Source organism: Danaus plexippus, chromosome Z (assembly GCF_018135715.1).
Source record: "Danaus plexippus chromosome Z, MEX_DaPlex, whole genome shotgun sequence".
NCBI classification, from domain to species: domain Eukaryota; kingdom Metazoa; phylum Arthropoda; class Insecta; order Lepidoptera; family Nymphalidae; genus Danaus; species Danaus plexippus.
The window spans coordinates 12,946,068-13,087,346 of record NC_083559.1 but is presented as its reverse complement, the minus strand read 5'-3'; the positions used below and the strand labels follow the sequence as shown (position 1 = coordinate 13,087,346).

General features: G+C 31.0%; 14 protein-coding genes across 27 annotated transcripts; 8 read left to right on the top strand and 6 right to left on the bottom strand.

Annotated features, from left to right (window-relative positions):
- The first annotated feature begins 55,328 nt into the window (after positions 1–55,328).
- LOC116777761 (adenosine deaminase 2-like) lies at positions 55,329–58,369 on the top strand. Its single transcript, XM_032671468.2, has one exon. The coding sequence runs from the start codon at positions 55,532–55,534 to the stop codon at positions 57,038–57,040; it is 1,509 nt and encodes a 502-aa protein (XP_032527359.2). The 5' UTR covers positions 55,329–55,531; the 3' UTR covers positions 57,041–58,369.
- A 3,887-nt stretch (positions 58,370–62,256) lies between these two features.
- LOC116777490 (adenosine deaminase AGSA-like) lies at positions 62,257–65,125 on the top strand. Its single transcript, XM_032671055.2, has one exon. The coding sequence runs from the start codon at positions 62,327–62,329 to the stop codon at positions 63,821–63,823; it is 1,497 nt and encodes a 498-aa protein (XP_032526946.2). The 5' UTR covers positions 62,257–62,326; the 3' UTR covers positions 63,824–65,125.
- A 2,069-nt stretch (positions 65,126–67,194) lies between these two features.
- Positions 67,195–68,537, bottom strand: LOC116777372 (trafficking protein particle complex subunit 3). The gene is made up of 4 exons (XM_032670881.2): positions 68,371–68,537; positions 68,089–68,294; positions 67,767–67,965; positions 67,195–67,424 (listed from the first exon to the last, which is right to left on the bottom strand). Exons 1-4 carry the CDS (start codon positions 68,407–68,409, stop codon positions 67,338–67,340), a joined length of 531 nt encoding a protein of 176 aa, XP_032526772.1. The 5' UTR covers positions 68,410–68,537; the 3' UTR covers positions 67,195–67,337.
- A 234-nt stretch (positions 68,538–68,771) lies between these two features.
- LOC116777526 (uncharacterized) lies at positions 68,772–76,288 on the top strand. 3 transcript variants are annotated; one of them, XR_004354052.2, is made up of 7 exons: positions 68,772–69,205; positions 70,318–70,444; positions 70,677–75,057; positions 75,194–75,294; positions 75,366–75,443; positions 75,553–75,686; positions 75,779–75,926. XR_004354052.2 is itself a non-coding variant. In XM_032671134.2 (6 exons), exons 1-6 carry the CDS (start codon positions 68,903–68,905, stop codon positions 76,072–76,074), a joined length of 5,163 nt encoding a protein of 1,720 aa, XP_032527025.2. In that variant the 5' UTR covers positions 68,774–68,902; the 3' UTR covers positions 76,075–76,288. The 3 variants fall into 3 exon arrangements, 1 of the variants encoding a protein (XP_032527025.2); XR_004354053.2 differs by lacking the exon at positions 75,366–75,443; XM_032671134.2 differs by lacking the exons at positions 75,194–75,294; positions 75,366–75,443 and adding an exon at positions 76,006–76,288 and having other exon boundaries at positions 68,774–69,205; positions 75,779–75,927.
- Positions 76,289–76,789: 501 nt separating this feature from the next.
- LOC116777603 (phosphatidylinositol 4-kinase alpha) lies at positions 76,790–102,014 on the top strand. 6 transcript variants are annotated; one of them, XM_061526531.1, is made up of 39 exons: positions 76,790–76,983; positions 78,072–78,282; positions 83,460–84,181; positions 84,257–84,370; positions 84,770–84,947; positions 85,098–85,151; positions 85,420–85,520; positions 85,793–85,943; positions 86,373–86,568; positions 86,688–86,798; positions 86,921–87,094; positions 87,319–87,529; positions 88,073–88,184; positions 88,375–88,386; positions 89,804–90,077; positions 90,309–90,410; positions 90,553–90,754; positions 90,968–91,105; positions 91,227–91,331; positions 91,688–91,879; positions 92,322–92,664; positions 92,880–93,080; positions 93,297–93,429; positions 93,653–93,727; positions 94,243–94,472; positions 94,798–94,925; positions 95,336–95,479; positions 95,874–96,055; positions 96,281–96,410; positions 96,673–96,852; positions 97,037–97,157; positions 97,621–97,808; positions 98,141–98,207; positions 98,600–98,721; positions 99,275–99,463; positions 99,628–99,750; positions 99,963–100,086; positions 100,242–100,401; positions 100,539–102,014. In XM_061526531.1, the coding sequence occupies exons 1-39, from the start codon at positions 76,900–76,902 to the stop codon at positions 100,762–100,764; spliced, it is 6,510 nt and encodes a 2,169-aa protein (XP_061382515.1). In that variant the 5' UTR covers positions 76,790–76,899; the 3' UTR covers positions 100,765–102,014. The 6 variants fall into 6 exon arrangements, with proteins under 6 accessions (XP_061382515.1, XP_032527135.2, XP_032527137.2 ...); XM_032671244.2 differs by having other exon boundaries at positions 97,618–97,808; XM_032671246.2 differs by lacking the exon at positions 85,098–85,151 and having other exon boundaries at positions 97,618–97,808.
- LOC116777606 (uncharacterized) lies at positions 81,226–83,082 on the bottom strand. Of its 2 annotated transcripts, XM_061526534.1 has the most exons (6): positions 82,925–83,082; positions 82,825–82,849; positions 82,588–82,623; positions 81,970–82,059; positions 81,572–81,604; positions 81,226–81,416 (listed from the first exon to the last, which is right to left on the bottom strand). In XM_061526534.1, exons 1-6 carry the CDS (start codon positions 82,973–82,975, stop codon positions 81,340–81,342), a joined length of 312 nt encoding a protein of 103 aa, XP_061382518.1. In that variant the 5' UTR covers positions 82,976–83,082; the 3' UTR covers positions 81,226–81,339. The 2 variants fall into 2 exon arrangements, with proteins under 2 accessions (XP_061382518.1, XP_032527143.2); XM_032671252.2 differs by lacking the exon at positions 81,572–81,604 and having other exon boundaries at positions 82,925–83,081.
- A 50-nt stretch (positions 102,015–102,064) lies between the features above and the next one.
- On the bottom strand, positions 102,065–103,738 carry LOC116777604 (zinc finger HIT domain-containing protein 2). The gene is made up of 4 exons (XM_032671249.2): positions 103,556–103,738; positions 102,942–103,470; positions 102,650–102,853; positions 102,065–102,538 (listed from the first exon to the last, which is right to left on the bottom strand). The coding sequence occupies exons 1-4, from the start codon at positions 103,597–103,599 to the stop codon at positions 102,212–102,214; spliced, it is 1,104 nt and encodes a 367-aa protein (XP_032527140.2). The 5' UTR covers positions 103,600–103,738; the 3' UTR covers positions 102,065–102,211.
- A 208-nt stretch (positions 103,739–103,946) lies between these two features.
- On the top strand, positions 103,947–106,140 carry LOC116777605 (structure-specific endonuclease subunit SLX1 homolog). 2 transcript variants are annotated; one of them, XM_032671250.2, is made up of 4 exons: positions 103,947–104,311; positions 104,394–104,445; positions 104,937–105,128; positions 105,542–106,140. In XM_032671250.2, exons 1-4 carry the CDS (start codon positions 104,133–104,135, stop codon positions 106,106–106,108), a joined length of 990 nt encoding a protein of 329 aa, XP_032527141.2. In that variant the 5' UTR covers positions 103,947–104,132; the 3' UTR covers positions 106,109–106,140. The 2 variants fall into 2 exon arrangements, with proteins under 2 accessions (XP_032527141.2, XP_061382517.1); XM_061526533.1 differs by having other exon boundaries at positions 104,937–105,132; positions 105,546–106,140.
- Positions 106,141–106,619: 479 nt separating this feature from the next.
- LOC116777450 (uncharacterized) lies at positions 106,620–108,016 on the bottom strand. Its single transcript, XM_032670997.2, has one exon. It carries the CDS (start codon positions 107,878–107,880, stop codon positions 107,587–107,589), a length of 294 nt encoding a protein of 97 aa, XP_032526888.2. The 5' UTR covers positions 107,881–108,016; the 3' UTR covers positions 106,620–107,586.
- A 3,828-nt stretch (positions 108,017–111,844) lies between these two features.
- Positions 111,845–118,023, top strand: LOC116777912 (aldo-keto reductase AKR2E4-like). 2 transcript variants are annotated; one of them, XM_032671706.2, is made up of 7 exons: positions 111,845–112,001; positions 113,170–113,265; positions 115,337–115,507; positions 115,825–115,941; positions 116,152–116,319; positions 116,591–116,791; positions 117,638–118,023. In XM_032671706.2, the coding sequence occupies exons 1-7, from the start codon at positions 111,966–111,968 to the stop codon at positions 117,845–117,847; spliced, it is 999 nt and encodes a 332-aa protein (XP_032527597.2). In that variant the 5' UTR covers positions 111,845–111,965; the 3' UTR covers positions 117,848–118,023. The 2 variants fall into 2 exon arrangements, with proteins under 2 accessions (XP_032527597.2, XP_032527598.2); XM_032671707.2 differs by lacking the exon at positions 117,638–118,023 and adding an exon at positions 117,041–117,278 and having other exon boundaries at positions 111,846–112,001.
- A 34-nt stretch (positions 118,024–118,057) lies between these two features.
- LOC116777428 (aldo-keto reductase AKR2E4-like) lies at positions 118,058–120,698 on the bottom strand. Its single transcript, XM_032670964.2, has 7 exons — positions 120,619–120,698; positions 120,464–120,550; positions 119,954–120,127; positions 119,734–119,844; positions 119,351–119,509; positions 118,904–119,104; positions 118,058–118,576 (listed from the first exon to the last, which is right to left on the bottom strand). Exons 1-7 carry the CDS (start codon positions 120,655–120,657, stop codon positions 118,334–118,336), a joined length of 1,014 nt encoding a protein of 337 aa, XP_032526855.2. The 5' UTR covers positions 120,658–120,698; the 3' UTR covers positions 118,058–118,333.
- A 2,867-nt stretch (positions 120,699–123,565) lies between these two features.
- LOC133319959 (aldo-keto reductase AKR2E4-like) lies at positions 123,566–126,306 on the top strand. The gene is made up of 7 exons (XM_061526345.1): positions 123,566–123,708; positions 123,783–123,872; positions 124,352–124,522; positions 124,622–124,732; positions 125,308–125,469; positions 125,667–125,870; positions 126,016–126,306. The coding sequence occupies exons 1-7, from the start codon at positions 123,670–123,672 to the stop codon at positions 126,304–126,306; spliced, it is 1,068 nt and encodes a 355-aa protein (XP_061382329.1). The 5' UTR covers positions 123,566–123,669.
- Positions 126,307–127,195: 889 nt separating this feature from the next.
- LOC116777744 (aldo-keto reductase AKR2E4-like) lies at positions 127,196–129,619 on the top strand. The gene is made up of 6 exons (XM_032671443.2): positions 127,196–127,228; positions 127,777–127,947; positions 128,030–128,140; positions 128,518–128,679; positions 129,003–129,206; positions 129,384–129,619. Exons 1-6 carry the CDS (start codon positions 127,196–127,198, stop codon positions 129,603–129,605), a joined length of 903 nt encoding a protein of 300 aa, XP_032527334.2. The 3' UTR covers positions 129,606–129,619.
- Positions 129,620–129,946: 327 nt separating this feature from the next.
- On the bottom strand, positions 129,947–140,108 carry LOC116777850 (alpha-tocopherol transfer protein-like). Of its 4 annotated transcripts, none has more exons than XM_032671601.2 (8): positions 139,949–140,108; positions 137,032–137,205; positions 136,053–136,215; positions 133,559–133,617; positions 132,453–132,649; positions 131,147–131,257; positions 130,801–130,903; positions 129,947–130,562 (listed from the first exon to the last, which is right to left on the bottom strand). In XM_032671601.2, the coding sequence occupies exons 2-8, from the start codon at positions 137,183–137,185 to the stop codon at positions 130,411–130,413; spliced, it is 939 nt and encodes a 312-aa protein (XP_032527492.1). In that variant the 5' UTR covers positions 137,186–137,205; positions 139,949–140,108; the 3' UTR covers positions 129,947–130,410. The 4 variants fall into 4 exon arrangements, with proteins under 4 accessions (XP_032527492.1, XP_061382078.1, XP_032527491.1 ...); XM_061526094.1 differs by having other exon boundaries at positions 139,989–140,097; XM_032671600.2 differs by lacking the exon at positions 139,949–140,108 and adding an exon at positions 138,719–138,847.
- Positions 140,109–141,279: the final 1,171 nt, after the last annotated feature.

Genomic DNA, 141,279 nt, shown 5'->3' with positions numbered 1-141,279 from the left:
ACTACTATATCTTTTGTGCTGGTCGGGCGACCTCCCGCCCGCAGTCGACGACTCTGCACCACATCCGACCAGCTCGAGGCCGCCGCGCCGCCGTCTCGGTGGCGGTTTCCCTCTGCCGATACAACTCCACGAGTCTCTACTTCCAATAGTTATCGAACTCTTGTACTTCGTCACAGTAGTCGGTAGTCGGACGCTTCTGTCCTAATTCCTAGTTGTTTCTCGTCATCACCACTTATAAAATTCACATACGACTCGATGAATCACTATATATATATATTATTGTATCTGGATGCACAAAACATCGTACACGTCATCCACTCCGCGAAGCTCGCGAAAGTAGTGCGTCTCTTATGCCTCCTAAATCTGTAAAATAGCGGACATAATTGCCTACGACCCAGGCTGGTTATGAATGATGAATATAAGAAGCTTCGTACTCCCTTCTTAATACACGATTATTTATTACATTAGTTGGTACACATTCTAAGTTCGTCTCTCCATCCATTACGTAGGATATTGAAAATTAAAATAGGCACTCACCACAGATTGTATCAGCAACGAAATCGTTACAAAAAGAAAGATCTATCAAATTGTTTATAAGAAATCATAGTATTCTTAACTCCGTCACCCGTGTGAGCGCCCAATGAAATGACACAGACAGTTGAATATTTACAAATTAATTATCAATACTGAATTCATTAAAAAGTTATTAAAAAAATAAATATTTTATTTATCGGATCAACATCTACTACGACAATGACCGAACACACGAAGACAGGGCACGTCTTTTTAATAGTTTTTCCATGTGTCTGTTTGTTTGTAGACTCGATTATCAAATGTATTGAAACTTCCATGGAGTTCCTGTTTAACTAAGCTATACGCGGAGTACATTTTACCAGAAGAATTGAACGCTGATATTTTAAACCGTCACTCGAATGACAGTTGTTCACACCGAAGCTACTTCCTCATCTTCAACTACAGCGCCGGTTCGTCACATAACATTTATAATATCAATTTTAAAAAGGAATAAATCTGCGGATAATACCAAAAAAACATATATATATATATATATATATATATTCCTTTACGTAATTCAAACAATCTAAAAAAATATAACCTCCAAAATACGAAACCCAGTATAATATTCTGCATAATATCAACTGCATGAAAAACTTTGTATGTATGAATGTACCTTTGAGTGAATGTCTGAATGGTTTGGGAACGAAGTGTCCGTGGTGAGTTTAAGACTTAACAGAATGTTGCTCGTGTAGTACTAATGCGAAACAGCTGATAGGAAGCGATTAATTTACTAATATAATTCCTTGCTATTGATTCCTAAACACACTTACACCTATATTTAATATATTTATACTATACATACATTTAATTAAACGACTCTATAAAAGATTCCATATAAACTATTAACATTTTCTTCACAGCAGAAAATTAATAAGTCACGTGACAGGAAAAATATTGACAGAGATCTGTCCGTACATTGCTTGTAACAAACGCAATTAACAGATAATTAAAAAAATGTTGTTTCCGCGCTAAAAATAGTTAAATAACAATATGTACGACACTAGATTGCAAGATAACATCTCAAGGAGATCTTTGACGAGATTGTTACGCACACGCAAATACACACTATATACAGCACACGAGACCTAACCGAATACGGAAATTTGCAATACAATACCGAATAACTTAATAAAGATTAAAAAAAATGGGAACGTAAAATATTCACACCTAATTTATTATCTGTATCTTACGTCACGTTACATAAAACTGTGATACGTAGTAATCAAATATATTTTATAACTCGAATTACAAACACGGAAACATGTTTATGTCACTGCGAAGCAAACGAATTCCAGAATTGTAAAGGGATCTGTGTCCAGGGAAGCCGTGTGATGGTGTATATGTTGGGGATGTTTAAATAATTAAAAAAAAATAATCCACAAGTACGAATTCATTATAGAAAAATATACTCGTATTCTGGATGAATTGAGAAACATTAATCTAATGACAGCTGTCATTGTTAACTTTAAGTTCCAAATGACCTCTACTGTCTATTCTTTGTAACAAAGCAACTCTTTATAAATGTATGATATAAAATGAATCGGGACCAGATATTCGGATACAATTTGAGGTCTTGATGTAGATAATTCAGAATAGCGCCATCTGTGGTCGAGTAGTGGTGAACTGTCTCAAAGTGATCGCATAATTGCAAAATATTTAAATGTTCTTTACGTATATTTCTCCAATGTACTATCTTGTATAAATATAATACAATTCAAGAAACCACTAACTTCCAGCCGTCGGAGTTTCAAGCAGTAGGTATGAAAATTTATTGTCATTTATGTTTTCTCGTAAGGATTTTAAAAGGAACCATTTCTTCATTTTCAACAATAAATTAATTATTTGTACATAAAGCATACATTAACATTTTTTGTTGCCGTGCAAATACTTAAATTACCACTTCATCAAAAAGCCGCATTAATTGATAACCTGTTTTAAACAGAAAAAAAAAAACGAATTCTACGATAGCAATTAATTTAATTAAATGCCCCATTAATTTTCTTAACATGTATTTAATGTAAAATTCAATACCTATAATTCGAGCACTGAATAAATGTTTACTATAAAGTAGGTGGGTACACCTTTAATCTCGTTACCAAATTGGGAACGAAAAAACGTTTATGTGGCCGTCCTCTTTAAAACTCTACACCAGCTTCTATGTTTACCATTACTTTTATAACTCTGAATTAACACTAAATATATTTGAGAATTACCTCTGTTTTATGTGAATTTAATTAAAGTGGATGTCTGTCCGTTAACAATCAAATGTTACTTAAACAGGCATCGTCACAGGACAAGCTATGTAGAGTTTGGAGCATAGACATATCTATAATCCTTGTTGGAAGTTAGTAATTTAGAGTGCTAACGATTCATTCGTTAGTTTAATACATAATGAGATCTAAGATTTTGTCGAGTTTTATTCATTTAAATGAAACTAATATTTTTCGGATATACTACGCGGATTTTTATTATTTAAAAAACTACGTAATCCGCGTAGTTTATCCCAAAAATATAAGTTTCATTTAAATAAATATATATAAATATATATGAATACTTAGAAAAAACATATCTCCCTTTAGCTATCACGATAAAAACGATCAGATCTCTTCGGCTATTTGAAATGCAACATTTTCCTCATATTCTAATCCAATGTTAACTTAAAAACATATTTTAAATCATTTGAATTCAACAAACTCCTACGTTATTAAGTGACAACAAATCGCAGACATTGTGTTATTCATGTTTCGAGTGCAACCGTCACTGATCTATATTCAGTGAAAATACACCGCCTCTTGTAAGTAAATTATATCAAACAAAAAGGAACCTTGTCCAATTTATCCTGGGAGCCGGGTTGTATTCGATTTAGACGGAATATCCGAGGTTATTCATTGCGGCAAGAGTGTAAATTCGTATTAGGGGATTCGAGATGTTTTAATAAGTGCTTAGGAAGCATGATCAGAAAATTCGGTTGCGAAGGTGGAGGTGTCTGAGAGTGTTGCGAATTTAAATTGTGGGCTTTTTATAACACTCGCCTGTTTTGGAGTGCTGTTTTGCACGAAATTATTGGGGAGTAATTATTTTTCCTTTCTTATTAAACATCGTGAGGCTTTGTATCGATTCGTCTTAATCCCTGTCAGGGTGTACCTAATCCACGACGAAATAATTAGTTGTCTGCTTCATTGAAAACGGAAATAGAATGAAAATTACATAGTAGGTACATTGATATAGCTACTAAGAGATTAGCGTAGAGAAGAGATATCAATGAATGGACAAATTATTAATTTTAATGTGAAGTCACAGTGATCCGGAACGATGTGATGTACGAACGGTAGTAAGAAGCTGAAATTAAAAAACGAATCACCACGTCGCTACCTCTAAATCCGATTTAAAAATTTTGTTTAGAAAGATGTTTAAAAAATTTTTTTATATAAAATTTTATTATAAATTATCTTTAGCAACATTTTCATTCTGTTGGCGTGTAAATGTTTTGGAAATCAAATAATCTTGGACATAGAAATTAAAATCTCCCAAGACATTCCAGCTCCAAACACCGAAGTGTTACAAGGGTATATCGCGTTTATAAGAAACAAATATAATGTATATTTTAGTATTGCTTCACATATAATACAAATTAATAACCTATTTTAATTAAGACTTATGTAATTCAGGTTTTTGAATGATCACATAAAACGTTCTGATTCCGTCACTAATTACTCGTTTAGCATTCTACTAGCGTGTTATTTCCTTGGATGTTTTCGGAGAAAATCGCCGTGGGTGGCCGGGTTGTTGGCCCACCGATTTGCACCTTACCCGCTTTGCTATAGAGATCACATCCCAAAAAGATTTCGTTATATAGAACTGTTAGCATTTTATTGGTAGAATAAAGTTTTTTAACAGTAGTGTGTTGAGTACGTTTTATCGACTAATACGGTCGGCTCTTCGATATTCATGCTGTGGGAATTAGATAACACATTGATAACAATTTGTCAACAAAGTTAAAACTCATATTAAGATATGACGTGTAGTAAAATTTATTTTATCATCCCAATATTGAAATACACTCACTCGATTTTATACCAGTCCAGTCTTAATAATATAAATCAGACTCAAAGACTTGTTTATTTTATATGCCTAATATTGAAAAAAAAAAATTAAAATTTTTATAAATAATATTACTCGTAAGTTTCGACAACAATACGTACATACTTATTTTAAATGCATTCTTTGACAAGGGAATATAGAAGATTTAGATTACATCACACACGAACAACCTAAAGTGTTACTAAAAGTAATATTTCGCTTCGTTTGTCTTGTTTATATTAAAAATAACATAAATATAGAATTATTTAAATAGAAATATAAATGAAACAAGTGTCTTTATTTTTTAATACAATTTCCTAATCTATGGAACATCGTACCAAGACGTATCTAAAAATATGTACTCTGTCACGCATCGCTACCAGTGTGAAGGCCCCTCGAGACCCGGGGGACCTGAAGGGGACCTGAAGGGGACCTAACTTCTAAGTGAAATAATATATACATCTAGCTTTTAGGTTCTTATGTAAGTTCCAAGTAGTACCTGAGTGCCTTACACCCTTATATTCGGAAACCTGTTAATTTCTTGAAAACCTTAAATAAAGTTATGAATGGTTATAACGAGAAAAAGCCTTACAGTACAGGCTTTTCATTATATCAATAGAGAAAAAAATATTTTATTCAAAATATAGTATATGAGTTACAATTGCTATAATCAAATGTGGATCATTTTAATTGACATTTTACTAATGAAGTGTCTCTCCGCCAAAATGAACGGGACTCGTATTTGTGTTCATCATACGCACTTACCACTTTCATTATAACATAATATAAATCAAAAATTTCAAACGGAAAAGCTTGAAAGACATTTTATGTGAATTCATAGCGATGATTCTGAATAATGTTGCTCATCACGCTCTAACCGTCGTCTGAAAAATACTTAGGTATTTTTTTTTTTTAATAAGTTTCACTGTTTAAACATTAATTTAAATATTAAATTATTATGCAAATTTGAAAATTAATATCACTGTGCCTATTCCTCTTTGCTTTTTTTTTGTTAACCAAATAATCCTTATTGTATAGGTATAACCTACCAATATTTTGCCACATTATCGATTGGAGACTTAAAAAACTATTTACAATTATTATTTTATAAATTATGAATATATTATAATGTTTTTGTTTTGCGAAATTGTAAAGTAATTTAAGTTCATTGTGTCTTTTAAATCATTTCAGTTATCAGCGCCATCTAGTGAAGAGCAGCGAAGTGGGTGGTGAGTCAGTCGAACGCTTGTAATATGATTGTTTTGTTTTCAAACTTAATGAACATATCTTTATGGGCGTACAATAAGGATCGTGAACTTTAGGGGTTAAAAGGAACATAATTTTCATTTGCACGAAGAACAACATCAGACGAAATAAAAGAAAAAGAAAAGGAACGAGGATATTACTCTCAGCGACTTCAAAATCTAATTTAATCGTAATATACGAGTGGGGCGATACATTAATACAAACAAACACACAACCAACTCCCGTTAAGACGCCAAACGACGGCCGGACGGGAATAATAACGTAAAAAAATACCACCAAAAAAGAGTGGGCTTTAAAGTCCGCCGACGTCGGCTTACTTCCATGTTAGACATCTAAGACATGGAACAAAAAAAATATATATATCCGATACAAATATTGCACACGAAGACCGCGATGTAGACATCGTCAAATAAAACTATTGTAACATTCTATTTTTCTCTGGAAGCAGTCTGAGCGAGCATTGTATCGGCTGCGCGTGCGCATAAAACGAACAAATATAGAGGACGCGCTAATGTGAGAGCGGGACAGTGATACACACGTGGAAGGAACTAGATAGAAAGAGATGGATTATTTATAGGCGTTCCATGATCGATTTTTGTACCCAACTGATGCTCAGTGGACTTCCATTGGGAGGGGCGTCTTCGATCCAAACTAATAGCGATCGAGCTAAAATGATCTATAGATCACTTGGAGACGTTGCACATTGTATTGTTGCATATAATATTATGATTATTTTATTGCATGTATATCTCTATGGGGATTTATAAATGTGAATATACTTAGGAGGGTAGAAATTAATTTATATGACGTCTGTGAGGCCAGGAAGCCATTTTTTTTTACGTGCGGTAGGTCTTCTGCTGAAACAATAAATTATGCTTTATGGTATTTTAGACGGCCCCGGGCACCAAGATGTCGACATGAAATTTCATTCTTTAAATAATATACATACAATTTATAAAAAATCTCTCTCAAGAAATAGATATTGCTATGACCAAGCGCATTTGAGATGTACTTAGAAGGGATGTTCTAGAATTTCTACACATATACCTATTAGGTAGGCAATAACGAAGCATTGTTACCAACCTAACAACGAAAGAATTTATAATTTTTTTTTTTTTAATATTTCCAACCCTTTGCGTTTCGTGTTGTAATGAAATTGAATGCCATCTTGATTAAAATCTGAATCAAATGCGTCTTTCATGTTAATGCCTTTGAGTTTATTTAATACGATTTACGAATTCCTTGTTACTTACATCGTATACGTAATTAGGAAATAAAATACAAAACACATTATATTGTAAAAATATATTAGACAAAATTTTTATTAATATAAAATTCTTCTGCCAAAATTTGAATTTATTCCACATATTTTTATCTAGATAATTAAAATAATTGTTTATACCTTATAAGTAATTTTATGTACCAAATAAATAGCTGTCATTAATAAATTTGAATTTTTCTTTTATACATTCTAACTAAATTAATATGTGTATTGAAGTTATTGAAAATTCATTAACATAAAGTTAATACCGCAGCAATATCCGAAAATGATATCGAATTTGAACATTTTATTATACATGAGTAAGCCGCGGTTTCCTCTTGCGGCTGAAGCCCACGGACACAGAAATATTTTTTACCCATAAGTACATTATTAAATAGGATGACATATAACCGATTTTTAATTAACTTTTAAATACGATTTCATTGAAATCGGATAACCAGTTGTAATAATATGATGAATTTTATAATCTGACATGTTTAAATTTCTGTTTTCAATTAGGTACTCCATATTGCTATTGAAAAATCATTAAGAAAAAAGTATTAGCAACAAAACAAAAATTGTGTAGGAGTACATTTCTAAAGTGGATGACATAAAAGTGCTTCAAAACCAGAACAGAATGTCTTAAATTATCGGTTTAAATTATTATTATGAACAATAGATTAATACTATATCCCTTAAACTACTCGAAAACTAAAATTTTTGCGTAGCAAACATAATGCACCGCAAATAGCAATAGAATTCATTCGAATAGGGAAAAAAAAGCAAACCGTATCGATTACCTCTTAAAACGGTTTTTTTCACTGGCAACAATGATTTTCAAATTTGGAACGTCGACATCTGCCGTCACTGAATACTCGTATTGTCACTACCTCTTTTTTTTTATTTTTCAATTGACAATAGCGTTCGGAAATAGAGGGTGCTTCTGGAAAGCGAATGCGATTTGAACCTTATTTGTATGTTGGTATTAATTATCTGTATTGTGGAATGGAAAACGATTGTACGGATAATAAGTTTACATGCTTTATTTTTGGGGTCTGCGGAGTGTTGGATTACTTGAAAGTGGGAAGCATTCATTGTATCGAGTGTCTTTTTTATTAAATATATTAATAGTTTTTCAGGAATAATTTAACGGGACGTATAAAAGATTGAAAAGAATATATAATTAGCAGTGTATTCATGAATTATAATTAATTTCTGGAAAATTATTTTTGAAATCTGATTGCTATTGAAGGCAGTATTGCTTAACATTAATTTCTCAGAACGTAAAAGAAAAAAAAAATCCTTCAAAATTCCATATAAATCGAGCTGTGAACAAATTGCTTATGAGTTTATATGTAATTTTATTTTCAACTCTAACAAAATGGTATAAGGTTCAATGCTGTTTTTATACATTACAGGTCATATTTCCAGAACATACATTATGTTATTAATTGATTCGTCTTAAGCAATCTTAATTATCACCAATAAAGCACGACTGTTCACAATGAGCTAGGGACTTTCTTAAAAGTGATGGTTATATTTTTTTACAACAATTATGTAATATACGCTTTAGGCACAGTGTTTTCGTGCAAGATAATTATTCCTTTGAAGGTTATAGCATTATTTTTTTTATGTGCTCGTCGCTTTTGGGATTCAATATTTTTATAATTATTTATTTCTAAACGATCCTAGTCAACGATCTGTTGATCTTCATAAAATAATTCGGTTTCTATTATCTTTTATAAAAAGTTTGACCCATTCGAGGGAAACAAAAAACGCTTCTCACGGCCTGAAAAACGTCAAAACAACCGCAACTGTCAAAATATCCTAATCGATTACGTATGCTAGGACTCCTTGGTTGGGAGTTTTATAAAAATTCAAATATCGAACAATAGGGAAGGAAGTGGAACCGCAACTTAAAATTACTGAGGCACATCCCTAATTATACTTTGCTGTAATTTAGGAGCCCCTTAGTACGATTGCCACCTCTTTTGTGGCAACAGAAAATCAAATAATGTTAACAGCTTAAAATTTTTTTCTTGCGGCCTCATTAAATAACGACCATTCGAGATGGCGCGAATTTAAAGTATTAACAATTTATGATCACCTGAATTTGGTAAAGAATGAAATTGATTTTTATATTAAATTTAATTATTACTAACGAGAGTCTTTGTTTAACAAGTACAATTTAAAATGATTCTATTTAATTAAATTTACAATTGAAGCAACAGCGTCGTGTAAAATGAGATACACATTAGTAATAAGTTAGTCTCAGTTTTGCGAAACTTATGAACTTTAGATTTCAGTACCACAATATAATGAAAGTCTTGAGATAAATACAAATACACGTGAGGTATGAATCATTTATAATTCTAATCAGAGACGATTGTTTTATAAAAATGTACGCCATTTATTTAGATGTATGGATGTACGTACGTCCTGGGCGGCGAAGTTAGTCGATCGTCAATTAATATTAAGTTGGAATCTGTGGGATTCAGCGCCGCTGTCCGAATTTTATAGCGTCGGGCGCCACCCAGGCCGCGAGACAGGGACCGCGTGGAGACTCCGATGAACATTTCAAACAGATACTATGTATAATAATCTTTAATATTATTATTAATTAAAAACTTTTTTTCAAAAAAATTTTCTTAATTTAAATTTAAAAAAAAATAAACTCAGCGTACTTAATCATTGCTTGATTAAATCAATTTCTCACTTCAAGCTGTAAGGCTCATTATTGTCACTCATTTACGTCAAATATGTTACATAACAATTTAGTTAAGAGTGATGAAGACGCGCTTTCTATAACGATCCGAACTTAATGGAAATTCGACAATATAATGATCTTCTATGAAGAATAGTGTGTGCAATATAAACAATTTAAAAGACACCTCAAAATTCATATATAAAACATATTTTTATATTAATCCTTAAGCGATCTCTACATATAACAACGGCTGAAAAGAAATATAGATATTAAATTTGTTATTTATATTATTTTTGTAACGCAAAATACTAATCAAGCAATACATGTTTGAGAAGTGTTTTAAATGTATTCATAGAATATTGTGTACTGTAGCACATTATAATATATGTTTGTAATAACAAGTAATCTCTACCTCTGTCCTGTCCTCGCCGGCGCCTAGAACGCAGCGAGCGTCCCGCTACATTATTTAAACCTCCGACAACATAACACACATAGCTCCAACACCACGGCGAGTTTTATTAACCGCATGGACTTTATAACGATTATGATTTATTTTTTTATCTTTTTTATCAAACTAGTGTTGCACTTCTTTCTTGCACTGACATTTATATTTTTCATGTTTTGAAATGAAACGTCACTCTGACAGCCCCTTTGCTGTGTATGGTGCGCTTTTGTACAGCAAGTAAATTTAATAGATTGTTAAGTTATTATTCTTAATAAAATAATATGGAATGAGATAGCTTCAATTATATTCATTTTAATTTTACATGTCAAGAAAATAAGCAAGATATTCTGGTAAGAAAATAATTAAATGTCAAAAAAATACTCCTTAGGAAAATTAGGGTTGTCGATAACGTGATCTGAGTTAGCGCTTCAAGCGTCTGACATTGAACTTACGGTTCATTTGGAAGACCGTGCCAGATGAATCTTTTTAAATTTCTTAGTGTTATAATTGAGGTTTTATTGCTTGCAATGAACGCTGCTAATGAACTCGCAGATAAAGAAAATGTAAAAAGATATATAAAACTCATCAGTATCCATTCTTTATTCTTTATTCTTTATGTCTTAAAATAATATAAGAAATCTGTTCCCCACAAAGACGTCAGCTATCGTCATAATAATCTACTTCCTTTCATGCAAGCCGACCTAACATTACCAGCATGAATTTTAATCGAACCGACGTCATATAAATATCACTTTCAACTACTAATCAAGATACACCTGTTAGTGTAACTGATATTCAAAAAAGAAGGTAATTCCATGATAAAAACAATGTCCCATCCCATGTCACAATCATGTTCCTAAACATTGTAATGCGATACGTTCGGATAGACGAGAGCCGACCACAGACTCTTCAGTCCTTGTCTATTGTGTCGGGAAATTAAAAAGTTAAAAGCCATCGTTGCGTGATAGCGACAGCCCTAAAAAAGGGGAGCCAATTAAAAATGTGACGTTCTAAATTCAAATGTCCGTCAATAATTTGAATCGATATTCGATTTTCGAACAGTTCTAAAGTTTGTTAGCGGAGAGAATATAGAGCATTTCAGTGACACAATGGCGTTTGTATTAATTGTTTTAGTCAATTCTGTTTCTCTTATAATTAGTTTATTGTTGGTTATATTTGTTTGTCGTTATGTTAGTTTTAAATAATCTATACAAAATAACTAAATATAGGTAAATTAGCTTACTGAAGTCAAAATAATGGATGTCAGATTTTGAAAAAGTTGTACGTATAGATATATTTAAAATTGACACTTTAATTATTTTATATTGTAAGATTGGGATTCTCATTAAATGGAACGGACTTAAAGATCGTGTTATTAAACTGAAAGAAAACTTCGTGATAACTTACTTAACAATTTTTATTACAAAAAACAGTATAAATGAATAAAAAACCTAAATCTATAAAATGGCAATCCTCTCAAGATTTCGAATATTATAAAATGGCGTTGTGTGATTTCAGGAATTAACTAAGGAGTTATTGAAATTTTTTTCATTCCTCTTATGTAGTAAATTCATATATTTTTTGATTAGTTGGTATTGAACGAATTACAACTAGAGTCTCTACCTATTTCGAAGTTCATGAACGGAAAAAGAATTTTAAGTCCAAGTCATTCCATTTTCAAATACAACCAATAGTTCCCATTATCTACAATCTTAACAATATCCGTATCCACCAATAGTAGCGGTGCGCGCAAAACAGACACTAGGTGTTAAATTTAACACCATCAACAACGATTTAAAACCAACCCTATTAAATACACATAGATCCCATTTTTCATAAACGCTATCCGTTATATGTTAAACGCACAAGCCAATCTCGATTGTATTCATTTACAATAGAATCGATTTTCGGACATTTGTAGCGTGGCCAGCAATACGCTTATAGGCGTCAGTTTTCACACCTTCCGGCTTCAAATCAATTTGAACCGTATAATATACGAAACAGGATTTATTTTACATTGATAGATGATTTATTTTGTGTTCTTTTAAGATTTGAACACAAAGGTGTCGTATTTCTCGCCTGCAGTGTGAAGGGCCCTTATCGTCGGCTCCGATTGGCTGATCGTCGTTCGAGGTGTTGATTAATAGAGTTTTGATACAAACTCTACACAAGCTCTCCATTGGCCACAGATCAACAAAATATCATAACAATTTACGTAAATTGCAGGACACTGCCATTACAATGATAAAGCCTCATTACAAATTAAATAGAGTTCTTATACTAAGTAAGTTACACGACGTCAGTCCATTAGAACTTAAACCTTTAGCGTGTAGAGTAATGAGATTGAATATTCAAGAAAGATACAGCCTCGAGATTAAAGTGAACACAAAGAGCTTTAATCTCTTCAACAGCCTTAAAAATGCAAAAATATTATGTTAAATAACAGTATTTTATACTCCTATACCCTTTTCCTAGGATTTTATATTTTTAGATCTCCCTGAGTCTTCAGATCTACTATATAATATAGGTATGTCATGTCTAAATGTTAATATATCAATAATAATAATACTAATTTTATATGACGTCACAAAATTACTTTAATCATACTGAATAATAGTTAAATCGTTTCCTAAGAAAAATTCCGATAAAAACTGAATAATGACATAAAGCCTGGAACAGATCTGGCCATCTCAATGCAAATTAAAGAGTCCGTGAGAGCCTTTTGTCGGATAGAATTATTATTAGCCAGAAGTATTTCTTAAAAACGAGATAATTAATTGATTTTTCCTATTATCACGATCGATTTTATATCACGCATGTAGATATGAGAATAATTATTGTTTCTGCTTTCGTTTGCGTCTCTTCTATCTAGTCACGTGATATTTGTATCTTTCTGTCATTGCCATTATCTTTTATATATTATTATAACAAAAGATAACATTAAGATATAAAAAGATACAATATAACTCCAACTTAGCCCCCAAAAGCCCCAAGACCCTGTGAAATGTATCCTCACTGTACAATAAACATAGGAAAGCTGTTCGTAACGGTGCTATAAATCCAAATGTTTATATTTCTATAAATAACACTATCTCATGGGATTGTATGGGTTATCCTTGCCAAATTATTTGCACACGATACGCTAGCAAATGACACGATACTATGATATAGTATAAAGTATGTAGCTACATGTATAGCAACTGTAGACCAAAACAATTTCTTACGTGTAGAAAATAAAACAACACCCTGTATTTAATTTAAATACAACTGAATGAAGTGCTCGCGAGAAACACTTTCACCGTACTCAAAAATTCTACTATACTAGAAGCTATTCAGACAGAAACTTTCTCGTACAAGTACAACCGTCAGCACAGGTTGTGAAATTCGATTGATAATCGATTATATTTACCTAATACATCTCCTTGAAATGCTAGGGATAAGTAAATCTAAATTTGAATTATAATTGCGTTGCGAATGTCCACTTAGGAAGGCTGTACGGCTGCGTAGAGACCGCACTGGAATGTGGGGACCACCCTCGGTAACGTCCTGTCACTGACAAATGGCCCGGAGTACAGCTCGACCCAAACACCCTCAGGCTCGCGGTCACGTTCCATGTTAACAAAATATATATATACATATAAGAAATCAGCTGAACTTAATATTTTCTTACATATTTATACTGCGAATTCAATATTATATATTTTTTTTATTACGTTGAAAAAGTTCGTTAATATAATTTGTTATTTGTATTAGTTTAGTAAATTATATTATAATGGGCGATATACGAAGTATTTCGCGGTATTAATTAATATCATTTCGATAAATATAACCAGGTATGAGACCGTTAAGGCGAGTCAGGAGGGTGCTATAATTTCATAGGACGGGCGTCGGTCGTCGCTTATCTCGGGCGCTGGCTGCAGGCGCCGCGTACATCGCCTCTAACCACCCGCCACCACCACCCACCACCACAGCCCACCACCCACCACCCACCACCATGGATATTGGAAATTTCGATATAGACCACATACTTTAGCGTCGGATTTTTATCACTATCTCTCCGTCTTTGTGAACTCACACTAATTTTATAAGTGGTATCATGATACTTGCGTATTAAAATGTTAGGTATATATATACCTATATATACAGCACAGATCTTGCGAGTGAGTTTTCTTTGATACCCAAACGTAATTATTAGATAAGCTCAAAACATAAGAAAAATCATATATTGTATAAAATATATTAAAGTCCTACAATTAAAGGAATACTACGGAATATCAACAAATAAGGTTTAATTAAAACATAAGCAACATGTTTGCCGAGAGCCGTCACGCTCAGAGAAAGACATTTAATAATGCGAGGAAACATTATAATAAAATTAAAAAAAAAAAACAAAAGCGAGCGAGACTTAATTTAAATAAATAAATAATAATTTTTAAGTTACAAATGAAAACAGATCAAATGGAGTTAGGAAGAGGATTTATTAATTTAATTTACGAACAAAGGTAACGTTTCTGTTGGTACATGCATGCGTTTGTCTTTGAGTTATTAGGGAGTTACTCTTGATAAATTATTTGATATAATTAGATATTGTATTGTTAGACAATGCGGATTCCATTATAATAACAGAGGTACAAATAAAGCACACTAATTACCTTTTAATAACATACGTAAACGTATATATACTAACATATCTTAAAGTAAAAAAAGGTATGAAGAATATATAAACGAATGCTCAGATAAACAATTTGAATAAAACATGACAGCGTACTATGGGAGTCCATGGAACTGTCCATAAAGTCCATAACATCCGAAAACGCTGATGCAGGACCTTCATAAAAACCCGAGGCTAGTAGACGTTATAAAAATATATCGAATAAATAAAAAATATCAAAAAATATATACGAAACGAAAGTACCGCGGACTTAATATCTACCATAATAAGAATAGTTCGAGAAGTTTTTTGTGTTCTTATTAAGTTTTAGGTACAAATATAAAAAGAAATTTTTAGTTAGAAATGAAATAATTTCAAACTATTCTCTATATAATAATGCGTTATTTATCTGACATAGATGCCATTTATATGTTTTGTTCGACAAAAGGTGATATCGTCTCTAGACATTTCCGTGTGGCGCAGAGTGTTTCTTTGGCCGTAACAAATCGAAGGCGCCATGGGTCAGTGGAGCCCCCACCCTCGTTTTGGGACATGTCGTGTGTGTGGGTTTTTCTCTGTGTGTTTGTGAGGTAGATTCGTTATGTAACACATCTCAAGTGAGCTCTTCTCACGCAATGTTAGCCACTTTCTTTACTGTTTGCACTGCTACTTAGAACAGCCTACGACAATGACAATACTCTGTACATGATCATGACTGATTACGCTGTGACATCTGACATATGAAAAACTAAAAGGAATATTACAGAGCTTTAACATAATACTTGGCTTGGAGAATAGATTATAAATTTGATGCCCACAGATTTCTTCACAAAAACATCGTGAGCCATGTACATAGAGATATATAGATATCTAAATACAACTGTGAAAGCATAAGGATATTCGGACGGAGGAAATGAAGCGGTAAACTCGGTAAGCAAAACATTAACTCCTTAAGGAAGCGCGTAATTAAAAGGGTCGGATAACAGCTTGACTGTTACGGATAAATTGGACGGGCTTGTTCCCACTCAACTCTTAAAAAATCCTGTTTTATTATATTATAAAGAATATTTCATACTTAAATATACATATATATATTATAACTACAAATTTACCATACTTCATTCAATATCGATTGTACGAAATGAATTAATAAAAATATAATATTGTTCGTGGCTTTAAATAAAGTTTTGTTTTTTGAGTAATAAAAATAAAAAATGTCTTATGTTTTGAATGTTCGTTAATGAATAATGGACGGGTGAGCTGGATCACCACCTTGAATCCTAAATTCCGAATCAAAACTTTCTCAAGCAGTCATTGAAATGAAGACGAGGGTGTAACGGCAATGACATTGAAAATATACTGATAATGTCGAGAACAGATTGGAACAACATCAAAGACTAATTTAAATTTACATCGAATATAAATTAAATTATTTTTCGGCAACCATTCGAGGTTTTGGTTAGCGTTTTACGTAAATATTACTAACTAATAGCAATCTAAATGAATATCAAACATTAAATTCAATCCATTTAAATATAGTAACTTTATATGAAAATTAATCACATAGAATAATTGATATCGTGACCAAAATAACGTACACTAAATAAACATTATAGACAGTTTTAAAACTGGTTAAATTTCATTAATATGTTTTTCCCGTTTATCCTAAACCGGCTTCAGGGAAAATTGCTTTATTCCTCCACATCCCAACCCCAGCCTCCCTTCCGGTCGGCGTGATAATAAATGATCTAAGAGTGTACACTGCAACACTCAGCTGGTCCTAACACTATTATTGCCACGTAGAAATTTTTATCTCACTTAAAAGTGGAACGTTTTTATTTATATCGTTTAATTCAATTTACACTTTGTTCTCAATTCATTTTACAATGATGTAAGTTAAAAATTCCTTTCAACGGTTCACGGTTAACGTGAATGCTATTTTTACAGTGAAACTTTATTCGTACGTTACGCTTTCACGACGTAACTGATGGACGGATGTCTTATTAAATTATAATATTGTTTAGTTAAAATACTATTACAATTAGGATGCGATCAAGTAAGATAATCTTGCCTCTATATGGTTTTATATGAAGAGATTAAATATGATTTAAAAAATAGGTTTTTAATGTAGGTAGAAATAGAATTAGGTATAAAGTAGGGCGGACTAGTTATCTGACGAATTTGAAGCAAACAGCCCGGACACGCTGCGACGGCCATTTTCCAAACAATTTCTCTCTTTCGCGGGTCAAGAGAGCGTGCTAAAGACGACTAACGTATGTGACTGTACTATGACGTCACAGCTCACAGCACAGAGGCAGCAAAGTCGCACATAACGCTTTTTATTTCTTATAAGATATTTGGTAAAAAAAATATGAGTAAAATGAAAAAATATTTGGAATTAAAATGAAATAAAAATACTAAATTCAATGCGTTGCCTTTTAGTTACGTTTATTATCAATGGCGAGCTCTGTTTTACAGCTACTCTGTACATACCAAAGACTGAAGTCTCTGTCCGCATCAGTTACCCCCAAGTAGGGACGTTCTTAGCGACACGTCGGAGAAACTTTTGCGCATAACAAAGAAGTGTACCCAGGTATACACATGTACATATATAATATATAAACAGTAAACTAATACAAAAGTTATAAAGACAATAGTATGGTGTAAATATTACTTGAGATATTGAGATATAACTAATTAGATTACTTCCATATTTCATTATTATAATGTTTAGTTTCAGTGGATTATTGTAAGAGAAAACGGGTATTATATTAATAGAAGACATGCTGTCTATTTTTTTTCTGCTTACAAAATGACAAAGTAATCGTTCGTAAGTATTTTTTTTTTAATCAATTCGGAAGCAACGAGCCAGTACTAATTTAAGTGACGTTTCGGTAGTTCTTTACATGTCCATAATGTGATTTTAATTAAAACCTACTCGCCTAGAATATTACAATGATTTGACGAATTTTTCTTTAAAGAAAACCGAATGTTTCGGTTTTTATGTCAAATGAAAGTCCCATAATTTATGGAATTGTTGTTTACAGTAACTGAGTATAATTTACATCAATATGTTGGTATTTTAAAAACTGAATTTAAATCATAATTACATTTATATAAGATAAGAATTTCAAATGTAATTTGAGTTTTAGGTGATTTTAAAGGAAATCGATAGTAATCATTTATAAGATACGCTGTCAATTCAGCGTGTAAAGACATTATGTTATACTATTAAAAATATAAACTTTGCCTCAGAAATCTAGAACATGTAAAAAAGTGGTTTTTGAGTTTTATAATACGAAAACTATGACTTCGAACATTGTAAACTTATGTTTGTAATAAAACATTTTTTCGGTCTCAATATTTCTGTGATAACTCGGACACGATGGAAATAACTGCCAACTTGGATTGGATTTAAATTTCACTAACACGTTGGCATGGTTTGAACCGGAAAAGATAATTGAAATATATATTTTATGCTATGGCTTAATTCGCACCAGGATCGTGGAATATTTTGCCAATATCAAAGTTTTTATTTTTTGGGCGAATTACTTATAATCTTTTGTACTGTGTGGAGAAAAAACGAAGGAGTTTGTTGATTGAATTATTGATAATGAGTCATAATTGACAGTTAAACTTGTCATTAATGTAGAATCAAAATGTAGATTTTTTTTATGCTGTGGCTTCCTAGAAAAAAATTGTGTAAAAAGCAAAATGTTTGTGATCGTGTTGATTTTTATTAAATTAATATAGTAATCTATCAGTCAAACATTATTGATACGAAAGTCGTTCTTGGATGTTCTTTAATTAATGAAACTTTAACAATCCCTTAAATATTTACACGGATAAATTGGATAATATATGAAAGCATATGGAATTAAAATCACTATTTATAATAACTTAACAAAGTTTAATTCTATTTTACGTTCTAAAATTTTAATAGTTTCAGAACGAAAGTACGGATGAGAATAAGCTGTTAAGGTTACAACATGATAATATTTTATTAATTTATGATGACATAAAAAATATACAAATTTATATCGCAGTGTATTTATGTATTTTATGTTTAGCAATTAATTACAACGTCGAATTTAAAACGATAGCTTCAGTTACCGATTTGGTGGAAACAACGATTACCTTTCATGCTGACTGTACATCTTTATAATTATCCTATGAAAATATATCGTAAATAAATCAGAAATAATTTTTAAGAGTTTTAAAGAACATAAATAAGTTTTCCCATTGTGATATGGTAGTGATCATTTTGCTTGTCAAGGGATTTACTTTTTTTCGTTTAGAAATTCGCAAAAACTGTTTTTACAGTCGGACAAACAAACATCTCGGAGACGTTTAGCAAGGATTGCTGTCGGTCCAAATGTCTTTGTGTTTTTTTTACAGGATTAGAGCAATCCAATTCTAGGAGAAAGAATTAAACGGTTGCGTTTTGAATCACCGCTTCACTAATTCTGACGTGCATTCTGCGACAAACTGAGCGGATGGGACTTTAAGTGCCACTGGGCTTACAATTATACAGCCAGTTAGATATACATAAAACCTTATTTTTTCTAATTCGTTCATTGTCCCTTAATTTCATAGTCGACATGAACTGTTCCTTTAAAACTTTTTTTTAAAGCACCTATTAAAAGCATATGCCGTGTACATGCGCTAGATCGAATATTTTATTACGAAAATATAAATTATTAAATATATATATATATATATATATATATAAATAAACAAGCAAGGGATTATAAAATCGATTAAATCACATTTTGGTATTTCTGAACATATTTAAAACATTGAGAAAAACACGAAGGAATGCATCCAGACATTCAAATAAAGAACATCGTGGGCGCGTTGGCGCCAACGTTCCTTTCCTTTTTTAAATTTAGAAAGGACCACGATTCAATTTGCTTTAGATTCGAATCGGAATGATGAAAACGATTCTAATCAAAATAAGTTTTTAGACGTCTTGTTTTATAATTCTAAAAGGCTTTATAATAAAGCTAAACTTTTTTTTAAGTTATTTTCCTTATATACTTGGATTATGTTATGAGAATTTTTAACAAAAAAAAAAATTGCTAACATCGTTCGGGTATTTGTATATTGTTGATGAGGTATTTCATGGTGGTAGGACAGGTCGGTATGTGATCCCAGCGGGATGTGGTGTTCAGACCACCAGAGCCTTGCTGACATATCGACGCGCCCATTTCATTTCCTTTATATGCGATCCTATCATATTTGATTAGAAAATAATTAGTTAAAATTTTAAGCTCGTGACAGTTGCTGGAATAATAAAAATGCTTTGTAAGTAATGTACGGTCCCAGTATTTTAACGAATATTAATTAAACTTTTTTTTTTGTTTTCGTCTCTTCTTATACCTAGATTATATTCAATCTCAAATCCTTTATTCAAATAGTAATATCGGCTGAATATTTCATAAAGCAGTTTTATAAAGTCGTCGGATATAGAATTCCAAAAATCGCTAAATTCGTAGTAAAGGCAAATGGAGCGTTTTGCTATCGGAGCGAGAAATGACTTCGTGGTATGCTGTGTCGCGCTTGTATCGTTTGATGAGCCGACAAAGAACCGCCCTGTACCATGAGCTTTATTAATTATTATGGATTTCTGACTACAGATAACGTGGTACGGGGATCGAAACTATTTTATTACTTGCTTATACTATAACAGAAGAAATGCAAGTTGATAGATGTACATGTATTTATATTGAAGCCATTCGTACGTTATAAATATAAAAAATTGTAGAGAAGTAGTATTTGCTTTCAAAATACATAGTTTAGATCGTAAATATAATATCATAAAAAATATTATTTATGTATTCATTGAACTTAATACAGTAAAATAGTTTATTAATGCAATAAATTATATTTTATTTAGTGTTAATTAAAATTAATATATGAATATTATATAAATTAATGTCCTACAAGTGCTGGATTGTAATTAAATATTACGAATAAACAGAGTTTTCTTATTAAACGTGGCATGGCGCTTTGGATGGACGCACACGGTGTATTCGTCGCTCATTTAAAAGAATAAAAAAAAAAATTGTAGATTTTTTTTTAATGACGGCTGTGCTGAGGATGAAGGTCAATATCACATCCAAAGTTCCAAAATGAAGGTGGAGAGAAATCAAATCAACCAAAACTACAGATTGGTTTCACCCATAGATTTGTAAAATTTTAAAATATCAAGATGGTAGATGTGGAACACGTAGAAATTTGATGGTCCACAAATGTTACAAGTTATAAGACACTCATGCTGGCTATTCAAGCTATTATACACACTTACAAAATGAAAGAAACTCATAAACTATTGCCAGCTACTTCACTATTTGTCATATTTATAAATGGAAAGACACTGCAGGTGCAGCTCATCTTGGCTATTTTATGGTTGAACCAATCTCTTTCACACATATCAGATACTTTGGCATTTGCGGCACATTCACAATTTGAACGATACTCATAAACTCTTATAAGTTTCGTTCAATTATAATGTCTGTAATAATTGTACTTAGAATAAATCACTTCATGGATTATTCTATTTTCAAGGCAGACGAAATCTATCAAGCCCTTATGAGTTTTTTTTTTTATTAACTCTGCATGAACTCTTGGACCCATGCCTTTGTCAGATAAGTCTTTTTTTTATGTTAGTGTTTAAGTTACAATTTCTCTCAATAATAAAGTAAAACGTGCTAAAGACTAGTACTGGTATTATGTGGCTGAAGGCTTTTGACAAATAATTGTTCCGTATAAGTCAATTTATATTGGTCTCCAATGAAAAAGTGACACTACCCAGGCACAGGTTCAAACCTGTTAAGGTAATAGAGCTTTTTATCAAGCTCTTTTCATATGACTTTAATTATTAATTTCACCACTGTTCCTGTCATTTACATAAAAGTTTATAATTTTATTAAATGGTACAAATATATATCGTCTAATCAATTAAATATAATACAAAATATGCTACAAAAACTTTATTGATCTTGAGACTGATTTCGAAAGGTTTAAATAAATTAACTAATAAAAAGCTTAAGAAAAGTAAGTTACTAAGTGATTGCTTAAATTGAATTGTGGTAACGTAAAATATTCATTGTATCCTTGGAGTTATAGAATATTAGTTAAAAATAATTATTTTACTCACTATCGAACTGTTTGTATATCTTTTTGTAAACGGACACAGTCAATAGTGTGGGAAATATTCGAATGGGAATCTTTAATAGTAGCGTTGTATCTGCGCGCTGTCTACCGCTAGTATTGTGTTACTACTGTAGTGTGATTATATGAAAGCGAACAAAGCCTGCAACCTGTAGAGATCATGAGACCTGTACGAGAACGGCGGAAAGTGATGTTAAGATGAATAAATACATAAACATGGGTATAAATAAATTCAGACGGCGGCTACTGGCGCCATCGCAGCGCTATCGTATTGTCCGACACGTGGATAAAGATGGCATGGAGTAGCCTTTAATCTGAATCATTTTGCGTATATCTTAATGTATTATCCGGATAGCCTGGATTGATTCGAAAAAAGAAAGTACCAGCAGAGCAAGAAAGTAATTGTTTTGTTTTAATAACAATAGTATTGTAGGCGTATTAATATACTTAAGAATTTTGTTATTTAAATAATGTGTATACAGACGTCTCCATACATGTGATCGTCTCAAAGCTTATCCGATTTATAAACGCAATATTGTTTTTGTATAAAAACAATGGTCTTATTATTGGTGGGTCGTGTGGACGGACAGTTTTTTATTTCACCACACAGCCAACTGCATTTCAGGTGGATCAGAATTCCTATCCTTGGTTATGTAAAATTCATACGAACAATAACAATTTAATTTATATAGTACAAAAAACAAGTGATTATAACTCGTCAATATAAAAGATATTTTAGCGTAATGTCCATATTTCTGCAATTTCAAATCCGCCTACATAAATCTTTATTAATATGAAACATAGTATTGAATTACTTTAAGCATACATCGAGACAATTCCGTCTTCTACACAACTCCATATTACGCTCTATAAATTTATAAGTCCCAAGTACGTAACGTATACAAAATTGGATGCAAGGAATATTGACTCTTCACTTTAATGATGTAGATGTGTTATTTGTATACAGCTATTGACTTGGCTAAAGCTACTACAATTCCAAGTTATTGAGCAGCTATTTATTGTTTCAATAACTACAAATCGAACGCACTGTGTGATATATACTTATATTATGAGGCAATTATTATTTGTTTGATTGTAAATTGTACTGTGAATCTATTAAGTTCGCTTCATGGAAACATTAAGGAAGAACATAACAATGGGATTGCATGTGAATATTAAGTGTCTAAGATCTTTGAGTTGCCTTTGCAAATAATGTCCGTGTTAACTGGGATGAGTCAAAGTGCTCACCTATCAGGGGCTGGTTGAATCAGCTCCAGTAAGTCTTCGTGGGAGATGAAGTACCTCAAATGTGGTCGTTTCGGAACTAACAACTAAAAATACTGCCTATAATATATTAATGTCTACTAGTTGTGTGGAAAATTAATATGATGGAACTCGATTTACACAGCTCATCTCACTAAACATCGATTCCATATCGATTTAAAGTATCGTTTAATGTATGAGCAATATCAATTTATTTAATCATTAAATATCTTTACATGATCTCATTGGTTTTAATAAAATTTGCGACTTCGTTGTGTGAAATTGTTGTAGTTACCAATAATGTAACAATTACTTTCTATACGATATCAAGTGTCTGTTCCTTTGTACGAATAATTTGTTTGGATTCTGCAAACTAGACTTATGTAAGGGTAAACAGAATCTTCAAGGAATCTACAAGCGACATGTCGACATAGTTATATGATATATTTTTTCAACTATATAGAATTAGGTTTGGGAGAGCACACCTAATTAAACACATTATATATATAAAAATAATGTTTTTTTATTCAATAAAAGTTTTCTAATTCCTGACATTTACATTTGTAAAGGGCTGTCATAGTGCTGTAATTAAGGTTTAATGGGCACAAATTTCACCTGCAACTGCTAACAAAATGGAAATTCCCCTGATAATAGTGTCTAACATCCAATACATGATATTGTCTGCATGCCATTAATATTTCGATGCAATAAATTCCACTTAAGGCACGCCGGTCATCACTCTCTATGGCATTTGAATATTGCTTATCACCAGCACCACCAATTTATACTACACATGAAACTGGCTCTGTCTGATTTAGACCGTAACTTTGATGAATAAAATAAACGTTATAATGTTTATTTATTTTATTTAATTCAAATTTATTCTGCATATATATTTTAGTGATTTTAATTTAACAGTTTATTGTTTTATAGGAACTTAAAATTCTGTTTTCTGCTTTAGGAATAGCTCATCGTTTCTTAAATTAAATTTGGACGCTGAGTAAGTATTATTCCCGGTCAAAGTCAACGTATGTTCTATTTCATGCAAAAAAAGCATTCCTGTCTATCCCTTGGGAGGCTTACTCTTCTTAACTAAAGCTCCCCTTTGAGACGTGTTCCAATGAAGGCTAGTGCATGTATAAAACTTTATGACAATCATCAGAATAGTTGAGATAAATTCAAAACAAACGAATTAGTCACCATATAATTTTCAAAACGATAGTGAATTATCAAATGCATGCACGTTGTTGGATGGATGGAGTTACGGGTTAAGTGATAACAGAATTAAGAGACGACAGACGAAAACAGAGTCTCGAACTTTGTATGAAAAATTTTAGGGCATTAAAAATTAATGAATTTTAACCTAGCAAATTTGGTTTTAAATACTAATTGTGTTCACTATAGTAGAAAACTGTCACTTATTTGCCGGTACGTTAAACGTTATATATAAAGAAACTATATAGGATGATTTGATAAAACCTAAACAATGACGTAACCGTAACCAAGATTTATTATTAAAAATCATAATCAATCATTCCCTTTATGATATTCCATTTGGCAGCTGCATGTGGTTATCATAAAAGGCATGCTAATAACGCGACGTCCTGAAAACGGGAAAAGAATTTTCTGCAAAGGGCCTTTTGATTTAACTTTTCAAAGACATAAAAAAATAGTCGAAGTCCCATAACGAACTGAGAGACATAGTTGTAGTTATTCGTCTTGTTGTTGGAAAACATATAATTTAAATATTTTATAAATATTTTTCAATATTCGTACTAAATTACTTTTAAATAATTACCCGGAAAATTTTTAATTATATATAATCAATAGCATCTCATTTTAAAGAGGAGCAATTTGTCAATTATATTACGGTATCCATTGGTGCCAAGGCCCCGTTTTACACGTAGCGTTTAAAACTAGTTGCAAAAGAGTTCAATTAACTCAGTGTTAATATCTCTAACCCCACATTGAATCGGCCATATTTACATCAATATCAAAGCACCCCGACGATTCCTTTCTTGAACGCTCCACTAGACCCTACCGCGACAACCCTTCATCTATAATTCTGAATCCCTGGAGGCGTCAATGTCACGCCTCCGCTACCTATTTAGAACAACATAGCTGACATTCACTAATTATTCCATCACCGATTTAGACCTTAACATCATTACTAACGGAACAATTTTAAATAACCCCACAAATATCCGAACGGGGTAATATTACAAACGCGTTAAAAGAATAAATCTTCAGGTGCATTGCGGTTTTCATTCAAATAGAGTTCTATCGCATTTTAATAAGGTCGATGTCGTGTCGGGTTGAAATAAAGAAAATTTGCCTTGCTGTAGGTGACAATCATGACGCCATGTTGGTTTAGTGGGGATGTGGGGGGGCGAGGGGTGTCTTGTAAGAGGTTTATAGCGGCTTAATTGGCTTGAAACTAAAACTTAATAAAAGGGATCGATATTGCGTGTTTTATACATGAAGCCACATAAAGTTTTGCTTTTCCTTAACAATTTATTTGTTGATAATTATAGAGGGCGCTCCTAATCATAACTTCTATAGACACAGTTGCTGAATAAAATAAGTCATAGGAAAAATTGTCATAAAAATATTTTTTTAATTCGAATGAATAGGTATGTATAAAACGTTCCAATTTTAAACCCATTTTGGATGCAAGATTTTTTTTAATATATTCACCACAAGAAATAACTGCGTAATGCCACGTGAATATATACAACCTACTATAGTATTAGGGTATAAATAATGTAACCGTTTCTACGCAATAATCCACGTGGATCTCAGTCCAAAGATATATAACCTCCGTGATCTCTTGGTGTATTTGAAGCATGAAGATCTCGAGTGCTAATTTGAGCTGAGCCGGACACTCGAGGGTAATCGTGTGGAGAGTTCTACATTAGCCGGTTATCTTCCGCTCCCACCAGCCTCCACAACACCTTGACTGGTCAGTACACCCTACTACCGAAACTCGATCAAGATTTACTAAAAAAAAATGTTTACTTGCAATTTTATCATTATATTCTAAAAAAAAAACTATCGCGAATAAATCATATAATTTGAATTGAGTCTCATTATTTTGTATCGGAAATATGCCGTCTTAGAGAACTAAATTTATACTGTTTCTCAGCGTATTAAACTTTTCCTCAGCTAATTTCTCTAGGGAGATTTTGTTGACATAGACAAAGTGAATTATAATGAAAATATACAATATTCAACTGCTGTATAAAATTGATGTTTTATAATATGATAACAATGGTAGGTGGTGTTTAAAAGGGTCAGTGGGAGTTGGTGGACTTGAGGGGACGAGTCGACGTCGGCTTTTGACAGTCCCTGTGAATTCTATTGGAATCTTATAGACTTAGTTTAAACGCTTTCGCCTTGAGGTGTTCTTAAACGAATTACGGATTGAATATTTAGGGTTGTCGCAATTAATTCATTATTTACAGACGATAAAGATGTATTTGTTTATATATCTGTAAAAATTATTCTCTATAAACGAATTTTCAATCACACATGAATGGTATTATAATGTATATAACTTTTGCAATGAAAATATTTATCAATAAATTTTTTTAATAGTATTTTATTTTACGACGCGATTTTCTTTCTCCGGAAATGAAAACTCACTGAACCTTTTCATTGTAAAGAATAAGTACGAAATAAATTAAAATTATAACTTAAAATATTTCAGAATATTATGTATTATATTGAAATAAATAGCTTATCATATGTTTACTTCAATCCATGACAAATAAACGATGAAGATAAATTATTGCACTTGGAAAGTTTAAACCAAATTTAAATAATTTATGAATTAATATTAGTAGATGTAAATATAATAGAATATTTCTGTCATCGTGAGAACTGTAAAATATACCTTGTACAAATGGCGACCTGCCAATTGTAACAGTCATCTTCGATTAACGGGATTATGAGGTCAATTGGTTTCGCTTCCTACTTAACGGACCACCCACCAACCAGGCATTGTGACGATTAGGACTTGGAACACAGCCGTATCTTAGTATAGCGACATATTTATGTTTAAAAAAATAAAGCTTTTTTTGCCATTACTCCAAAAAATAAAAAAAATATGTGTCCATGATAAAGAGCGGAATGTAAAATTTAATAAAATGTTAATAATTCCAATTTATGTTAAAATCTATTGAGCATTCTATGTTATTGAAAGAGAATTATTTTCAAAGCCGAGCCATATTAGCAGAATACTGGTATAACATTATTCCTAGAAAATGCTTATAACACAAACACAAATCCCTATAACTAGGATTTAATATAGCATAAAAAACTTTGCTAGACAACTCTACTACATGGAATATCGTCAACAAATAATACCTAACTGAAGCAAAATCAGAACTGTAGAGTATAAAAGCTTATTACAACATCCAATAAATAATTCAGAAAACTGAACGTTCATCCCGTAAGCAGAAAAAGGACTTCTTGATCACCAGGAAATTGACAAAGCAAGCGAACAGGAAATTGACAATCGGATAGTGGTTTAGGACTCAAGACCAGTTATAACAGGACTGAAACAAAGTGTTCTTTAAGATGACTACTAAAACTTTCGCATTAATTTTGTTTTTTTGTTTTTTTTTTTTGTCGTATAATAATATTTCGTGGTTAATAAATTATAAGTAAATCTGTATACATTGTGAAATTTTATAGAAACTTGTAGACCATAGAGATTTTTTATCATTTATGGGCACTAAACCGTTTTGGTATTGATTGTTGTTATAGTATTGCACTATTCATTACCCAATAAATACTTCATGAATGTAGCACTTTTTATGGAAGCTTTTATAATAATAGTACTTATATATAATAGCATAATATTTCTTAAGAGAATAGATTATCTTAAGTTTTCCTCATTTCAAACGTCCAGTGTTGAATTCTATGTCGAGAGGACTACATGCAATGAGGAAAAAAAAGAGATATGAGATGATACAAGATCGCTCGTTGAGAGGGATTCTGTAACCATAATTGAGGTGAGTTTCCCATCTCCTTTGGAAATTAAGGAATAATGCTGGACTCGAACATATTTTGGTCTTTCCTAATAAAATGTGCATCTTCCGTAATGCAAATCGATAAATACTGTCCATTGAATATGACATTGAAATAACTTTGATTGACAATACAGAATACAAATAGGTTGACCTTTAATCTCACTCTAGCTTCTAGAAAACCGACGTATATTAAAATATTGCACGTAACGTCCAGCTAAGTATAACACAAATTCACTAGACATAGATATGTAAATAAAAATAGTCAAGGAATAAAATCAAATTACGAACAGAAATAATTTTTTTACATTAAAAACTATTAAAACCCATTTACGAACATTTTAATGAACAATTAATGTGAGTTTCGATTATATTTGTGAATACATATATGTATATAACATGCTACCTCTTAGGACAAAAATCTTACAGCGGCTGAAATGTCTTCAATCTCCCAAGTAATTTTATATTGATATTAATATCTTTTTTTTAATCCCGTCAAAGAGCTAGAGGATGGGAAAGGCAAAATTTCCGTACTTTCAAACACGCTGAACTTTCTGACTATTTTTTTTTTTCGTTTTAGAAACATATTTGTACCACAAGCACGAGTTGATTAAAACCGTTCAATGGAGCCCATCCCGACATAACTTCGTGTAACCCACGGTTTTCGATATAAGATTTTTCTAGAAAACCGAAACACGCTGTACAAGTAAAAGCGAGCATACGTGTTTTATACACTCCGAAAATGTTTGTTGAGCACAGTGACGACAAAAAACATATGAGGATTACTTCAGTTGGACCAATAACAAATGCATAGCAAGTTTTTTGCTTAAAAACTTTGCGGGTCGCTGTTTCAAATTTTGACATTACAACAGTTTTGAGTATGTGCAGCAATGAGGATTTATTGTGTTACTTTCAATGTAAACTTCGGGTGATGTCTATATCACTGTCTATCCAAAACTGAAGCGGGACATATTTTTTTTCTTTTCGAAGTAACCTTCCAATGATGCTGATGAATTAAAGCCAGTGAACCAAGTTGTGATTGGCGCATGACTGGGAAACTTGCCTGGATTTTAATAAAATTATGTGCCAGAATATAAATTATCGGAACACGTCATTGAACCGGTTGAGATCTATTGCTACAATTGTTTTCCTACCAACTTTTGGTAACAATAAAAATTAAATTCATTGCAAAAATAATCATAAGTCTTTATAAAAACGTATACCAGGCGTTTATGATTTTACTTTAATTTGCTTATTGACATGAATTATTTCAAATTAACTTATTTTGGGTAAAAAAAAAAGTTAAATACTACCAATGCTACCTTTTGAAATAACTGAAGCTTTATTTTAGCAATGACTGTAAAAAATCATGGCATCCAGTCATCTAACAGATTATTATTTTTAAAAATTAATAATTTTGTCTACGGCCAGCGCTTCATGTCTGTTTATTTATGCGTTCACATTGACCAAACAGTTAGTTACATGTCCAAATTAAAAAAAAATATTTGTAAAACCTACATGATATACCCGTTGACAATCGAACGGCAATATAATGAAATAATGTATGGAATTTTTTTTACTTGGATATTGAATTGGCATTGTATATTATATATACAGCTCGTCATAACTATTATTATTATTGCTTTAAATTAATTTTAAAGATAAATCAATCTATATGTATTAAATATCTTAAAAAAAACGTTTTCTTATTGGACACGTACAATAGAACAGTGAACTGCACTTATGACTCTTCTTTCCTTCTCTTCTTCCAATTTCTTTCTTTCTTTATTGACGCTCACATACGAACATTTAAATAAACATTTACAATTTCAGTATGACGGATAGGAAAATATCATTGCTTTATGAAAAATATCATCATTCTAATCATTTTATTATTATTAATAGTAATTGTGACGTGTATCCGGCCTTATTATAAGACGTTGGTGTAAAAAAAAACAATGGTCACAGATGAGGTTGTAATTTGTACGATAAATTTGTTATATTAAGTATTGTTAGCGGTTCTATAAGGAAGATGGCGGCTATGATTAGGATGGAAGCAAGACGCCGATCCGATAGAACCGTTCAAAGTTTAACATATTGAAAGAATAAGTAATAAGATTACCGTAAATTATAATAACTTGGGGATATAATATTATTACTTCATAAAAATATATATGGGTTTGATCTTTATAAAATTATATGAGGTTTTATCATTACAAATTTAAAAAACAAAATTATTACACTCAATTCTCGTATACATGTAGTGGCCGTGAACTATATTCTTAATTATTTCAAACACTCGATTATTCTATAAATTATACACTTTGGGAACACCAGTCTAGATCCAAACCTCGAGTTGGACGCCGCGTCAATTTGTTCGAGCGATTTAAGAACGAATTAAAATAACCCACTAAGAAATTCCGACAGAAAATTTTTGGGACACATTCATTAGAAACATCCTAAACGATTTGTCAGACACAGGACAATACCTGAAATTTATAAATCCTGCTCTAGTCATCCGAACGGGTAATTTATTATAAGAATTTAAAATTCCTGCCTTGTTTAATATAATTATAAATCAAAACCGAATATTATTAGCTTTGGTTTAAATTAAGCCATGCGATGCATATCAGTTTAAAATTTTAATTATTCGGTCTCTACCGAATTATCTTTATCCTGTTATCTTTAAAATGTTTTTTTTTTTTTTTTCAATAATTCCGACATTCTATCGGATTCAATCAAATGAGTTCTTATAATTATTGAATATATGATCCACAGGAGACCGCAAATTTGGTACAGGCGCCGATTCCCAATAAAGCAACATCTGTCAATACAAATCGATTGCACAATATCTTCAAATACTGACCGCTTACAAGGCTCTCACTACAGAAACCTTTCCCGCCATAAACACTAACCAGCCGAGAGAGACGGAAACATTCGACCATACAAAGGAGAGAGACAAAAAGACCTGTATCCACTCAAGCGGGAGCAGAAAGAGATGAACTTACACGAACATCTATGGTTGCGAGAGAGACGGAAGCCTCCTGGGTGGCCACCCCCCACGGTTGGCTGATGACCATAAAAATGAGTATAAAATTGAAACATCAATATAATAAGCAATCAACGTAGCCAGGCCAGACCTAATTATACGGGGCGAGCATACGTTATAAATTACACAGCCAAATATACGGATTATTCAAAAATCGTATGCTTCCCTCATTAAAATGGGTTCTAACCATGACGGTTTTATCGCGATCACTGCCAACGACATTTGTGACATCTGTAACTTGATAAAAAAACGAATCATGACTAGTGAACTTCTGAGACCGTACTTCTAGCCTCGTTTAAATTTAAAACTTACTCAAATTTATCAAAGAGGACGAAAATAATTTTAGAAATTTAAAAACAAATAAAAAAAACTTACATAAAAGTGTAATATTCAAGTATTACCTCAACAGAATTCTGAATAAAATCAAATACGCTTAGAAAATATACGGAACCCTGTGTTATATAGATATTATAGCACTTCGATACAAGACTTTTTACTTCAGCCCTCGACAACACAACTATATACATATATCTATATTGACTATTAATTTATCTGTACGTATAAAACTGGATTTTATACTATAAAAAAAAAATTCGTTGCATTCGGACCGATACAATTATCCCCTTTATGTTCTTACTTAATGAAAAGCTGGCTGGAAACTAATTAAAAACGCTAACGTGACCTAAATGGATTGCATTTACACCAGACATTTCTAAGCCTTATTAGGGTACCCATGGTGCACTACGAAATCCTTAATTTATTTTACATGCCGTTTTTTTTTTTGCATCTGTTGTACACGTTGCGCGGCTTCATGGTGGCTCTCTGGCTAAATAGTTGTTTACAATTTAATGGAATACCATTCCAGTTTATCCTACATGCTTACCAGTAAGGCTACGCTAGTCAGGACTTTGATTGAGACTGCCTCCGGCGCTTATTCGGGAAGCTCCGCTTTTTTATTTCATTTTACCAAGTAGACATATGTCTGTATCTTTGTGATAGCCATTCACTCTAAATTATTCGCTAATGAGGTCCCCCCTGTTGTAATTAAATTGCATATTGGAATTCATAACTACATAAAGGTTTAACGAGCTTTTGCCGAACTGTTGGATGTAATTTAATGAGAGAGGCACCGTTTCGCTTCAGTCGAATTTAATTTTGTTATATTATGCGCATGTTTATAAATTCTTAGACAACCGTTACTGAATAGTGGATGTAACGAACTCGTACCAAACAAACCAATTTACTACATTCAATAACTTCATTTCGCATTCTCTGACATAAATCCTTTGTGGAGTTAAGACTCATTTGATACGATTCATAACTTAATTTGTACTGAATTCAAGAGCGATGCATCTTATAGCTATAATAAGCCTTTATGTTTGATTTGTTTGTTTAAGTTTCATAACAGTTCCAAAGTTAGTTAGTCGTTCTATATTAATAATAGCGCTGCTATAATAAATACAATATATAAATATAGAAGATATCCGTTTAAAATATTCATCCAACATAATAAATATGCGGAGCTTAAAACCTTTTTACGTAACACGTTAAATATTTGGACGCGTTAAATTCATACATAAGCCAAAGGAGAGATGGAATGTATTTTCATTTTAATGTTAAACGATTACAAAACACGAAGCCACGAGGTAGTGATAATTACGCGTCTGTGGGTGGGACCAATTCCAGCTATAGTTTCTAGATTATTATCAAATTGCTGAGTCGTGCCCAGATAATGTCGTTGCTGCAATCACTGCGGATTTCGAGTAGGGCCTTTACTTGACAAAATTACGTCTACGTTTCGTGTAAAACAAACGAAAGTGAGCATTGCTTTGACAATATTTGTTGACTTCGATACGAGTGAATCATATCATACAACATCCATGTGTAATTTAGTTATATAAATCACGAATAGATGTACGCCCGCAGCGACGGCTGGCTATCAAACATTATCACCTGCTTAAAGGACAGAGATGGTACAGAGATGCGTTATTGAGAAAAAAATTACTAACGTTACGATTTTCTAGAAACTTCTTTGTTTATAACTCAATTTATTTTTTTACATAAACATTTAAGCTAATCCAAAAATATTATAAGATTTTTATCTCTCGTTGTAAATATATTATCCATGGACTTATCTATTTATGTATATTCAATGATAAGATTATTAAGAAATTAATTTCAAATGAAAATATATATATTCATATATAATAACAGCTCCACAGCTCTGTCCGCTTAAACAAGCCAGAGTTCGTGACGCCGTTCCATCTCATTATCTAGTCTCTTAAAAAATATAAATAATACATAAGACGCGGCAAATTGACGTATAATCATAGTGTTAGGGAGATTAGCCTTAAATATAGATATTAGGTGGCGACGCCGCCTTGGGTGGCGATATGACACACCCGATGCTTATCTTGAACTTAAAGCGCTTTAAACGGACATTTTATTCGTACATATATTTTTGTTGTATTCATTGTAAGCGCTGACATATCGAGTTTTAAAAACTAATATGAATATTATAATATTATTTATATATTAAATACTAATGCACGTAATTGAATGTTGTTTTTAAGATTCCAAACGTAGTCGTAAATGATTTTTGCGGTATTAATTTAAGCAGTTTAACTATTACAATTAATGCAAAGCTATCAAGATATAATATTATGTGCACGAACACAGATAATCAACAATGTGACAGTGCATTATATATTTTTTTGTTTTTACACTAAGGAGTTACTATATGTCAATTAGAATTACCGTATAATTTTTTTTCACCTTTAATAGTTTTTTTTTAAAGAACTTAATAAGAACAGATCAAATATTTCTTAATCTTACTAAATTAATCTAACTAGCTCGAATCTAAACAGTACTATTTTGAAGTTAGTAAATATCAATATAACAAACACAGAAAATTCATAAATAAAATGTCACAGCATAGTATTATACACTTTTTTTGTATGTACAACTATATTCTAAAATAATGCAATATATTTTCTTAAAATCTCAGTTTTACGTACATATGTGATATACGAAATGTTGTTTTTGATTTAATACGAATAGTATAATAGGTTGGTGTCGCATTACGATCTTGGGGTGAAGGAATTGTTTGGTCTCCACGCACCGCGACTGAACCATTAGACGTATACCACTCTAGTACAGACAGCATAATACACTCTTTATATATTATATTTTCAGTATATATTTATAATAAGAGTTAAAAACAATTGCTCATAGAACATTTGTTTTCTTCACAACGAATATGCCGAAGTCAAATGATACAATATATATGTATAATTAACTGCTAAACTTGTCGGTCTATATGACAATGCACAGGCCAAATAAGTCCAAGTGGAGTTATCATTTTACTAGTGGATACATTGTTATATATAGCGAAATATAAAAATACAGATACCATAGTATTTTTTTTCTAATAATAATAATAATAATAATCGCAAAATATAATAAAATTATTATTTTTAAAATGAACAACAGACATTTTTTTTTCCTATCGGTACATCACAATCGGTGCCTATTTTCACTTACATTAGTTTAGCGAAGGATAGTATAAATGAAATATGTGGACGCTCACGTGATATCCCTTTGGCCGAGGCTTCCACTTAGGAGATTAGATTTTTGTTATAAACTAGTTCCACGCTCTGCAATCTTTGATGTAGAATTACTGAGATGGCAACACTGACTGTGAAATGTCACGTCTCAAGTAAAATATAGGATGTACCTGTGTAAAATAATTATTTTTAAATAGGTTTAGGTATATAGAACCATTTCATACATTTTCACAAAACATCAAAAAGGAGACTTAATTTTTACGGGCATAAAATATTGATGGTAGTGCTATATAAAATATTATTTCTCCAAAACAAATACACAATGTTTGCAATATGTTTCTAATGTTTTGCATTACATTTAATAAAAATCAACTTATATTCCGGCGAATAAATCGTTCCTTTATGTTTTTTTTTTATGGCAGATATTAATTTTGAACGTACCTAGATAGCACATTTTAAACGTTAAGTCACTTCACGCAACAATTGTTACCCTCGAACAGATGTATTTAAATCTAATTTATAACGAGTCGTCCAAATATTTATTGTATTCCACGTAACCAAGTGATATCTCAGAGGATGACGTGACACGTGCAAGCTACTGTTGGGGTGATAAAGGACCAAAGCTATAGACCTCAAACCCATCCCCCGCTTAGAATAGAAAGCCTCGTAACAGGGAAATATAAAGACGAACGGAGCTCAAGCTAACTGGACGCGGTAATGTTACAAAAGCTAAGATTTAATACGTTTAAAATTTATGTTCCCCGTTTGTTTGTGGGTCAAATTTGATTATATTATAAAGTGCTCTTTTATTATCAGACATTCTAATAAAGTTTATTGCTGTGTTAATGTTCAAAAACTTTGAGTTATCTTAGTTTTATAAGGCACCGGTGATGATGGATGTTAAAGGGGAAAGTTTGAGGCTTAAGGAAGCAGTAATTAGTTATCCAGGTCGAGGAAAATAGTTATATTTAGATGAACAACGTTATAATTTTATAAAATTGTTAGTTTTTTCAGATTGAATGATGTACGTACTCGTATATATTAATGTTGGGGGTAGCAAAGTAATCTTTTATTCTTTTTTTCTGTAACATCTTTGTGCAAGTCATGGAAATGGAAAGACATAGAAATGGGATATTTTTGTATAATTCAAGTAATATAACTTATTATATCATTTAACGTCTTAGAAAATTCATGGTAATTGTATTGTTTTAATTTTATTTTTCAATTATGATTTATTAAAAATAATTCTAAATCAATATTAAATGCCGGCAGCACGCTAAAAATCAGAGGGGCCTGCACCCTACAAATTATTATTTTTCATAACATGACTATTAGAAATCAGCAGCGACGCGTGACGGCAGACTATTAAAGAACGCCGGTTTTTTTTGCACGTCCTACTATGTCCATTGTGGGAGATCGACTGGAGATAGCGGAAGTTGTAAAGTAGTGATTTGTAACGCACGCGCCGCGACGCCCGACTCACTTCCGCCGCCCGCCATAATGACATAGAGAATTTTGGCTTCGCTATTTTATCCCCCTCTCATCGCCGTTTTATTGTTAGTATAGGCGAGCTTTTACTTTTATGCTCTGTTTACCTAAACATCTCACGTTTTGATTACACTTGAGCCTCTTAATGCGTTTTCATCAATCTCATTCGATATACGAATTTATAAATAAAATTTTAATGCCCGTAACAAATGTAAACAATCTTTAATACAGCAAAAAATATTAGGATGTCGATAAAAAAATTACAACGTTTTATTATCTCTATGATATACTATCAAAATGAATTAAAAATGACAACATATATAGAACCTCCTCCGTTATAAACAAAAAAAAAAAAAAAAAACAACATAGACGTTTCGAAGTATACATGATATAATTACAGCATCGACAACCGACCATTAGGGAGACTCGGCTTATAATAATTTATTACTATTGATCACTCAATATTGTATTGGAAAAAATATCGAAAGCGCTCATGCTAATACACGAACGGATGCCGAGAGATCCGGAATGCAAAACCGTGAGACGAATTTATCCGTCGGCAGTGTATTTATGGACGCACACACGCCTCAGACCGCGCATGAGGTTAAATCATCAGATACCATAAACATCTGATTTCTTTTCTATGTTTTTTTTTTAATGTTAAAAATAATACGTAAATACAAACTTATAAATTTAATTCTGAACTTCTTTGGACTTTAATATGAGGAGTTTGTTACTGTCGTTGATAAACTTAGTAGCCTTTAGCTTAATCAGACTCATTACCACTTACATTCAAGGATTCCATTGATCCTTACCAGGCAGCCATCAATTTCTTTCCAATTACGGAACTGAATTGGAAATCATTCAGTCGTAATATAGACTTTATTTACATAGCAATAAGGTTCGAATGGTCCGGTGTATAGTAATATATTTGAAGTTCACTTCGACTAGTTTATTGGACTGTTAATTCCATAGAAATATATAGACTTTGAATAAGCAGAATGCTAAGACGAATAATTTTATTCTCCCTTAAACATTTTTCATATAAGTACCTATGTATATGAACAGTGCTTTTATGGACGTGTATTACTTAGAAGAAATGTTATAGTGTGTCATTTTATTCACACGAAACTCGTAAGAAAATGCTGATGTGAGAAACAATAAAACAAAGACGTTAGGTCAGATTTTAAAAAATCATCTCATAGACTTAGTATAAATGTCCTGGAAAAGTTTGCATGGAGAAAAAAAAAACTGTAGCAAAGAGCGCGCAAAAGACCTGAATTACTTCGCTTCACGGGATAATCGTAGTTGAGGGATAGAAAATGTTTAAAACTAGGTAAAGCACGTGCACCGGCATTACGTCACTAACGTTACTTCACAGCAAAGGCTAAACCGTCTGTACAAAGGTATTCACGACTCAAACACTGCATGCTTGTTAGTCATATGAATGGAAAATACATCAAATATAGCACACACACATATATCCGAGTATATAACTCGCACTGAATGCGAAATGCAGAAACAGGAGTTAGATTTAGTTCATGTAATTATTATGAACTAGTGAGGTGGCTAATTATCATACAACTATGTGTTCCAGTTACTACCATCGTTTGTATTTATTTATATAAATTCTGAATTAAAGTTTAAAGAATATACACAACACTAGCAAAAAGTTTAGATAGACGTGGTTATAAAACATTATACGAAATTCTGTCTATTCCGATGTGGACGCGGTATACGAAAAAACACATTAACTATGTACACAATCGAATAAAATTAGCCAAAAATAACATTTTCAGACTCTTTAAGCGCTCGGTAATTAAAACTTTTGATCGGTATCAGAAATTCAGCACAAACAGAAACCTCAGGGCTGTGCAAATATCGGGAAAACGCTACCCCAAACGATATTTGTTTGCGTTGTTAGCGGCCAACAAACAGCAAAAATTTTGGGTCCGTAACGAACCGGTAATCCGATTCCTAGTGGTCAGTTGTAAAGTTTCGATCGGCAATCAACTGAACCAACATATATGTTTCGTGTGTAAACAGGAGGCAACCCTACACTGTTTGATCTCTCGGTTACTTAAGATGTTTATTAACTTGATAACAGTGTATATTCACCGAGAGTATCAATTTGACAGAATCTATAGTAGTGAGTACCGTGAACTAGAAGCAACACCAACTTCGACGGTTACATTTAAATTGTGAGATGTTTATAGTAAGGATCTCAATGTTTATAGTAGGTACGTTTTGATCAATGACAGTGGTTAGTGTAAAATATCACAGAATAAGAATTGAAAATCCAAACCCTTTTGATTTTTAAGTGCAGGAATAGGTAAAAGTTTATAATAAAAGTGGAACTATGTATAATTAACGTAAATACGTGAACAAACTTAAGAGCTTTGAAATTTTACAGAATTCTGTAATATTTTCGAATGGATTTAAAATTAAATTTTTAAGAATTTTATTTTATAATAATATCAAATTATTCTTTTAATATGCGACCATTATATAAGCACTCGAAGTCACGGGTATTGGTTAGGCTTTTTACGATACTAGCAGTAACGAGCAATCTATATAACATCTTCTGAGATACTCAAATGTCCGTTACGTGTAAGTAATTTACTTACGTATATTATAATACTAAATATCATGGATATAAACTAATTATTATTCTTACTTCCTATTGTCAACTAGACTCAAACGATAGTTTACAATTTTTGTTACACCGCTAAAGGCGAAGCCTAGTTAAAACTGCTTGGGATTTCAAAGTTAACTTAATTACATAGTATTCATCACAATTCATTCAAAGGTACGAATCGTTCCAGCGCTAACATTAACTAGGAACAAAAATACTCAACAATCAACAATGAACTTGCTAAATTTCGTACATTTCGTAAGAATAAATAAATTAACGTTTGGTATTATAGCCTATTAACGTACAACCTAGCTCCGGAGTCCGTGAAGAATTGGGTTGTGATTTTAATATAGATGAATGAATACTGCGATAAAGAAAAAAGGAAATAATCTAAAATTATTCTATTCAAATATGGTTCATGAGTAATATGTCAAAAGAAAATACATATATACTGACAAAGATCAAGGTGTAGAAACTGAAAAGAATTTTTCTCTTAAAAAAAATTAAAATTTACAAGATATAAAACAAATTTATTAAGTAACATCTGCAAAACGTATTTACCTTATCGTTATCTCATACATAACTGATAACTGTCAATAATATTAATGGAATACTAAATTCACATCAAACTGATGCGGTAACTAACTAGCTTGACTCATGACGACATCTCCGAATGGCGGGGGACGTAAAAACTGACGAACACATCCGATTACAGAGTAATTTAAATAAAACAAATCTGTATTAACTATTCATTGATGCGGCCCATCAAAGAGAAGCCCAGGATGACGCAAAAAACGCTACCAGAGATTGATATATCCGCCTAATTTGCCTATACGTTAGGATGGACAATAAAATATGTCATATCATATGGCCTCTTTGAATCGCCGTGCAACGGAGCCTAAAAACAGCCTTTTGAAATGAACCACATATATCCGGCTGGAATTCACTGCGGACAAAAAAAAGGAAATTGAACTTAAAAGATCCTTCCAATTAAATGAAGAGAAAGGCTTAAGTGATGGGGGCCTGGAGAGGCATAAATCAGTTTAGTGGATTTTAATTATGGTAATCAGGATGTCCTTTTCTCTCGCTCCTTTGTTGTCTAATTTGTGAGCACTGAATATTGCTGCAATTGAAATCTAAACTTGCTTTTGTTGGGTATGTCCACTTGTTCGTATTCTTTATGCTGATTATTCCCGGTATAAATATTGCATTTGCTTCATTCTAAATAATTAAATAATATCAGACGTAGATATATTTAGTAACAGTAATTGCGTTACAAAACGGCATGCCCTTGTAAAAGTTGTTTGGATTCGCTTGTTTCTCAAGCATGTCGACAGTGCATGTCATTAGAGGCAATAGAATAAGACGAAAGCTGTAATTATAATTGAGTTAGCGCGAACAGTAGCCATTAGAAGATATTATAGCACAATTAAACATAATTTCCTTTTGTTTTTCTAGCGATAAATTATTTTCTACACGCTTCGTGCTTTCTTATGGAACTAATTTATTTACACCATGCGCACGGTCCGATATTAATTTTTAATGTACGGTTTTTATTACCTGCTGAATAAAGACTAAAATAGGACGAGATATATATATGCATGTGCTGTCAAACTAGTCCATGCTGGCGGGTGACGGTTATTGCTTTTACATTAATGTACAACAACATCCGAAGGATTGTTTGTATATTTTTTGCATCAGTTCTTCATAAGTGAAGCCATTTCAATTAATTAGTTTTACCCCGTTAGTGAATTTTTCTTCGAACGTGTTAAAATAGATGTAATTGCATGTACTGAATAACTGATGTATGTATTATGAATAATTTACTGTATAATATATAGAGGATACTTTACGTGACTCGTATATAAGACGACGTTTTTGCATTTAAAGGTTAACTTTTTTTTAAGTTTAAGTCGTAGGTAGTGTTGTACTATATATTATACAGAACATTCGTCAGAATGAAAAATTTCTGTTTTATCAAAAATTTTGAATAAAATAAAATCAATTTAATAAATTTTTTACGAGTCGTTATCTGTTCACCGATTCGTCTCTTCCTAATTCGATTATCATCACCAATGTTAACTTAAAATGTGGGTTACACCTATTGATTTGAGCACTAAAAATACAGCTATTATAACTACGGGCATTTTGCCAGAATATAGTAAATCACAGGACCAATCATTCCAAGTGTATTGTCCCGTCTATGCCAGCCTGGAAACAAATGTGTTGAATGCAAATAGAGGGAACGGTCATAATGCATTCTCATGACGAAAATATACCACATGTAAAAAAAAACCTATCAATATACGTATAGAGTTACGAAAATTTTATTTTTTTTATATGTTTATACTATAAGCCATGATTATGTAAAATTAATTATTAAAATTTTCTTTACAATTCATTTCAATTTCAGGAATAAAATTTTTATTCTTTTTATAACCTCAGTAACGTTAGCTATTAATAGATTATAAAAATGTACAGATACATAATTAACAAGTACGTATAGTTTTACTTTAATACGCATTAAAATTGCAATAACAACACAGACAATAATAAAGTTTATAATCGTCTTAGATATAACCGGCAATCGCATACATTACAGCATCCCTAACCATAATTTATTCGCGAAATCACCCTCAGTTTCACATTCTATCCTAGCGGAAGTGCGCCGCCGCCATTTTGGACGCACGCGGCAGGAAGCTAGCGCACGCGCAACGCTACGTCACTTCCGATGTAGTTTGTCACTGTGGCGCTTTAGAGAAAATATTTGGCTGAATTTTGTGAATTGTTAACGCTTGAATGGTCGTTGAAATTTATTGTTAGAATTTAGGGGTTTCAAATGTCACAATGTTTGACAATCAACACGGTAATGGTCATTACATTAATAGCGGTTAGAAATTATTAGATCATGTGATATAAAGATATTCCGAATAAGAATATTTATTCAACAACTTATAAACAATGACTTTGAGTCAGTTTTGACAAATACGTGACGCTAAATAAGCATTCGTTAAAAAAATATTACATTTAGTTGTCACATCAATAGTTCGAATATGAGAGTCAATTATCGTCTTGGAATAAAGACTTTAGTTGGACAAAAAAAAGTCATAATTCCTATTAAAGGTTTTCTATTTTTAAAAAAAAAATACGAAAGCTTCATTAAGTAATCACTTTGTGAAGTGTACGGTTTTCCGTTCAGTGAATTATTTACTAATGGTTACCGAAACAGCACAATGTATTCAGCCAATGTAACATGAAGTGCAGTTTTTTCATATTTATAATGACAAAAAAAAAATACAGACCATACAAACGTCATCTAAATGTCGACGAGCACAAAAATAATGCCAACATTAAAATATTTTGGTGTTTAACAAATTAAACAGAAAAAAAATCTATTCAATGGAATAATTAACACATTAATATCATTCAGGATATTCCATAATTCATAAACAACTAGTCATTATGAAGATTGACGGTACAATATGTGAGTGATAGATTATCCTATGCTGGTAGATCGTGTTACTTATGATTGCTAATAATTTCGTGAACACTTAATTCGATAACCTTTCGACGCAATTGAGTTTTATACAGATTTTTTTTCTGTATTAAAGGTGTAATGTAAAATGCAGCTGATGTCTTTATAAATATGTAAATGTAAAATATATACATAAAATAGATACTTTTCTTCATTAAAGATTATTGAAAGAACGAAAGGACTGAGTCTACAATAAAGGTAATCCCTAGAGGGCTGTAGAAATTTAATAACGATAATGTTGGTGTGTCATAAAAAATTAATATAATATACATTCTATGTATGACATTTACTTTGAAATAATATTGATTTAAAGCATGTCGACCGGGATCGCATTTTACGTATTTAATCCACGTCAAAAAAGTGTTGTAAGTATGAATTTTACGTTTCAAAAAACTTAATATACTTCAATATTTATTTGACGTTCCGTTTACGTGTTATTCAAATATATTTTATTGAACTTAAAAAGTTGAATACAAATAATTGTTGTAGTCAAATATCTAGCAGCAATTTATGCAATGATACAAAATATCTGTACCTTTATGTTTTAAAAATATTATTTAAAAGTTCCAATTTTGAATATGGAAACTGGGATTTGTATACTAAATATAAACACAAATATTGACTCGCAACAAGTCCAACAACAAACACGCAGCAGTTTATCACTACGTCTACCCACAAATTGCTATACGCCATCCGTCGATATAAATCTTCTATTGAAACAGTCTCTCATTCACGAGATCTTTTCAACGCGAAAAAACAGAGACGTGGCTGAACAAACACTCCTGCAGGGCAGAGATCAAAGAGATATGATACATGGTCGGTTTAATTTGGCGCCAACTGAACTGACAGGACGCCATTTTGTAAGTTTTCGTATTGAGACCGCTTTCAGCGGAGTGATGTCGATTTTCATGTAGTATTGGTTAGGTATTTTTATTATATACATAATACTAATTATATAACATTAATTTCTTCTTTATTATTAAAGATTATAAGATGAAGAATTAGATGTACATAAAGTATATCATTTTATAATACAATAAACTTTCAATTCATTTTAATTTTATCTGTTACCGACACTTATATAAATGTTAGTATAAGGGTTGTAACGGATAGATTGTGGAGGTTTCCATATAATTTTACAGCCACACATTATATCATACAATATTTATCGACATTTCCCTAGCAAATGACAACACTTTGGGTTACAGCTAGAGTTGTGAGTGTTTATGAGTTTTGATTATTCATGCACTAGGGTGCATGTAGAATGGGGTGCTGCAAATATAGTGTCCAAGATGTGTGGCTACTTATTTATTTACACCCACAACAGTGTTTAAGTAAGTTGGGTCATGTTCTCACGTCCACCACGTTTGCAAGCTATTGTCAACAACTATGCGAACTATATCTTTATATATTTTACGTATTCCATAACTCTATATGTGTAGGTCTTATTTGATCGATGTTTTTCAAACTATACTTGTTGCTGGCTGATTTGATTAAAAATGTTCAGTTGAAGATTTATTTTTCTAACTTTTTTTTTAATATTTAAAAATAGAAAACTTGTATTATTAATTCAATAACATCAACTTGATATTACATAGAAACTTAAAACTAATGTAATATTAGGATATTTCTTAACTTCTTAAATTTTTGAAACGGTCACCCCACTTACCATACATAATAGATGTAAGATTTGTAATGAAAACTGTTGCGACTAATACGCTTAACTGAAACCAAAATATGTACAATTGGTAACTACGACGACTTCCACTTATTTAGTATTTGTTTTATTTTTTTTTTATTTTCTCTAAATTCTGCAGCCAGTACCTCATATATTCAAAACTGAACACAATGTATTTAATATTCTACAAATACAAGTCACTTGGTTACTTGGGAATAATGTTGAAAACTTGAGGCTTGTTTTCATTTATGGAATAAAAATGTGTCGCGACGGCATAGCCACAACTGCGATAATAATTTACGAGCTTTTGAGTATTTACGTAATGTATCGATTTATAGGTACTTTAATTATTTATAATGGCGCTAATTGTGTAAATAAAAATACATATGTATCGATCGATGTGCATTACTTACCAGGAAATCCCCTACTATTTGCAAATATGTGTATATAAATATAAAACGTAACGGGACCTATAAACGTAATTCCAAAATAAGGATTTATTTTCAGTTATATTATTTTCAATAAAATACGTTTATACTCTACGCCCCGCAGCATTTCGGAGAATTGTTTATAAATGCAGGAATATTTACTATATTTTATCCAAAATAAATAATAATATATTTGACATTTACGTCAATATTATATTCTGACATTTATAAATTTTTCTCAGTATTCCCGATTCTAATGAGAAATATATATGAAGACAAAATAACCCATTATTGTATATAATAAAAAGTGTTCTTATAGTATATAATGGTCGAACAATTAAAAGATATTGCGTTTATAAATTTACATTGTCCCCTTAATTGGCGCCAGTTGAACTGTCAAGAGACCATTAATGTTTACTCCGATTTACCCATTAGATGAGCAATTGAAATATAATTGACAAAGCTAATGTAATATATATAAAATTGACAAAGCTAATGTAACATAATAGTATGTTAAGACAGCGATTTAGACGATCGCAAATCTGCTATAGCTTGTTAATGCAGACAATAATAGTAGTACTTATAAAACCTTAGTAGGGGTATGATTTCAAGAATACGTCAGGTGTAGAACTTAGGACTTATTATGTCTGGACAAGGTACTAAAATAATAATAAAAAGTTACAGAACAGCTATTAGCGCATGTCGGTAATGCACTATTGAATTTTTTATATTTTCTCACATAACGCAGCCGACTGCAGTGCTATAAATTTTATAATATCAGCCTTAATAAGTTTAATATAGAGTCCATTTTCTTTATGGATTACGTAGTAGTAATGTCACGCCCGCCCATCCAGAGCTTCCCAGAATAACAGTTTTTGTCTTTCCAACTTCGAAACGAGTTTTCATGGGAGGGGTTACCAAAATACAGTAATGGCCTCTTTACACGTCTCACACTGTAAACTCGAAAAGCTTCGATAAAGTCCGAAATATATTCACTTTTTATATTTACTGTTTGGTTTAAAGAATAATTTTTGAAAATAATAATATATTATAAATGATATAAAATAACCCGAATATTGCATTTGACTTTGCGTCACGTAGCCTCCCAAGAATTGCTAAATATTAAATTGACCAACAAATACTCTTCGCCGACCAGCCTTTAGATTCTGAATAAACCCAAGTTTCGTTTAGAAACCGATCAATATAAGAATTTTACGTATATGTGAATATTATTAACATTAATATACAAAATTAAACTTTTATTAGACAGCTAGTTTACAGTTACGTTTGCAAGAACGAAGTATTTCATTAAAAATAATGCATTTCCCTCACGATTTTAAATCTTTATGCGATTTGGCAATGTCGTGTTAAAAATATCAAATTTATGAAAACATTTAAAAATGGAATTAGATTTTATAAATAAACTATTCTTATAATACTGTGGTAAACTTAACACCAACGGAAATAAGGTTTAACATACACATCTGTCAAAATCCTTACCCTTAAAAAAGCTATAATGCTAGAGTCCATTTTTATTTACGAGCATAAAATTGTAAATGCTCATTCGTATTGGACATTCTGAAAAAAAAAATGCAAAGAATTATGATGATGAAAAGAGGAAAAATACTACGTAATTTTATTGCAAACACAAAGAACCCCGTCAACTTGTTGAATAATTTTACTGAATTCAATATTATTTAAAAAAAGCAGGAGCAACCACACAGGTCTTTTATTCAAAAAGCGACAGATTGCAAACGGGAGCTGAACAGATTATTTTTATTCTATACAAAAAACGTACTTATGCCATGATTACTTTAAATATTCTTGTACTATACATAAGCCGCGGTCTTAAAGACGTGTTTCGTATAATAACTCGCTTCGGGTAACCGAATGTATTATTTAGTTAGCTTTTAAAAGATGTGGTTACAAATCATCACGTCATTAGGATGATTGTGACAGTAATATGTTTAGTGAAATGTGAAATCTTCTTAATTTAATACAGACTATAATAATTATAGTTTGTGTAATATTTATATTTAATGACACACCAATGTAGCTTACATCGAATGTTAAAAAATATATATTTGAACTAATATTTAATACTCTTCTCTATTTGGTATCTGAAAGAAACGTGCCAATTTTTCGATGAGCTTATTTTTTTCTGTTTTTATATTTTTACAATGAACTCTTGATTTAAGAGAAAATTTTCAAAAAAATTTAAACAGTGGGTAGTTTTGATTGTAACGATGGCAACCCTCCATTGCTTATGTCAAAATATATTTTCACAGGCTTATTAAAAGTTTAATATAATATGTTGTGGTATAAATAAAAAACACAAAAAAGTAAGTTCGAAAATGGATCTCCACAAAGGCAGAGCTCGTCATCAAACCAGAGGAAGTGGTATCCTTTCGTGATCATTGTTACATCACATCTTCAAACGTCACAACAAATAAAAGAAAGTAACGTGAAACATTAAAATAATCTTATGACCCATACACTGCCGTTTTTGTATTTATACATTGTTGCTGTAAATATATTTTTTTTTATATATATATAAAATCTTTTTCTGTATTTTTGTAGACTTTGTCCTATTAGAGCACTTATAAAAAAAAAAAACAACAGAAAAACATATGACTCGTCTATAATATAAACATTGACCGCTTCTTTAAAATCTAGTTGGAAATCAAAATACACAACAGAGTTTAAAATTGAAAGACTTCATTGCAATCAACGCGGGGGAATCAATTGCTTTAAATATACGGATTTGAGTAAACTCAATTACAACGAACGCTAATGATGCAGCCGTTGTGCGATCACTTCATTTGGCGAATCAATAAATTCTGTTGAACGTCAGGCGGGAGAAGGCACAGACGTTTTGTTTAAAAAAAATAAATACAGATAAATAATATTGAACGTTTAGTCATAAAAAAAAATATTTTCGTCATATAATTATTCATTTCATGTAGGTACCTAGAATTTATAGCTGCTTTGACGTCTTCAATCTAATTTCATCATTATTACCTTTATAATTTTTATTTATATAATATATTTATTACGAAGAAAGAATATATGGTAAGTTTGTATAGTTTTTACTTACGCAAACACAATTGTAACGTATAATTAAGGTTAGCAATACAACTTTTATACATAGATAATAAGATATATTCAACTTCATGTATACTTTCATATCAGACAGTAAATATGTCTAATTATATTTTGGGCATACATATTTAAATACGAAGCTTTTGGCGTTCCCAAAAGTACGCACGAACTCCTACATAGTAACAATCACTGTCCCCACAAATTATGGCTATTGTTCGATGGGAATTGGCTGACATGTTTTCGCGTTTGATAGTAAACATACATATATCCTAATAATATATATGTTTAGCATTTTAGTTATTTAGTATTTTTTTATACCTATTATAATGATAGGCATTGCGATTACAAAAATTAAATAATTTATTGCAAGGAATTACAAATAAAGAAACCTTCATTGAATTTTATTTTTGTGGGCAATGTTATTGTAAAAAATTTGATAAAATTGGCAATGTCGGATGTCATATATACATATATGGTAAATTCAAACAATCAAATTATAAAAAATTTTACATTGGCAAAATATTCCACGATTCCAGTGGGAATGAAGCCATATTATTAAAAAAAAAAACAATCAAACTTTGACCAGTTCAATAATGAACTTATATGTGTATTTCTTCATATATATTATTATACGCACTAATTTTAATATTAGGTATTCAAAATCCACCACCATCCATAAGGTGAAAACCTAGCTTATACTTATACATTAGACGTCAAAAGATTATACAGGGAAATAATAATATTAAAAAGAGATGTATGACAAATAGATAGTATTAGAAAATCATATCATTAATGACACGGCCGCGTCCAGTGATTGTATGTGCGTGTTCTGTAGATAATAGCCGAAGCAAACAGTTCGCTTACCAACCAAACAATGCTTCAAAGCCAATCAGTACTGATTCGTGATTGCAATCCAATACGTGATTCGAAAATATTAATTCATTTTTATTACGAGGTTATAAGTCTGATTGAGTATTTGCTATTTGCTTGCAAACGTCGAATTGAACAATAAAAAACATAGCAGCATGAACATTTAAAAGCACGAAATACTATGGAAATATAATAAAATAAAAAAATATATATATATTGTAAACACATTATATTCACTGTTGCGAATCAAAATATATTATAATAGTTACAATTATTACAAAATAAACATACGTCCTAAAACGCGCTATCTTTAAATATCAAATTTTAATATATCCTTAAAATGTGTTTTTAGAAAACTTCGAAATTTAGGAAATTAAAAGTGAATGCCAAGAATTCAAAATATTGTTATTTTAATTGATAAATAAATTATAGTACCTACTTAACCCAAATACTACCCAATCACTAAAAACTTAAAAGTAAATTATGTGTTTAAAAATACAAAGAAAAGGAACTCAATGTTTACAATATAAAAGAAATAATTATGTTACGATTTATAGATTCTTTGACGAAAAATCCTCATAACACAATTAATAAGTTTACATATGTCAGTGACATCGGCTGTTTATAATTAGAACATATCATCTTGACAGTAAAAAACAATGTGACATCCGCCATTGTACAGCAAATTATATTATGTCATGTTGGGTTTTTTTTTCGAGTTAATTGTATTCGCAACTGTTGCCAATAACAATAGTACGACAATTATTGCTAATGTCCTTTTGTAGCTTTAGAGGAATTCAACGAAGTAGGGTCGAAATGACCTCGACGACAAATTATAGTTTTAAATTAAATAAAAAAGTACACTGGCGTTGTTATTCAAATAAAAAGACTTACTTTGTGTATTGTAATTAAGTAACATTTTGATATTCATTGTTTTTATCTAAAAAATTGGAACCGCCTTTTGAGATAAGAACACAAATGTTGTGGTATATATTTCTTTAGTCTAATCTGAATCTGTAATAGCAACTGCCCCGTTTTTACCGAAAAAATATTCCAATGCAATGTTCATATACATTTAGTTTAATTCATATATATTTGAGATGGCTATTGATACGTTTGTTATTGTACTATTAGACTTAAAATATTATTGAAATTGCCATTCATTTGTATGGTTCACATTAACTCCTACCCACATATCCTTTTAATTTACGATATTTATTCCGATTAATTGCACCGTTTTAATTAGCACCTTTTATTATATGAATATTAATTTTAATCTGTTAAAGAGTGACTACCGCTACTTAAAATATTTTGATAGGGAGAGTATTCTAGCTATTGATGAATATTTCGGTTGCATAATTGTGGGGTACGATTGCTGCCTGCAAAATCATTTTATTACAGAATCCTTTCGTGTACAAAATACGTAATACAGTTTATAAAAGTATTAAATATTAATTATAAAGCAATAAAAAGATAGAATTACAATAGAGCTATTCTTCTTCCACGACATTTGAACTCATGATTGCATTATATGATCGATTCACGTGTAAACGTAACCAATTACGGACAGGATGCGAAGGCACCTTTATAAATGTTAATCCATCAAAATAGCGTGCAAAAAAACCAAGCACGCGATCCCAAATTAGTGTAAAAAAGCCGTAGGGTGAAGTTTTGTGGGTAATGAGGAATAATTAGTGGAACGTCACTGCGGTTTCTCTTTTGCGGTCTAACATTAACACCAGATGTCAGTAACGAAGTGCGCATCCTGGGCACTGTAATGCCAGGTTTAGTGCTGAGCGATCACAACTGATTTATATAGCAGCTATCAGACAATCTTACACTTAATATCGCTCGATTTCCTACACAACCATCGAGATTAATCGATGTTAGAAATGTCTTAAAGGCGGTAAACCCCGGTATATAGTAGATGGAAATTTGACAAAATAGACGTGAATCGTAATAATCAAATCACGGATTTCGAGATCGTTCAATGAGAGTACAAAAAAAAAAGGAACGTCTCAATTGTCACAATTCCTCTTTAGAACGTATCCCCCCTTTTAAGGGAGGTAACACAATGGAAGCGGCGGCCTTTGAAGTCGACGTGACACCAGACAGATTTAAAGCCGCCACTGAAAGTATTGTGCAACCGCATCCGTTCCTAATGAGACCGACAGTGAATGGCCTATTTAAAGATTGCTATTGACGTAATTAAGTATTCGGTAAATGATAATGCTTAAGCGGTATCCGATAAAGAGCTTTTTCATATTGGATTTTACATGTAATAAAAATAATTAATAATTACCTGGCAGTAAAAAATATATAGCTAGATTCTCAAATTGGTCGCTGGCTGCGAGCACTTAGTGAAAACTTAATAGACAGATAAAATATTAAAATTAGTGGTCTTTTATGGTTTCGTGGACTTATAGTATTTGTTAATGGCTAAATTTTATATTGCTATAAAACTTATTCTATATTTAAATTAATTGACATTTCAATTATTACTTGTTTATTTGCAACTTAGATCATTTCTAATTAAATTCTATGCACCTAGTACGTATTTAAAATATCACAGAATTGAAATAATTTAATATTATATATCTTCAGATCGTAACAAAACATATACCTATTTAGTGACACGTTATTTATTAATGTAGTCAGATTCTACTGTCACTGATTTGTTCAGATTCTGTTAGTAACATGTAAATATGAAGACATATAAGGTGTTTATTTCTTATTTTAATAATGTATATATTATATTCGATGATATTTATTTGTTAATACTGTAGAAGTATAGATATAGGCACACTTATCTAGTGATTAAGAAAAATTAACACTTATAATATCCGCAAAGTCATTTTGAGATACATGATCTGAAAAAATAGTGTTCGATATCCTTAAATAACGTTCATACTTGATACAATAATAATAAATCATAAAAGTAACGAAAACACTCTCTCATTATAATTTATTACGTCATCCCATCCCTCACACATAATTTTTCACAATTCATATTTATGAAATATAAATAATTACACAAAATATTTTTCACTGTCATATACAAATAGGTACGTATCTGCGAAAGTTAAATATTAAATGTTAACCCTTTTATTCTCGCCAATTTCGTAACTAATATCGAATTTCCGACAGCTCTGCCAGCAATATTTTTCACTAAATATAAAATTAATACTTTTTTTAAAAACATAAACGGCGGCCTTTTGAGCCGGACGTCGAAAAGATTTAAGTCATATGAACAGAAAACAGATACTGAATGAAATCTATTTAATTCCAACGTTCAAGCTTCCACAGACTATCGTCGTTACAAACTTTTTAATCTGTATAAATAAAAAAAACATAGCAACCAACACATTAATGGCTGTAACAATATAAATTAGTTATAAAAAGTACACGGCATCAAACATAACGACCGTGACAGGATGCATTATTCAATTGAAAATATTTTGGGGACAACCCACTTATGGAATTGCTTGGTCCGGTCTAAATATTTTCAAAACAGGGGCCCGTATCGTCAAATTGACCAAATGATTGGGGGACCGAAGTGACATGTGGCAATATTCGAAGGTGATTTGAAGCTGTCCATTAGATACTTCAGACTGTTAATTTATTGCTACGGTAGTCTTTGACCCTCGACTGATGATCAAACATACGCTCCGTCCAGGACCCATCGGAACTTTTAAGGTTATCGCTTTGAATAGAAAATATAAAAGCTTTATATCGAGCGTAGTTTTTTATTAGCAATAATTCTGTGTTACTTTTGTTTGTTTTACAATATTCACGATTAAAAATTTTATAAAAATTGTCAATGTCTATCAAACACAACAGCACAATTTTACATAAATCTGTCCTAAATCTTTTTTATTACGATTTATTTCTATATACGCTATATAAATCTTATGTGCTCTTTATTTGTACATTTTCGTGTCACAATTCTGTGTGAATATCTATACGAGATTACAGAAAGCGTTAGAGATCTAAATTACTTTAGATAAATGAGGAACGGTCACGTAGTGCCTGACTCTCACTGTACTGTACTTCAATCGACGCGGGGACCTTGTTATAAGGCCGATGTTCCCCCAGCATGGGATCATAAAAATAAGGCACCTCTGCCTAATGGAATGTCATAGTCACGATCTGCCCCGGGGTCATTCATAACTATACGTGAGATTTTTCTTGCGACTTTTCTTGTCAGATTTTATCTGAATTTTGTTTTGTAATAATAAAATACATATATTACAATATGCACCTACTTTAACAGTTTTAACATCATTACAGTATTGCCAAAACAAAAAATACAAGATGGCCGAAACAAAAATTAAAATGATAACTATAAACAATAATGAATAACATACGAAGTACCTAATTGACAAAAGGAAGGATAAATTAAATATGGCAGAGGCCGTGAGACATTGAAGTGAGTCGTGACTGAAAGACGAGCTTCGACTTTTAAATCACAGTTTACTTGAAGCGTCGTAACTTTGTCCGAAAACATGTTTTTTATGTCCATAAAACCTTTTTCTTAACATTTACATAACGAGTATTTAAACAAAAGGATTTAAAATTAAATCAATTAAAAAAATACGTCCCGAAATACACAAAAAAACATAATAGGACTCATTTTAATCTTTTTTCAATAAATATTTTGCTTAAATCAGTAAAAATTTACGATGTTACTTAAACAATGAAGAAAACCATTCCAAGTGTTACAAAAGTCGTACAGTCTATTTTCTTATTAATATAACAGTGGCAAACTTTTAATTGTTTACGTAAGACGATAATTTATAAAAAAATATGTATAAGTACGTGAGATAACAATAAATAGTGTCATATTAAAATGTTTAACTTTTTGTCACTGATTATTTTGCCGACGGCTTTGAGATTATTAGAATTATGAGATTGAATTTTATTACCTGATTACGCAACGTATAACTTCAACTACTTTACCTTAGAATATTCGGCTGACAGACATTAGACCTTTTACAATTCGAGACATAAAAAGTTTTTTAATTTAGTTGTAACTTTGTGAAAATTATATTCGTATTCTATTCGTTGGCAGATGGCATTACTGATAGAGAAATGTAAATGTAGCGACATCTATGAACGAGCGGCAGTACTAAAACATCAGATACTAAATTTTAAAACTACAAACATAAGTGTTATTAAATATGATATGCAATGTATGTAATCAAATAACTATTGTATTTATTTTTATCAGAAGAGATAAAATATTTTTTAATATCAATTTGTTGCTGGCTAACATGAACGTAATCCTCAACTGTAACCTATTGAACTTGTCACTTTCAATTAAGCCTTTAATATGAACATAAATATGAACTGTGGATTCAGGAACAAATTTTAAATAAAAACGATATTGCTATGGAAGTTGAGATTTATATTAATGGATTACTAGGAACTGTATTCTCATTTCGAACAACAAATTTATTTCGTAATTTTCAAAAACATTTCTAACATCTTTGAAATCATGATGAAAATATATTACTCTTATATTAAAAAGAAATATTTGTGTGCTATATTAATAAAGATTATTTATACATTTCGCATGTTTTTTTGCAACCACTTGGATTATTTCACTGTCAGAACTGTCTGATATATAATTATTAACAAACTGATATATAATAATTAATATTATTATAAGAGCTTCTTAATTTAATTAATTACTATTGATATGAAATTATTTTCAGCCGAAGAATTTATACAATTTCGCCTTAATAAATCAATTATACTAGAAATATATTTCTTCTTCAATTATATCTATGTATATATATATATATATATATATATATATATATATACATATACCAACTCTTTTTATAATTACCGATATAGAAAAAGAAACACCATGGTTTTATGTAGAATAACACCACATGTGTAATTTTTTTTCACATAGTCTAGAGCAGCTAGTGCCACATAGCGTAAAATATGCCAATCTTACAAATTGCGTCTACGCTTGGTTATCGCTGCGTATCGTAATTTAAAAACTCTCCCCTAGATGGCACTAACAAGGTCAAACACATTCAGAAACTTCTCTGTATTGTTTATGTGTACACACACATGTATCATAAGGACCAAAATTAGATAACGGAAAACGAAGAAAAATTTTGACAACGATTTGCAATATTGGATTTCTAATCGACAACGCAATGTCAATGTAATTGAACTCGTATTTTTACGTAACAAACTATCAACCGGACGGTCTAATATCACTTTATAAAATTGGTTTTATTATTTCCATTATAATACAAATCACTTGCATTAAATACAAAGTCTTATTATAATCTTAATATTTATCAAGTTCATTTTACGGATTTATTCAAATATTCTAAAATATACACGTGTAATAACACGTCTATACTGCAATAGACTATCTGTTTCGATCTATCAAACGTCACAATCAATGCCGCCTATAAATTCTCCGATATATCTCAATCCAGGAATAACGAATCAAATTCATAGCATGTAATCATTAGCACACAATTTCACGGATATTATTTTCTAACCTCTATTTTCTAATAACTAATTATGTTTCAGTCTTTATGTAACTTATACAATTTTTTCTTTTATTTTATTCAGTATGTGGCTTTTAGAAATTACACGGATGTATATAAACGGCTATCGCTCCAGCTACGGCTCAGTTGTACGAGGCGTTGTCAGTAGTATGACATTCGGTGACCCTGTTGATAGTGGACATGGAATACCTTGTGGCCGTTATGATTGTTGTGTGCGTGCACACAGGCACAACTATAAGCGTACATGATTATATTGAAGAGCGAGACAAAATTATAGAAGAGGAAATTCAACTGCAGCTTGGCGGGAAACTTAAATTGAATGGTGACGAAAATTTAGCAAATCAAATACTAATGAGATACAAACGACAAGAGGTGGATGATTCTTTTCAAAATCCAGAGTACTTTAATTTTTCGCGGCACTACTTTGATTATCACGACGACATTCCGAGATCTAAAGTGTATCAAATAATAAGGATGATGCCGAAAGGTGCGGCGCTGCATGTCCATAGTTCTCTAATGCTAAGTGCCGACCGTCTGCTAAAGCTGACTTACGAGGAACATTTGTACGCCTGTTTTGCAAGCGACGGATTAAAACTACGCTTCTCTCAGGCGGTCCCCCCTCGACCTTGTCCATCAAAATGGAAATCACTCAGCAAATTAAGAAATCACACAAAGAATGTAGATGCTTTCGATGAGAAACTAAAAAGACACTTTACATTATTCTCTAAAAATAAGAAGCATCTGAAAAAGGACATAAATCATACTTGGGCGAGATTTAATAAAATATGCCGAACGATATCTGATCTAATTACATACAGGCCTGTCAGGGAGAAGGTCTTTTATGAAGGTCTCAAAGAGTTTTACAAGGACAACATCATGTACATTGAAATTAGAAGCGGATTGCCGAATTTGTACGAACTCAATGGTACAGTTCACGACCTGATGTTTATGCCTCGTTTGTATGACAGAGTGACTAAGAAAATCAAGCAGGAGCACCCCGACTTCGTTGGAGTGAAGTTAATAGTCACGAAACGTCGCTATAATAACATAACAGATATTCAGAAAGTCTTGGATGTAGCTCGAGGGATAAAGAGAGAGCTTCCCGACTTTTTTGCTGGCTTCGATTTGGTCGGTCAGGAAGATTTGGGAAAAACACTGCTCGATTTTCTTCCGGTTTTAAAGAGCGCTGATGGCGATCTCAATTATTATTTTCATGGTGGTGAAACTAATTGGTTCGGAACAAGTACGGACGAGAATTTATTCGATGCTATTCTTTTGGGAACGAAAAGGATAGGTCATGGTTACGCTTTGCTGAAGCATCCGAAACTGATGGCCGTAGTGAGAGCAAAAAATATAGCGATCGAAGTGAATGTTATATCAAACAATGTGCTTTCCTTGATAACCGATGTAAGGAACCATCCGTTGGCAGCGTATTTGGCGTACGGCATGCCAGTGGTGTTATCCAGCGATGATCCCGGCGCGTGGGGAGCAGATCCCTTATCTCACGACTTCTACATCGCATTCGTTGGTATTGCAAGTAAAAGAGCCGACTTACGTCTTTTGAAACAATTGATTATAAATTCTATAAATTACAGCGCTTTAGATTATGACAGCAAGACAAAAATGTATAGCACCTGGACAGAAATGTGGGATATATTTATACAGAAAGTCATACAGGATTTTAGATAAGAAGTAAAAATTAAATAGACATAAGTCATATTGTACATCAAAACAATTTGTTTATAATATTTTATGTTGTTATCTTAGTTGTAAATACTTTAAGATATTTTTGTTATTCAGAAAAGTCTATTATAGTATTAGCTACAGTAATTAATGTGTAAATGGATTTCATACTCAGTTATTTTTACCATAAGTAAAACTCTATCTTGAAAATTGTGAATTGGTATTAAGCATTAACTTTTAATAAACGGCTATTAAAAACAGCTTTATTAGAATAATTATTTGATTACTCTATTAACATAGAAACTTTTGCGAAGGATCTTAGACTATAAGAAATAACAAATGTTTTTTTACATAAGAGATTATGGGATAAAGTCTGTCCATTCAACATTGCCTTATAAAAAAATGAATAAAATTCTGTATCAGTAAAATAAAGATAGACAAACAAATTGGTATTAGCCTATAACCTAATAACCTTAAATAAACATTTTTACTAATGGCAACTTTTAGGAATGTTTTTTTTTTATCAACGACCAGATTTTTCAATCGCCGTATCTAAACTAAAATGCGGAAAATATGTTTAGTCTTGCTAATTAAATTACATTTAAATATATTTGCAATGTATAATTCATTACAAGAAACACTATTTACATTAATGGAACAAAAATGTTACGTTTTTATTATCTTTTGTTTTGTTACGAAATTATTCTTTTTTTTTATTTATATGAATCTGTCAGAAATTATTTACAGAATAAAAAAACCAATGCTAGCATTTGACAGATCTTTGTTGAAGTAATCGTTCTAACGGCTTTAATAATTTAAATATGTAATCATCTTTGTTATAATTAAATTTGTTTACATTATTTAATATTTGTAAATAATGTTTATAAAAATCAGACAAAAAAAAACAACGCTTTATGCAACAGACACACGAACTTAAAAACTTCTTTGTATATTTATATTTCATTATTAATTAAATGATCTGTATGTTCATGTTAAAAAAGTAATTTTTCAATTTTTAATATGTAACTTGTAGTTCACAAGCTAAATGTGTATTTTCTCATACTTCTATTCAACTAAGAGAAGTACTTTCAGGTTATTTTGTCGAATTACACTCTGCTATAGCAGTAAAAATCATATACAAACAAAGGAAAAGATGCATAGTAATTTGTCATTATAGACCAGCAGCTAACAATCATTATTAAAATGTTATGTACGTCAAACTAACAGATAGTTATTCCATGTTTTTTTTAGTTACTAATTCTTGTCACTTGACCTTGAGACTATGTTCTTATATGGTAGTACAAATATATACATGGTTATTGCTGTACAATATTATACACTTCATTATAATTTCTTATCAACTGAAAGTTGAAATGACAAAATAATTGTATTTTCCATATACATACGTTGTGTCAGTCTTATTACTGGTTTTTTATTCAAATTACTTCAGAAGGAAGGAAGTGGGATAGATTTTTTTATTCTTTTTATTATATTTGTAATTTGTATAATAACTTTAGACGAGAATTCGATTCGATTCGTACATTTGTATTTTAAAAACCTTTGCGAGTAGTTCCTAGTTTGTGCTTCGTGAAAAAAAAATTCTCAGTCAGGGAAAAACTTTAGGATATGAAATTACCTATATAAAATATATATCCCGTGTCTATCCAAAACAACGTCAACATCCCATTACATCCTTCTACCTTCAGACGTTCTTCTTTACCTGTTCCGTTCTGAGTTCTAGGATAAAAGATTAATTTTTTTAAGTCCAAGTTCTCAATTTTATAACAATTAACATTCCCCTATAACTTCGTCATTAGATATTTCTATCTAATATAATAGCAAAAAGAGTTAAATATAGGATTATCGTTATTATTTCAACTAATTAAATATATCGGAAATCATTTACGTAGTTCTTCAGTTGACCGGAAATAGACTGGTTAACGTTTGTCCTTTCATGTCTTCCCATATTAAGTAATCCCATTATTTCATTGAGTATGAATTGAAACATAAACATCAAGTACTATTTATGTAAACAAATCAATTATGCTGTCTTAACTCCTACTAAAAGTTTCTTGAATAAAATTAAACATTCCTTGAGTTCATACCGTCACTAGTTAAGATGGAACAATTAAATAAATGTTTATATTGGGTGGTTTAACATCACGAGGCCCATTAACGTTATTATGAAGGGATCTTAAATCTTTTGCCTACTATTAGTTCTTAGTATAACATACTGGGTCATTTACAAAAATTAAACCTTTATGATTTATATATTTAGTATGGCTGCAAATTTTACATACCATATAATAATTATTGCATAAATTCCATGACGTAACCGATTTATAATATATATTTTTTTATAAAAGCGATCAATGAACGTTCACTTAAATAAAGACATAGATATCTTTCTTTTTCTTCACATTCAACGGCTTATTAATTTAATAATATATCCATATAAGGTCATAATAATGTTTTTTGTCACAGATTTTTCTGTTTTGTATGTGATTTTACATAAAATATAACATATCTTTATCGATTTTCACCTTATAAAGTATCTTCATTTTGTATCAATTTGTAAATTATTGTTTTTTTAATCTTAATTAATGTTTACTATAGAAATAATCGTGTGTTTATTTTATGCGTTTATAAAAACCGTTAATAATAAAAAAACACATCAAAGAGAGCGTCAGAATTAGCTCTGGCAATTTATCTAGGCGCCGCACCGTCACCGTAATTTAAAATCATGTGTCACTTGGCAGCGTTGGAGGCGAACAGATTCAATGTACCGATAACCGCTAATTAGATGTTAAAATTAACTTAAATTGTCTATGAAGCAATTTAGCATCGCAGACCGAAAACATTAGGAGTGTATTTATATAATAAAAACTATGTACACATCAAAGTGTAGTCGTAAAATGTATTGTATTAATGAATATTTTATGTTAGTACAGTCGAATGTTATATGACTAATTTGTATTATTTTTGTTTTATTTTTATTTTTGAAAATATGTAATACAAAAGGCCTCAGTATTGATCATTGTTTACATCCGAATACATTGTTTTTATAGTCGAAAAAACAATAACTAGTTGCGAAAACAGACCTTACAGCCAGATGGCAATTACTACTTAACAATCGTATCTGACATAGAATCGAAATTTTATTCAATAGGTACTGAAAGCTAAAATTTTAAATTGTGGTTTGAAGTTTCATTACAGAATTTATTAAAAATAAATCCACAATTCACATAAATATATATTTTAAAACCATTGCCATTGATCTCAAACAATTGCTTCGATAAATTCTGTTCAGAAGATTTTGTATTAAAGCTTAATTTTTATGTTTAATGTAATATATACTGTAACGGCAAGAGTTAAGGTTCACTTTCTTTAATCAGATTAAACAGAATTCCGTTAAGAGATTTCTAGAAATGTCACATAAAAATCACGAGACAATGGCCCGGCCACCAACACTCCTAAGACGTCATGAAATAACTACCGTCCACTTATATCAAACATGACCGCCTTTTAACAACTAGTTTGTTCATTCCTACTTGGAAAATTAAATCCTCGAGTAAAAAACTAATTGCATCAAAATTAGTCTAGGGATTATTAATAACAATAGTTAGTTCTTATGTCACAATAAAAAAAAAACAGTCATTTTTCTAAAAATCTATAATTTATACGACTGTATACGATTAACGTTTCGTTTATCACATTAACGTAAATCAATGCATATGCAATTGAAAACATGCATACAAATAAATACTTTTAAGATTAACTTTTGTTTTGCTTTATTAGTATTCCAGGGAGCACATTTCAGTAGGTAAGCAAGGATGCAAAAGTTATTATGAATATTCATATATAAAAGAAGACATTTATATGCATCTACCTATAAATGTGACGTTAGTCATAACATTATTAAAGTCGCATTTTTATTGTAATAGTCTATAAAACGTCAACTTTGAAATAAACCCGTGACATATACATACCTAAATAGTAAACATTTATTAGTTGCCAACTGCCCACCGCAGCTGTGGCGTCACAATCGGATTTCATGGCCTAATCAAACTATAGATACCTATAAATTGTGGTCTATTTGACATACTAACTATGTAGCCCAATAAATCGCTTTAGTTCATTTTGTGTCGAACATTATCAAAAATGTATAGATCCATGCAATTAAAAATACATTCGTAATTATAATTCTAACAAAAAGACTGAAAGACAACACCTGTACGATATTACTTTGCTGCATTGTTAGGTATAACAGTCGAAAACACGTTTCAATGATTACCAAAATATTTTGTGAACTTACAACTCCCCTCTGAGCATGCTTCTACCCATTGTTTGTCATGATATCTGTGAGTGTCGCGAGGAGTAGTGGTACCTGGGTAGTAATTAGGAGATTAAAAAAAAGGTGACGAGTTTTACGAAACATCTCAATATCATGCATGTTGTGTGACGGCCATATTTTATTCTTTTTTTGCCAACAAATGCGTTTCACGGGGCGGTTCCATACCAAAGTGGCACTTAAACCTACCCCAACCCTTTCGTTGCATAAAATCAGCATGGCGGATGAGGCGGCCTTTATTTCTTTTCAGATTTATTTTTTAGTTTCTTTAGAGTTAAGCTTTGAAAACGAACCCTTTTAGACGCCGCTAGCTGTAATTTACACCAGTACGAAATGAGTTTTAGTAAATTTTATCGTTTAAAAGTCTATAGAAATTGCGGGTTGTACGAGATCGTTTCGGTCCTTTACAAACTTTTTTTTTCGCTTATTATGTTGGTACTTCGTTGGTTGCTATTTTTGACGTTTTACTCGAGTTGAGGTAGTTAACTAGTGCTACAAAATTAACGAAGCGTAATTTCTTCTTAGATTGTAAAAATACGAGCCTTGTAAAGAAATTACAGTTTGTTGTTTGACTTGCTAAATTTGCATAATTTATAAAATATACTGTAAGTACTTATATTAGTGTAATTAAAAAGCATCATTATTATATTTAAATATACAAGTTATATAACACTTAAATAATACATGATTAAAGTTATGAATATGTTTATATTTTATACGCTAACAATAACAAGTCGCATCTTGAGCCGGTTATCAAGTAATAACAAAGCCGTTATTATCAATAATTTACAGGATGTTACAATTGCCTTTATGCCAACCAAATATAGTCAATGACCACGGTCATCCACCCAATACGATAACAATGACAGCGGATTCATGACAGTCTGTGATCGGAGCGTGTACTCTGAACACGTCGCGCTAGGGATCTCCCCTCATTTGAAATGCGTTTCTTATATCTCTATATATTCCTACACGTCTGCTATGCAACAATCGACGATTACAATGCGAAACGAGCCCAGATCCTCAGAGATGAGGCCCTCTTATCTCTAGGGGGAGACACTCAGCTCACAGATAAAGAGCTAGCCGTCAACAACTGTCTAATGCAACACAAGTTCCGTGAAGTAGACTACGGTTATAACAATCCGCAAGCATTCAACTTCTCACATCATTTCTTCTTGTACAATAATAATATAAATAAATCTAAAGCTTACCAGATCATTAAGGACATACCAAAGGGAGCGGCGCTTCATATTCACGATATGGGAATTTTGGGACCCGATTACATCATGCGCCTGACATATATGGATCATCTCTATACCTGTTTTGGTTTACGTGACATACAATTTAAATTTTCCTTTAAAAGGCCACAAACGTTATGTGATGGCAGGTGGCAGTTACTTAAGGATGTTCGAGACAACTTCAATGATACAACCACATTCGATGCACATTTAAGGCAATATTTCACTATGCGTGTCGACAACCCTGACATGATGTATCCAACCATCAAAGAATCATGGGGAACTTTTATGAAATACTTTAGTACAGTCATTCAAATACTCACATACAGGCCAGTGTGGGAGCAATACTTTTACGACGTGCTCCTGAAGTTTAGATTGGATAATGTTATGTATATTGAACTGAGAAGTATTTTACCAAATTTGTACGATTTGGATGGGACAGTTTATTCACCAATAATAACAGCGAAGACATACAACAAGGTAATAAAGAAATTCAAGAGAGAGTACCCAGATTTTTTCGGTGCGAAACTTATTTACGCACCATCTAGAAAAATTGAGAGGATTCAATTGGATAAATATTTAAATCTAGCCAGAACTTTGAAGGCTGACATGCCGGATTTATTTGCGGGATTTGATCTGGTCGGTCAGGAGGACTTGGGCAGTCCTTTAATAGAGTTCATACCGCAATTATTATCTGCCTCCAAGGAACTGAACTACTTCTTTCACGCCGGCGAAACTAATTGGTACGGAACATTGACGGATGAAAATCTTATAGACGCTATCTTGTTGGGAGCTAAAAGGTTAGGTCACGCGTACGGTATTATCAAGCATCCGTTATTAATGAAAGCCGTTAAAGATAAAGGAATCGGTATAGAAGTGAATGTCATATCAAATAATGTTCTGTCATTGGTACACGATGTCCGCAATCATCCGCTGAGCGCTTTTCTAGCTCAGGGCCTGCCTGTTGTACTTTCCAGTGATGATCCCGGTATATGGGAAGCGGATCCTTTGTCTGATGATTTTTACGTTGCTTTTGTGGGTGTAGCCAGCCGACTTTCAGACCTAAGACTTATTAAGCAACTTGCTTTCAACTCCCTTAAGTATAGTGCCCTTAATGAAACAATGAAAGCGGTTGCTATAAATCAGTTGAAAGAGCAATGGGATACATTCATAAGTAATTTCAACTGTTCAAAATATTAGAGTCACCTTATAGTATAATCTATATATTAATAGTCAATTTCCTGGTGTTATTAATCAAAAGGCCTTTTAGCAAACTTGGTAGGTAGGTAACATTATATCAAAAAAAACATGTCTTTAAAACACACTATTCAAACGATAAAACAATCACGTTGTATTTGTTCAAATAAATAGGTATCAATTTATGTAGAATGTTTTTACATAATATTACATCCTCAGTAAACAAGACATTTGTTTACATGAACGTGTTAACTGTTTTATAAAATGATTTGTGATAAAGCTGTTTGATGTACGCAATACAACTTGACTTCGTTGTTATCGTATTACGTATAAGAGTGTTTAACAAAATCATTATAATCAATATATTACTCTGTATAATAAATAGAAACAGATTTAGAAGACAAGTAAGTAAAATAACAAAATAAATATCGTCTTAATAAAAGGGCTCTTCTTATCATCAGCACCAAAACTGTTTATAAAATAATTATTCAAATCGAATCAGATTTGAATGAAATATAAAGTAAGTATTTTAGTACGGATAACTTTGTGACGAAATTTTGCTTACTTATTGTTGAGCAATATAACAAAAAGTGTAAGAATTCTTTCCTCCAAAGTACATCGGATACCATTTCTATACAATTGTTTCTTCATTTTAAGATGTTATTCAATTTCAAACTTTAGGAAATCCGAATATGAATTTGTGTATAGAAAGACATACATTTGTTGGTGTATAGTTACACAATAGTTACAGCAACAAATAAATTAAAAAATATTACACCAACAAAAAAAATATAAATACGAGTTGATTTTAATTTTTATAAAATACATTATATGGAAGAAGATATAATGTGGGCTTGTTAGAAAAGCGTCGTCACAATTTATTTAATATACATAACATACTCATTAAGTTTTAAAATATACAAAATTATTTAAAAAACATAAGTATTTATAATTTGCATGGAGCTCGGTTTATATTTTATAAGTGAACAACACTGCTTTAAATGATGTAGATACCAGCCTTTATAGAGAAAAAAATATACTTCAGAAAGCTTTTAGTCAAGTAGGTTGAGCTAACTCAAAACTACAGGAGAAAATTACTATATACACTTGTATATATTTCTTATAGCGTTAGAGCCGCCCTTATCTTAGGGATAATTCTTGCATGGCGAGTAGTTTAAAATTTTATTCCGATGCAATAAGATCCAATTTCGTGTTAGGGCGGGAAATGCAGTTGTGAAGTGACACTTCGTGAGAAGAGCGCCCCAGCTAACGAAGTCATTGTCTGCTTGCATCTGTGTATGTATACAATATTTAGAAGACTTTTATACTGATATAGAATAATTACGTTCTTCGTTTTAAAATTTTGTTTTAATTTATATGGAATCAATATTTTATAAAATAATGCTTATAAAAATTTTATACGGGAATTCGTAAATCTGTAATCCAATTATAGGATACCTTTTATCGTTAGAAGTACGTCACTTCACAAACAAAGATTCAAGTGAACTGAGGACGGGATCATGATACAATATTTTAAAATAACTTATCGATAAAAAAACTATAAAACGAGTGATTCGATTGTGGATTTTGCTATTGTTTTCTATTCAGGACGCTCTTGAATACTAATTGAACAGGTTATTGATACACAATTGTCGATACTTGATCGATGTCTATAGTCCATAGACTACTCTTCAGTCTTGTCTATTGTAGAGGTGCTTATTTTATTATTTGCAAACAGTCCAAGTGAGACTCGAAGCAGGTACTACAATCATGTTAATTCCACACAGAAATTTTTATTGCCTAACATTGAAATAAACAATATGTCTAACAGTTATTTCAAAGACACAATCAATCAACTACATAAACTAACAATGACATGTCAAACTTAAAAGTCTCCAATAAAACATGTTAGAACTGGGTTGCGAGTGATATTAAACGACAACAGACCCAGTTTTTAAAATAATTATTAACTAGGTACATCTTTTATACGTAAAACACTACATACAGATTTCCTATCAATAATATTCTTTATTTTATTAATGGCAATAATATATAAACTTTTATTTTAAAAATGAAATGAACTGCAACCGATATTCAGAAAAAATTAGTGATTTAAATTTTCTAACATGTTCATACAAACAGACTTGCCTCTACTCTGTTCGTCTTTTTATTAAAATGTACTTTGACTTTCTTATAATTTCTCTTTCTAAGACAAGAATAACTGCTTGCTTTGACGCCGTATGCAGTAGTGAGGTTTTAATTTTTTAATTAAACAACGTTACTCAATTGTTTCCTTGGAAAAACTTTCATAATTATTTGTCTTGGAGACAGTTTTTTAAATAAAAAATGTATTTAATACGAATAATTTTTTCGCCGCTTCAAGAACGACTTCATTAGTCACATTTGTGATTGCTTAAGAAACAAGAACTTTATTATATTGGTGATTACCGAGATTTCTTTACAATACGATATTTTAAGAATATTTAATAAAGCCACTGCAATATTACCATAAAATATGTATGTAAAAGTAGTTAATCTATATACATATGTTAATATTTAAGGTACTTTATTTTAATGTAAACTCTCACAAAGTTTTTGTTCTATAAAACTACTTAATGCAACTAGTATTACTTAATTCAATACAACTATCATTGTTTGAGATATTTGTGTGTTAATAGCTTCTTAAAATTTAGTCACCTTAAAACTTGGAAGATAAGATTAAAATAAGATTCTATTCCCATTTCAAATCTACATTTGAACAAAATATTTTTTTAAATACTTCTAGTGTTCTGCATAAATATCTTCTTTTTTTAAAAAAAATATTTTACCTAAATACATTAGCATAATCCATAACTATGCCATTTACAAAAATAGGAATGGAATTTAAAAATTAATAATTGCAATAAATCTTTTTATTTGTTAACTTACTATACTATCTTAGTAGCCTAGCCTAGATTATTTTTTAATATACTTTTTGTTGTTCTAGGTGCTGGTAAATATATAACTACCTTTCTTAAAAAAAAAAAAAGATTAACTAAATGCCTTTATTACATTTGACATACTTCTTCATGTTTTAAATGAAACTAATAGATTTTAGATATATACTGTGATCACGGTTGCTGAAAAGTAACAGAAATGTCAGCATTATGTAGTTTTAAAATAATAAAATCCACATAGTATATCCAAAATATATTAGTTTCATTTAAATGAATAAAACTCATGAAAGTCTTAGATCTCATACTTCATGTTTTCTCCACACAGTACTCAAGATTATAATTCGTCCAACAAAATAAAAAAGTTGACATTGTACTACTACAGAAAAATTTATGAAAAAAAATGGGCTCTTATTAAGTGAATAATAAATAAGCAGATGGTATTATTTATAGGATTTATTTCTCAATACACAAATGTAGCTCAATGGTAAGCTATGTGTACTACACATGAACATAATACAAGAAGAGACAAATTATACAACATAACTTATATCGTAAATATGGGACAAAACTATTTAACTCATTTAGTCTTCACCAGCTGGCACAGCGTCTTCTAATCTCTTAATATACTTCACTCTCAGCTCAGTGATAGGATCACCTTTAAGTAAATCCTAAAATAAAAATACATTTTTCATGAAAACTTTTACATTAACACTAAAAAAAATAAAAAAAAAACAATTTTAATAAATCTTGCTATATATATTTTTTTATATCATTCTTTAATCTGAAGTAATTTGAAACTAACATTGCATTTTAGTTGCATGTATTGATTCACTTTTACTCTTGTACATAATGGTACAACTAATATAATGTTACAGGAGAGTTCTGTAGTTTATTGTTTTGTAATTATCATTCAGTCGCCATCTATATTTTCTTTTAAAAATTAAAGTAATTCAAGTATTGTAAGTGACTTATGATTTTCAATATAGTTATTTGTTAGATATCTTCCTTGCCTGTACAAACCAGCACTGCACATCTAGCTGCACCATCTGTAAAGCACCTCTGATAGCTCCAGGTATCAAAGCGCAATACTTAAGCCCATTATTGGGCATTTCAACCCACTCACTTAATGGGCACTGGTCCCATACTAATGAAAATTCATCACCAGCACTGCTCCAACTTGTTACAACCGGCTGCATGTTTAAATATAATCTGTAAAATTAAGTGTCGTTATATATATTACTACAGTTAGGGCAGATCAGTTTTGCTCAGTTACTGTTATTACCATTAATAAAGACTAATTGCAAATATTTTATGTAATATTTAGTTTTTAACCTGAAAGCCTGTTGTATCTTATCAGCAGTCTCCCGCATTTCGAGGCATCGTGTAGAAGGTGTCCGGGCTAGAAAATCCTCGATAAGACGAACGCCCATATTGTAACCAATGCGCTCCAATTGTTTGTTGACATCCTCAGGATTATCTATCTCTTTCAACATTTGTGATACCAATGCTCCATACGTAAGTGTTAATAATTCAGAATTCTACCAAACAAAAATCAAGTTACGATTAATTAATGCAGACATAGCATTTTTAGACCATTTATTGAAATATAATTACCACTTTCTTCGCATCGAGTCTTGAAGTTTGACGAGACATTTTAGGATTATTTTTTTATTAAGTTTAAGCCTAGTAAAATAGTTAATTTTCCAAGACAGAAAAAGCAAATTTTTATTTTAATTTGAAAACGTCACATATCAACCCCATCCATCTTTTGACATTGACAGTGGTGTTATTTTGTATATCGTTCTAAAATATAGACGCTATTTTCATCCATCCTGTTGCCCCAATAATATAATCTAACTTTTAATTAAAGTTTTTAAATTTAGAAAATAGTATTAAAAGAAATCATTTTTGTAATAAAGAATATCAGATAAACAATCTATAAAAAACTAATGGAACCTAGTTTATAGGTCACGGAACGTTAATTGAGCATAGCCAACCTAAATACAAATGTCGTTATTTAGTATCAAAATAAAACGGAAAGAGTATCAGTTGATTTTTAAAATTTATATTTGTTTTAACTTGTAATTTAACTCGTAATGTCTAAATTATCTAAGAGAATTATTATTTCTTAATATAAAGTATAGAAATGGAAACAGATGAGACGGATACAAAAAGTGGATTTGATTACAACATTGAAGATTCATATTCTGCGATAAATAGTTCAATTTTGGAATATTACAAAAAGTTTGGTAGAAAAAGAGACTTAGAGCAATTTTTTTCCTTATCGACAACACAAAGTGATATAAAAGATCCTTCTAGTATATTTTGGCGGAGAATGAAGTCACAGTATGATTCCTCTGACTCGGGAGATAATAAGAAAAGTGAATCTTCGACGGAACTATGTAGGATTTCTATCAAGTGTTCAATTCCTGAACCTGGTTCTTCCAAGGTAACGGATATGTAATGCTCTATGACGTATAATAGAAAACAATCTTGTTTCAATCTCAGTTATTACTGCTATTTATTTGCTTGAGTCTTTAGTTTGTCTTATTCTGAAAGTATGTATTATAATTTCTCTAAATTAATGTAATATTTCTGAAATATATTCAGATTTCAATACTAAACATAATGCCTTGTATGTATTAATCAAGTGTTTATGAATATGGTCTCTGATTGTAAAATATATTATGATAAAATAATATGTGAACATTTGAAAGTTTGTGTGGCCTAGAACTCATTTGGAGTACTACAAATTGAGTTTAATGTTGATCAATAAGACCACAAGAGCCTCATTATTTTGAAAATGGGTACCTGAGTTTTGGAAAATCTTATCTAGTAATTCTATGAATACAATCATAAAATTGATTTAAGGGCAAACAAAGAAGGCTCAGACTCAATTTCTGTACATTTATTATTTACATGTACATGTTTCCTATTACTATTTGCTTTATGAGATCTGAGACTTTTGCGAGTATTTATTGAAATAAAACTAATATTTTTCAGATTTACTATGAATTTATAATTATTTTTAATAACACACTACCAATGTTCTGTTACTTTGCAGCAATCGTGATCACTCACAGACAGATTAGAATGATTCATTCTTATCTCAAAACGTCGGAAATGTGTTGTTTAAAATTATTATAAACGCATAGTAAACCGAATAAGTATTAGTTTTATTCATCATCATCATCAGCCTATTGGAGCTCACTGCTGAGCAAAGGCCTCTTCTCACATGGTGAAGGTTAGAGTATTAATCACCACACTTGCTCAAGATGGGTTGGCGATTTCAATCTTATAATTTGAGATATTATACAATCAGGTTTCCTCACAATGTTTTCCTTCACAGTCCTTTTTATTACTATCTACATTTCTACTATTACTATGTACATGTGTATTGGTCACTTCTTCATGTACATTTATTCTTACACATTTGGACAAAATAATTCTTTAAAGTATTAAAATCACTATTAGGAGTGTCTAAAATTTATATTGGAATTTCTGTTGTATGATAAAGGTAAAAATGGTTGTTTTGTTAACTTTATGTATTTTCTTTTATAGGAAGATAATGCGAGGACAAAGATTGATTCAGTGTCCCCTCCCATCATAAGTGAAGAAGCACCGACACATCAATGTCAGAGTTCTGACAATGACTCTGATAAATCAAATGATGTTCAGTCTCAGAAATGTATGTTTTCAATTTGATTATGTACAAATCATTTTGTATATACATATGTAGTCTTATTTCATCATTATCATCATCATATCATAATCTTCAGTTCTATAACAGAGATTGTTTGAAAGACCATTTTATATGTTCAGACATCATACATTTAGTATGGATATAATAATCTGCATGGATTAAGGAATAAATGAGGTTAAAATCTCTTTATACACACTCTTTATTATTTTATTTCCAGCCCATGATTGCACCCTTGATACCTCAATGAATAAACCCATTTCACCGACAAGTAGTGTAACATCGCAGCGAAGGCTTGAATGGGACTCCTTAGCTGATGTTGGCTATGCTAATGAAAGTGACAGAAAAAATTCAGCTTCCAGTCTAAGTACTCTTGAGAGGATGGCTTTGCAACAGCAATACTCTAATGAAACAAAACACAATTCAGACTTAGGGCCACCAACTGCACAATCAACCCCAGTTGATGTTAGTGATGTTAAAATGAAAAGTAAGAAGACGGATTCAAAAAAATCCACAAAGATATATAAAAAGGATGTTGATTTATTTGAACTGAACGTACCACAAATGTCCGAATATATGAAGCCTATAAATGTTAATTTGACAAAACATATATCATTTAATGTTGAGAGAGATGGTGGTGTGTCTGTTGAAAATATGACAAAAAGTGTTAGTTTGAGCCCTGAAAAAGTTTCTGTTGAAACTGCCATAACACCACAGGTTAAAATGGATAAAGAAATCCAAACAACCTTGATAAAAACTAAGGACCACAATGCACAGCCTAAACAAAACGAACCTGTTAAAAAGATTCCAGTGTTAATCAGTGTAAATACTTTAAAGAAAAGAGTTAGGAGGAAAAAAGTAAGAAAACTAAGAAGGCAGAATAGTAGAAAACAAAATGTCATTGACAAAGAGAACATTCCAGAAAAACATGCTGAACCAGTTTCCGATGCAGAGAGTTTTGAATATATGCCAGGACATATTTATAATCAGAATCAGTTAAAAATTGACAAGAATACAGTAAATCCATCTGGTAATAAATCTAGCTTGGAGTCAAGTGCAGGTTTGACAACAGATTCTAGCAAAACATCAAAGTATTCATTTACCAAAGACTTAGAAAAGGGAATAGACATGCTTAAGAACACATTAGACTATAAATGTGACGACCCTAATTTAAAGAAGAAACTAATCAGAGATGTTGTTGAAAAATTGATTAAATCAAAATACAGAGATGATGAATCTTCCACTGAATTTCTGTCCGGACTTACTTTTGAAAGCAAAAAGTTAGATTTGTATAATCAACATCACACTACAACAAGTACATCTGAGAATGATACTATGAAAAGGAGTAAATTACTAAAACCCAAGAAGTCCATTTTGCGTATTGATAAATTCAATTCAGGACCTGTAGCTTCCACTTCCCAAAGTGTTCCTAATCTACATACCGTTATCAATCAAGAGAAACCTATTGCACCTAAGATTGGACAAATACAACTATCTCATACCGATTCAGATATTTCAAATAAAAACAAGATCGCTTCTGACACAGGTATTGATAAAATATCTTCAGAGCAACTATATCAAAAATATCTTGAGGCTTTACAGAGAGAACAAGCTTACAAAAGACATCTAAAAGATAAGGAAATATTTCTAAAACAGAAGCTAGCAAGTTCTGACATTGCTTTTGATGTTGTGAGACATGCTGAAACTAAAACACAAAACAGAATAAAGGATCTCATGAAAGATTTGATAAGAAATAACTATGATGATGGATCGGGTGATGCAAGTAGATTGGAAGGTGGCTCAGGGTCTAATCTTAATATTGAACAATACAATAGTGCTAGACGGCAAAGAAGTCATTCTGTTTTCACACTTTCATCTGGTACTTCAGACAACCATTACAAGCAAGCAAAATTAACTAAATGCACCCAAGAAGCTGATGCCCTAAAGACAAACTTTACTAAAACAGATAACCACTATTGTTGCTGTCCTTATCACAAAGCACATCCAAAAATTGGGGTCGTAGATAGTTCAGTTCAGGTTAACTTAAACTGTTGTAAAGATTATTCTCCTGTAAGAACACAAACCTGTTCCACGTCATGTGCGCCGGTCCATCAATCGGTTCCATACAAATGTGAAAAATGTAATACTATTTACAAAACTCATAAATTACCCAAATGCGTACCCGAAGACAGAGATGAAATAAAATATGTGTGTTTGTGCACAGAGGACACAGTCACAAAAAATGAGATGCCTGAAAACATATTAATTTACAAGTGTTCGCGGCTTAATAGTAAAGGATTGAAAGTGGATACAGTTTTAAAAGCATCTAATGCAGTTAGTGCCCCATCTAGCAATTCGACATCCCCTCGAAAAATATCTACATTCGGAAGTCAAGATTGTGAGAGGAAATGTTTGGTTATAAAGGACAGTAATAGCTCTAATATTCAAACGAAATCATCACAAACTGATCTCAATTTACGACTAGCGTTACGAAATCGAACAAGTGAACAATCAACACAATCATCGACTTCTGAAGACAGAAATGATAAGTTTTCTCTTCATTGTAAAAAACCTAGTATATTTGTCCATGAAGCTACAAGAGTTGTTCAAACTGAAATGAGCATAGATCCGAAGATATCTGATCCATCAATATCTGATATTAATATTGTTAACGACGAATGTTGCGTTCAGTTGATTAGCGAGAGATTTAAAGAAATTACACAAAATTCTTCACGTAATCAGGTCAATAAATGTTTGGAAGGAGCTATACGAATGGAAGAAAGAGAACCCGTAAACATAGTTTATGGAAATACTAAAGAGACTTCGACAAACACAGTTGAAAAACACGATAAAGAAATACAATCAAGCCCAGATGTACCGAACACACCTATAACTGAAGCTAACGACAGACAAGGTGAAAATAATTTCACTATACCTATACAAGGTACGAACATGATGCTTAAAGTGAGCTTGGGCTCTGAAAACAGAGGAATAAACAAGGAATTTGATAGGAATCTGTTGAAAAAGACTGAGGTAGAGTCTACCTCAAAAGGGACTGAAACGCTAAAGAACGACGTTGTTGAAAATTTCACATCATTAAGGGAAGACTGTTCGAAAGCCGTACAATGCAATGATACCAACATATTTAAAAACCTTTGTAAAAAACCTGAAGCTTCATGTGGACATTCCAATACATATCAAGAAAAGACCCCAGCAGGTATCGTTAGTTCTGAACTAAATAATAAGGCTAATTGTAAACTCAATACAAAACCTACTTGTGAAAAAAAATTTCTTACTGATAATAAATGCAATACTTTCCCGAGAAACGACCGATGCAACGTACAGAAACCACTTCTCCGTTCAAATACTGATACAGGGAAAATGGAAAGATGTTGTCGCGTTACATTCAACAAAAAATCCACCAAAGACGACGGGGTACAACCAGACCCAGAAATTTTAAAAGAGAAGCAACAACCAAAAGGTGTTTGTACAGAAAAATGTCAAGAAAAGTATGATTCCTGCTGTTCCGAAAAATCTTTAAAATCCATTGATGTGAGTTCGAAAAGCAAATTTAGTTCCGATATAGATGAACCGTCTCAATTAAAACCATCCACCAGTGAATCTGATGATAATATAAACAAATGCATATCCAGGGATCCCTTGATAGAAATGATTCAAGACATAACAAAACGATATTCAAAGAAAGATTACGAAAAAGGTAAAAGAAAAAAATGTTTTAAGGAAATTATCACGGTTCTCAACTATTTTCTCGATACGGAGGAGAGTACGGATAAGAGTACGGATCAAGATATAAATAAAACATCTTGTTCTACTGGTGACGAAAATAAAGGTCCTGAGAAAAAAAAGACTAACAATGAATGCTGTGGATCCATTCCAAGCAAGACTTTTGTAGATAAAAGTGTTCAGTTATCTTCAAAAAAATCTAAAACTAAACAGTGTACCGAATCATCTGATCTACCACTCTCCAGTGATCTACCTAGCACTTCGTCCGATTCGGCTACTTGTAAAGTGTTAAATAAAATCAAAAGAGAGTGTGAAAAATACCATCAAAAACGATGCAAATCTTATAATGGAGCAAAAAAATGTGACGCATCCAGCAGTACCTCGGTAAACTGCAATCAATGCAGGAAGGTCCATCACTGTTCTTGTAGGGGGCACAAATGTAAAAATCACAACACTAAAACACTCGTTGAGAAGACAAAAAGAAATTGTATAGCTTACAACCTGATCATACAAACATCTGACAGCATGATCAGCGAGGAAGTCACTTACGGAAACAAAGAGCGACAGTTACAGAATATTATAGTAAAAGTACCTTCAAAACGAAAAGAAGAAGATATACCTTTTAAGGAAATGTCCAGAAAGATTGAAAAAAAGATGAAAAACTGTAGTCCTCGATGTGGCAAGAACTATCACCGATCGAAAAGTTGTCCGAATGAGAGTGAAATATCAAGTACAGACGAATTTTTAAAAAGGGCTCGTGAGTTTACCGTTAGGGAGTACTTGGAACAAAATCGACCAGACTTCGTTGAGAAGAGTTCAAATCGACAACATTGCTTGAAATTAATTAATGAATCGCGGTAAGATAATCATAAAGGTTTAATGAAAATATTATAATACATGTATTTATTGTTAATAACTAACTAACTTTGGTAAAGGTAGTCCTTAAATAGTCCTAGCTCAGTATAAATTAACTCACCAATTTTTTTACTTCAGACCAAAAGACTGCGAATCTCCTCAAATGAAAATGATAGTAATTCATACTCCTAATTGTGCTGGCAATACTTGTTTGGACCCTTGTAATATTTACTGTGGAGGTATATATTTCCATTTTAACTTATTTAGACCAGTTAGAACCTTAGTTAGAGATTAATTTCAATTGTTATAGGCATGCCAGTTAATTGTTGTGGTTCTTATATCCCATCCCATAATACGCATTGCATTCCAAATCAGGTAACAAGAATTGGTGAGTTAAGATGGCTGTTCAAAATATAGAATCCTCTGTTTATACTTGATAATAGATTTTTTCCATTACATTCGACCACATATTTATGTTTGATTTTTATAACTTTCAGAGCCAACGAACGAATTACCAAACGCCAATTGCTGTCGTTGCAACTGGACAAGCAACAGACTCTAAACAGTCTCACAAATACAGAATTACAAAATCTGGCTAGAGAATTAGGCAATGAGCTGAGAAGGAAAAAAGGTTTTTATATACAATGTGTTAGTCAAATTGATATTAAAATATTAGCTTTGGTGACTGTTTATGATACAAAACAAATTGTAATTTTGTCACAGTGGCTCCAAAATTCATTAATGAACGTGAAATGAAAAAACATTCTGAAAAAATTTACAAGTCCCTACCGGAAGTCATGCGGCAAAAAGAAGAGATGAAAAAGGAAAATATTAAAAAAACTAACTTATTAATGGCCAGTTTATTTAAAAAGGTGATTTTTAACACATCCTTAATTCAATTTGATAGTAAATGTTTTTATATTGTAACCTCCTTTGTTTTTTTGTTTTAGAATCTACAAAAGAAAACACTCAGTGGTGATGTCAATTTATCCAACTATAACACAGTCATAAAGATATGACAAAGCAAAACAATTATATGTCCAATGAAATGTGTTCAATTATATTAATGTGTTAATGTGTTTATTATTCAATCTTATTGTTTGTAATGATATCAATTTATTGCATTAATATTTAGATAAATTTAATTTTGTCTTCACAATAATAATTTTTTTATAATCACTTGTTAACTTAATAAAATGTTCTAAATTTTTAATAAATTTATAAAATTAGAAATTGCTCGTTTATTACTTACAGAAACTATACTTCTCATCCACACTATATACTTGTAGTATTATTATAGTATTATTCTATAAATTTAACATAATGCTACTACGTTTAGCAAAAGTTCTTTGTTGCTGTAAGTTAATTGACTTTAAATCTATACTAATAGTTTCTACGGTAGAGAGGAGAAAAAATTCATGAAGCTTTACAATTGTGCAGTACATAAAAAAATATACATTTTAGAATTAATATTTAATCTATGAACATAAAACATGACCTAATACTTGCAAATCATTGGAATCGCTGTTAAAATTAAACTTAACCAGTAAATCAATACATATGTACGATTAAAAACAAGTACAGTTTTAATAATATTTGAGGCTGGATCTAAAATATACATAAATATTTTATATAAAATTAATTTTAAAAATTCATACATTATTTAATCTGTATCACGATATATAAAAGGCTTTATTGACGAACTGTCAAATGTTAATTGCGAGCTGTCAAAATTGAGAACTCCAATGAGTAATGATACAATAGTGAATGGTGATCGAGAGTCGAATACTTTTCTAATTATTAATTAAAAAATGTATTACTTTGAAAGAAAATAAAAGCTAACAATGGACGAAAACGACTTTTACAAGCAAACGGTCCAACATTTGGCACGATGTCTGTCTTGCATCGATCCTACTCCCTGGGAAAAGGTTGGTTACAAAACATCCAATGTAATCTTGTTTATTATTGCTTGGCCTTATGAAATTATCGTAAATTACGTCACTTCGAAAGCTAATTAATGTTGCAGCCATATTTTACGACTCACAAAGTACAAGTTCTAATATTTTGCCAACAGTTAAACATGATATCTCTCAATGACATAAGCTGATTATTATTTTTTTCGTATTCAAGGTTAAGTTTTCGTATTACAATATGCAAATGTATTTCAGTTTAGTTTAATAAAAATATCTGTAAAACTGTAAAAAAAATACAACAACTAAATAATATTTTATTGTTATTTAGATTGAAAACTTCACTAGATTATGATGTAGAGTTATAGAACAGTATAAACACAATTACTACCCAACATGTGACTTTGATATTCATCCTTTATTATTTGTTATTCAAAAATATTCACATCAAACAAATATACTAATTATTAATTATTCTGATAAAATTTTATAATTTAATAGTAATATTATAAACCACACTTAAGAAGTACAGCAAAAACGTAAATAAAAAGTTATTGCATTTTTATATTATTATTTATTTTTGTTCTTTGGGATGTCACCTTCTAGCTAATTTCTCTTAACAAGGTTTTTAAATCTCATTTTGTGTAATTCTAATATTAGCTATGTCATTAATGTAAATATATTAGCGGTCATTATTTATACACCTTTTTGTTTAATAATTTATTTCTATTTCTTTTTGCCTATATCTATTTCTTTTTGTGCATAGAGTGAATGAACTGTAAATGTAACTCAATGGTTATGTTCAAAGCTAATTTGTTAGTATTTGGTTTTTATATGATTATTATTATTTTATCCACTGACAAGTACTTAAATTATCTCTACCAGTCATCATCCAATTGTTGCCATGTTGACCAATAATTTTTTTTATTTTTGTCACTTTAACACACATTTGTTATTTATTAAATAATAAATTTCAATTATATTCCTATTAATAAGTTTCCTCTATAGTTCTGTTTGGATCTTTCTAAACTTGTTGGATTCACAACCTATATTGATTTTATCTTTGGTTCTACTTTATTTAATTGAAAATAAATTAATAATTTCAGGTGAACACTTTATTTATGCTATGTCCACAAGTCAGTACCAGTTTTACTGTAACACCTCGCAGTCAGGAAGCATGCATAGCTCTTGGACTATATTTCCTGCAGAGTGATTTACAGCATCAGGACAAATTGCTGCCATACTTCTTGAAAGTACTTAAATGTTTGACTAATGCTCAGTTTGAAGAGCCAATGTGCAGAGTGAAGAATGGAGATCGTGAGTATTTCATTAAATGATTCATAGTAGTATAAGTTCTGAATGTGGTTTAGTTAATTGCGGTGATATATTTTATATGCAAATTCATGATATTAAAATCTTTGATAAAATTTATTTAATTATTGTACCGAAAATTCTTTGTTGGACACTAACATCATAGCTTAATTTGTCTAAACACAAACTACAAAGAATTTCTTACTATTAACATATATTTTTTAATTTATCTCCAAAAAAAAAAAGAAAAGAATTCAAAGTACTTCAATGTATCCCATTAATTACGTTCCCACAAAACATTATTTTAAAATTCCATTTTAATCAAACTCTTTTGGACTTTGGAATATTCTATTAAATTATATATTACTAATTGCTGGAACTGTCTTAGTTACGGTATTAATATTATAACTCATGCAGTAATTTAATATAAAGACAAATTTTACCTCTACAATGTTGAGGAAAGGATTTTTGGTTGACTTCTCACCAGCCTTGTGACCCCTGCGCAATCACATCTATAAGGTCGTTTATCATATTCATGTTCATAAGTAGATCATTAATAGGGACAAATCCTTCATATTAAGTTATAAAACTAATCTGAGTACTTTAAATTATAGAAGTCAGTTCTCTTTTACAATATATATTTTTATATGACCTTGTTTTGGATTTGTTTCATGTTTGGTAACAGCGAATAAAAATAAACTACTGCTAAAATGATATCGGCTCTAGAATCGTTACTAATTTCTATTTATTTCATTGCTATATAAACTAATATATTAAAAAAAATATATCTCAAATGAGTTTATTCGTTTAAGTTAACTCCTTAGTTGTTTCCACAACTAATTCTGGACGTACTACACCATCTATACAACTCATTTATTACAACACGACAACATATTGCTGTAATCCACGTTCTTTACAATATCATAAATACGAAACACAAAATATTTACGTATACGTAAATTTTATATGCTGTTTTTATATATAAAGCTATGTTTTTAAAATAAATGTTTTTTAAATGGTTTTAAATGCATTTCAAAATACCTAAGAACACTGTCTGTTCTCTGGGACAGAAATCATATTATTAAGAATAAAATATTGAGTAAAAATATGCTTCATTTAAGTAGTTATAGGTTGAAATGATCTTGGCTTTATGCCATGCACCCTTGTCTAGGCATAAAGCAATGGAAAATGGAAATATTCAATAGATTTCATAATACCTGTTACAACACAAAGAATGTTTTAAAAATTTCAGTTATATAATTATGTTTTAAAAATATATATATAAATATATAAATATAAATATATTTAATTAATTTTAAGTTATTTATAACCTATTTTCCTACCACACTTGTTGTATTGTATATTCAGGCATTCATCTAACCATCGCTCTAAATTTGATATTTGTGTTCTGAAATTTGTTAAAAAGTTCCTTTACTTCCTGTCTATATTGTTCATTTCATAATTATATCACCTCTTATTGTAGCTACTGTGTAATTGCGAATATATTTTTTTTTATGCGAATGTCCGCTTGTGAATGTAATAATTTTAATACAACAAATAGTTATATGATTTTTTATAATATAGAATAGTTTCAATATGAAGGAAAAAATTATTCATTATGCAGTCAGTCATTATGTGATAAACGAATGTTTAATCTTATTAAATTAAATAAAATTGTTATAATAATATATTTTTTAGTATATTTGCTACAATCACGTATTTTAGGAATAATATATTAGGTATTTAAATATGCAAATGAAAATTATTTTATATACAATGGAATATTTTATTCTGGAATACCAAATATAATCTATCGTTCATTGCAGTCTTGATATTTTAAATTTTTAAATGTGTAATATGTATATGACGTAATATTTAATTATGGCTGCATATTAAGAATCATCCGGAATAAAACTTTTTTTTTAAATATATTGTTATTATAAAATCATTTAGTTTCTGACATTGAAACAAAAAAACTAACCTTTGCCTCGGTTTTTTTTTTTCAGAACGTTAGAACTTTATAAATATAATACTTTTTTTTTTACTTTTAAATGAAACTAGTATTTTTGGGATAAACTACGCGTGATTTATTTTTGTAAAAAACTACATACTCCCGTGGTTTCGGTTACTTTGCAGCAACCTCTGGTTGTTGAAATGAATAAAACTCGCGAAAATCTTAGATCTCATTTTTTTTTACTATCTAATTATTTTATTTTAATGTACTCTAGATGCGTCATAATTAAAAATAGGCATGCGAATGAAATAATTTTGTTATCTAAGTAACAGTATGATCTATAACATTGCGAGTGTTTTTTGTTAAAATTCAAATATCTGATTAACCGAAATTGTATTTGACTTAATGTATGAATTCGTGTTAGTTATTATGTAACATGTTTTTAACTGTACTGATTTTTGACTACAAACTTATAAGACTATCTGGTCACTATATTGAGAGTTTTTTTTTTTTAATCAGAAACAGTAATAGGTATTTACGCTTATTCAAACTCATCGGATAATGCTGGGACTGGTAGTGTTGCTAGCCTTTTCCATTTGTGCGAAATGTATTTAAGTTATTAAGTGATTTGGCGATGTTGAATAAATTATTATCATTATCATTAAAATAGTTGTATGAATATATTTAAAAAATATGCAAAAACTTTATTGGCCTGGTTTTTAATTGTAAAAAAAAATAATTGTCATACATTTTGTAAATTGCGGTTATGAATGACTTTAGTTATAATAAAGTCATTGAAAAAAGGGATTTGTGATAGATTTTTATATTAACACATCTAAACATATATAGTTGAAGTAATGTGATATTAATCCATTTTCGAGGAAGGGAGAGGCTTATATAATTTTGATAAATAAGGGTTACACCACGTTATATAAAAATGATTGGTTTAAATTTTGTCTTTTTTCCAAAAAAAAAGCATAAAAAAATTCGTAATATAATTTTAAAAATAAATATTATTGTTTCCACATTATTATAGGACAAGCGAATTTTTAATATTTTATTCTTGAGATTTTCTCCCACATGTGTCACGGAACAATATTTTGTTGAAACTATTTTCTTCCCCAAATCTTTCCAGTCATCGCTCCTGCCCCTCCACCAGCTTGAGCTCCGAAAGCAAATCCAATACCTAAAAAAATAGACATTTACAATTATACCTACAGAAAACTGTGTACAGTCTTTCCATTTGCGTAATCAATATGCTAAGTAGATCAGTATTTCAGCTTATTCTAAAAGCCTCCTGTCTTATTCATATATAAGTTTCTTATTTGATATTTTTCTCACCTCCAAAACCCTGCTCTCCATTTCTACCTCCATCTAAAGAGAAGTCTTATAAAGCATAAACATATTTTTTTTTTTTTAAATATTTTATACAATTTTTTTGTATACATATATGTTTGTACGAGGTTAACAAATATTTGAAATGACATTGAATTCTTTGTTAAAATTTAGAAAAATGGTTTTCTAAAATGCTCCATCCATGTTTACATATTTATCTGAAATTATTTAAAATAACTCAGATCTTCTTTATCCATATATATACTTATACTCTGATCTCATTTTATACTTTTGTGAGAACAGATAAATAAAAATATTAATTATATTCTATAGATTTATTAAACTTCTGTCACAAGATATTGTTTCGTTTACAATCTATTTCCCTGCTCCACCGTCCGCCCCACCTTCTCCACCAGCGCCAGCACCAGCACCAGCGTTACCCCCACCAGCACCATTTGCTCCCCCTTGAGCCCCAAAACCAAATCCAGCGCTTGCTGTAAAACATATATGTATATTTACAAATTTAACTCTGATGAATTTTAAAAAAAGAACTTAATGAATATGCTGAAATGTCTGTCCTAGTGTATAATATAAGTAACCTTGAAAACCGAATCCACCTGTGAAATTAAATAAAATTCTACTTTAAATAGAATCATTCAACAAAAGTAAATACTTTTTATACTGAATTATAAGTTAACCACTAAAAAAAAAAAAAAAAAATGTTACAGCAACAGCTAGTACATTCTTCGAAGATTTATTGTTTTTTTTTTTTTTTGCAACGTCGTGATTTATTCTGTAGAAGGAATATTGTTATGTATCATGGAATATTTTGGAAAATTTGCATGTTTTTGTTGCCACCCAGTTTAATCCGATTGAATTCCGCATACGGAGAGAAAGTTCAGATAAATTTATACAAATAGTAGCGTCAAGTGTTCACTAAACGTACATTTGTTATTGAGAATTCATCTCGATGTGTGTGAGAGGCAACGGTTTTTATTTCTAGAATTTTATATTTCGCTTACCTCCAAAGCCCCCTTGGCCACCTGCGCCTCCGCCACCTAAAGAAATGTATTTTATAATGTCCAGTTTTGTATAAAATATTTAAACGACCGTACGTTAAGATTTTAATTACAATATATACTAATATATGTTATTTCATAAAAACTGCTTATTTGATTTAAGAGAGCGCTTGATATTATAGAAGTGAAATTTTTAAAACAACACCAAATTAAAAATATGTATAAAAGTTGTATTATTACCTGCTGGTGGCCCTTGTTGTAGAGACTGAAATAACAAGCAAAATTATTAAATAAATATATGTAATAAAAATATGTATATAGTTCTCTAAACTGTACTTACTTCTCCAATGAGCATCACAGATAACAAAGTAAGAAGTAGAATTTTAAACATTTTTTTTTTGTTTTTGTTTTTAAATACTCTTCACAGTACCGTAAACGCGTCAAGAAGACAATACGAATGTTGTAAATGTCCAGCCTTTTATATAATATCACAGGGTTATAAAAGATATTATTTCATGGGCCGCTGAACATGTTTGTCATCGTAATTTTATATGTAATTATGTGTATTTTATATATTTTACCAAGTTTTTTTTTTTTACAACAATTAATAGACATGGATGTTTTTAATTGGGCATTTAAAAACGTGACAATAGTGTTTACTCTTGTGTTATGTTTTTTATCACCAAAATGTACGAATTTTATATTTTTTGCCCAAATATAGAGGATGTTTTAGAATTTGTTTCTCTAATTTTTTTATTGTATGTATTAGAAGGAGTCAATAAAATAAAGTTGAAGGAGTTAATGAGATACAAACGTATCACAAAATGGACAATTTAAAAGTAATTTTTTTTTTGATTCTGAAACGTCTTTTGCAGGTATACCCATGTCAGAAAAATTTAGCTTCTGCCTTAACACTCTCCTTTCGGACGTCGTCACGAAGCAACCCGCATTGCGAGAAGAGATAATTACAGCTCAGATAGAACTCATGTCAAATCTCACAAAGATCATAACGAATTTTCACGAAAGTAAAGATTACAATGCAGTCTCTAAACTTCAGCTGTGCAAAAGTACTGTACCAATCTTTATTGGGCTAGCGAGGTCTATGGGTCGATACGCTACAGTAGAATCGCCACTGCTATGCCGATTGTTCCCGCAGCCAAGCAGTCCTTTAAAAACAAAGGAACCCGAACCGAACTTTGAGTATTCAACTCTGGATAAGAAGAGGAGGTTCAATCAGTTCCGCCCAATCATTCCAAGGTCTCTATCGGGAAATCTGAATCCCAATAATGAGGTTATAGTAGAAAATGGTAGTGATGCTGTAGATAGCGCTGGTGGGACATTAAAAAGACGATCCTTGCATAGTTACAGCTCGGTCCCATATGATCCGACGACGTATTTCTTCCATAAATTCGGATCTAGTTACAATCAGTTTGCGTACATGAGAACCTCGGAGTCGCCGGAGAAGAGGCAAAACGTACAGTTCTACGTGACGTATCTACAGTCGATTTTGTCGTTGGCGAAAAAGCTATTGACCAAAGATCTTCTAGCGTTCTTGGATGAGGAGGCAGAGGATATTTTCGCTTCCGGACAGATACAGGTATAACATATAATAGGTTTTATTGTTGGCGTGAGATTTAAAGGGGAACATATAATGACTTCTCTATATTTACAGATTTTCCCATACAAGTCATTTTCTGAGACATTAAATTTAGTAATGGTCACTTTGCTGCGGGATATTTTACAACATCAAAAGGATTTGCCTGGACCGTTTACAAAGGACGTACAAGTGAGTTCACACTATCCCATATAAACATGTAAATAAATAAATTATATAGAAGTTTTTTTTTGCTTTTTCCTATTTATTATATATAATCTATTAATTCAATAATTATTATTTTATGTAATAAAAACTTCGATTTTATTTTACTTGACAAACAACTTGAGGGGGCTTATCATGTAAAGGTAAAAAGATATGGATTCCAAGTATGTATTTATGTTGTAAATGAGTGCTCATTGTATAAAACATACATACATATATATGTAAATAGATGTACAAGTGGATTAAAATAGATTCACCCCATTGTAACTCATACATTCACTGATACATCCGAGTTCTGATACGCCAGATATGAATTTGTTACGTTTATTATGGATCTGATCTGATCTGATGATTTTATTTCGTTAGGAATTCGTGAAATGTCTGTTCTTGAGCGGACAGACTGAGCTTCAAAGCCGACATCATGACGCTTCCGAGAAAGAGGACCGGGAGAGTAACTTCGCGACCGTCAATAAGTTTAAAGTTAATGTGATGGCAAATTCAGCATGTGTGGACCTTCTAGTATGGGCCATTGGTGACGAAACTGGTAAGAAATCCTATAGCTATATTTTAGTTAACAAAAAATAAAGAAAGAAGCTATATATACTTATATTAGAGTTAGTATATGGCAGTATAATAACTTTAATATTAAATATCTCTGGTTATAATAATTTTTATGTTTATAATGACATTACAGTGGACGAAGACTATGACGTGCCAGCTCTTATAAACGCTCTAACAATATTGATAGGTATTAAGGTGAAGTTTGAAGTGTCCCTTTGACTAATACGAATATGAATACTGTTTTTGTTTTAGGCGAAAGCGAAATAAATAGTTTTTTTTTTTTTCATTAAATCGTTATCAGAAACTAACTCATCATATCCCAAGCGTTTGAAATATATTAATATCATGATTAATTTAGTTGCATAGGTTTTTCTGCGTTTTGGTGTTTTTTTTTTTTTGTATAAAGATTTAATTTAATTCTATATAATATTTGATGTGTCTGTTTGTCGATCCAGGTGCTGATTCGCTCTGCGGACGTTTGACCGAAAAGATAAATTCAAATCATAACCACAAATTAATATTGGCTCACATGCCGCTGCTGATGGTCTGTCTTGAGGTAATTCGTCTATTACCATATATGTATAATATATATTTTTTACCCGATGAAGGTTTTTTTTAAGACTTTCGCAATAAATAATCTGCTTATTCCTTCAAACCTTTTATTTAATTGTCGCATACTTTATGAAATAAAATCAACGCATTCTGTCCTATTACATATGCAATTATTTTGTAAAATTCCATACAGTGGACCATGTTAAGCATATTTTAAGTAATGAATAGTAAATTTTTAGAAGCTTTTCATTTTAATACATGTTACATCGTTTTTAGGGATTGGGTAAGTTAGCGACGAAATTTCCGACAATAGCGAACACTTCGATATATTGCTTGAGAGACTTCCTGGTTACACCCTCGCCTATACTATTCAAGTTGCATAAGTTGGAACTGGAGAAAACTGGCAAGGAGCACATGAAAGTATCACGTGAGTATTTATTTCATAGCAAAATGGAACTATTACAAAATAATATTGAGCAAATTCTAAATGAAAATTAAGAATTAATGAGTAAGCCCTTGATTTTTGCATATAATCTGTGCCAAACCAAAGGCAAGCTGATTTAGAAATATTATGTCATTTCTATAGCATTCTTTTAATTAACGTTAACTAGAAATTTTGTTCGTTACCTTATCCTTTGAAAGTTAGTGAAATTGCTATACAGTAGTACCAGAATGGTCTTAAGACACTTTTGAAAAGAAAGCTATGATTACCCCATCACCAGAATCACTTCATATTTTCCTGCTCAGTTGTCATATCATTAACACGTGTAATTTTTTCAATTTCGTCATCATCTTACAAACCATATAAACATATTACACGATAAGCAGAATATTAGCAGGTTTTTCATTTTCACAGTACAAGGTAAGGAGCATCAAGGTCTGACTGAGACGGGTCTTCCAGTGAAGTCCACGCCCTTCGAGAAGCTTCGAGATGCTGCTATAGAGAATTTGTGCGTCGCTCTAGAGGCAGCGCTTACAGTGGACCCTTTCTGTGTACCAGCTCTTGTTGGATCAGTCAGTAACAGATTATTCACAGCTGAAACTAGCGACAGGTGGGCATTTGACATTCTATATGTGTGTTAAGAGAGACATTTCAATGCCATTTTGTGTGTTTGTTTTTGCAATTTTTAATGGTATCTTTGATTATGACAAAAACAAACTTTTTGCACAGCGAATCGTCACTCATCAGCACAAATATAGTGATCATGTTGGGGCATGTCGCCGTGGCTTTAAGAGATACGCCAAAGACGACAGATACAATTCTACAGTTCTTCCAGCAAAGGTAAAGATTATTCCTTATTCCATGGTAAAATACAAAAAAAATATAGAATAAAAACCTTTTCATACTTTATGTTTTCAATGATATATGCATATATGCGGTACTAGTATAAAATTTTTAAATAGGTTATGCAGAGCTCCGTCATCATTGGACACCCTCATAGTGGATCAATTGGGTTGTATGGCGCTGGCCAGTCCGGAAGGTCCGGCTCATGATGAGATTATGAGAATGTTTACCGTCATCACCGTTGAAGCCGCTAGCGCTTCATATCAACACACAGATGATAGGAAGCAGTATCGGTATGTGGATTTGGTTCAGGTGTTGTTAGAAAACTTGTACATATATAAGCCTTGGAGGTGATGAAAGTTTCGCTTATATTGCAAGTCTAGTCTACTCGGACCACAATATATTTTCGATGAATTTTTGAATAAAGAAGTAAATTTTCCCTTTTTGTCGTTGTTTTAAAAGTATGTCCCTTTATGTAATCGGACTAGTGACAGGTTGTTATATAATACATTCATAGGCATGTATCCGGGGCGGTGTTAAACGCTTTAGCGAATATAGCCGCTAATGTAAGGGGGACAGGGGCTCGGCTAGAGCTGCTGACCAGGTTGTTGGAGCTGTTCGTCCAGCTCGGGCTTGGAGGAGAGAGGGCCACTGACAGGTCACCAGCACCGGTTCTGAAGGCTTCCGGCAGCGCTGGCAATTTGGGCGTCCTCATACCCGTTATAGCGGTGAGTTTAACGTCTTAGGTGAAAAATTTGTTCTAAAAATTGTTCTCATACAAAGTTTTGAGCTTTTGTCACAAATGATTCCTACTGGAGACATTATATTAAATCATAGCCTGTTCTCTGGATATAGATAGATCCGCTGCTTCGATAGATCTATTGCGGTAAGATTGACGAGATGGAAAAATATATATTTTTTTCAATATTATTTTTTTATTTAGGTTATTTCGGGGTTATTCTAATTTTAGTTTCTGATCATTGAAATATGTCGCATAAAAGTATGTTTTGTGGCGGTGTAAGGTATATGGAGCATATTAAAATATTTGCTACAACTGTAAGCTTAGTAATTTTATATCACACACTTTTAACTAGTTTAACTTTTTCGTTATATTATTGTTTTCACTTTATAGAAATGGTAGTAATTCTATCGATATCCATTTTTCTGTAAAACGTCATCAAAAATCAGTACAACGTTATAGGACCAAGAATTGCAAAATCTTTGATAGTGATTCCAGCATACCTTATTGTCGATTCATCGTTTGCTCGCAGGTACTTGTAAAGAGATTGCCACCAATAAAGAATCCAAAACCTAGGCTACACAAGCTGTTTAAGGACTTTTGGTTGTACTGCGTTGTTATGGGATTCACAGCTGCGGAATCAGGTGAGCATGATACCTTCAATTAATTCCATATAATTATTATACAAAACACAATTTATATAGCTCGAATATAAACTCTAATTTGATAACATTAAAATTCAATTTAATCTAGCACATTAATTTTATTTGAATATGAACTGTATTATATAGTATTGAAATGTATTTGTCTCTTCTTCTATGGCCACGCCTATAGCCATGCGAAAGCGTGAGTAAAAGATGCTTCTAGAATGTTTTTTGATTTGTTGGTTTATGTTTTTGATATGATGCTATATGCATATGTAAATTAATACTGTTAGTTTGACTTTACGTTTCCAATAAATGTAATTAACATTTCATTAAGAAGAAATGAAAACTTTTGTTCAATAGATTTTCAATTTTCTTTTATATCCCAGTGAATCAAATAAAATTGTGACTAAATGTTGTCCAATACACTTGAAGGCATATTTTTTGCTCGTTCATTAATAACTGAACATATTTTTCGGACATGTCATGCGTTTTATTTTCTAATAGAAAATTTATATGTATACCATCATATCAAAATCTTCATTCATCGGAACAAAGTACAATGGATACGTGTACGGTAGTTATTTGTTTTTTGTTTTTTTTTTTTCTTTACCTCTTAGAAAGCGTTGTTAGTTGTTACGTAGGTTATAATGTTATGTTGCTTAAGCGGTTTTAAATTGTTAATGGCGCTGGTTATGTATTTCAGTTTTTTTGTGACTAATTTATGTCGTTTTGAAATGTCATGTCGTCGACTTGATTGACTGTATATAGTTATATATAAGAAATGTAAGGCTTTTTCACATTGGCGGGTTTTCTGTGGGGTTTTTTCTGGTCTATGGTATAGATAGGCTGTACCAATCGGTATAAACGCCACAGCTAAACGCGGATGTGAAAAGTCTCGATATACGCTTTGTGAAAGTAAGCTATTTTATATTTTAAGGTGGATGGTTTTATGCATAATGAATTTTATTTATAATAGTATTATACATAAGTCGATTTTACCATTACAACTGAACTCGCACATATTTCATCATACAATTAGTATCTATTAATTAAATTTTTTTTTTTGTAAAATTTTGATCTAATGTCTTCAAATCTATTTCCGTAATAAATTTAAAGGAGTGATAAATCCAATTCTCCTCAGTTTTAAAATGTAGCAATACTAACAGAACGAAATATAAAAATTCCATTGTCATATAATAAGTCTCGTATTTATCACACTCCTATTCATGAGTATCCGGTGTTATCAAATCATTTTGTGCATAATTTTTTTAACTTTCAATATTTTTATTATAACAATGAAATATTCTGTTTCCTTATTTAACTTTATTGTACATGAGATGTGACCTTTAGATACAAGATAAAGGCGGATATGTAATTGAAAAGCTCTTGGTATTGCAATGTTTTGTAATCCGTCACAAGAATAATATATTTAATAAACACAAAGTGTTTTTTTGAATAACGATTAGGTAAATAAATTTATATTTGTGTGTTATTTTGAATAATATTTTATGTAAGTATGTAAATACATTTGACCATTCACCTTAACAATAATATATGTATATATTTTTTATGGAATAAAATGAAAAATGTTCCATGAAACTAAATTATTCTCTCAGGACTCTGGCCCCAGGAATGGTATGCGGGTGTGAAAGAGATAGCAGTAAAATCACCTTTCCTTGTCTCGCAAACGTCTTTACGTTCGGAAATGCGGGAATTGCAATACACATCAGCTGTGAGAAACGACTCTGTTTCAATGAACGAATTGCAAGAACTGAAGACACAGATATTAAATCTGTTGGACCACCAGCCTGATGTCACTGTTATAGTCAATAAGCTCTCCTTTGCTCCCTGCATGTACTTGCTAAGTGTGTATTGGTTGGAAACCCTGAGGTGAGATATTATTTGTATTTAATGTACTGAATTATTTTATCTCAAAGCCTCGTATGCATGTCGTTTTAAAAAAAAAAATAACATAACAATACTATATATTCACTGAAAACTTATATTTACAAAATTGTACGCAAAAAGACTATTAATGTTATTTACGTGTGTCTGGGGCTCTTATCATTTCTAGACTTAATTTCTTATTTCACATTGGTTACTCACTTATTTATTTTTTAGAGTAACTAATTCCCCTGAGCCAAGTTTGCAACCGATAATTGAATATCTAAGCGATTCAGCTCTACAGAAAGATAAAAGTATGATGTGGCAATGTGTTGCCAGGTAAGTGAACATGTTTTACGTCACAAATTACTTTTAATTTGCCCAAATTATCCTTTTATTTATGGGTACATTTTGTATGCGCCAGCTTACACAATATAGGGTTGTTTAACTTTAATAATTGTTGACTATAATTATTTTTTAGCGTCGGCGACAAAGTCTTTCAGAAGTTTCTAGACGTTATGTCTACAAAAGTGAAAGATGATTCCCGTGAGAGGGAGCTGGAAAGCCACGCCCAATTCCTATTGGTTAATTTCAATCACATCCACAAACAGATCAGGCGGGTTGCTGATAAATGGCTCGCCGGTTTGGTTGACAGGTTTCCACATCTGTTGTGGAATTGTCGGGTATTTAAAATTCTGTTGGAATTAATATTTAAAATTTAAAAAAAGAACTATTTTTTTTTGCAAATGAAATTCTGTCCAAGAAAATAAAGTTTTATGTGATATACATACATATGTTAAAAATATGATAAGAGTTGAATATTTTACAGCTCTGGTCAACATTTTTGATATTAATTGTAATTAATATCAATGTGTAATAATTATGATCCCTTCCAGGTGCTATGGTCCATGTTAGACATTCTCCAAGTGCTGAGCTTTAGTTTGGAACTCGACGCTAATCAAGAAACGCCGCTGTTAAAAGTACCGGGGACGGATTTCGCACTGCAATTGCAAGATACATTAGAAGGACGCGAGGTTCTAAATATGAACAATCTTATTAAAATAAATAATTATATATTAACTTATTAATATTCATATCTTACATTAGGTTTAAAAATATATAAAATTTTGTTACATGATATAATGTTCTCAATAGGGAATAGTTAAGGATTTCGCCGACAGATGTCACGGCATCGTTCAAGAGGCCATGAAGTGGGCGCCGCAGTCTACCAGATCACACTTGCAGGAATATCTCAATCAGGTAATATATTGGAAAATGATTTTTACCTATTTATTACCTAATCTTTGTACACAGCAAAGCGAGATAATACACAAAGTTTTCATATAGTTTCAAGTTTCATTTAGGTTGCAAAAGATTTTTTTTTTTACATTAAGATATCGTGCTTATACCAGATATACATTAACTCTATTAGCTATTACCCAACGATTAAATTCATACACAGGCTTCGATCGAATTATTTTCACTATAAAAATTCACCTCAGAGCCAGACATACCAATTCCTTATAATAAAATTCTCTATAATAGTATTTGATATTTATTTATTGAGTTTATAAAAAGTTAAAATTTGTAGTCTAACTCTCGTTATGGTCCTGTAGGTCCCAAACTCTACATTATGGCACCACTGCGGTCTGGCCCTGGCTACGGGGGCATTGCTAGGGGCTCCCGGTCTAAACCGGATGTCCGCTCCTCTACCGAGATCCGCACTCGACAAACGTCCGCCCTGCGTCACCCAGGACTCCGCCGCACTACTGGCTGTGGTTTCTCAGAGGAGCAGATATGCTGGAGAGGTAACTCGAATATGTTTAGAAGTATGTCTGTGTGCTAAATAAGGGTTCTTAGTGTTGTTTGATATCAATTAATCATATTCCAATCATACCTATTAGTAGCGGATAACATTTCCCACCAGACGAGCCGTCTGCTTCCTTGCTCTTTTTCACCTGTTCATTTGTATATTCGAGTTGGTTGTAATAATGTATGTGTAAATCTTTATCTACTGCACCTGTGTATGTCATGCTATTCCTCAGCGGCTGGACCGATTTTACTGAATATATTTTTGATTCGGGTGGCGCTTCAGACGGCTTGGATCCACAAATCATCCCGACGGATAGTTATGTAGTCGGTATCTAGGTTATTTAAAATGAAAATGCTGCAACGTAGGTTACTATATGAATTGGTTTGTCACTTTATAAAGTAACAAGCAGCTATAAATAAAATTCACGTTTACCACAGGTCGCAGGCGCTGTGATTGCGGAGGGCGGTGGAGAAGCAGCTGTTTGGCGTGTTGGAGCTAAGCTTCACGGAGCGCTGAGAGAGGCTTGTAGTAGTGGTAGCGAAACCGCTCACCGTGCAGCGCTGTGGCGCTGTGCAGCGCTTCTAGTGCACGCTAGGAACACTTCTACCAGCACAACGCCCACCGCTAGGATCCTATCCAGCGGCTCGTCGCCCACGGCTAGGACGACCTCCACAGGTTCCTCACCCACCACAAGAACCACTTCCTCTGGATCTTCACCCACCGCCAGATCCAACTCCACCGGTTCTTCGCCTACCGCCAGGATGCTCCTACATAGCATTGGTAAAGTTTTCTTTTATGACGAACCATTACGAAATCGTCATTTGATTACACTTTTGAGATTATTAGGTAATCAAGAAACCTTACATATTGAATTGTATGGTAAATTAATATTACATATATACAATTAAAGATGAACTATGAAGACATCAATAGTTATGTAACCAAAAAATAAATAATATATGAATGAACCCATCTTAATCTTAACAACCTACCAGCTTGGTCCCAAGTGGATATCTTCACTGAGGACGCTGTGACCACGGCTGTGGAGTGCTGGCAGTGGCTGAACACTTCCCGGCCGGACCTGGAGCTCAGACTGCTGCAAGAGGTGCTGGCAGCATGGCAGTGTACCGTTGATAGGAAGATGGGCCTGTTCTCGAAACAAAACGACGAAATCAGCCCTCTAGCGGCCTTTGAAGGTCATTAAAATTTGTCCCAGTAATTTTTATATACGTGTATAACATCAATTAATCTTATTTCTGACTGTTCGTTGTTACTCTATTACTTTGGAATCCTAACGTGTATTTTGTCAGTTTTTTTATACAATTAAATTTTCTCTTTGTTTATTTTGAATATTTTTCGTTTGTTTTATTAGTGATATATAAGTAATACATTGTTTAATATTTTAACACTAGGTGCCAAGCTGAAACCCCGTCCGCCATTCATAGCTCCCCACGTGGTGTGGGTGAGGTATCTGTGTGAAGTAGCCGAGACAGCAAAGTACAACAGCCAAGAGAAGGTCGAGATGTTAGCCAGCTTGCTTCATAGGTGAGAAATATTTTATGATCCCACTTTCCTTATATATTCTCACTAGGTAATGTTAATAGACTATTTTTTATCTATTCAGTTTTTTTACATAAAGATTTATGTCAAGACAAAATGTAAAAAAAAAAATGCTTGTAACTTGTACTTAAATGTATATTCAGTAATAATTATATAAAAAACATCATATTTGTTTGAATCTTATTGTTAAACATTTTAACTATTCCAGATCATTGCCTATAACAGTTGGCGATATAAGGGACCATATAAATAGGCATGTCGACGCAGCCGGAGTCAGATTCAGGTAATAATATCATTTATGTTTTAAAAATATACTAATAAATTATATATAATATAATATGTTTTTTCCTGCAAAATAAATAAAAACAGTAACATTTAGTAAAAATTCTCTTAACAGTTAATATATGTATTAGGACACTTTTAGAGTGTTATTGGAATTTATATATATTAAGCTACTTTATATTGCATACGACGACACAGGCTGGGTATTTGAAAAATTTAAATATCTTACATCATAACCATTTGGGTCATTTTCCTTTCCATTCCAATAGAAAAACAACATTAGAGACCTAAAAAAAATTATCAACTATTTTTAAATAAAAACAGAAACTTAGATATTTTTCGTTTCCAACTACAAGCTATAGGTATCGTTTAAAGCTAGTTCGAACCGTGCCTATAAATATTCCATTAATTTATTTCATCTCAAGTGTTGCTACGTATTATATACATCACATCTTAATAAATTTCCATAAAACTCTGAGTTCATACAAAATTAATCCTTATCTGTTTGTATTACAGGCTCCTATCGTGTGGACTGTCGCTCCTCCAGGGAGACATCCTGCCTCGTTCGTTAGCTCGCAACATCCTCCGTGAGCGCGTCTACAGTGTTTGCTTGGACTATTTCTGTAGAGGGTTGCAGTGCCCGTCGAAAAGCGCCGGTGCTCTAAGAGAGGACATCATATCTCTCATCAAATTCTGGCAGCTGATGCACTCGGATAAGAAATATTTGAAGAGCAGTGACATCGGCGGTCAGTTATTGCTTTTACATTAATATATTATATCGAACTATCTGCATATATATGTCGATTCCTTTAATACAAGGATCAAATAAAATTGACATGGATATATTGATTGTGTGGATTTGGTTTACGGAAGATTATTTTATCTGACATTCTTTAGTTAATATTTTTTTTATTAAAATTTCTTATATCTAAGAAATCTAAGAATTATCATCCCCGCTTGCAAGCAGCCAAAGTTCATATATTTATAACAACAACGTAAACAGTGTTGCATAGAAACGTAAGTGCATATTTCCTGTTTAGTATGTACGATTTATTTGTGGTAATTTTTTAGCCGACTTCGAAGTGATGGGTCCTAGCAGTCAACAGAGCATCTACACATCCAACTCACCGACAGACAACAGATCGTCCGTCAACAGTAGCGACATCGGCAACAGACAGACAACCGGTTGGATAAATACGGTAAAACGAGAAATAGATATATATAGAGCCAGTTACATACATAAATCCTCGCCCGGTTCGGTTATTAAGACTGACTCACCTGGTTTGCCCATACTTTTTATATACAGAGACAATAAATAAGGTTTACAGGTCTTATCATTATGACAATAATAAAATTAAAACAGGCGTCTCAATCATTAAGTGATTACGTACCAATATTTTTTCTATATAATTAACAAAACAATACTATAAATTAATAAGATATCGTACATATACCAAACAAGGATTTAGTGCTAATTACACTGCATACATATTTATATAAAAATATTGTTTTAGTATAAGAAAAGTAATGTATATTGATATTATAAAACTATGTATATATAATTCAATCAGTGCTATGTATAATATATAATGTCCTTATAATTTGTAAGGTGCCGATGTCAACGACAACCATCAGTAGCGGGGCTGGCAGTATTGCTGGTAAGAGATCCAACAGAAGCGTAAAACCACCAAAAAATCAAGACCCGTTCGTTAAGGATTACGTCCGGAAACGAAATCTCATCTTAGAGCTCATGGTGAGTTTTGGTTCTATTCCCGTATATGTCTAATCTGTATAATGTCAGCTTTTTCGATTTTATTAATTTTCAATTTAATGACGTCATTTCTTTGGTCTTAATTTTTTTTTCTAAATGAATGGACCAGCTTTTATACTGGTACGGAATATTTCCAGTATTTTTAAATATTTAACATCTGTAGTTCATAAACCTTACTATTAGTATGTAATTTCTTTGTTCGTAAGTCTTGTCTCATATTATAGTATCAATGTGAATGTATGAATGAAACCCTAGTCACTTTATGTTTAGTCTGTAGACGCATTGCATTGGTGAAGAGTGCAAAAAGGTTATATATTGTGTGTGATAAAATTGAATTAAGAAGATAAAATGTGTACATATTTTGGACGTCGCTTAGGCCGTGGAAATTGAGTTCCTAGTGACGTGGCACAATCCTCACGGCAGACCGGAGCAGGCGATACCAGGTGAAGACAATATAGCAACGTGGCGATCAAAACCAAACGCTGATAAAATATGGAGGGATTACGCAAAGCTAGCCTGGGATATAAGTCCCACGTTGGCTGTATTCTTACCTGAGAGGTCTGTAATTTGAGATTTTGTTAATACGTTTTATAGTTATGTTGCCAGCTTTTCATATTTTATTATAAATACATATGAAAAAAAAAATGAATTTTTTGAATGTCATTTAACATCTCTTTAAGAACTAAATGTAACACTATAACGAACAGCTATTACTGAAAACTATTATTGATTTTTTTTATAGTAATTTAGATATATTTTTGATTAGATTAAATGTATTTTCAGATTGAAAAACGATGGTATCGTTGCTGAGATTAAGCGTAAAGTGCAATTAAATCCAACAGCTGTATGTCACGTGCCACAGGCTCTGAAGTATCTGGTTACTACGGAGACACTACTCAATGACGCACATGAAGTTAGTAATTATTTTATTAAAGATTTACTTATATAGTCTTCAGCAACCTTTTTTTTTAACACCCTATAAGAACAATCGTCCTATCAGCTAACTTAATTTAATACCCATTTTAAAGAAAACTTCGCATAATATACTATTAATTTTTTTTTTCTCACATATATATTACATATAAAACCTATGATTTACATCAACTATCTTTTAACGCTGACCAGTTATATTAAAAAGAAAATAAGTTTGAATTAAGAACATTAATTTATTACAGTTGGTGCATATGGTGACGTGGGCGCGCGTGTCTCCGGTGGAGGCGTTGTCGTACTTCAGCCGTCAGTATCCGCCGCATCCTCTATCGGCGCAAACGGCTGTCGCGACGCTCACATCCTACCCTCCGTCCGCCGTCCTGCTGTATATCCCGCAGCTGGTGCAGGCGCTCAGACATGACACGGTCAGTAAGAATCAAATGCACTTAGTAAAACCATTATGTTGCTACAATCTCAAGTATGTATCATTTTTATTCAATAATTCTTAAATACTGATTACGAATTACTTCGGATCAAACAAATATCTCACTTACAGTGTACATTGTTTTATATAACTTGGTATATTGACACATAACTATGACATTACAGATGGGCTACGTGGCGGAACTGATAAAATCTCTCGCCAAGAACTCTCAAGTTGTAGCCCACCAGCTCATCTGGAACATGCACACCAACATGTACACCGATGAAGAAATGCATAATAAAGACAGTGAGTATATTTTTTATGAGCTGGTCTTTGGTATCTTGCTTGCTGACATCAATTTGACGAAGATCCATTCTTGACCCAATTTTTCTTAAAATTACCCTAATGCTATAAATAAAGCAGAATCAAAATTTATACAGACGGTTTTAAGGGACAACGTTAAAGTACTTTTATGTTATTTTACATATGCAAAACAAAATTACATATAAAAGACTGTACAACGTAACCTTTAACCTATTGTTAATGTGGCAAAAAAATATTTAGTTTTTAAAAATGGAATATTAAGCTTGCTATAAAACGAATCACAGAAAAACAGATATGTATAATAACACTGGCCAGTACGTAATAAGAATACATCTATCATGCCCCTTTAATATCTATCTATGTGTAGCAATAGTTGACAGCTAATGGCTAGCGTTTTTGAGGTATTTGAGGAATAACCTTATAACCGAGCATTTTTCGCTAGCAGCGTTATTCGACATCCTTGAGAATCTAACCAAGTGCATAGTGGACACACTGTCTGGACCAGCCAAGGCTTTCTACGAGCGTGAGTTTGATTTCTTCGGACAGATCACAAACATCAGCGGCATCATAAGACCCTACCCAAAGGGAGCTGAGAGGAAAAGAGCCTGTTTGGAGGCATTGAAGAATGTGAAGGTATTCAATACTAACGCTATTAAAAGTCCCCCAGTTTGTTTGCATCAATGCCATATTAGTTAAAACAAGCAATTCATTACATATAATATTCATTAAAAAATGATACAAAAAAAATTGTTCTTATTTAAAAAGTAACGCTTTATTCAAAAACGAATGGGCTTAAATTTAGATAATATTGAAAAAATATACCAACGTGTGTAGAACGTACGTAACTAATTGGTTTCCGAACTTATATTTGAAAGGCTATCATGTGATTAGAATCTATTAGAATTTTAAGAGAACGTAAATAAGGATTGATTAATATATATATATTAACTTAATTAACGTTCCAGGTCCAACCCGGTTGCTATCTGCCTTCGAACCCCGATTCCATGGTGTTGGACATTGACTACAAAAGTGGTACGTTACCATAAGAAAATAACATATTATATATAATAACATTATTATAATTATTACTTTACTCTATAGCTATATTAAAATTTTGTAACGATACAAACGGTAGCTAAATAGTTAGTAAATATTGTTTGGTATAATTTTGCATATTTTTTTTTTCGAAATATATTACATTTAAAACAAAATTAATGCTGCCGAAGTGTCCTGTAATGTCGTTTAAATAGTGTAACCTTTCCATTTAGTGACGTATTAGTTGAGATCAGAGGGTAGAAAAAAACAAAAAAAAAATTTTTGCGTCAGTATTCTGTAAGATTAATAATAAAGGTTAGAGGTAGGTTGTATGTTAGGTACTCGCATATAATAAACTGCATTACCAAAAAATGCTGGTGAATTCACAGGAACGCCTATGCAAAGTGCAGCTAAGGCCCCATACCTAGCTCGTTTCCGTGTACGCAAATACGGAATCTCCGAGATGGAAGCCGTCGCCATGGCCATAGCTTCCGGGGAGGAACTTCCGGCTGTAAGTAAAAAATTTATTTATATGAAATTAGTATGCATTCATGTTTATTGCTTTTTCGTGATTTACAATAGATTTTCTCTGTAAATCAGTTTATGACAGATAATTAAAATTATTTGTAAACCCATTTATTTGCTATAAAGCTGAATATTAAAATACGATGGCATGATTAGGTTGAAATTTTTTGGTATCGGAAACAGAGTTTGGCTTATGTTCTCTCTTTCTTTCTGTCTTTTGTCATGTCCTCATGTCATGGCTTATGTTCATACGTAATTAATTAGTGCACAATTCCTTGACTCGGGCGTCGGAATTGTTTGGAACAGTATTGTTAATTAAATTTTTGTATAGCCATACACCCCCAATGCATGGACCACTTAAATAAAAATTGTTATTTTTTTTAAATTCCTATGATGTCCTTACTCCATCCCCCCTTAAATTATATAAGATAAAATTAATATACATTTAGTTGTAACAAGTGATTATAGTATAATATATTATATTCTATAGTGAATACAGAATTAAATTATAGTCAAAACGTCCTTTGTTTTTGTATCAGGAGGAGGGCAAGGATAGATATACTTCGATAGCAGCGGAGACGTGGCAGGCGGCTATATTCAAAGTAGGAGATGACGTCAGACAGGATATGCTGGCATTGCAAGTGATATCGCTCTTCAAGAACGTGTTCCAACAAGTCGGCCTCGATCTATATCTGTTCCCTTACAAAGTTGTCGCTACAGCACCAGGGGTACGGATATAACATACTAATATACAAAAAATATCCAAGCACGGATTATAAAACAAGCACAGACAATATATTGTGCTGTGCTGCGCTGTGCTTGTTTGTTATTCTGTCATATAAAACAAAATGACTATAGCGATATTGAATATAATAATAATAAAAAATTACAGTGCGGTGTGATAGAATGTGTCCCAAACGCCAAGTCACGTGATCAGCTCGGAAGGCAGACGGACATAGGAATGTATGAGTACTTCATAAAGAAGTATGGGGATGAAACAACCAGAGAGTTTCAGGTAATGCAAAGGATATAGCGCAGAAACTGTAGAAATTGTCACCATAGTAATAAATGATATTTTAAATGGGGGTCAAAGCAAGGTCAAAAGCTTAAATTCATGGAATCCACAACATTTAATAGTTCACTTAGTATTTTTTTCAATTTAGACTTATTACTTTATTCGTAATATACGACTTTCAAGTACATAGTAACCAGAAATTCTGATTTCAGGCTGCTAGAAGATGTTTCGTGACATCAATGGCCGCTTACAGCGTCATCGGCTTCTTGTTGCAAATAAAAGACAGGCACAACGGAAACATTATGTTGGATACAGACGGACATATTATACATATAGGTTATTTAATTAATTAACATATCAAAAAATTTATACAAGTTAATATATTATTCCAGTGTATACTTATCGCCAAATTTACATTATTGATATTTTTTTTTTAAATATCTTAAATGTAGCCATTTGTAAATAAAATATTTTGTCTGATTAATTTTTAGATTTCGGCTTCATGTTCGAATCATCCCCGGGTGGTAACCTCGGTTTTGAACCGGATATTAAGTTAACGGATGAGATGGTGATGGTGATGGGTGGTAAAATGGAGGCGCCGCCCTTCAGGTGGTTCTGTGAACTGTGCGTGCAAGCCTTCCTAGCTGTCAGGTGAGTTTGAATTTTATTTATCTACAATAGAATAATTATGGCAAAGAAAATATATCAAAACAATACCTGTTAAATCACCTTGAATTTAATAAATTTGACAGTTATTCTCGAATCATTTCTTTTTAATATAATTACAGGCCCTATCAAGAAGCGATAATATCTATAGTATCGCTGATGCTGGACACTGGCCTGCCGTGTTTTAGAGGGCAGACAATTCGACAATTGAGATCAAGATTTGCTCCTAACTCAACTGAGAAGGAAGCCGCTGCTTACATGCTATCCATAATAAGGAACTCCTTCCTCAACTTCAGAACCAGGACCTATGATATGATACAGTATTATCAGAACCAGATACCATATTAGATTGGTCTGTTACATAAACCTATATATATTGTTTTGAAATTCTCGCTTAACCAACGAAACAAATAACTTTCCTTTCTCTATTTCTGATATTATTTTTATATTTTGCTTTGGTACTTTTCCCAGAATCTCGTTTCTCCTTGATATCTGATCATTACTTCAATTGTTTTAAAATCCGTTGATTATGTGGTAATTAATTTATTTATATAATAGAGATGTTTCTGAGAACGATGCCGGTAGAGAAAGGATGGGGATGGTGAAGTAGAGATATTTTGACTACTTTACTTAATGACTTCCCAAAAGGAAAAAGAAAATCGTACATAATAAATAACTTTGAAATGTCTTCTTAGACAATTTATTGAAAATATTTTTAATATTCTATTGTTAACATTTCCCGCGTTTATAAATTATATTAAGCAGACAGTATTTGTGACCTTAGAACAAAACAATTTTATACCTTATAAATTATTACTATCTTAATCTTTAATTTAAACATAACTTCCCGTGACTTATTTTTTTAAATAAATTTTAAATGTTGTCTTAAAAATCTTCGGTTAGGTGTATAGTTAACTAAATTTCAATTGGTTTTGGAAGAGGTTTTTTTTTAAGTATTTTGGTGCCCGAGTACTTATTGCTAAATCATAAAAAAAAAGTATTTGAGAAATGTTGCCAGATTATTGCCTTTATGGTGGATATTTATTGTGGATAGGTTCCTCATATAGGATGTAAGAAAGATTTTTAAGTAGCCAAAGTTATGTTTAAATGTGCTATTCTTGTAGAACTTCTAATTCTATTTAATGTGCAAAACATATATACAATGAAAACTTACAGGCCACTAAGAAAGTTATTTGAGATGCTAAAATTATTATATAATATTTACAGGTACATATTGTATGCTATTTATTGTAATGTAGTTGAAATTATTGTGATTTGTAGAGAAATTTGTTATATTTTGTCCATTCGAGTTGTTGATCATGTTGATATTCTATTAAACGTGTTTAAAATATTTATGTACTAGTAATTGTATAATAGAAATGTTATTGTGGTAGACGGGTTAACGAACTTAAGCTAATCTTCTCGATGATTAATATAAATTTATTATGTTACTTAAAAGCTGATGAAGTTACCATTATTATGAAACCAAATTTATGTCTAAACGAATACAACTTTTCATGTAAAATTTTCAAATAACTAATGTTTCAGAGTTCTTTCATAGTATCTTGTTGTTGGAATTAAATTATATGGTAAAGGTATTCGCGTTTCATTAACAAACACTTGAATCATTTTAATGCATGGAATAATATAAAACTGATTTCGTATCTGTTTATTATATTAAGGGAAAGCTATATAACATCTTCTTCAATGAATTTGATCACAAAATTCTTCTCTTCCATTTCATAATTGTGGAATAAATTATTGGCCCGCTATTAATTTCAATGATAACAACAATTTACTCCGCCTTATTATTGCAGCTCTCTAAGTATGCCAGATAGTATTCCAGTTTCTTTATGACCTTTTTAATTGTAGCTGTATCAATATCAGGCAAATGGCTTTTATTGTATTGGGGAAATTTTCTAGAAAAATTACCATTTGTTTTACTCTCTTTAGGTTTATTTCTCTTCTTCTGAGTCTTAGCTTCAATGAAAATATCTAAGAGATGTGAGAAAGCTGTTTTACTGTAATGTAAATGGTTTTCTTCACTTGGGCCTTGTAGGATAAGGAAGGTGTCATGCCTCATTACATTCAAACTTGCTTCGTCTGTGTCTATATATTCATTCTGGAAATATTAAATATGTATTTCTCTTAATAAAATTTTATCTAAATAGCAAAATAATGAGAGGTCAAACATAATTTCAAACTTAAAAGTGATATGTTGTTAACAACTTACTTGTATACACATTTGTGCGACAGACTCAATGGCGAGTTCAGCATCCTCAAAATTAGTATTAGTTTTCAGATTACTGCACACTTCAAGAATATATGTGCATATTTCTATATGATTAATTTCCCCATTAACATATCTTATAGCAAAGGCATATGCGGCTATGATATTTACCATATTAAACCTTATTGATGGCGAAGGCTGAATACTCTAAAAAAAATTAAAAATACATTTTGTTTATTTTAGTTCAATAAAATAATATATCTGTGGTAAATATTAAAAAAATTATAAAGCTTACAGTTAGCGAACTAAATTTAGGGACTGTTTTAATTGTAGGACACCTTTCAAGTGCTTCCTTTTCACCATTAAGATCTACTTCTTCAACCAGTTTCTTTTCCTTTCTGAACAGCCACCAAGGTTGCCACTGCGGAATTATAGTCCCAACATCACCCTGACTGAGCATGGCCTCAAATTCATTCTTTTCATCAGATGTGAGTGCATTCCAAAGTGCATCTGGATCATCTAAATTCAAATCTTTGATCCTTGTATGCAAATCAATTTCAGAATCATCATCCGAGTCAATCTCTACTGGTTCTTCTATGTTTTCTAAATCATTGTCAAAGCTTTCATTGTGCATCCTTTTTAGAATATCTATCATTTTGTTTTTAGCTTCATCGTCCGCCGTGTTCGAAGCAAGTTCTTGATTCACACATTCTCGATAAAAATTCTCTGAACATTCCAAATGCTTTTCAGACTTGTAACAGTCAAGTGAGCAATAAAATACTTCGCAACGAGGGCAACAATATTTGCTTGAATTGTTCTCACATCTATAAGAAGATTTTTTGTAAGATATAAGTTATAAAAGTTTAAAATGCGCAATATATGCAATTTTAAGTAAAGAAAAATACTCACAAACCGCATAACCTTTCAATTCTTTTGGATGGTTGAGATGACATTTTAACAATAATTGGAAACTGAAGTAATGTTAATTATTATTAATAATATATATAATATTTTTATGATAACATAACATTTAGTATGTAATGTAAATTAACTAGTTTGTTATGATTATCCTAAACTGTCATATCATCATCAACTGTCGTATGTTAGTTAACCCAATATCCACATACTTCAATGCTTCCAGGGGATTAAAGTAAAATAGTAATTGTTCTATTTGTATATAAATATTAAATAAAATTAGTGTAATAAAAAAATAATTAAAGCTAGTTTAATTTTAGATTTTCATTGCTATCGAATTTATAAAAATATCTGTCAGTTTTTTTATAAAAAGATTAATTAAATGATGGGTAAGTAGGTACTGAGCCAACTGAGCACCTAAGTGTTTAACAATATTCAATATCAGTAAACGTCAAAAATTGTTTACAAAATTTCAAGATTATGGTTTCAATCTGGGTTTTCAAAAAAAAATTAATGTGATCAGAATTAAAAGAAATAAAGCAAAGTAATCCAAAAAACTGGCTTCTTTATAATGACAGAACCAGAAATTGTTGAAGATTTCTATGGCGTATACCTGCTTTATTGTATAAACCCTAAATATAAAGGTCGTACCTACATTGGTTACACTCGGGACCCAAATAGAAGAATTATACAACATAACCGTGGCACCTGGGCTGGGGGAGCTTATAGAACTAGTAAAAGGGGACCATGGTAAACGATACCATAATACATTTTGCTGTTTTATAAGAAACTTACAAACAGAATTGGAATAAAAATATATATTTTGTTATAGGAAAATGGTTATGATTGTGCATGGATTTCCAAATAACATTTCAGCATTGAGGGTATGTTTATATTGTTAATGTCTATCTGTAATATCAATTAACTTAAGCAATGGATGATAATGAAATATCCCTTTAATTTTAATTTATTCTACAAGTATTTTTCATTGTTATATGAATGTGAAAAATACTACTTGATATTTAAAACTAACATTGTAGATTTTTTCTTAGTTATCCTTATATTAGTAATACTTTTATAAAATAATACAATTGAAGTACAATTCTAAATAATAAAATACATTAAACTAAGAGCTGATTATAATTTTAATTTTTGGTTATTTTGCCTTTAGTTTATGTTTAAAACTATGTTATTTTGTTTATAAAAAAATCGAATTATAATTTAATACTTTTATATAAATATAACTAATTTTTTTTTTTAAATCCATACATGGAACTTAAATATAATAGGAATTAATGATTCCCTTACAACCTCTATGGTGACTTTGCAAACAAAATCCTTATTTTGTTATAGTTCATAAATAATATAATTATAGTTTGAATGGGCCTGGCAGAACCCAGGCAAGACAACAAGATTACAACACCTGGGGTTGTTTAAGAATGGTCGGAAGGAAACTGTGTTCCAGTTCAAATTACGAGTCCTCAGTGAGATGCTCAGAGTGGGGCCTTGGTGCCGTCTGCCATTGGTCATAAGATGGCTGGAAAATGATTTCAGGGAAGAGTTTCCAGTAAGTAGTTTGTCTTTAAATATATATATATATATACTTATAATTAAGAATATTACAATTTTTTTTTAATTATACTTTTGTGTATGGTACCTTGCACTTGTGTTTTCCATACAGATTTCAGGCATTTTTCCATAACCAAAACATCCAAATATCTGCTATTCAAATACAGGATATTTTTTATTAAACTAGTATTGTATATAAAACCTATTAGAATTATTAAAAAAAAGATATGTATACATTTTGTTTCTTAAAAAATCACAGGTACGGAAAGATCAAATTTTATTCAATAATTTTATATTTGATTTTGAAATCAATTGTAAGCTCAACATTGCCCTAATTTTTAAGTCATATTTACAGTAAATATGATTTTGTACAAAACAATTTTCTAATGTTAAACACCTGATCCGTTTTAGGAAGAAAGGATGCCTCCTGAACACATGATTATATGCCAAGGCCCTGTAAAGAGTCGTAATCTTAGAAACACAACAAACACCTCATCACCTGACATAATTTGTCGTTTATGTTCTGGACGTTTGAAAGCCTCAGAGCAACTGAGCTGTCCGAACTCAAATTGTGACTTAGTCGCTCACATAACATGCTTGGCGGACAAGATGTTGCCTCCAGGAGAATATATACCAATTGATGGTAAATGTCCGCTATGTTATTTGAAGCTGAAGTGGGGAGATTTGATAAGAAAAATGAAAGGTTGCTTGGACGCTGATATTAATGATGTATTAAGCCAGAATAAGGTTTTAGAGGACTGTGGTAACTTTGTCAATTATGACGTAATGGAGTCATCTAATGATGATGACGTATATACTCAAGATGATTTATCATTAAGGGCTAGTGATTCGTTAAATGGTGATATAAGAGATTCTGATGGTGAAAACGAAGACCAGGACGTCATTCGGATCCCAACACACGTTCTGGATGAACCGTCCTGGTTTACAGACTGTCAAGATGATATAATAAATATGTAATAAATCATTTTTTTTTAAGCAAAAATCGAGAACGTATGATTTTTTTTTTCTATATACCAAGTTTATGTCTAATAGTTAAAAATATCTAATGTTATCTAAGAAGTGATTATTATGAAAGCTTTTCTTAATTTTAATACACTCAAAAAAATTTAACTCTTGAGATTTAGTTCACAATATTTTAATTTTAATACGACGTAAAGATTACTTAGCATAAATGTGATTACCAGCGACATTGCGATATTTTATTTATTGACGCGTTATTTTCTTAATGAAAAACTTGCGTCCGTCGTTTATTTGATGTTTAAATATCCCTAATAAATATTTATACTTAACATATAGAGTTATAAAAAAGGGTACATAAGCTTAGCCAGCATATTTTAAGATAATAATGAAAATTAAAATTGAGCGCTAACTCAACAAACCAGTTCTTAATTCGAATCAAACCGAGTACTTTTTTTTTATGGAGGATTGCAAGGCAAAGGTTTGGGGTTTGGTGCAAATTGAAAGCAGGTACTTGGTAAAAATTTAATTATTCTAAAAACTTATTTTAATAATCTATAAATAATAATAAAAAAAATTTACACAAATTTTTTTCGCCTTGTTCTTTATCCACAACATATTAAACCAGCGACATATTTTTTCGTAACGTATATTTATTAAGATGAAGTCACGTTTCGCTTCAATAGCATTACTTTCACTGAGAGAACGATCGGTTAGTAACGGTAATTATGCTGTCAATTATATAAAAAAATATAGCTATAATAACATTGGCTGGATATCGTGGATGCATGATATTAAGATAACGTGACCAATTTTTATAGATTTCTTCGCACATTTTGCACTCGTTTAGATTTTTTTTTATGTTACATTGTTTTTATACATCACGTAAATTTTAATGGACATTTTATTATCTATATAAACATTTTATGTTGAACAAATCACGAAATTTCAATTAGATATCTGAATATAAATATTGTGGACAATAAAAATAGCAAAACAATTAATCATTCTTAAATATTATTAACAATATATATATACTTAATCACCGCTGGTGTCATATTACAATTTCGCTTTTTTATGTCTCACTATGAAAAAGGCCTTACCTGATCTTAAGGAGTTTACTTTGATCTTAATTTGATTTTTCGCTGTTGTACCGGTCCGGTTATATATTATAAAAACAAAAGAAGGTGTTAATTATTTTATTTACAAAGTGTTCTTAGATTAAAATAAATACTACAAATCTACCAGGTACATTAATTATTAAATACACATAAGTTACACATATTAAATACACTGTTATATTTAAAAAGTTCTCAAGCCCCCTTTCTCACTATTTCTATGCACTTTGATGCTTTAAATAAATAATACAAGTTATTGGTTCTTTAATAAATGCAACCATTATTTGGTATATTTTATGTTATAAATAATAAAAATCAGTTCATTACTATTAACACTAGAAGCGTTAAGGGCGTGTACCGCTAGTAATCAGCAAAAACTGAATCATTGTCGTCGAAATCATCATCATCATCAGCACCAGGAGGCACCAAAGCTCCGTTCAGCACTTCAGCAACCTGTTCTTCTAAGCCCATTATCCTCGCCAGTCCGTAAAAAACCCTCATCACCAGCAGCCTCGTGAAATCAACAGGCGTTGTTTCCTTTTTTTGCAAAGTTAATTCTTCCTCCGTCGCATAATCTATTTTCTTTTTCGACTTCATTTCTGCGATCCCGATCACGCTGAACAATATAAACGCCAACAGCAGACGGCCGCTCATTTTATCTGTTTATAAAATATACGCACAAAACGAATTCTCTTTGTCAATTTATATGACTAGATGCACCTAGCGTGACCAGTCCTGTGATTGTCGCACAAGCGAATGAAGATTCGACGCTTGTAGACAGGAGTGTCAGTGTTGTGTCATTCCAATAAACGTATGGATAACTGTTTTGAGGCGACAGCGATAGCATAAAAATTTTACAGTTACACCGGCATGTGAAAACGATTTGGTCCGATGATGATTTTAAATACGTTGTTAATTAATTCACATGTGTAGCATGCGCCTAAATGCAATTATAATGGCGTTTATTTTTATTATATACAACGTGATTTGAATATTACTAAGGTGTTTTATTATTTATGTTTTGGATCTAGGATAGCTTTATGTGCTGCTTATTTTCTTTGTGCACTAAATATACGATTTCAATGTATTGAATTTTCGAAAATCTAAATCGGCTATTGGACATTTTACTAGTATTTTATATATATAATATTATATGTATAATTTAGTATATCATTATAGATCGTTATAATTTATAATATTTTTAAATTAAGTAGAACTCCTCAACTACGGAAGTACTTACATTATTCGACATACCGTGTATAACTTAATCTTCATGGAATAGTTTTTAATCTATCTAAATTTTAATTGCGGAAAATATTTTGTTTGCCATTCAATGAGCGTCTAATTGAAGGCTATGAATGTGTTTTTTTAATATCTTCAGGATCTTTTGTACCAAAAAAAAAAACGATTTAAGTCAAGGTTTTTTTTTTACATAAAGCGTATTTTTATTTGAGTTTAATGAATCCTATACTATGAGTTTTGTCATCTTCAAGCGGCACTATTGTAAGGTTTTATAGGAATGTGTTTAGTGGTTCTTGCGCATGAGTGATAAACTTCCAACTACGCTTTAATATCGATTCTCTAATATCAGGACACTAAAAATCTTCCAAGAATAGCAATTGGTTATAGGAAAAGTAAAATATTCGAATAAATGAGACAGTGTTCTAAATTTATTTAAAGTGATTTGATATATAAAACTATGTACATAACTATGCATTACTGTTTTTCTTGTATTTTAGTAACAAAAAATTTTAAGGAAGTTTTTCAACATATAACTTTTGAGCTCTACCCATTTATGGCAAAGAAATATTATTGAAAGGCTTAACATGTAAGTCAACATTCTCATGAGAGTAAATAAATACATTGAAGGTTGGGTGAAAGTTATCGTATCTGGAACGCAGCCCGGTTAAATGACATTGTTAAATCTTAAATGCGAATTCCGATTTGCGAATGTTTGTAAGTACAAAATAAAATATTTATAAATATAACTAATTTAATGATTGTAAAATTAGCCATCAAGACGTGGTCTTAATCAATTTTCCCAACTAATTTTGATAACTAACCTTTTTATGTAACGATATACTACGAATTTGTTCTGTTATTAGATTTAAATAAAGAATAAAGTTTTTTAATGCCAACTATTGTACTTAAAAAAGAAAGTATTCCATTGTGAATTCTCCACACGTAATAGTTTTCACTCCATACACTTTTGACATTAGCTGTTTCCGAATTTGGCGAACCTTTTCCTGATGGAATATAAGTAGTTTAATTATTGAAATTGGTTTTATGTTTAAAAATATGTAAAATATTATTAATTATTAATATTAAAATATGTCAATAGTAAATTTAGGTATAATCTAGGTGTACATGAATATATATATGTGTTTAAGAGTTGGCTCAAAAATACTACGAACATGACAAAAATTATTTAAAAATACGTCTATGAACACAATGCAAGTAGAACGATATTCAACAGAGAGTGAATCAGTTACCTTTTCTGTGAAATAAATACAGTATATACAGTATGCTTAGTGCAATTTTCCCATTTCCCGTTTCCCGTTCCTCAATCAATACCGATACCTATTAATATTATAATAGAGTTAGAAATAAAAAAAACTGTCAACCCTCCGTATAAAGTATGACGATGCCAACTTGTAGTGATAATATAGAATTTCCTTCAAGAATTTTATAACGTATTGAATACAAAATAGAGTATAACATAAATTCTGGGAACATTCGAGTTCATAACTTTAATTATAATGGGTTGTTTTGCTTTGATTTTCAATGTTCTAATTCACACTTACTTTTGTAACAAAATAAATGAATGTATATTTTTTTTTAAACCGTCAAATGGGAATTGCAACACACTGATATATAACATTTTAATGTTAAACATATTCAAGAACGATGTCGAAATTTAATTCAAAATGCAAATATAATATAAGTAGATATTATAACCAAACAATTTATTGTAAATCTCGCATAATACATATCTTATTTAATATCCAAATCTACGTTGTATGTAATAAGGACTTATAATTAAATTTTTTTTTAAATATATGAATTTTGTAAGAAAGAAAAAACGAAAGAACTTACTAAAAATGAATAAACGAATTTTAATTTAATGTTACATCACAAGAAATAGCTAGAAGAATATTTTTATTTTTTATACTTCTAGATTATAAAAATAATTTATCGTATTTGTAATAAGTTTCACAGATTTTTTTATTAAAGAGCACTCCAAAGATTCAGACAAGTGACCCGACTAAAGGAATGACAACTAAAAAGATGTAAAATTTAGTATAGTAGCAGAAGAGACATAGGCTCCATTTGATTGACAATTTTTGCTATATTTTTATGTAAATTATTTTTGGTAATGATATCTTTTATTGCTTTTATAAAAACAAGTTGGGTTGGTTATTACCCCTTGGCATTTTATGTTATATGTAGTATAAAATACATAAAACCCGTATTAGGGTGAGCAAAACTTAATTTTAAAATAAGCACAACATAGTCCTAAAAATACATTTTATTTAAAAACCCGTTTTTATTTCCATTATCGGTTAGTATACATTTTTAAATGTGACTCCATATTAGTATGCATATTCTGTCATTAATGTCATGAGGGCTTCAACTTTTGTTATATTTTTTGTATAGGTACAGATTAAAAATCCTAGATCAATCTTTTTTTTTTTTAATTACATTTAAAGATAGTTTTGTTTTATTTGAATATATTTTATCTATATCATATAAATATCACAAACTTTGTAAGATGTGTCTCATCGGTCTTTTTCACCTTGTGAGTATATAAAATATCAAAACCAAAAGTGAACCTTGACACCGAAACTTTGAATTGGAAATCATTCTAGTGACTCTAGGCCAAGTAACAGTTTTACATATCTATATAGTCTTAAGAATAGTACAAACATAGCAGTCTCGTTGGTTTTGCGTTGCTTGCCTCTGCATAATCTAACCGTTTAATTTATTGTAATCAAATTTAGTGTTCACTTTTATAGTTAAAGTAAGGCGGAAGATAGTTAATCTAATTAGCCCCTATATTGAAAATAACATTTTGTCCTGAGTAAAAAAAAAACATTACAAGGAACGTAAGAACTATCCTGTACGAATCATGTAATTATTAGCAGCAATTGCACCAAGACAATATTTGTCACCGATTCTTATGAAAAATAAACATTACAATGACGTATAAAGACATTTAATTTAATTTTTAAATTCTCAACACATATATTTCCTTCTTTCAGATATGTTATTATGAAATAAAGGGAATGCCTTCCACGTAGTACAAAAACGACGATAAAATAAATTACAGAGTTTAACTATTCAAAAAAAAAACGTTAAATTTCAGTATTGCCCATAGAAAAGTCATGTAAACGCTATTAGAACGTAGTTTGTTAGGGTTTTTCCCTATATTAGTAAAATTATAGTTCAAAAAACAAAACACATCATGTGTAACTTAAGAAACTATTTATCTGTTCTGATCCCTTTATACGTGAAATGAAAGAATTTTATGAAATATTTTTTATGACTAGGAATGGAACGATAAAAAAAGACGAAGCTTAAGAACCGATTCAATGATAAATACGAAAAAAAAAAAGGAAAACCAATGTGTGGAGTCATCTAAGTAGTCCTTGGACTGGGTTTGTTTTAAAAAAAACTAGTTATATATCACCATTTTAGATGTGAAGAGTCAGTTGGACCGCGAAGTTTGATCGGTCAACATGAGATCTGTAATAGTTTTACTGTTTGGAATTGCTGTGAGTTTTTTGTACATGTTGTTTTTTTAGATTAGATTTATTTTTTTTGAAAATCATGTTTTACAAATTTTATTCAACTTAACTTCTAAATTATAGCTTTAATTTGTATTCGCCTCGTTTTTTTTACTTGACTGTTTTTAATTAAATATTGTGCAAACACACCGCTTTTGGTTGCGAATGATAAACAATTACGTATTCATTTCAAACACTGGCTGGAGGAAAAGATCGATAGCTTCTTTAAAAATTCAACAGTAAAATAACATTTGCTTGTGAAAATCCTATTGACTACTTTAAATAACATTTTCTTTTTGTAATAGTTATAAAAATATGAACTAAATATATAATATCTTTCTTTATATGATTATATATTTTTGAAAATATTATCCAGAACCCGGATATATTTTCTCTTTTTAAAATACGCTGTGTTTATATTACCGCCAGTATTTTTTCCATTTTGTTATGAGTTTATTTTAAATTAATAATATTAATTGCATATTCATTCGCCCTTGAGATTTAAATGTTGAGTAAAATAATTAATATCTTATTATATTTATAGTAAACAAAGTGTAAGGTTAAAATTAATTTTCAAGATTCTTATCAATATAATAAAATGTTTATAATTAATAATTCCGTATAATTACAAGTTTATTATCATTCCTGTTATTCTTGGTATCGAGTTTTCTATTCTCAGTATAATGAGCAAAATACGTTTCCGATGCAGCAAAATAACTTGCTGAAGACGAATTAGTTTAAAATCATTTAAAAATTGTTTTAATTAAATATTTTATATTGCAAAACCTTCTATGATTTTTGGAGTTGTTGTTATTTGAACGGACAAAAGTTATTCTTTATTTATCTTGAACGATAATACGATTGATACTTTTGTACAACGTATTTATGATTTCTTATCATATTTAAAACTTTTATTATCTTCAAAATGTTCTTAGTGTTTTATTCCTACAAGACCTTTTTTGACAAAATTAATATATACTTTTTATAAATCGATGATAGTAGTATGAATACAATAAATTTCACTTAATTTTCATCTGGTTTGTAAGGACTGTTCTTAAAAACTAAATGCTTGAAAAGTGGGTAATAGCATATATATATTTAAATTAATAATTTATACTGTTCAATGTTTATTTAATAGTATTAAAACCTCTTTTAGGTAACAACAGCAGCAAAGGCTCCATGTGTTGAATTAAACAATGGCGTCTTCATGCCGGTCGTTGCCCTCGGCACAGGACGCGGGACAGCAAGCGAAGTGAGTGTTGCCATTATTATTAACCGTACTAGTGTAATTTGGTACTCGTGTTTATTTGTAATTTACAGGTACTATTGAGAGTCGATTAAACACATCACTTCCTTTATTTCCTCCTTTGTCCATAATCTATTGACAGGAAAATTAATAATTCAATACTTTAAGAAATATGTATTTCACGAAGGGACAAATATTAAAGTTAAAAGCATTTAATTAATTTTTAATAAGACAATTAACATTTTTATTAAAAGAGAATCACTTGAATGAGTCCGCCATTATCGACTGCACATACAAATTCAATGTCCTTGAATATGTCATTGGATTTTGATATTATTATCTATCCACGTGTGAAATATTATTACAACATACGCATTATTGAATCTATATTTTTCTGTCACTCGTGTAGCAATGTAATACAATATTTATAACATTGCGCAGACTAAGAATCGATTACGGACCTATTAAAATACTTTGTATATGTGATATTTAGTGCAGGTGTGCTATGTGTATGCTATTAAAGTGAAGCTTTTTTTTTAATTTGTAAAGTAATTTGTTAGGATAATATATACTATATATTATTAAATCATACATTCAATAACTTCTATCTATTCCGCACATCTTTTAATAATACCTCGGAAAATTTATATGTAGTAAATACATCACAGTTGATAGAACCGGTTCCAAATAACTATGTGTACACTTATAATTTCAACTCATCGCTTGAACACAATTTAAAAAAAAACAAACCTTTTTAATTTGTATTTTCCAAGTTATTTGGAGGAATTTTTGTTCTCCGAACGACCTGGTATTCTAAAATTAGATACAATTGTAATTACAATTCCTAAAATGGTTCCTTCACTTGCGTTTATTATAAAGATGATAGTTAATGTTAGCTATTACGAGTACATATATATTTTGTTAACGATATCATATTTATTTATATATCATTCTTACTAAAGGTATAATGATGGTGATAAGTGAATTTCCATTGTCATATTTTGTTGATTTTACAAACATTTTGTTATCTATATACACGAGGCCCTACCGTTAAATGATGACAAAAAAAGTTTGTAGTTAATGCAAGTTAAAAATAATACTAATTTTTAAGTATGTACTTTTACACAGAAAATTTTACTAACTGCCTGTTACGATAAGAAAAACTAGTTAGAGAAATAATGATACCTGCTCTGGGTTCAGATTTTTCTTTGGGTCCTACGTACAAAGCTTATATACTATACATTACTATAAAAATAGTTTATCCTTATATTGTAAAGTAGTTGAGATCTAAGATTTTCGCGAGTTTTATTCATTTAAATGAAACTTATATTTTTTGGATAAAACACGCGTGATTCATCAAAAATAAATTAAAAAAAATATTAGTTTAATTTAAATTGTAAAGTAGTGTCCAAATTCTCGCCGAGGGCTATTTGAGATATATAACTCTCATTCGCCTTCGCCAGGCTATGGCTGTAATGACTTTTATTAATCCAACAATAAGTAGAACGACATACTTTCCAACACATATTGAGATTGAATTTAGCAAACAACATGACCGGTTCTTATACACGAACTGTGATAGTTCGTTGGCTTTATAACTAGTTTTGTGCCGTTAACCTTTTGTTACTAATGCACGAATGTGTTTCATTAAAAGAACATATAAGCTTATGATGCTATTGCTCGTAAATTTTGATTTGATTTGAGGTTACATAATCATACTTTCACAAAAATATATTCCGCTCATAATATATATTACAAAATTATTATGTGTTTTTTAAACGGCCATCCAAAAGTCATTAGAGCAATTATGTCAAAATTCAAATCGACTTCTTGATAAATAGAAAATTATGACGTAAATTTGACTTAGAATATTGTTCGAGGACTTTGATTTTTTACTTCTATAAGAGACCGGATGTTCATTCCTTACTCAGTGCAATGTGATTAGATAAATATAAATCTAGAACATGAGTTTATACTCAATGTTATATTTTTACATATGCCGAAGGTATTTTCGTATAATTAATTATTATCTTCTATTTTATAACTTTATCTATAAAATAAATATTTATTTACTCAGTCAGCACCACTGGATGAAGTGCGTCAGTCGGTGTATTGGGCCATCGAAGCTGGTTACAGGCATGTAGACACTGCAGCCATTTATGGAGATGAGCAGCAAGTTGGTGAAGGAGTGGCTCAAGCTATAGCCAATGGTCTGGTTACCAGGGAGGAGATGTTTATCACAACTAAGGTATGACTTCAGATGTTACTGACTCTCGAGCTGCTAACTGTTATTTATCCATCATTATTTTTCATTAAATTGAAGTTTCCACACAATCTTTCTTATACTTTTACGTATTTTTTTTACTGTACGTCCCTATAAACAACGAAGTAGCTGGAAGACGACTGTAGAAAAACTACAAATCTTCCAGCTATACTGTACTGAACTACAATACTATGTTATTTTGTTAAAAATCTATATCTTAAAAAATTAAGGAATTTCAATAAATTCAAGGTATTCTCTTTTGTGTTTGTGTCTTTTTGTAAGTTTTACTTTGTATTTTTTAGCTCTGGAACAATAGACACCGCAGAGACCAAGTCGTACCCGCTCTCAAGGAATCGCTTAGCAAACTGGGTCTGGACTATGTTGACCTCTATCTTATTCATTTCCCCATCGCTGAAGACGTCAGTATAGTTTGTTTATTATTATTATTATTATTATTATTATAAAATATTCCTCTCATCTTCCAATTCCAAATCCTCTTAAGATATATGTATGTCGTAAGAAGTAAGTGGTAACATTATTGTGGTGGGGATGCTTAGCAGCAATGTATTTCTATACAAATATAAATTACCGCTAGCATCAGATTAATTGGGTAAATTCTATTTTGGTAGGACGAGGGCGCAGTCCTAAATACAGATTATCTGGAAACATGGAAAGGAATGGAAGATGCCAAGGACTTGGGCCTGGCAAGGTCCATAGGTGTTTCAAACTTTAACGCGTCCCAAATATCCAGACTCGTCTCCAACTCCAGGATATGGCCAGTCGTTAATGAAGTTGAGGTAATATGATAGAATTTTTTTAAAAAATAATAAAAACAATTATACCTTCAAATTTCAGAGAGAAAATAATGAAAATGCCGTATAAGCTTCCTTCTCTCTTTATAGACAACAAAATTGGACTAGAGATCTCAAATAGATCAATAAACTTTAAAATTCCTTCAATTGTAATTGCATTTTCAATAATTATTTGAATTAATTAAAACTTTGCATAGAATAGAAGAGATCAAAAGACGCATTAGATCCTCCGTTTTGACATGTGTTCTAAAACCAGGTCAACCCGAGTCTAACCCAGGAGCCCTTGGTAAAACATTGCCAGAGTCTTGGCATTGTAGTGATGGCGTACAGTCCGTTCGGATTCTTGGTGTCCCGGAACAGGCCGGACGCACCACCACCAAGGGTGGATGACCCCGCACTCGTCCAAATGGCGCGGAAATATAACAAGACCACCGGTCAGATCGTCCTGAGATATCTGGTAAGATAATGTTATAATTCATATATCGGTAAATCTTTAGGTGTTTTTCTTGGTGTCTTTTTTTTTTTTTTTTTTTTTTTTGGTAAATATTCTGCATTGTAAGTATATACCATCTTGTATATTATTAAATTTTTATATATTTTTGTATCTATATATATAATTGATTCCTGTAGGCTACTATGAAACCTTAAACTAAATAAAAATTTGGTTTACGTGAACTGATATTATGGAATATAATAATTATTTCAGATCGAACGTGGTCTGGTCCCTATTCCCAAGTCCACAAACCAGAAGAGGCTCGCTCAGAACATCGACCTCTTCGATTTTAGTCTCACCAAGGAGGAAATCGCATTAATTAGTAGATTCAACAAAAATGTCCGCGTCATTGACTTTGCTGATTATAAGGGACATCCATATTTCCCCTTCTGAGATTACTTTGTAATATAGTATTTATGTTATTTTTGTAATAAAGAATTATAATTGATAATTTTTTTTTATTTCTTTAATGTTCCTTTTACTATTAATATGACTAAAAAGAGAAAAGCCGGCAAGTTCTGAACAATTGTTTTTACATATTCGCATGTACTTGTGAAATACGTGTCCAGCACACATATTACGTACAATTCTTAATTGAAAAAAAAAATCAATAAATAAAATTTTAGGTCCACAATGATATTATTATATTTATATTATTATAGTTAGAAAAATTTAACATAAAGAAAAACAGCAACTGATAATTTTACAAATATTTAAATAATAGTAAATTTGAGTTCACTAGAAAGCTATTCAAAGATCTTGTATTATAATAAAAAGGATTTAATAAATATTTTTTTATATCTATTTCAGATCGATCGGAATTTAACTATTATACCGAAATCCACAAACAAGGACAGAATCAAGCAAAACATTGACATATTTGATTTTAGTCTCGCCGAGGAAGAAATCGATTTAATTAATAAATTCAATAAGAATGTCCGCGTCATTATTCACGCGGAATGGATAAAATCTGTCCATTATCCATTCGATGATATAAAGGTATCTACGAGTAACATTTAACTATGACACGAGGAACATTCTACAAGAGATATAGCAGACAACATCAAGAACAAGTGATTTTATTATGATAAAAACTGCTTGCATTTCCCAAGCGTTTACAAATTATTACTGGCACATTTATTATGTTTCCTTTTTTTTTTTTTAATAATGACATTAAATATTAATGAATACACAGAGTTTTTGTTTGATATATTTATTACGGACTGAGGAATCGGTTTGATGCAGACATTTACATATATCTCAATATTTGACTTTAATTTTTTTTATATTTTATGTTGTAACTTCTACTAGCATTGGTAACATTTCGTTTAGAGTTGACAAATTGAGTAACACTCATTAAATATTTTGGAATAATTAAGTGAGTGTTAGACCACGGATTAGGAAAGAACCTTAGAGCACAAGAATGGATGGATACGTCATTTCCTTGAGACAGTTTTCAATAAGATGGTATTATTAGAAAACAATAAAAAAGGCTTGGATTCCCGCTTATGGCTTAAGAAGGGATACATCGTGTAAATACATTTCTAAAAATTCCTTTTTGTTCCCACCATAATACTCTTCGAAAAGCTCATCTGATAATGCGAGATCATTAAAAATTTTTATGTTTATGTTAAATTGATTGATCATATATATTTCTTTTTCAGTTAATGAAAAATCAAAAACATCTATATTCGATTTTATGTGTTCTCTGTTTGTTGACCTTGGTATCGGAATAGTGTCACGATCGATCTGAAATTTAAAATAGATTATATATATAAATATATATAATATAAATATATAATAATTTGTCGTCAAGAACTTAGCCCTCTATATTTATATAAGTGCATCAAATATTTTTATTTCATGTATTTATCAACTGAGTATGGTCTATTCTTGTTGAGTTGTTATATTTATACTTATATTAATTTTAGGGCCGTGTGTTAAAAAAGTTCTGTTCTTACCAGTTAAAGAACTGAATATAAATGATAAATTTTATATGCAGATGATAAAAAAAAAAACTAAACAGATCTGTTATTAAAATTTATAGTTAATAAATAACCCTTTATTAACACTTACCAAATAGCGAATGACTACCTGAGTTGCTGTTTTACCGTATTTTTGAGCGATTTTCGCAATTACGGGTCCTTCCGGATTTGGTATTAGGTTTTCCAGCAAAGGTCTGGGTACTATCATGCCAAGAGGAGAATAGGACATCACACGTATACCTTGACTTTGGCAATACGCTACCAAGTCTAAATTTGTGTACGTCGGATTAACCTGAAGGAGTAAATAGGTTTGTTTTTTACTTGAACATTCCTTATTTTTACTTTTTAGTTAGAGTAAATGCTATGAGTGTTATCTGTACATCGAAAATTTTTTCAATCTCTCCAGACATACATCTGTGATAAATTTTAATTACTGAAAGAATAATAGTGTTCAAAATTTAAAATACGTTCTGATTTTTGAAAACACGAAATATTATTATTTTTTAATTTAATAATATGTTTAAAAAATTGTATTTGCCTCAATTTGATTAACAGCGGGGCGTGTTTTTGAACTGACGAAGATGTCGTTTATTTGTGAGCTATTAAAGTTGGATACTCCGATAGACCTCGTTAATCCCAACTTTTTCGCATCTTCCATACCTTTCCAACTTTCCAAATAATTAATAGGACTACCAGTCTGAAATAAGCAGTATACAAGTATTGTTAAGAATAGAACACAAGCAAGTTAAAATATATTTAAAATACGTTAGTAGTTACTTAGTTAGTTATATATTAGTATAATAAAAAATAATAATAAATAGATTAGCTAATATCTTCATCACATAATATTCAAAAGCAAGATATTAAACAACGTCTCGTATTATTTATGTGACTTAAGGAAATTAGAAAACGTATCATTACCAGGTTGCGAGCAGAATGAATAAGATAAAGATCGACATAGTCTGTCTGTAACCTCTTCAACGAATTACGAAGTGCTGGAATTACTAAGGATCTGTTAGAGAATACGTCGAGCTGAAATATGTTCAATAACACAACAGAATTATGCAGAATTTTTGTTTTTCATTTAAATATTAATTGAATTCTTAACGAAATATTGTCATGAATTTAAATTCAAACCTACTTTTGTGGTAATGAACAGGTCCTTTCTAGTAATCACTCCTCGTTTAATTACTTTTTTGATTGCGTCTCCAATGACTCTCTCATTTAAATATATATATGACGTATCAATGTGTCTGTATCCAGCCTCTATCGCCCATTCAATAGATTGGCCAACCTTATCTTCTATGTCAACTCTCTATTTAAAGATCATAGTAATGTTTATATATTAAAAACTTTATTAATCAAACTCGGTGGTGAATATGATTAGATCGGACGTCAATTTCAAAAGTTTACTATTATCACACTTAATAAATATGCAGTGTGAAATAGCAAATATTACTGCTTTGTCAAAATATTTAGTAAGTTTATAATGAACACATTAAAATACAAGCTCACATAAATTAAATTAAAATATAAAAATTGCTGTTTGCGAAATAAAAATTTTATAGAAACTTCAACGGGATACAAAAATTATATTAAGAAAGTGAAAATGTTTGAAAATATCATATTGTAATAAACGAAGAAGACTCACCTTACCAAACGTACCAAAAGCTATTGGCGGCATAATATTTCCATCGTTTAAGAGCCATCCCCTTTGTATGGAACAATATACTTGAATCTATAATAAAAAAAATACATTTAAAATACACATAAAATTTAATAAGTGGATATAAAAATAATGTATACATTAAAAAGCTGGAGAAATATCAAGACAAGTTTAAACATTATAGTGGTTAAGTTGATTGTAAACGAATGTAGAATATTCAAAATAAATTACAGTTTCTTATCACAGTCATTTAAGTCAATGGCTAAAAGTTTAAATAAAATTAAAAGGTGTTTGCGATAACATACACCTAATTAAATTATTTAACAATAAAGTTGTTTTTCTTTTACAAAAATTTTACTACCATTCGATTTAAAAATCATGGAATATCTACTTTAACAAATTTGAGTTAAACAAACTACTGTATCCTATATTGCATAGTTGAGAAAAAACACATTACTTTGAGAAGGAAACGTAAACGTAACCAGGTGTACCAATGAAACAAGGTTAGTCAATTTGGCAAAGGCTTTATGAAATCGAAGAGGAATGAAAAAAGTTGTTCTGGTCATCAGAAATAAAAAAGATACAAATATTAATCACTGTCCGTAATCACGGTTGCTGAAAAGTAACCGAAACGTCTTGAGTATGTAGTTTTTTTAAATAATAAAATACGCGTAATGATCCGAAAAATATTAGTTTTATTTAAATTGAATGCTTATAAAATTTGTAATTTATTACGACGTAATAATGAATAATGTCAACAATTATAAATCTCTTCATGTTTAATTATATATATATATATTTTTTTGAGACAAACATCTCTAATAAAGGTTGTGTCAGCTATCGCCGTTTTGTTTAAAAGAGTATTAAACTTATTATCTCTGAATAAAATATAAATTACTTAAGTTAATTTGAAATTGGAACATTAGCCTGGTTAAAAGTTTCGAGGCCGAAATTTACAATTGTCAATACCTTTAAACTGTAACCATCTTCAAAGGCTAAATGTAGTGTGGTTTTGGTATTTCAAATCCAATTAATTTATTGCTATATAATTTATTATTAAAAGTATACGAACAAAACATGATTTTTTTTTGTTTAAACTATTTATTTTACCCCTTATGTACTAAATATTATACTCAAATGGATATGGCTTTGTTACATAAATAAAGTAATATTTATACGTATTTCCCTATTTACCAAATTTAAAAAGATAAGAGATTAAAAATATTTAGCAAAAATTTTACGAATGTGCGTCAACAATATTTTTTTTACTTCCCAATACAAATACTCTTGGGTTTTTTTATTCGTCATATTAAAATACCATAAACAATATTCACATTTTTTTTATCGAAGAAAGGAAACAATTCATAGTTTAACAACCACCATCCACGGTTTCTTTATTTGTGTAGTACTCCAAGTTTGCTTAATTGTCATATTTATTTTTTTCTAAAACCAGAATTTTATGTAAACCCATAGGTCAAAGACATACGGACGACTCTATTCGACTTCAATTGTGTATGATGAATTTTGGTTTATCCATGCTACGTCTATATACTCGTTTAAATAAAAAAAATTACCTGGTAACTTTAATTATTAATTGGATACCCAATTATAAAAAAAATATCCTTTATAGACATAATTAGACAGAAAATATCAGACTGAAGAAAATGTTTCAAAACTATAAATAAATCTTATAATGTGTGATTGAAATGTTTTAAAATTTTAATTAATAATATTTTCATTAATATAAATATTGTTTAGATGTTAGGATATAAAAAAAATTACAAAATAGATACGATAACCTTTATTTTTTATCGAGGAGGAATGTGTTCTACACATACCCGACCTAGTTGAGACAGGGGCGGGTTGTGTGGGGATGGTAGTCGACCCCAGAAGGGGGAGGAAAGACGCCCCTTAAGGGGACGCCCCGACCTACTAAACCTTATCGTGTGTTCCACTCCGCTGTGCTGAAGCGTCACGGGCTCGCTATGCTCACGCAACGGCTGTCTGCGGTCCAGACTCGTTCTTGAGGGGGATCTACACTTCTCCTCCACTCCCTCGATGTCGCCCCCAGAACATGTGAAGCGCGCACCAACCTGAACACTCTTATAAGGGCGACGAAATTCCTCATCCGCCACCCATAAGCTCCGTCCAAAGCGCGACGACGTAGCTACGTGATGACCAAAGCCGCCACGTAGGCACGACGTGGACGTCGTTAGCCATCTCTCTCACGACTCCTAGGAGTGATTCAGTGTTTCACTCCGCTCCCTTTCTGCCTCCTCTTTAGCCGACAACACTGTCATGGCAAAAAGTTCAACGGCCTGCCAGACCTTTTTACCCACGACCATGGCCCTTACCACGACCGGCAACGAGTGGTCTGGCCCTATGTTAGCCACCAAAGCGCCGCGTTGACTGTCCCAGGCCGGAGACACGGCCCGGGGTAGTTCTGTGCCGTTTCCTATTCTTCCCCACAATGGTTTCACATGGATAAGGCTTCTTTACGCACCATCCGACACAGATACCGACCGAAACATCCATGCCCGGTCAGCAATTACTACTTAAGGTGGGGATAGATAATATAACTATTAATACTTTTATTAATACTTTTATTCCTTAGGAAAGTGTACATATATATTCAATTGTTTATAAAATAATAGAATAAATTAAATACAATAGTTTTAGTCCAATTAACACAACAAAGAAAAACCTTATCAAAGATCTGAATAGCATCATTACGATTCTCAAATTCTGTTTCGTTTGTGAAAAAGAAGTCAAGCATCAAGTCAAGAAGCAAGAAAAGAAGTCAAAAGAATAATAATATCAAAAAGAAAGAAAACGGAAAAAATCTAACAAAATCTTGTTCCATGGAATTAAAATTTACCAAAAAATATAAAACAAACTAGACAATTAATTGGCGAGGATAAAATAACTATAAAATTTAAATTATCGTAATAATTTAAAAAGCATTATATATATCTACCTCGATAATTCTATAACCGTTCTAATGTTGCCAGTTAGATATTCAAAAGTCGTTTTAATTATGTGAAAGGCGATATGTAATCGCACAGTACATAAAGTTTTTTATGCATTAGTTCCACTATATTATTGCTGTTTGACATCCATTTATTTTATAAAGTCCTCGTAGAGCGTCTAAGTTTATTAAAAAATATTTATCCATTATTATATTATATGAAATGCATAACACTATAATTATATTTGTCCTCTTGTGTACTGTGAGTATAATTTAAATGATCGTTGTAAATATGTTATAACATATGAATATTATTATCACTTTGTAATTTTATAGTTTCAAATTGTTGTTGGGACATATTGGAAGAATATTTTATTGAATGATGGTGCAATCATGCCGCCCATCGCATTTGGTACTGCAGCTCCGGTTCGTACTAAAATTATCTTTTCAAATTTTTACAATTAAAGTAAACTACAAAATATACCATAGTTTTTGAGCAATACCATTAAGTATATAACAACATACATATAGCGACAAGTCATAAGGCAGACCATTTGTTAGCAAAAACCTAAAAAAACTCGATTAAAATTACTTTTTGGGGCCTTTTTTCCGGTTTTTACTCCTACACTATTATGGTAGCCTATAAAACACTAAATATATATAGTTATTTTTTATTCATTTATGATAAATTTTATTTAAACTAATTAGCTAAAGATGTCGAGAGACTTTAGAACACAGGTGTTGTTGTGGAACAAGTTAGCTGGCTATAACTTTAGTCTATGATCTATACGATATCTGTAAATAGAACTTTTCAGAACTGTTTTCACTCAAAACTAATAGTCAAAGGAGTAACTCAGGTAAATAATTTGGTCCTGCAATTTCTTTTTACACTTTTCACTGTTTAGATAAGCGATTTGGATGACGTTGTTTCATCTGTAATAACCGCAATAGAAACCGGATTCAGACATATTGATACAGCTCCGTTATATTTCAATGAGGCGCAAATAGGGGCAGCTATCTCGAACGTCACGAAGCGGGGTTTAGTGCAGAGGAGAGATCTATTTATTACAACAAAGGTAATTTAAAAATAAATAAATTATTTCTAATATCATCTCTTCACGATTGAATTAACCAGGAGCATATTTGTAACAATTCCACTGATTCTTACTTTGCAGCTAGATGCTTATTCAAACCGAAGTGAAATTATTCCAGCTATTAAAGGCAGCTTACAAAGGCTACAATTAAGCTATGTAGATTTATATTTGATCCATACATCAGAAAATGTGGTAATTTCTTCTTATTATATTTTATGACAATCGAAGGAGCTCACTATAATTTCTTTTCTTCTTTATTTCTTGTGTTCATCTGTGAATTAATGCATATCCATGTAATTCTGACAAAGTATTATGCGAGAGAAATAGACAGGACTGTCGTAAAGAAATGAATTAGCACTGAGGAGGGCAATATTTATTCAGGATTGAAATATATGAAATAGACGTCTTGCATATATATATATATATATATATATATATATATATATATATATATATTATGATTCAATTAAACAATTTCAAGATACAGGTGATCCAAGTTTGGAAAAAATTATCAATTAACCAAACATTTCCTAAAATGACATAACAACAAAATTGATCTGATTTTGACGGCGTATTTAAATATAAACAATCAAATATTTTGAAATTTATTATAAAATTGACCAATAATTGATATTTTCGGTAAATGTTGTATGAATCTATCTGATAACACCCTTTACGTTCTTTTGCCGGATGAAAAAATATCATCAATAAAATTCAGATCTAAGTGCAGGAATAAAATTTTTCATAACATAATTTCCCTTATCAAGCCCACAGGAACACCAATAGACTTTCTCGACATTTGGAAAGGCATGGAAGAAGTGAAAATGATGGGCTTGGCAAGGTCCATTGGTCTATCTAATTTTGATAGCAAAAAAATCAATACGATTCTCGCACATAGCAGAATAAGGCCGTCTGTTAATCAAATAGAGGTAAATTTCTGTTCTTTAGATTCCGGATGGGTTTATCAAATTGTAATAAAAAAAAGTAGTCAACTTTACTCCCTAGTAATAAGCACTTTCGACTAATGTTATATATATAATATTTTGTTCCGTTTATATGTTAAACTATCAAACAAAATGCAATTTTTCAATGGCATTATAAGTAACATTTTCATCTTTGGCTCCAGGTTAATCCTACCTTTGCAAATCTTGATTTGGTATCGTACTGTCAGAACGAAGGCATAGCTGTTATGGCTTATTCTCCTTTCGGCTTGCTTGTACCGCGGCCTTATAAAAATACAACCAATGATCTCACGTTCGATGATGCTACTTTTATGAAATTATCTCGAAAATACTATAAGGTGCCCAGCCAAGTCGTGTTACGTTATTTGGTAAGTACGTTACTACGTTACGTGAAGTAAATTTCATATTGTGATGAATTATTAAGCAACTCGTACGTTTACTTTAAACTTTTGTTATTCCTTTAATCCAAAATAAAGTCCCCAATAATCAAAGTATTCATAATAATCATTACAGATAGACCGAGGGACAGTTCCCATACCGAAGTCTTTTAACAAGGAGCACATCAAGTCAAATTTCAACGTTTTAAATTTTAAACTTACCCAAAAAGAAGTATACGAAATTAATGAATTGGATAGAGATATAAGGTTGTACAATTTTGATAATACGAGTATAGAGGACCTATATGAATATTACTTTGGAACCAGTTCCGCAGAAGTTTGGTCACGGGCCGCTAATATGAACGAACTTCAACAACCGCAAACAACTAACGACACAGGTGTATGTTTGTTATATAAGTATAATTAAAGCTGTTTTAATACATTTTATTTTCTTTTATTATTCCTATGCGACAATAAGTATATTATTGTATAGATTTTCAAGTGCTGGATAGGCGTTTTCCCTCATTCGGAGTCTCTAATTTTTATGTTAACTAATGTAACTTATTCCTTTAATATGATAAAACATCGGAAGACAATGTTAAAACGGAATTCTTATCAGACCTAAAGGGTCAGAAAAAAATAATAATTTGATAATTAATGTTATAATTATTATTATATGGATATAATTCTCTTATCTCCATATATATAGTAGTAGTTCTTTGGCAAGCGGTTAATAACAAGCAAAAATTAAGGAGTATTACATATAAAATTATCTTCAAAAACCTGCAGTGACGGAGAAAAAATAAATTTTCCAAAAACATTACTTAGGTGATGTACAAATATTTTCTTAATATAGAACGATCGTTTACATATAAAAGTAGATATTTAAATGTTGTGAGGTTTAATTGTTTACGGGGAGATTTCAGTTTATTCGTAAAGTTAAGTTTATACTATAAACTCGAAAGTGCATGTTTAATGTTAAATTCGAATCTTCCGTAAGGCTACTACTGAAGGAGTCTTTACTTTAATTTTTATTTTATATAATACAACTTTAATTTAAAAACTTTACTTATCCACGGAGAGGGGAATAGAAGGGACAGTTGAATACTTTTCTTTTATAATATTATAAACATATTGACATATTGCAGCCATTCTATAAATTGGGGGTAAAATATTATATAAGTATTCAAGAATTTAAGAGCTCATGAAATATTTTTGTTAATTAATATGTGCTAATTTATTCATCGTGTATACTTTAGGATACAATTGTTTTCGACAATATAAAAATGAACATTCTCCTGAATGATGGCTACACAATGCCACCAATCGCTTTCGGTACTTTTGGAAAGGTTTGTTTAATTTATATATACTTCATGTATTTTTATAAGATTTTATATACTAAAGCGTGATGGACAACATCAAAATGTTTGCTTATAAAATTGTTATTGAGATTTCTAAGTTACTATTATTGTTTATATTTTTAGAATCAGTATATTTGTGGCTGCATCGTGATTTTGGATTTGTTAATGTAGATCGTTTGCCTTGAAATCCAAAACTTCTTAATTATAATTCGTTTTTCCGTTTAAAAATAAACTACGTTCTTGGAATATTTCGTTTAAATTTAAAAAATATATATTGTTACCACTTTTTTTTATGATTTCCAGTTAAGAATTTGTTTTCGTTGCGGAGGGAGAAAATTATGATATTCCTTAATTTAACTACTTACAACTATCGTATTTGAAAATATTTAAGTGGTAGACAGAAAAAAAAAATATGTCATCAAAATAGAAAACGAAAGTTAGTTATGTTACGCCACAAATTTTCTTGATTCGACAATAATTTTAGTTAAATTTACCAGACTTACAAAACTCGTTTTTTTATTTAATATAAATTTCAGATTAAGGACGTGAAGACCATTACAAAAACAGTGGTTGAAGCGATAGAATCGGGATACCGACATTTCGATACCGCTCCCTTATATTTCAATGAGGTGCAGGTAGGGGAGGGTATTGTAAGCGCCATTGAGCGTGGTCTAGTAGACAGAAAAGATCTATTTATCACAACCAAGGTTTGAGTGACTCTTTATTTGCTATAAAAAAATGAATGAAAGACTTACTTTATTTTTATTTGCATAATCTTTCATCTTGTAGCTTGATATCTATTCAAATCGAAGTGAAGTCGTTCCTGCTCTCAAAAGAAGCCTGCAGAGGTTACAATTGGCTTACGTCGATCTTTATCTTATCCACATACCATTCGATGTGGTAATTTTTCAATAAATAAAAATATTTTTTAACATTTTCATTAAAGTTCTTAATGGTAGGTCTAAACCTTGGGTTCTGTGACGTATTGTATATTATAGAAGTGTACTATCAACCCAGCGTAAAACCTTTCAACCTAGATGACAATCTTAGTATTTGTTTTTATATCTAAATAATATCACTAAAGTTCAATAAATAAAAATATTAATAAAAGTAAATTTTAATGGCCTTTTATCTTGTATACTACATAAAATCTATACGCTTTGTAAGCACAAATTGATATCAAAATTATACGATTTATTTAATATTAAACAATTTACCTTTAATTAATTATTAAATTAAAATTAAATTTATAATTACTATTATAATGTAATTTGCAGATTACAGGCAAAGAAATAAACTGTACTGATATATGGGAAGGCATGGAGGAAGCGAAACTATCAGGACTGACAAACTCGATTGGAATTTCAAATTTTAATCATTCACAAATAGATAAAATACTTGAAGTGTGTAATATAAAACCTGCTGTTATTCAAGTGGAGGTAAATTTCCATTTTATATGTATCCACCATCCAGACGTGCATATAAAGATAAAACTCTAATTTACCTTCATATCTGTAGTTCAACTTTAGTGTGGTGCGTAATTATTGAGACGATTTTTTTAAGCTCAGTAATGCTCGCTAATGTATTTTGATCACTAAAAAAACTTATACTATTTTTCATACCTAACATTAAGTGACCTATTTTTTATGTATGTTTCCAACTTTTCCTTTGTCAATATCGAAAACTATAAGTGTTTCTGTGAGTAACTTTTACCGCATTTAGTTAATTACATAATATATTATATAACAATTACCGTTTCCAGGTAAGCCCTACGTTTACAAACATTGCCCTGGTGGACTACTGTCAGAGTCACCAAATACACGTGACTGCTTTTTCACCATTCGGGTTTTTAGCACCGCGACCTTTTAGAAATTACACCCCCACCACAGATTTTGCTAACACCACGTTGGTGACCATAGCTAAGAAGCACAACAAAACCCCCAGTCAAATTGTGCTACGTTATCTGGTAAATATTAAGACTCTTATAAGAACAAAAACTGTATATTTTTGTCATCAGTTCCAAAAAATATAACTTAACTCTTCTGCAAAGACCACATAAGCAGAACGTAATTTCTTGCAACTATTGACAATATTTTTTTTATTTATTTCATATTATTCTTTATGATGATATATTATATTACAGATAGATCGTGGAATCACACCGATACCGGCGTCTTCTAACAAAGATTACATGCAATTAAATTTTAATGTATTCGACTTTAGTCTCACACAAAGTGAAGTAGTCAGTATTAATAATTTAAACGTAAGCGAGGCAGTTTACGATTTTGATAACTTGGATAACTTGTACCAATACTTTTTTGATACTAATATGGAAGAAGTTTTCAAAATCGTGAATGATATGTAATTTTTTTATTATATAGCGAGTAAATAAATTTTTAATTGACCTTGGTTTTAATGCGTATAGTTTTCGATTTGTTATTTTTAATCTTTAACTTAAGCTCTGTCTTTAATATTCGTATGTATACAGATTATAAAAATTTTCAACAAAAAATTTTTTGGCCGAATATTTACACTTTTTTTTTTTTTGTATAATCTAGAAAAGTTAATTTACTTATTGAAATACATACTTTATTAATTTTATTGAATTAAATCAATTAACTTTTGACAGTTATTGTTAATTGTAGAGAAAGCACTATTTTTTGTTTGTTTATTGAAAAGGAATATAAAATAAATAAGTTTGCAATATAATGGATTAAGCACATTTTTATTCAGTACATCACAGAAATGGATACCTTAATGTAAATAATAATTAATCTTATTTAGATGCCTTACGTTAAATAAAATTTGCTCCCGAAATATATAAATTCATTAAAAATAAACGAAAATAAAACGGAACAACACTATTATGTAAATTGGCGAATAATTAGGACGGAAATCATTGAATATATAAACATCACTATTGTTAAAACTATTGAGCAGGCAACAAATATTCTTAATACCTATTTGGTTCCCAATTTAAATATAGCAAAGAGCAAAACCTCACCTGAATATTATTTCTAATTTAGTTTATAAAATTTTTAAACTGAAAGCTGTAACAAAAAAAGTATTATTACCATCAATAAAATGACAACTAATTATCCAACAAAGAAATATTAAAATTTTGCAATTAAAATTATTTATGCCTATATTAAACATGAGGCTAGGTATCATTAATCAATGGCCAGTTGTCTAAACGAGCCGTCGATACCGAATAATTCATCGTAGTTAGTAGGGCGCCCTGGTCTCAAGCTCTCGTTGGCGACCAGAGCGTCTTGAGCTTTAAACCAGTCACGGTACTCTATCAGCTTGTCCGTCCAGTTTTCTGAAAATATTTTATAATTAACTATCTAATCTTAGCAAATTAATACCACAATATTTATTGAAACATGCTATGATATTTTTTTTAAAGAGCTACGTTTAATAAAGGTTACCTTAAACTCGAACATAATTAATAATTGTTAGTTTTTTCAAATTGACCAACGAGTCTTGTTGCATATTCAGAAGTATGAGAGATACGATGGAGCCAAAGTCTGAGGAGGTTTTTGTTGTTAATAACTTACGCTGTAACTCGTCCATGGTACCACACTGACCGCCGTACTCTTTCGGTAACATTTCTTGTGGGACGTACTTGTATAAGTCCTTGATATCTTTATGAATGAAGATCTGAAACCATTTTATAAAATTTACTTGTGGACTCTTAAAATAGGAAGCAGCCAACTGCATCAGTACAGTTTGCGTAACTAATCATGTTTTGCCTTGCTTTTTCAAATAGCGTCGTCTCCTTTGTAAGAGTTTATGATATTTGGTAATTGCAAAAAAAAAAAAACATTTAAGTAATATACAGCTTTGCGAGAAAATAAAGGTTTCCTGATATATATAAGATATGGGAAAACAAAGTTTACTAACTCTCTTCCGTATCTTCTCCTTAAGGAACGGCTTCACGAACGTCACAAATCTCTCTACGGTAGGAGAAGTGTTGATTATATGCACTTCCTTTAGTTTCACTGGATATGCTTCCTGAAACGTTTAGAAACAAATTTATCTTTAACCTAACATAAATTTAAAACGATAAAAAAGTTCTAGTAATTTTAGTCATGAAGGCAGATTTATATATATAAGACTTTTAAATCTAAATTGTTGTATATTGACTCTGATTTATGATCAGACTTAAAAAATAATCAATGTTTCGACAAAACATTACTAGATAATGTGCGGATAAATCTTGGTAGATATATTATGATATTTTCTTGTTATAAATGTCTGTAGAATAATACTAACAGATAACTATTATTTTTTTTGTTATTTAATAGAGTTTTATAAGGTCACTAGAATCACAGACACGAAGCGATATTAATAGTCTTATAACTTTTTCATATACTACATTTTATTTCGTTATTAAAAGTTTTTTTGTATCTTAAAAAAAGGCTGTATTAATTTTTATTTATCACGTTAAACACTTAAGGAATTATTTATAAAATAATGGATAACCTATTGCATAATATGAAAATCATACACTTTAATAACGTCAATATAATAATATAGGTATCTATACCCTATTATTAAAATATTGCTATTTAAATAGAAACGAAATAAAATATTGATTTACCTCGCTTAGACTATTGGCACATGATAAGTAAACAATGGAATATAAACAACGAATCTTTTGTTTGCTATTGTAATAACTAATAAATATGTATTACGTATGTAAGTGTTAAGTTCATTCTAAATCCTGTTTACTGCAAATAATTTTTTTTTTTAAATATTCCTCTACAGTCCAAACAAACACATTGTGTCATTAAACTTCACAGATAAACAATTTTTAACCGATGCGATATAATTTTTTACATTTTATTTGTATAACGTACATTGAAACAAACAATTTATATCTTTACTAAAGCAAAGATTTAATCAAATATAATAGAATGGCATATATATTTATGTATACAACTTATGATTGGAAACTGTTACCGCTCCGTATGTAGTGTGATCAGGATTACTTCATACTTGCGGTAATCCTACTGAACAGTGAACACCACCAAGCTTTGATCACAATCAATGTTTTATGACGTATGTACATAGATTCTCAAGAACTTATCCTCCGAATTATCTTAAAATTTCGTAGGGGAAATAACTTTGAATAAGTAATGATATACGGACGTTATAAACCATAGGCTATATAGTTATAAAAAATTATAATTGAAGTTACACTTACTTGAACACAAATCATGAACTTCTTGATTACTGACGGAGATAATCTTCCTAGCAGACTTGCACCAAGAACAGCTCCATCTAAAATATAAATGTCGCCAGCGACGCCTTCCACTTCTTCAATTAGTCTGATGTCTCCGATCATGAGAGCTAGCTTCAGAGTGTCCGTTATTTGCTGTGAATCTAAACTGGGATAAAGACCTAGAAGTAAAAAAATAATTTTGTAAACAAAATTTTGGTCTATACCTATCAGCTGCTTGTCATTTCATTTTGCAATAACAAACTATTCTTGTGATTAGTTTCTGATTAAAGGTGTGTAGAATAAAAAAAAAACTTCTAAACTGTCTTTTCTCTTCTTTTTTGCTGATTCAAAAAGTGCATATGAACCATTTTTTATTGAGTCCTAAATGGGTCTACCATTATATAAACCCTGACATTATCACAGACATGTGGTGAATTTGGCTCAAATTTGTTAACATTAAATCGTCACACAAACCCATACTTTTTGATTCACAATTAATATTAGTTTTATAAAATATTCCTTCTATTTCAATTGCTGCAGTATGATTTGACTTTGACTTGACAGTTTTCTACGTTAAAAATTGTTAAGGAAATGAAGTCTTAATATAAAATAATACGTGACACGTGGTTTGTTTTGTTTATTTCCTATTCTTTAAACATAATAATATCATTTATTATAACAATCATGTTGAACGTTGTTAGCGTTTGGTACTTGGTAAACTTTACGTGAGTTGAGAACAAACATCCTTATAGCCTTGATGGATTGAGAAGAAATAAAATAAACTGAAACGCATTTTATGCCAGTTACTTAAACACATTTTAATATGTTTATGTATACGTATGTGTAATTGTTAGCTATTTTAAACAAGCTATGGATAACTAAAGCAATAATGTTGCCATTATTTTAATAATTATGTATCTTTATTTTAGAATCATTTCTAGTGTTGGTGTGCGTTTGATTTTTTTTTATGAAGAACATGCAAATCATCTCAAGGTTTTGTTTACACTATCAATTATATATTGACATTCAATCGTAAAGATGATATTGAGTTTGTTTAGTCTATTTGTTGATATGTACGTAAATCTCACCTCTGCAAATTGTCACTCTTCTGCCATTCGGCGTTACGCCAGGCAGTGCTGGTCCTTGTCTGAAATAAAAATAATAAATTCACTTACAAACAATCGAATAAAAATAATGTATATTTGAATCTCTAAATGGCTCTTGATTTTATGTTTTTTTTTTTTATTTAATATATTTTATAATATACTAACAGAAAAAGTAATTTTCATAAAGTAACATGTAGTTGAAGGGATTGTTTAGAGGGGTATATAATATATGCATTTACTTTTATCAAGCATAAACCATGACTATTCACGAGACTCAACGTCAGTGCTGTTGGTTAGCATCGGAGGAATACGCAAGCAGTATTTTGTTGTCTTATGAACTTGTGTCTTAAGAAAATGTGTATGGCTCAAGATTTATAAAGGAAAAACAATGATACTGTCAGTATTTAAGTCACAATTTATAATTCGTCTTAAAGTAGTGGTGATTTGTTCTCTTATTCAAAGGCCAACTCACTATCACAGAGGTCTGTACTATTATTTCTTTTTGAAGGGGACGCAGATTCAATATCTTACATTCTCTTGAGTATAACATTCAGCGCGCAGGGGAATGTATGTACATTCGTATTGACATATTCTTTCAGAGTGTCGGTCAACACGAAGACCCTGAATTGTCTACGCTTTGGATGATGGCGAACCACAATATGAATAAAATGCCAAGATAAAAGCATGTATTTAATTCCCTAAAACAAAAACATTCACCTCCACTCCAACTAAATAAAATGTATCCGTGGAATTTATAGACTGCATTCAGTTCTTGTGTATTGAGGTGGATTCAAACCTTCCATTTAGTTGGTTCATTGATTCAAAGATTAACGCAGCAAAGAAACTTCCGGAACTGATACTTTACCACTACGAAGCAAAGGTGCTTTTGTGTGTATTACTGTCTCGTTTGGGCAGGTAGAAAAAAAAATTCACGTTATAGAGGTGGACTCCGTGGAGGTACGTGCAAGAAGTCTTATTGGTGACCACGATTTTTTAAAACAAAACCAGTCAGCCTGAAGCACAAACGTAAAATAGCCAGGATTTAAATCGTCATTTTGTAGGATACACTTTGTCGAGTGTAAGCAGGATCCTCGCTTTGTAAATCGTCCCTGCCTAAGGACCAAGCATTACGCTTCTCATACCGCATAAGCACAGCAAATGTTGGAACAGTTTATGTGGGAGTTGGGACTGGGTTTCCTCAGAATTATAGTTTGTAGGTCTTCAAGAAAAGAGCAAATAGGCTTTTATTAAGATATTGCCCTTAACATGATAGCCAAGCACTATTCATTCTAATTAATAAAACGATGGTAAGTAGTTGAAAATTTAGATTTATATGTTGTAAAAATGATGAAGAAATTTTAACAGTTGAATGGTCTCTCAGCGTTTACAGCGCGACATTTTGAGCCACCTCACTCAAAGCCAAATATTAGTAGTACCTACGTCTAAAAAACACTTAACAGTCGAGTCCTGTTAGAGCTCAAAGCGAACAATTTATTTATAATTTTTTACGAATCTATAAAGCGTTAGGGTTTTATCTATAACAGTACTTATATAATCATATAACTTATCATATTATTTTTTTATTTGTAAAGTTAAAGGTCTTAAAAATATATCACGGATATAACAATTTTTATACCTACCGTTATCATTCTATTTTCCTTAATTATATCAATATCTGCAATTTATATTATTGCATTGACTTCAATAAAATAAAGTGCTCTTATGATGTAACACGTGTCATGATGTGTTTATAGATTAGACGTTTTATATAAAGTAAAGAAAAAGACAAGTAATTATTAGTTTTTAATGTACGTTTAAGTTGTAACGAGTTTATAAAATAACAGTAGGTATACGTAATATAATGTGAATTTTATTTATAATAAATTATAATTTTATTGTTAAGACGATTATTTTATAGTTATGTACGTGATAAATGATGAGGTTTGTTGTGTGTCTACATTCAACAATTAACACGTAGATCAAACAGAGATTTCAATATTGCAAAGTACGCTTAAAACTTACGTAATACACATTTGCTTTGCAAGATTACGCAGTCCGTGAGCGTGTCCGCCCTTGAGTGGATTAAAGCATTGTCATTGAAATTTAAACTCAGATGAGCACATCTTAAATCACGATTTAGCTTCCGCCATTATTATATGATCTTTAATGACATTGGAATATGAAATTAAGTGGAACGGAGTTAGCATCATTTTGCAATAAGTGAAGGTGTGCAAAATCTAGGCCAATAGCTGACCCGCGTGGAGCACTTATGAGAAATTTGTCAATAATTTCATGTGTCTTAACGTTGATTTTTAATAAAGAATAAAAATTATTAAAATAATTAAGGTATCCTAGTTGCGCTGCACATTAAACTAAACGGTTAATGCTTTATGTATATAGAAAATCGCGATGCAAATTGCGTATGCACGTAAATATACAATCTGTTGATCATAACACAATATTTAGGATGACTCACAGCTTAGTTTTCAGGACTTCCCTCAAGGCCGGGCTTGTGGCATCGCGGTTGGTGAAGAACTCTGGGCAAGCGGCTCTCATAGTGAAGTACATGTCCAATTTACGTTTGCATTTCTCCAATGAGAAACTACTTCCCCTGAGGAATGTGAGGAGCGGCATGTCCTCTGAAACAATGGAATAGCAATAGATTTTATAATAAATTTTTAATTTCACATCATTAGCTTAACAGATTATGGCATTTAGATCATTATAATACCAGATAAAACTTTCGTGCTTTTTTCCAGATTTCGTCGAATCTCTATATTCTAGCCTTACTAATGTTATATGACAAAAAATACTTCTACTTTATCATGACAATGTAATGTAATGCATACATTAATCCAGCCGTTATATTTATAATATTGCAGGACCATGTTACTAGTGACTGCCGACTGGTGTTTTGTAACCTTAAAATCTGAACGTAGAGAAACATCGTTATCTACACGCCACGGACTGAAACAGTCAGGACCCATATTCCAGAGGTTGCAAGTTTGATTCTGCTGGCGTCATAAAGTTATAACTCTATGTTTAATCAACTACATTTTCTAAATACCATAGACCAATAATCTATATACCTAGTTCATAGACTATAGACTATTTTTATAGTTTATTTAACTTTATTCGGTTTTATAAAAAATAATCATTTAAAATAAGTGAATAAACACATAATCTTAAATATAATATTATTATATTGACAATTTGATAGATTTCGACTCCGATATTCAATCAAAATATACTTATAAAAATGTAAAAACAAATTGAAATAATATATCATCCACATTAGTTATCTAAAGCGTATTAAACGAATAATAATAGTACTAAGTAAAAAGTTCATAATAAAAGAGGTATTATTTTTATTGAACATTAAAAAGAAAGATGAGAGAAGAAGAATAATATTATAACGATTTGTAACACTTCCTAGTAATAATGGAATAACATACCCCATTCATCAGGAAGATGAGGTTGTTTCCGGAGCCAGTCCTTGATAGCGGCGAGGTCGCGATCTCTTGTTTTAGGATCTTCTTTTAGTTCTTCCCTAATCTTCTTGGACAACTCCCCCGAAGGTTGCACCAGTAACTCTGACTTCAACTTCATTTTGTTCGAAATGACCGTTTCTAATTATTATAATGAAAATGTTTTTATTTTATTATTTAATTGATAAACGACATGCAATAAGACTGTAGTTAGACAATTACGGCGACCACAGTTGAAAATATTAAAACAAACATATATAGTTATAAGTAACGAGGAAGACTTGGATGATCGGTTTTAAGCGTCGCAGTTAATGATTAAAATTTATTTTACATTATAAAATATAATATCCCCATAAGAATGGAGTTCCGTCGACAATGGTATATATAATTCTGATGTTGCAAAACTTATCAACTGTGACAGAGAAACTCATTGCATCAGTTTTAAGCCTTGACATCATATACGTTTGTATAATGTGTTCTCGACCAATTAATAACTTACGCAGTTTTTTACGAAAGACTTTTAAATCGTCATATTTGTGATATTTTTACTGAATATATCATTTTTAGATTCATAGAGAGAAACAAAGAAGATATGATGTAACGAAAAATTTCTGTTTTTTTGGCGAATTATGTTTATTTTTTTTTTAAGTATTATAAGTAATTTAAAGACTGAAGTGATCTAAGTTCTAAGATAAATGAAGATCGCATCACTTACAGAAATTACAAATCGCGAAAATGGTTTCCCAAGTTGCAATAAATAAGATATCTGCATCCTTAGTACAAGTTCGCTCCGCCACCCTACATACGAAGTAGTTCATGTTTCTCATGCCATCACGTCCGTCAGTGATGTAATTTGCTAAGATTTATGAATGAAAAACTGTAAACGGTCCGTAAGTAGGGTGACGATGCAGACATGGCTTAAGGGTACATACTGGCCTTCCACTTAAACTTAGAACGTCTTAATGTCGCGGTAAATGTCTTCGAAACAGTAAGTGGTAATATTTTTTTTCTAAATAAATTATACCACATCAATCTTCAAATCAAATTAATTGTATTTTAATGACGCGGAAAATCAAAGAAAATTTTAAAATTGTAATGATCCGAATTACAATAATAAATAGAATTAAATTAATTTAATTTACATTCTTAAGCAATGTTAAAATTAGAGCATTTTTTAATTAAAACCAAACAATTAAACTAATAGTAAGTTTTTGATAAATGCGGTTCGTTTCAAATGAATAATCGTTTAATAAATTATAAAACTAATTTAAAAAATATTTTAAGTTGAAATTATTAATGGTGTAGTTATGACTAACGATATATTTAAAAAACTGTATAAGACTGTATTAGTTAATGCAATTATATTCGAGTAAGAATTTAATGCAGTATCCTACCGCTTACTGTCTAGGGTGAATGCACGTAACTGTAAACCTCCACCTGGCTGAGAAATTCTAACATTAAAACGAGCTCTTATTCGGGAACGCGACTATTACTTCGTTTATACACCGGTCTGTCCAAGAATAATACAAGTTGTAGACAAAAGTGTACAAAAAACAACCTCGTGTACAAAGGAAACATTCGCAAATAACATGATATATAAACCTTTTAATAAGTTCCTTGTTTATATATAAATTAACATATCACGGGGACTCACCTTCGATTTGAATCAACAGATTATAATTAGCATTGATGTATGCAATCTTACCAACGTGTACGTTGTAGTCAGCGACGCGTATATGAATGTAAATAAATCTAACTGTCATACATTTGCCACAATTTTGTAAGCAACTCGAGTGTTAAATTTGTTATTCTATAGATATTATTACACTTGCAATCAATATGATTATTGAAAAATATTCTTTTATAAAACAATCGCTACTATTAACAACTTGTTCAAATAAAACATCAACTTTTAATCTAAAACATAACAATTCTCTTAAATCTTTTTATATCAGTACGGCATTTTTAACGTGTTCAATTTCAAATAACTTTAAAAGTGTATAAAATTATAAGTAACGTTTTTTTTCCGCGTTTACAATACCCCAATTTACCCCAATTCCCTAAACCAATCACACGCTTTGATATGAAATTTATTAAAAAATATATCCACAATCACAAAATAAAACTGAGTCGTCTTGAGATTTTTCTTTCTTTACTATTAACAACAACTTTTAAGAATATTTTGATCGCCGTCACTTGTGCTTTGTTTGAAAAGTCATATTTATAACTCAACTAGTTCGGCTAGACAATAAAATAGCATTTCAATGTACGGAGATACAATATACAGATTTAAATCTTAATAATTTAGAAACAATGAATATTTTTAATAGTGCATGGGATGGTTTAAATTAAATTTTTGATTCCCTTAATAAAATTGTGGAACTATAATCTGATATAACGTGTAGGAAGACTTCCAATTAAATGAACTTATTATAAGAAATATACAAATTGTGTAGAACATAACATTACACAAATATTTTAATAAGAGAATTATTTAAAAGAAAAATAACATTTACCTTCTAAATAAATCTATTAAATATCATATACTTAAGATATCTTCAGCAGGGGGGGACAATTGGTGACTGTATTGGTTACTATGTATACTAAATAATTTCCAAAGAGTTAACAAAATGAGGGTAGTATTTATATTTATACGTTCAGAATAAAAATAAAAATAAAAAAGTCCTCTAAATTATGAAATATATGTACAAAAATTGTGGTATTGATGAATTTATTTAATTGAATGTAACAAATTATTAACATTTCCGTTTACAAGCAAACCTTTGAGTACGTGTCGAAATGATTGTACGAGCGTATTATAAAATATTATCTTTACTTAAAAAACTAATAATTTTCGATATTTAATATGATCTTAGCTACTCACATGTGCGTGCACTCAGCTGTGAAACCCAGCTATTACTGACCTCGGTTCGCCTCTCTCTGCTTGGGAAATGCTCGACTTGACCTGCTGCCTCGTTCACACTACTCGGTTACTGTCTTGTAGCTTTCTAGTGTTCAGTATCTTACTCAATGAATATCTATTCCAACGTCATAATAAAACGCATTAATATTTATTTTCATATGAAATAATATCAGTTCAATATTAATTCATCATTATGTGTACATCTTTCTATGTTACTAGTTTTTACAAGTTTCTCTGATGTTCAAGAAATGATACGTAGTCTAATCTAATTCTAATGGCTTTTAACTATCAATTTTAATGTCAACAACCATTACCTCTGAAGTTGTTATAATGAATCAACTATTTATCATAGTCATAAATAATTCTATGTATGTATGTATATAATAGTTACCTTAAAACCAACATGACATGTATAAAAATGTATGCGAAATCTTTTATAATTTTAAAAACGTTGTTAGACAATTTAGTTAATAATTATTTGGAAGCTTATATTTATTTATTTAAATTTCTTGTGTTGAAAATCTATATGTACCTAATACCTATACATAAAAATTTATACATATATACTTATGTTTCCAAGATCGAAATATGTTACACCTTAATTTATGACCACTTTGATATATTTGTACTAATATAAATGTACAGTTTTCATCTTTTTTTTAGTTTTAAGAGAAAAATTCAATATACACAGATAGTTAAGTTTAAAAGAACTTGCGCGCCAATTTGCAAGTAATCTAAACAAAGCATGATGATTTAACAGACAACACAATGATTTAACAGACCTTTACCAATGATTTCCTAATACAGAAGAATCAGCAATTCATTGTAACTTAAAAATATATAGTGATTTGTATTGATTTTATTATTATGTATGCTTTTAAAAATAAATTAAAAAAGGCTTTTTTAATTTATTTGTTAATCTTTGCATTCTTTTTTTTTACTTATAATCTATAAGTTTTAAAAATAATCTATGGTCTTAATAAGAAGCAAACTTGGTATACGTCTTAGAATTTGTTTCAGAATATTATGTCTCTGTCTGTCTGTCTGTATTCTGTCTTCTAGTGTCACTAGTCACTCGGGAGTTTTAAGATTCAAAGTATGCCGTCAGAAACACTATGCCCGAAATTCTGTACCCTTAAAACAAGGTTTTTTTTCAGTTTTTCATTATAAAGTCTATTCACATGATGTATAAACGTAAGTTTTTGAATGCAAAAATTAAAACGCTATGTATTAGTGTGACGATATAAACTTGTCTTAAGGGTTAGCACTGATCGGAAGAGGAGTATCAAACA

What these genes read in the sequence shown, in the direction of transcription:
- LOC116777761 (XM_032671468.2), top strand. Translation starts at nt 55,532, where the DNA reads ATGGAATACCTTGTGGCCGTTATGATTGTTGTGTGCGTGCACACAGGC.
- LOC116777490 (XM_032671055.2), top strand. Translation starts at nt 62,327, where the DNA reads ATGCGTTTCTTATATCTCTATATATTCCTACACGTCTGCTATGCAACA.
- LOC116777372 (XM_032670881.2), bottom strand. Translation starts at nt 68,409, where the DNA reads ATGTCTCGTCAAACTTCAAGACTCGATGCGAAGAAAGTG. An exon ending in GACTCGATGCGAAGAAAGTG is followed by an intron (nt 68,295 to 68,370) that starts GTAATTATATTT and finishes TTTGTTTGGTAG; the next exon opens with AATTCTGAATTATTAACACT. An exon ending in AAGATACAACAGGCTTTCAG is followed by an intron (nt 67,966 to 68,088) that starts GTTAAAAACTAA and finishes TTAATTTTACAG; the next exon opens with ATTATATTTAAACATGCAGC.
- LOC116777526 (XM_032671134.2), top strand. Translation starts at nt 68,903, where the DNA reads ATGGAAACAGATGAGACGGATACAAAAAGTGGATTTGATTACAACATT. An exon ending in TGAGCTGAGAAGGAAAAAAG is followed by an intron (nt 75,687 to 75,778) that starts GTTTTTATATAC and finishes ATTTTGTCACAG; the next exon opens with TGGCTCCAAAATTCATTAAT. An exon ending in TGGCCAGTTTATTTAAAAAG is followed by an intron (nt 75,928 to 76,005) that starts GTGATTTTTAAC and finishes TTTTTGTTTTAG; the next exon opens with AATCTACAAAAGAAAACACT.
- LOC116777603 (XM_032671244.2), top strand. Translation starts at nt 76,900, where the DNA reads ATGGACGAAAACGACTTTTACAAGCAAACGGTCCAACATTTGGCACGA. An exon ending in CCCTCTAGCGGCCTTTGAAG is followed by an intron (nt 93,081 to 93,296) that starts GTCATTAAAATT and finishes TTTTAACACTAG; the next exon opens with GTGCCAAGCTGAAACCCCGT. An exon ending in CAACCGGTTGGATAAATACG is followed by an intron (nt 94,926 to 95,335) that starts GTAAAACGAGAA and finishes ATAATTTGTAAG; the next exon opens with GTGCCGATGTCAACGACAAC.
- LOC116777606 (XM_061526534.1), bottom strand. Translation starts at nt 82,975, where the DNA reads ATGTTTAAAATTCTACTTCTTACTTTGTTATCTGTGATGCTCATTGGA. An exon ending in TGGCCAAGGGGGCTTTGGAG is followed by an intron (nt 82,060 to 82,587) that starts GTAAGCGAAATA and finishes TATGTTTTACAG; the next exon opens with CAAGCGCTGGATTTGGTTTT. An exon ending in TGCTGGCGCTGGTGGAGAAG is followed by an intron (nt 81,605 to 81,969) that starts GTGGGGCGGACG and finishes ACTTCTCTTTAG; the next exon opens with ATGGAGGTAGAAATGGAGAG.
- LOC116777604 (XM_032671249.2), bottom strand. Translation starts at nt 103,599, where the DNA reads ATGTCATCTCAACCATCCAAAAGAATTGAAAGGTTATGCGGTTT. An exon ending in ATTGAAAGGTTATGCGGTTT is followed by an intron (nt 103,471 to 103,555) that starts GTGAGTATTTTT and finishes ATCTTCTTATAG; the next exon opens with ATGTGAGAACAATTCAAGCA. An exon ending in TCGCACAAATGTGTATACAA is followed by an intron (nt 102,539 to 102,649) that starts GTAAGTTGTTAA and finishes TAATATTTCCAG; the next exon opens with AATGAATATATAGACACAGA.
- LOC116777605 (XM_032671250.2), top strand. Translation starts at nt 104,133, where the DNA reads ATGACAGAACCAGAAATTGTTGAAGATTTCTATGGCGTATACCTGCTT. An exon ending in ACTAGTAAAAGGGGACCATG is followed by an intron (nt 104,312 to 104,393) that starts GTAAACGATACC and finishes ATTTTGTTATAG; the next exon opens with GAAAATGGTTATGATTGTGC. An exon ending in ATTTCAGGGAAGAGTTTCCA is followed by an intron (nt 105,129 to 105,541) that starts GTAAGTAGTTTG and finishes GATCCGTTTTAG; the next exon opens with GAAGAAAGGATGCCTCCTGA.
- LOC116777450 (XM_032670997.2), bottom strand. Translation starts at nt 107,880, where the DNA reads ATGAGCGGCCGTCTGCTGTTGGCGTTTATATTGTTCAGCGTGATCGGG.
- LOC116777912 (XM_032671706.2), top strand. Translation starts at nt 111,966, where the DNA reads ATGAGATCTGTAATAGTTTTACTGTTTGGAATTGCT. An exon ending in TTTTACTGTTTGGAATTGCT is followed by an intron (nt 112,002 to 113,169) that starts GTGAGTTTTTTG and finishes AACCTCTTTTAG; the next exon opens with GTAACAACAGCAGCAAAGGC. An exon ending in AGATGTTTATCACAACTAAG is followed by an intron (nt 115,508 to 115,824) that starts GTATGACTTCAG and finishes TGTATTTTTTAG; the next exon opens with CTCTGGAACAATAGACACCG.
- LOC116777428 (XM_032670964.2), bottom strand. Translation starts at nt 120,657, where the DNA reads ATGTTTAAACTTGTCTTGATATTTCTCCAGCTTTTTAAT. An exon ending in TTCATTCTGCTCGCAACCTG is followed by an intron (nt 119,510 to 119,733) that starts GTAATGATACGT and finishes TGCTTATTTCAG; the next exon opens with ACTGGTAGTCCTATTAATTA. An exon ending in AGGTAGTCATTCGCTATTTG is followed by an intron (nt 118,577 to 118,903) that starts GTAAGTGTTAAT and finishes TTTAAATTTCAG; the next exon opens with ATCGATCGTGACACTATTCC.
- LOC133319959 (XM_061526345.1), top strand. Translation starts at nt 123,670, where the DNA reads ATGCATAACACTATAATTATATTTGTCCTCTTGTGTACT. An exon ending in TATTTGTCCTCTTGTGTACT is followed by an intron (nt 123,709 to 123,782) that starts GTGAGTATAATT and finishes GTAATTTTATAG; the next exon opens with TTTCAAATTGTTGTTGGGAC. An exon ending in CGTCTGTTAATCAAATAGAG is followed by an intron (nt 125,470 to 125,666) that starts GTAAATTTCTGT and finishes CTTTGGCTCCAG; the next exon opens with GTTAATCCTACCTTTGCAAA.
- LOC116777744 (XM_032671443.2), top strand. Translation starts at nt 127,196, where the DNA reads ATGCCACCAATCGCTTTCGGTACTTTTGGAAAG. An exon ending in ATCTATTTATCACAACCAAG is followed by an intron (nt 127,948 to 128,029) that starts GTTTGAGTGACT and finishes TTCATCTTGTAG; the next exon opens with CTTGATATCTATTCAAATCG. An exon ending in TCCACATACCATTCGATGTG is followed by an intron (nt 128,141 to 128,517) that starts GTAATTTTTCAA and finishes TGTAATTTGCAG; the next exon opens with ATTACAGGCAAAGAAATAAA.
- LOC116777850 (XM_032671600.2), bottom strand. Translation starts at nt 138,827, where the DNA reads ATGACAGTTAGATTTATTTACATTCATATACGCGTCGCTGACTACAAC. An exon ending in AGTTCATGATTTGTGTTCAA is followed by an intron (nt 131,258 to 132,452) that starts GTAAGTGTAACT and finishes TAAACGTTTCAG; the next exon opens with GAAGCATATCCAGTGAAACT. An exon ending in TACCATGGACGAGTTACAGC is followed by an intron (nt 130,563 to 130,800) that starts GTAAGTTATTAA and finishes AAATATTTTCAG; the next exon opens with AAAACTGGACGGACAAGCTG.